Below are 122,590 nucleotides of genomic sequence, written 5' to 3' on the forward strand. Positions count from 1 at the left end.
ATCAATCTGCACTGGTACATTATGGCAAGCATTAGGAAGTCCAAAGCCAGTTCCTACAATAACTCCAACTTCACAGCCCTAACCAGAATATTTGGAAACACCTTGCATATTTAAGCAAAGCTCTGATTTTGGATCCTATATCAACATTATTATTGAGCAACTCTCCTTTTCCCCTACTTCACCTCTGGACTGTAACAAAGTAGGCTATTGAACTAATACCAATAAGTCTCCAGATCAGTGATCAAGAAAAGGTCAAATCCCACTGAATCATGAAAATTATATTCAATAATTCAACTATCATGTCAATAAAATATTTCTTAACCGCAATTCATTAACTTCCTTCAGGGCAGATATTTCCTTCTGTCATTTGGACTGTGACGCAATTCAATATAGTTGACATCGAACCACTTTCTGCAATGCTCAGGGACATTTAGGAAAAGACAATAAACATTGTCTTGTCAGCTTCAACTTCTTCCCATAAACAAAGTACACCACTGCTCATTTACTGTTGAATCTGATCCCTAGATTTGTTACCTTCTCTTAAGCTTTTAATCCTGGTTCATGCCCTTTTTGGAAACTGCCCATTTCATAATTCACCACATCTCAGTCTATTGTCCATACACACAAGTATGGTGATTGAGGCACAATGAAAATCTTGCTTGAAGCAGCATCACAGGCACATACACTCAGACAATACATCAAAACAAATATATAAATTACAATTTCTACAATGAAGATTATAAAGACTGCAAAAAGATTGTGCATAGCACAATTAGAAAATAAATAGTCCATGCTGTGCAAGAGGTGGTCTTGCAACATATTGCTTTGTGGCTGAGATAGGATTAGGGTAGAGTGAAGGGTCTTGACCCAAAGCAGACTGATGAAGGGTCTCCATCTGAAATGTCACCTATTCCGTTTCTTTAGAAATGCTGCCTGATCTGTTGAGTTACTCCTGCGTTTGCAGTTCCTTCTTACACAGTATTAGCGTTGTGCAGGTCACCTCTAGAACCTGATAAAAGTAGGAAAGTAACTGTTCCCGAGGCCGGTGGGGGGATTTCAGGCTTGTGCACCCCTGCTCTATGGTAGCCCAGATGGTGGGAATCCTTGATGGGTGCTGTCTTCCTGAGGCAGTATCTCATGTAGATGCTTTCCAATGGGGTGTGTGTGTATGTGTGGGGGGGGGGGGGTTCTGTGCCCATGATAGATCAGGCAGAATCATCATCGCGTTAGAGACCATCACATAGTGTCAGAGGCACAGTGTCCATTGTGGAGCCAGAGTCCATCACTCTCTGCAGACTCTTGTATTCCTGACTAGGTCAGGATATAACCACTCAGGATATTATCCACAGTGCATCTATTCATTGGAGTTTTGTTTTTTTTAAAACACTACAACTCCTTAAGATCACAAGTTATAGACAATAGGTGCAGGAGTAGGCCATTTGGCCCTTCGCGCCAGAACCACCATTCACAATGATCATGGCTGATCATCCACAACCAGTACCCCGTTCCTGCCTTCTCCCCATATCCCTTGACTCCGTTATCTTTAAGAGCTCCATCTAACTCTCTCTTGAAAGTATCCAGAGAATTGGCCTCCACTGCCTTCTGAGAATTCCAGATTCACAACTCTGGGTGAAAAGTTCTTCCTCATCTCAGTTCTAAATGGTCTACCCATGATTCTTAAACTGTGGCACCTGGTTCTGGACTCCCCCAACATCAGGAACACGTTTCCTGCCTCTAGCATGTCCAATCCCTTAATCATATATCAAGTTCTATATTTTTAGGCACTAGAAAACACATCCTGTCCAGTTACCTTCATATTTATTAGAATAACTTTAAGTCAGAGCTATACAGGACCTGCATTGTCCATTCTGCCCAAGTTGACATACTGGGCAAGTTCCATTGACCTACATTTGGTCCAAACTCCAAAAACCCTTCCTATCCTTATAACTGTCCAAATGGCCTTTGAATGTTGTAATTGTATCCAATTTCATAGGAGCTTGTTACACTGACAATGTAGAATGTAGGAACTGCAGATGCTGGTTTACAAAATAAGGCTGTTAGAGTAACTCAGAGGGTCAGTTAGCATCCCTGGAGAACATGGATAGGTGATGTGGGATGAATAAAATCAAGCTTTAAAAGAAGAAAGTAAAACAGATTAAATTAATAAAACTTGAAATTTTATTCATTCAATCTTATAAAATTTTCATTTAATTTAATAAACTCTTTACAATTATACACATATACATTTTGTCAATATGTATAAAAGATTTGATGGCTGAATGCTATGAGAAAAAGCTTAAACCTGCGCTTCTTTATCCTGCAAAACTTAGAATTTCGCCACCAAATGATTCGCGTCGTCTTTTCAATTCTGTATCCGAAGTTCGCAGCTTCCTGGATCTTAACTATTCTTATGGTCTAGTTTCTCAACCTTAAAATATATGGTTTTCACAGCTTTGGTCATACTTTTTTTTTTTTTGTTATTGTTTTTTGTTTTTTTTAAAGAGCTTTATTTAGTCTCACGACTATGTTTAGTCTCATAATAATGATTATAACCTTCATTATCTTAGTTTCTGAGTATTGAAAATGGCAGTTTTTGTTCGTTAAAACCCTTCGTTTTGTTTTTTTTGTTTTTTTTTGTTTTTTTTTAACTCTCGGTGGATCATTTATTTTTTTAAAAATTATTATTAGGAGCCGTCCGCTGGTGATATGGGGGTAGATTTAGTATTAATTCTTTTTTTTCTGGCCTTCTATAGGTCCAGAGGGGTTTTTCCGTGGGTGGGGGGGGGTGGGTTTAGGGTCTGTTTTATATGTTTTCTAGTTTCATATACTGTTTTTTTTTCTTCTTTTCTGGACTGTTGTAAAACTACTAATATGTCCGATGTGTCGCCCTTTCCGGTTCCTCCCTGTATTTTTGTTCCTCTTCCGGGTACATGAGTTTATACTTTGGTTAACCTTTTACATACCAAAGGCTTGACCTCAGCAATATGGCTCAGTTTATTAATTTTGTCTCTTGGAATACTAATGGTTTAAACCATCCAATTAAACGGAAAAAGATTTTTAAAGCGTTCCAAAGACTGAATGCACAAATTATTTTTTTACAAGAAACTCATGTTAGGAAGGACAATCAACGTTTTTTTAGGTTCTGGAAAGGGCAACAGTACCACTCAAACGCAAACGCCAAAATAAAAGGAGTTTCAATTTTCATTAACTCTTCTTTTACATTTGTTCACCACGATGTCATTTCGGACCCAAATGGTAGATTTTTATTAATTACTGGATTACTTTCTAACACCAAGGTTGTAATGGTTAATGTTTATGCTCCGAATGTGGATTACCCTGAATTTTTCAAGTCTTTATTTACTACCTTACCCAATCTAAATGAATATAAGCTAATAATGGGTGGTGACTTTAATTGTTGTTTAAATCCGCTGTTAGATAGATCAAAATCTTCTCAGCCATTACCAAACAAGTCGGCCTCTCATATTAATTCCTTTTTGACTGACTCTGGAATGGTTGATATTTGGAGATTTCTTCATCCCAAAGACAAAGAGTTTTCTTTTTTTTCACATGTTTATCATTCTTATTCGAGAATTGATTACTTTTTTTATTGACTCTCGTCTTATTCCATCTGTAACTGGTTGTGACTATGACATTATAGCCATTTCGGACCACTCCCCACTGAAGCTCTCCATCAAGTTAACAGATACAGTCTTTATCACCAAGTATTGGCGATTTGATTCTACCCTACTGCAAGATCAGGACTTTATTAAATTCATGAAGGAACAGATTGACTTTTTCTTCTCAACGAATTCGACTGAGGAAATTTCTTATGGGATACTCTGGGACACATTCAAAGCATACATACGTGGTCAGATTATTTCCTACTCTGTAGCTTTGAGGAAACGTATCAAGAATGAGACTTTTATTGGTTGATAGGATTAAAGAAATCGATAAGAAATACTCGACTGCTCCTACTAGGGAGCTTTATAAGCAGAGAATTGAACTTCAAATGGAACACAATCTGTTACTCACATCTTTGATTGAAAATCAATTAATGAAATCTAGATCTGAATTTTACATAGTGATAAATCTGGTAAATTGTTAGCTAATCAGTTGAAGAATGTTTCGGTCAAGCGTCAAATTGTTAAGATTCGTAAACAGAATGGGGAATTGACAGCTAATCATGACGAGATAAACAAATCTTTTCAGGATTTTTATACTTCTTTATATTACTCTGAATTCCCGCAAGATTCTAAAAATATGCATGATTTTTTAGGGGAATTGAAATTTCCAAAATTATCATTTGAAGAAAATTTATCACTAGATAAATCGCTTACGAATATAGAAATCCAGAATGTTATTTCTTCAATGAATTCTGGGAAAGCTCCAGGCCCAGATGGGTATACAGTGGAATTTTATAAGTTATTTTCCTCTATTCTTTCCCCTTGGCTTTATAAAGTTTTTGAAGAAGCAATTAGCCTGGGCAAATTACCACAATCTTTTTATAGAGCTTCTATTTCCTTAATTTTGAAAAAAGATAAAGATCCCACTGACTGTGCTTCTTATAGACCAATATCTCTGTTAAATGTAGACTCTAAGATTTTTTCCAAGTTATTGGCGATAAGGTTGGAAAAGATATTACCTCAAATTATTTCGGGCGACCAAACAGGTTTCATCAAAAACCGGTATTCCTTTTTTAATATTAGAAGGTTGATGAATATTGTCTATACTTCTCCATGTAATACTTCAGAATGTGTCATCTCATTAGATGCGGAGAAAGCTTTCGACAGGGTGGAATGGCCTTATTTATTTACGGTCCTTGAGAAGTTTAATTTTAGTCCAACATTCATATCTTGGATTAAATTGATTTATCAAACTCCAGTTGCCTCGGTTTTTTCTAATAACCAAAGATCACCATTTTTTCGATTGTTTCATGGTACTAGGCAAGGTTGTCCCCTTAGTCCTTTATTATTTAATATTGCATTGGAGCCTTTGGCAATTGCCATTAGAGAATCCCCCAACATTTCTGGTATTATTCGTGGAATGGAAACACATAAATTGTCATTATATGCAGATGACTTGCTATTATATATTTCTGATCCTGAAAATTCTATTCCTGCAGTTATATCTTTATTAGCTCAGTTTAGCACTTTTTCTGGATACAAATTGAATCTTAATAAGAGCGAACTATTTCCTTTAAATAGACTGGTTCCAATTTATAATAACTTACCTTTTAAATTAGTTAATGATTATTTTATATATTTAGGGATTAAGATTACCAAAAAACATAAGGATTTATTTGGGGTTAATTGTTTACCCTTATTGGATCAGATTAAATGTTTATGTACTAAATGGTCACCATTATCAATATCTCTGGTAGGCCGGATTAATGCTATCAAGATGATTATTTTACCTAAGTTTTTATATATATTTCAAGCAATACCAATTTTTATTCCCAAATCCTTTTTTGATAAAGTTGATTCTAAAATATCTTCATATATATGGCAAAATAAAAATCCTAGATTAGGGAAAAAACATTTACAAAAATCCAAAAAGGAAGGTGGATTGGCATTGCCTAATTTTAGATTCTATTATTGGGCAACTAATATTCGTTACCTGAAATGTTGGCTAAACGACTTGGACTTATCTCCGAGTCCTCATTGGGTAGATTTGGAAACTAAATCGGTACAAGGATTTTCATTGGGCTCTATCTTAGGAACTTCTCTTCCTTTAGCTCCTTCTAAGTTACATAAACAAATTGACAATCCGATAGTTAAACATACCTTACGAATATGGTTTCAATTTCGGAATTTTTTTGGATTGAATTATTTTATTTTAGAGATGCCCATTGTATCGAATTTTTTCTTTCACCCCTCTCTGATGGATCAAGCCTATCTAGTTTGGAGGATTAAAGGTATAGTACGATTTTCAGATTTATTTTTGGATAATTGTTTCATGTCTTTTGAACAATTATCTAACAAATATAATTTGTCCAGTCCTCACTTTTTTTTAGATATTTACAGATTAGGAATTTTTTAAACACGGTTCTTCCTTCTTTCCCTAACCAAGACTAAGGGTATTTGAGAATATGTTACAATTAAACCCCCTTCAAAAGGGTGTAATATCAAATCTTTATAATATAATTATGAAAATACACTCTGATCCCTTTTATAAAATTAAGAATGATTGGGAAAGAGAACTTAATCTTACTATCCCTATTGACAATTGGAATAAAATTCTTCGACTTGTTAACTTTTCTTCTATATGCGCTAAACACTCTTTGATACAGTTTAAAGTCGTTCATAGGGCTCGTTTTTATTCCCATATAAATCCTATATGTGATAGATGTCACTCTGAGATAGCTTCTCTTACCCATATGTTTTGGTCATGCTCTTCCTTGGAAAGGTACTGGAAAGACATTTTCAGTACTTTGTCTACGGTTTTGAATATTGATCTACAGCCCCATCCCATTACTGCAATTTTTGGTTTACCAATGATAGACTCTACTTGTTTATCTCCCCCCATCTGTCGGATGATTGCTTTTCTTACATTAATGGCCAGAAGATCTATTTTGTTGAATTGGAAAGAAATCAATCCTCCTACTTTATTTCATTGGTTTTCTCAAACTATTTCATGTTTAAATTTGGAAAAGATTAGAAGTATTGTTTACGAACCTTCGATCAAATTTGAGCAGACTTGGAGGCCATTTATTCAATATTTTCATATCATGTAATGTGACCTTATTCCAACCTTTTTCGTTCTTCTTGATATTGCTTTATGCAGGTAGAGGGGATTGGAGCGGGCGACACTACTATGTTTTCGTTAACCACCTGGTACAGTCTGTTTTTTTTTGTTTTTTTTGGGGGGGTTTTTTTGGTTTTTTTCCTCTCTTTTTTTTTTTCTTCTTTTTCTCTCTCTTTTCGTTTTTCTTTTATCCTTATCTTTTTCATATATATACCGACATATCTTCTAGGTATAGATAACAATTTGTTTTACACAACCTGGGGATATTTATGTTATACATTGCCATTGCTTATGCTTATGTATTCCCTTATATTTATCCACTTATGTATTTTTGTATGCCTATTGAAAATACTATAAATAATTTTTATTTTTTTTAAAATAAAAAAGAAAAAAAAATTTTTAAAAAGAAAAAAAAGAAGTAAAACAGATTAAATTAATAAAACTTGAAATTTTATTCATTCAATCTTATAAAATTTTCATTTAATTTAATAAACTCTTTACAATTATACACATATACATTTTGTCAATATTAAAGTTTCCTCAATGGATTAAAGAAATACTGAATAAATATAGCTGGATGGCTCCTGTTGAACTGAGTAAGAACCTTTTTTTTCTCTTTAGCAGACAGCTGAGTGTTTTCATCAATAGATTTAAGCAGCAACAACAGTTCGTCTCTGGTGGTCTTTCGCATGTTGTTTTCACAGGCAGAATGGCTTAGCCTCTCACAGAAAGAGTGCACTAAGAAATAAGTCACAGACGGTGCCATGATATACTTTTAAAAGTTCCTAGGTTACAGTCAAGGCATATTAAAATTCCATTCCCAAACTAGAAAATGTCAAATCAACAAATTTCTATCCAACCCATTCAATCTTGATGGAATATATTACCAGACTGAAGATCATGAACCAGGAGTGATAGGGTACCTGGACTTACCCCACTTCAAATAACTACTGAATGTTGATACTTTACTGCAGAGCTATCTGCAGGTGGGAATACGAGAACATGGACATCGTGGTCTGAAGGGCCTGTTCGTGGCATTGTTCACCCAATAATAAATCCAAGGATAGACACAAAAAGCTGGAGTAACTCAGCGGGACAGGCAGCAACTCTGGAGAGAAGGAATGGGTGACGTTTCGGGTCGAGACCCTTCTTCAGACTGGTTTGGGATAAGCGAAATGAGAGATATAGACGGTGATGTGGAGAGATAAAGAACAATGAATGAAAGATGTGCAAAAAGGTAACGATGATATAGGAAACAGGCCATTGTGAGCTGTTTGTAGGGTGACAATGAGAAGCTAGTGCGACTTGGGTGGGGGAGGGATAGAGAGAGGGGGAATGCTGGGGCTACCTGAAGTGAGAGAAATCAATATTCATACCACTAGGCTGTAAGCTACCCAAGCGAAATATGAGTTGCTGTTCCTCTAATTTGCGTTTAGCCTCACTCTGACAATGGAGGAGACCAAGAACAGAAAGGTCTGTGTGGGAATGAGAAGGAGAATTAAAGTGTCCGGCAACCAGGAGATCAGGTTGGTTCAGGTGGGCTGAGCAAAGGTGTTCCACAAAACGATCGCTCAGTCTACGTTTGGTCTCGTCAACGTACAAGAGTCCACATCTTGAACAGCGGATACAGTAGATGAGGTTGGAGGAGGTGCAAGTGAACCTCTGCCTAACCTGAAAGGACTGTCGGGGTCCCTGGACAGAGTCGAGGGAGGAGGTGTAGCGACAGATGCTGCATCTTCCGCGGTTGCAGGGGAAGGTACCTGGGGAGGGGGTGGTGTGGGTGGGAAGGGATGAGTTAACCAGGGAGTTGCGGAGGGAACGGTCTCTGCGGAAGGCGGAAAGGGGTGGAGATGAGAAAATGTGGATAGTGGTGGGATGCCATTGGAGGTGGGATCCTGTTCGATGTTTCCTTTATCATCATTACATTTTTGCATATTTCATTCATTGTTCTTTATTTCTCCACATCACTGTCTGTATCTCTCGTTTCCGTTATCCCTAACCATTCTGAAGGGTCTTGACCTGAAACGTCACCCATTCCTTCTCTCCAGAGATGCTGCCTGTCCCGCTGAGTTCCTCCAGCTGTTTGTGTTTATTTTTGGTTTAAACCAGCATCTGCAGTTCCTTCTTACACAATAAATCCAAGGTATTGGTAGAGAAGAATGCTGGACACCAAGAGTACAAGATACTGAAATAGCATGTTCCCATCTCCCCAGACCATTGGATCAAGGTACCATTACAATTGCAAAGCACTATGAGAATCAAACAGGCCCAAGAGCTGAATTATCAACTCGTGCCTCTGCTTTGTTAGCTTAGCACTTATTCTATGTAATGTTCTAGTGCATCAGTCACTGAAAGGAAGCATGCAGGTACAGCGGGCAGTGAAGAAAGCCAATGGAATTTTGGCCTTCATAACAAGAGGAGTTGAGTATAGGAGCAAAGAGGTCCTTCTGCAGTTGTACAGGGCCCCAGTGAGACCACACCTGGAGTACTGTGTGCAGTTTTGGTCTCCAAATTTGAGGAAGGATATTCTTGCTATTGAGGGCGTGCAGCGTAGGTTTACTAGGTTAATTCCCGGAATGGTGGGACTGTCATATGTTGAAAGATTGGAGTGACTAGGCTTGTATACACTGGAATTTAGAAGGATGAGAGGGGATCTTATCGAAACGTATAAGATTATTAAGGGGTTGGACACGTTAGAGGCAGGAAACATGTTCCCAATGTTGGGGGAGTCCAGAACAAAGGGCCACAGTTTAAGAATAAGGGGTAGGCCATTTAGAACGGAGATGAGGAAAAACTTTTTCAGTCAGAGAGTTGTGAATCTGTGGAATTCTCTGCCTCAGAAGGTGGTGGAGGCCAATTCTCCAAATGTATTCAAGAGAGCTAGATAGAGCTCTTAAGGGGGAGAAGGCAGGAACGGGGTACTGATTGAGAATGACCAGCCATGATCACATTGAATGGCGGTGCTGGCTCGAAGGGCCGAATGGCCTACTCCTACACCTACTGTCTATTGTTCAAAACACAAGCTCAATTTACACAAAGCTCACAATTCTCAGCTTCCGAGACAAACTCCTGGGAATTATCATTGTTTAATATCTGGAGCTTACCGGGAAAAATTATTGTTGCACATTTCTTGGACCTGCTTGGGCGTGTCCGGAGCTGGTTGCAATAACGGCAGTACTTCACAAGAACAAGTGTTTGTTGATCCCTTACCTGTACTAAGGTCCGGATCACGACCACACTGAATGTGCATCAGCTTCTCACTCACCATTTTGTGCAACGACGCAGGGACCTGAATGGTACAGTCAACGAGTTATTCTGATCGTCTGAAACACTGCAACTCTAGCATTTTTCAAAGCAAAATATTTTCTTGCCTTCAATTAGTTTCTCAAAAAAAGATACCAAGCTAAGCTTCCACATTCATGGGGCCTCACCCAAACTCCGATTAAGAGTTGAGATTGGAGGTCTATCCAATCTCAAGTGTTACAACCGAGCCATTGCTAGCACAATCTTGGAAAGTCAGCAAGAGCAGACACACTATCATGCATTGTGACAAGAAGGGCAGTGTGGCAGGGGCAGGGAGGGTTGTAGGGGCACATTACAGCCGAGAACTTTATACATTCCTGCTCCGTTCGTCTGCCACACAGATCCCTTATCAAGTGCAATCATAATCATGTGCTACTTCAGTCAGCCCCCAGTATGAAGTCATATTTAGTTCAAGGAGAATTGCTTTCTTGCTCTTCGTCTGCATTCAATTTCGTGAACTTTGAACGTTTGATGGATAACTACTTGGAATTAAAGGGACACAGTTCATTTAGCGTCTCTGCAAATTACAGCCAAGCAGCTCCCCCACTGAAATGTTGCCTTGCATGCCTTTGGCTTCTGATGCTCCAGGCCTCAAATCACCACTGCTTTGCATTCAGAGTATTGAGTGAATGTAGAAGCACAGGAGAATGGGCATATATTAAAGGCAATGTGTGGGAAGAGTTTGTCTTAAAAAGAGGGTGTCGAGTGCCTGGAACTCACTGCCAGGGGTGGTGCAGGCAGATAAGACAGTGAAATTTGAGACTTTTGGATAGGCATATTGATATGCAGGGATGTGGATTATGTGATGGGAAGTAAGAGTTGATCGTATCATTAGGTTCAGCACAAGCATTGTGGGCCGAAGGGCCTGTTAGTGTGCTGTACTGTTACATAGAAAATAGGTGCAGGAGGAGGCCATTAGGCCCTTTGAGCCAGCACCACCATTCATTGTGATCATGGCTGATCATCCACAATCGGTAACCTGTGCCTGCCTTCTCCCCATATCCCTTGATGCCACTAGAGCTCTATCTAACTCTTAAATTCATCCAGTGAATTGGCCTCCACTGCCTTCTGTGGCAGAGAATTCCACAAATTCACAACTCTCTGGGTGAAAAAGTTTCTTCTCACCTCAGTTTTAAACGGCCTCCCCTTTATTCTTAGACAGTGGCCCCTGGTTCTGGACTCCCCCAACATTGGGAAAGTTTTTCCTGCATCGAGCTTGCTGGCAAATGAACAAGCACGTTCTATGCTTCACTTCAACTACATGTTCAAAACATTAAAGGGCCTGACATAGTCAAGGGGATTGTTGAGATCCAGAACGTCCGTATTTGAGACAAGAGAATTTATTCAGGGGATTGTGAATAGAGGGCCGTGGATACTTGAATGAACATAAACAAAGATCAGGCACAAGAAACTGCAGATGCCGGAATCTTGAACAAAGGGCTGGAGGAACTCAATCTCCGCGCAACATCTGGGGTGGGAATAGAAAGGCAATTGTGTCGGGATTCTTCTTCCAAAAGAGGGTGGCCCGACCCAAAATGTAGTCTGTTCTTTCCCTCCACAGACGCTGCCTGGTTCGTTGAGTTCCTCCAGCACTTTGTACTTCACATACAAAGCCAAGATTGATGAATCCATCCAAATCAAGGTAAATGTAGATAGATGAATTTTTCACCTTTGTTCCAATTGCATAACTACACACCTTGAAGGCCAATGATCTACTTCTGCTGCATTACGTACCTTAAATACATCTTTCTGGTGATCAAGCAGAAACAAGACCAAGAGATCAGCTTTCCCTTTCGAGAGGTTCTTGTTAAAAACAATTGCTTTACTGAAAGTCCTCTTCATGGCTATTCTATTCTCGACCTAGGAGTAAATTGAAAAAAATAAAACATGAACCAAATTAATTCTGCCAACCAATAAGCTGCAGAACCTATAAATTCACCCTTGCATGTTCAAATTTGACAACAGTACAAAGAGATCAGATTAGATCAACACAGAACAAAGAGATCAAAGAGACTTAAAGTGCATGAAAAGATCAGGTCTTTTGCCCAGAGTTGGGGAAAAGCCAGAGGACATAGGTTTAAGGTGAAGGGGGAAGATCTAATGGCAACCCAAGGGGCAACTTTGTTTTTCCATAAAGGGGGGGTGGGTGTATGGAACGAGCTGCTGGAGGAGGTAGTCGAGGGAGGTACTATCGCAATGTTTAGGTAACATTCAGACAGGTACATGGTTCGGATAGGTTTAGCGGGATGAGCCAAAAACAGCCAGGTAGGGTGTAGGAAAAAAAACTGCGGATACTGGTTTAAATCAAAGGTAGACACAAAATGCTGGAGTAACTCAGCGGGTCAGGCAGCATCTCAGGAGAGAAAGAATGGGTGAGGTTTCGGGTCGGGTCTGAAGGGTCTCGACCCAAAACGTCACCCATTCCTTCGCTCCTGAGATGCTGCCTGACCCGTGAGTTACTCCAGCATTGTGTAGATGGGGTATGTTGGGCCAAGGGGGCCCGTTTCCATGCTGTAAGACTCCAAAAAGGAAACTAATCTTTGACCATGACACTCACCCCCTTCTGTAACGAGATGGACGCTGGATATGCAGCAATGGCCATGAAATGCAACAGCCTTCTCAGTTCTTCCCGATTTCTGGAATTCAGAAGCTTCAGACACAGTTGTGTTGCTTCCAGTGCTGGTTCAGACTTGCCATTGACTGCGGAGAGACGGTGACTGAATAAATTCAACGAGAAATAAAGTTCTACACGTCAGCTTTCCCCCCCCACCCAAATATCATCTTTTCAATTGTCAGGATAGCTGAAGCAAATTCCCATGGCAGGTAGAATGGACAACACTTCACCACAAGATATTCCACATCCTGGGAGCAGCAGCTCACCAATATCATTGTGTTTGAGCGTTAGAGTTAATTAGGAAGCAAATCCCACCATGTTTCAGATTGTTTATTAGCATCTTAACATAATCATGTTATGATCTTGTAGTCATCATCTATCCAGTATTACAGATATTGAGCAAACAATGTGCTGGAGTAACTCAGCTGGCCAAGCAGTGTGTGGAGGAAATGGACAGATGATATTTTGGTCAGGTCCTTTCAGACTGATTGCAATGGGGGGAGAAGAGAGGTGGAGCAAGACAAATTAAAGTTTTTATTACTATATTTTATCCGTTTACAGGCCAGTGAAGCTGTTGCAAGTAAGATTTCATTGTTGCACTGATGGAACATATAATTAACTACACTTGCCTCTCACCTTGGTTCCTTGTCCCACAAAACAGGTCCAATAAAACTTTAAACCACCACTGATAAAGTACAGCACTTCGATACTGGATATCAGTACAGATTAAACTAGTTATAATTTTGACCAACCCCCAACTGAATGAACTCCAATTCCCTCACCGATTCCAATGTCAAGGTGCTAACATTTCTCAATGATTTTTTAAGCCACTTAACGAATTTTCCAAAGGCTGTCATTAGAAAAATGAGAGTTGACAAGCAATTCATTTAATAAACATTTGGAGTTTAGAAACCCAGGCATTCTGGTACAGAATTGTTTCTCATAGATTAATAAAACAAGCTTAAGAAATTGAAATATGCATCTTAAAAGCAGAGGCATATTCAACCCTTTCCATTACATTTTTGTTGAGAGCACCCTCCAAGAGGGCAAGTACAAAAATGCCAGAGGAACTCAGCCGGTCAGGAAGCATCTGTGGAAGGAAAGGACAGATGATGTTTTGGGTCAGGATCCTTTGGACTGATGGAATCTCAGGGGGGACAAGAAGAGAGTAGAAAACTTGGTAAAAAGATGGGGGGGGGGGGGGGAGATAAAGCAAGTGAGGGGTGGATACAAGTGAAGCAGGTGTGATTGGCAGATGTACTGAGCAAGTGACAAAGGCTAGTGGTGGAAAGGAGACAAAAGGGAAACAAGATGACCAAAATGCAAAGCTGGGAGGGATGTGGGTAGAATAGGTCAGGAGGAATAACAGGGAAATCAGTGGTTCAATGGTACTTTCACTATCACTTGTCCAAGGTACAGTGAAATTCTCTTTTGCATACAGTTCAATAAAAGTATTACTATACACAAGCACTGATTCAGTACAAGTGTGTAGGAATAGTACACCGAGACAGTATATCAGAGTAACTAGGTTTTGGTGCTAAGTTCTAGTCCTCTGGAAAGCAGGACAGGAGGGGAAATGAGTGTATGGAGGGAGAAGCATGTACACCAGGGTATTACTTGAAATGGGAGAATTGGAGGGGTAAGGCAACGTTTATACCAGCGTAGTCATGAACAATGCTAGTCTAAGCCATTTATATAGATTCGTACCAGCCTACTTTCATCACCAACATCAGCCAACAGAATTTTATCCTCAAACTTGTTACAATTCAACATGCTTTGTTTACAAAGAGTGAACAAAGCCTTGGGGTCAGTGAAGTGACTACATTAGAACAGAGAAACACAACATTTCATTATTGACCAACTTGGCTCCAGAACTGATTAGCCTTGTTTCAGCTGATAAATTTATGCAAGTTCTTTCACATGGAAGGAGGGATTAAAAAGAGCAAAAGGGATTCGTCTTTTAAATTGGGACAATTACAGCCATTGAAAAGTTTTTTAAAAATAATAGCTGGACTGTGCTCGAGATGGATTGGCAAAAGAAAAAATGTATTACCATATGGAGAAGGAACTTTGATACAGAATCCTGTGGTCAGAGCATTCAACAAAATCGTCATACGAAGTTTAGTTTAGTTTAGAGATACAGCGCGGAAACAGGCCCTTCGGCCCACCGAGTCCGTGCCGACCAGCGATTCCCACACATTAACACAAGCCTACACCCACTAGGGACAATTTGCACTTATACCAAGTATACAAACCCAACCCAATTAACCTACAACCCTGTGCGTTTGGAGTGTGGGAGGAAACTGAAGATCTGAGAGAAAACCCACGGGGAGAACGTACGAACTCCACACAGACAGCGCCCATAGTCAGGATCGAACCCGGTCTCTGGCGTTGCAAATGCTGCAAGACAATAACTCTACCGCTGCGCCACTGTGAAGTGTTACTTTAGTATTATCACCATTACCTAGATGCAACCCCACCCACCCCAAAGCACCTACTACACTGCAAGACCACAAATTAGGAAATGTAGGGCAACAAACTTTGCTTTAACTTCAAATTGTGCAAATAAATGAGCGTCAGCCAAACAGATTTGATTTAATTTGAAGACAGGCGCAAAATGCTGGAGTAACTCAGTGAGTCACACAACATCTCTGGGGAAAGGAAATAGGTGACGTTTCAGGGCCAGAACCCTTCTTCAGACTAAATGATGGAGGTGGCAGAGGGAACTGGAGGCGAGTAAAGGCCAGAACAAAATCAGGGCCCACAACAGATGACCTCAGGAAGGGTGAAGCTCATAATGGCACCCATTGTTAGAAACAGAAAATAGTTGCCTTCTCCCCATACCCCTTGATTCCACTAGCCCCTAGAGCTCTATCTTAGACTGGGGAAGATAAGTTAATGAGGGACAATAGACAATAGGTGCAGGAGTAGGCCATTTGGCCCTTCGAGCCAGTATCACCATTCAATGTGATCATGGCTGATCAATGATGCAAACATTATTTTGTCTGTTTAAAGAGCAAAGTCAATTCCACTTATCCAGCTCAAGTGTCACCCTGGATTATGTGCTTACATCCACATCACACAACTCTCATCAGCTCGGTAAAATTAAAAGCATGATATTGGAGACAAATTAAGATATACTGTAGCAATATGGAAGAATTGCAGGAGAGAATTTAATATTCCTGGTCAAAAGGGAGACAGTTTCTAGAAAGCATCTTCATGACATAGAAGTCATTGTACGAGGCACATTGTAGAATGTTTGCAGATGACAAAAATAATCAATGTTGCAGAAAGTGAGGAAGCTGGTGGGATACAGAAAGATATTGATCAGTTGCCAAGTTGAGCAAGGTGATGGAATAGTGGAAGAGAAGGGAGAGAGGGAGGCAAGGGTAGATCCAAACAATGTGCTCCATTAACCTGTTCACTGCCAAGATTTTGTCTCACTCTTGATCATGACCAGAGTATACTCGGGGGAGGCACTGAACAGGTTAATACAAGAGCCTGTGGAAGTATTGAGGAACAAAGGGACCTTGGTGCAGAAGTCCAAAGATCCCTGAAGGTGGCAGCACAGGTGGTGAAGGCACGTACAACAACACTGGAATAGCTCAAGTCAGGCAGCATCTCTGGGGAAATGGATAGACAATGTTTTGTGTCAAAACCCTTCAGACTGGAATATTTGTCTCCATTAACCAGGGCATTGAATGCAGGTGAAGGAAACCTTGGCAAACTTCATAAAGTGTTGATTAGGTCACATTTGGAATATTTTATGCACAGTTCTGGTCACCGCACTATAGGAAGAACTGGAGGATGATACTGCCTGGGGTGGAATGGTTCAGCTACAACTAGAGAGACTGCTTGGTTTTCTTCGATTGGAAGAAACAGACGAGAGTCCTGATTGCAGTGTACACCAGGGGCACAGACAAGGGAGAAACAGAGTCCCCAAAATGCTCCCAAATTGAGAAATTCAGTTCAATGCACAAATTACTATTAGTATTCCTTTGAAATTATTTCCTGGCCGACAGATTACTTTGTACGTATTTTTTTAAAAGTAAAATACCAGAAAAGTTTAAGTCATACCGAATTGAGTGATAGTCCTAAGCATTTAAAAATAAAGTTTAAAATACATTGTGCGCAGTAAAACTAGGAAATGGATTATAAACTTAGAACCAACTGACTGATAGCGATGTGTAGGAAGGAATTAGAGATGCTGGTTTAAACCAAAGATAGACACAAAATGTCGGAGTAACTCAGCGGGACAGGCAGCATCTCTGGAGAGAAGGAATGGGTGACGATTCGGGTAGAGACCCTCCTTCAGTCTGAAGGGTCTCGACCCAAATCACCACCCATTAATGTCGCCCATTCCTTCTCTCCAGAGATGCTGCCTGTCCCGCTGAGTTACTCCAGCATTGTGTTTATAACTGATAGCAATCACGACTTCATAACATTATTGGCACAGTGATGGTTTAAGAGGAAATGAGATTGCTTAAAGCAAATCACTTGCCAAGGGCAAATCTTAAACATTCCCACAATCAGATGAGATGTTAAAAGAGAAACTGCCTGTCCTTTTAGGAAAGAGACCCAAGGGCATTAGTTCAAAGAGCATTGGCATTCTCCCATGTCCTGGACCAGCATTTAACCCACTACTAATACAGCTATAACAGCTTAATGGGTGGGAGCTTAGTGTAGACAGACCCTCATGCCACTGACAACAGCAAGCACCTGAGAGAATTAATTGTGAATTATAAAACACTTCACATTTATATAGGATCAAGATATCCTGAAGATTTTTTAAAAACTACAATCAAATAAAGGGATAGCATTTGATTCACTTCTTCCCACTCTCCCCCACTCACTATCTGATGTACAAACTCCATGCAGCAATAGTATATTAATTTTAGTGGTGGAGTCATAAAAACAGAATGGGGAAAAAGTTGAAAGTTCAGAGTGAAGCCCCAAAACTAATTACATCCAGAAAAAGCTGGTGTGGAAGTTGTTTCAGAATGCTTCCTCTTTAAGGGCGAGACCAGAACTGGGGTGGGCCAGAGGTACAAGCATATTAAATCCCAGGAAACATCTTCAGAGTTAGATAGATTTTTGACAGGTGTCAGAGGTTATGGGGAGAAGACAGGAGAATGGGGTTAGGAGGGAGAGATAGATTAGACTTGATGGGCCGAATGGCCAAATTCTACACCCATGACTTATGACTTCTAACCTTCACTCGACATGGTTAGACAGAGGAACTCGCTGCCCCGAGGAATGGTTCAAGTGAAGCATTGATGCATTAAGGTGAAGCGAGATAAACACAAGGGAAAATGCAATGAGAATATTCCAGGCATTTGATTAAAATGTGGGCGGTTAATAGATTAAGCAACACCAGTATAAACGACTTGTTCTAATTGGCCACATTCTGCCAACAAATTTCAATAGACAATAGGTGCAGGAGGCCATTCGGCCCTTCGTGCCAGCACCACCATTCAATGTGATCATGGCTGATCATTCTCAATCAGTACCCCGTCCCTGCCTTCTCCCCATACCCCTTGACTCCGCTATCCTTAAGAGCTCTATCTAGCTCTCTCTTGAATGCATTCAGAGAACTGGCCTCCACTGCCTTCTGAGGCAGAGAATTCCACAGATTTACAACTCTGACTGAAAAAGGTTTTCCTCATCTCCGTTCTAAATAGCCTACTTTAACTTTTTACGCCAAGCCTTGTATTAATCAGTTACATCTATAATGAAGTCCTATGACAACAGCATCACATGCAACGAGTGCCTACGTTTATCATTCGAATATTTCAAACTTGCTTGACATTGTAATGTAAATACAAGATGCTAAATTCCAGGATCAATGTGACCCGATTACATTTATGGTTGGGCTGCACAGTTTTCCTTGTTGGCAAGAGAACAAAAGTCAAACAAGCGACAGACAGAGGACTGATAATGCTTCGGGCTGGTACGGACCAAGTCACCCTGTGTGCCAGAGTGAGAGCGAACAAGCTCTTTTCCACAACTCCTCCAGACTGCTTACATTCAACTTCGACCGCCTCGCTGTGACTGGGTAATAAACTCAAGCTGTGGGTGAAATGCAGGATCTGTCCCAAAGGGTACAATGAACGCATTATTCACCCACTGCAGTTAGCCAAGCATTTGGTTTAGATAGAATCTCGCAACATAAAAGTACCTCGGAGAATCAGTGCAAGGGACAAATGAGCCGGAGCAGACAACAACATTTCCAGCATACTTCCTTGATTATACAGATGCCTCCACAATACGCACATTGAAATTATTCAGATTGTTTTCCTTTGCATTTCTCAGATTCCCAGTGCTGGCATGCAAGTTTAGCAGGCGGCGGGGGTAGGTTTAAAGTCAAAGGATTGTAATCCTTCCGTCCAATTTTTCCAATTGAGAATATTGTGACAAATTAAATTGAGAAATACACTATAGGCTAACCACAACTGTAGCTTTTGTGACCAAGCACCTCAATTCTTTAACTCAATTAATTACTTTGAGATGTCATACAATTACTATTTACAACATAGGAAAAGCAACATCCAATTTATAAAGGGTGATCTTCCACATCCAGTTCTCAATGACTAAACCAACTGGAAAGCAAAACAGATACGAGTCTGAGTCATACACAGACACAGGCCCTTCAGTCCAACTTGTCCATGCTGACCAAGATACCCAATCTAAGCTAGTCCCATTAGACAATAGACAATAGGTGCAGGGGGAGGCCATTCGGCCCTTCGAGCCAGCACCACCATTCAATGTGATCATGGCTGATCATTCTCAATCAGTACCCCATTCCTGCCTTCTCCCCATACCCCCCGACTCCGCTATCCTTAAGAGCTCTATCCAGCTCTCACTTGAATGCATTCAGAGAATTGGCCTCCACTGCCTTCTGAGGCAGTGGAGACCAATTAAGTTGCTTTTGGTCCATATCCCTCTAAACCTTTCTTATATGTCTACCATCCAAGCGTCTTTTAAATGTTATTGTACCTGGAAATGCAAAAGGCTAGAAATACACTGCAGGCCAAATTGCTTTTGCAAAGAAAGATGAAAGGTCATTAAACCAAAACTTTCACCAATTCTGTCTCCATATTGATCAAGTTCAGACTATTGTGTACACTGCTTTTGGCCATCAGTGAATGTGACGAATAAGCATCATCCCTCAACTCAACTGCTCCTTAAACAGTGGGTGGAAGCTTTCACATCCACTTGTATGGATGTGACCATAAAGCCAATGGTACTACATGCGAGCATAGAAAAGGCTTGGGTTTAACATCGCACTGCAGGCAATGCAGCACTCCTAGTGCAACACAGGAGGGGCCAGCCAGAAATGGGGGTCAGACCCACAACCTTTCACTCTAGCACAGATGGGCAGCACTGAGGTACAGCTGCTGCCTCGCTGGTTCAATCCTGACCTTGGGTGCTGCCTGTGCGGAGTTTGAACGTTCTCCCTGTACCCATGTAGGTTTCCTCAGTGCTCCAGTTTCCCCCCACATACCAAAGGCATGCGGGTTTGGGTAAATTAGACTCCAAGCTGTCCCTAGTGTGTAGGGAGCTGATAAATGGGGCAACAGATTTAGTGTGAATGGGTGATAGATGGTCAGCATGGACCTGGTGGGCTGAAGGACCAGTTTCCATACCGTCTCGCTCAACTACAACAAAATGCCACCAACTGAGTGACTGAGGACAACCGATTGGACAGCAACATTCAGGAGCTGCAATTCTGAGGAAAAGAAAGTTTCTTAAATGAAAAGAAAAGTGAGCCACACCAATTAAAGATGAAAAGACAGAGAGATTATGTACCAATTGAAATGTACTGTAAGAAAATAACTGCAGATGCTGGTACAAATAAGGTATTTATTCACAAAATTCTGGAGTAACTCAGCAGGTCCGGCAGCATCTCAGGAGAGAAGGAATGGGTGACGTTTCAGGTCGAGACCCTTCTTCAGACAGAATTGAAATGTACTGATGACAAGATAAAAAACTCATTACTGATCCAAAAATTATTTTATGAACAAAGGGAAAATGAATGGACGCATTGGTGAAACAAGGTTAAGGGATGAATTAATTTAAGGAAAAGACCATATTTCCCATTACTTTAGTTCTCTCAATAATGCCAGATTATCTAATTTCCCTTTGAAATAAGAGCCAATTCTGCCCATGAATCGGAGATAGCTCAAAGCAATTCATTCCCACTAAACTTTTCCAGTAACCCATTCTCTCCACATAGCAATCAACTCAGATACTTCAATTTATCTGCAGTGGACAAATAATAGCAGCACTGATGTCTCTGGGATGTGGAAAGAAAGAGGAGCACATAGGGACCCAGCAGTCACAGGGAGAACATGCAAGTCCTGCAGAGATAGCAGCAGAGTCAGGGTTGAACCCAGGAGGCCAGCACTGCAAGGCAGCAGCTCTACCTGCTGTGTTCCGATCAATAATGTATATACTGTATACTTGTTGTGTAAGAAAATAACTGCAGATGCTGGTACAAATCGAAGGTATTTATTCACAAAATGCTGGAGTAACTCAGCAGGTCAGGCAGCATCTCAGGAGAGAAGGAATGGGTAACATTTCGGGTCGAGACCCTTCTTCAGACTGATGTCAGGGGGCGGGACAAAGGAAGGATATAGGTGGAGACAGGAAGATAGAGGGAGAACTGGGAAGGGGGGGGGAAGAGAGGGACAGAGGAACTATCTAAAGTTGGACAAGTCAATGTTCATACCGCTGGGCTGCAAGCTGCCCAGGCGAAATATGAGGTGCTGTTCCTCCAATTTCCGGTGGGCCTCACTATGGCACTGGAGGAGGCCCATGACAGAAAGGTCAGACTGGGAGTGAGAGGGGGAGTTGAAGTGCTCAGCCACCGGGAGATCAGGTTGGTTAAGGCGGACTGAGCGAAGGTGTTGAGCGAAATGATGGCCGAGCCTGCGTTTGGTTTCGCCGATGTAAAGAAGTTGACATCTAGAGCAGCGGATGCAATAGATGAGGTTGGAGGAGGTGCAGGTGAACCTCTGTCTCACCTGGAAAGACTGTTTGGGACCTTGGATGGAGTTGAGGGGGGAGGTAAAGGGACAGGTGTTGCATCTCCTGCGGTTGCAGGGGAAAGTGCCCGGGATGGGGTGGTTTGGGTAGGAAGGGACGAGTGGACCAGGGAGTTATGGAGGGAACGGTCTCTGCGGAACGCAGAAACGGGATGGGATGGTAAGATATGGCCAGTGGTGGGGTCCCATTGTAGGTGACGGAAATGTTGGCGGATGATTTGTTGGATCCGCTGGCTGGTGGGGTGGAAGGTGAGAACGAGGGGGATTCTGTCCTTGTTATGAATGGGGGGAGGGGGAGCAAGAGCAGAGCTGCGGGATGTAGTTGATAACACTGGCAACCTTTATTCTTTCGTTGAAATGTATAGTTTCAAAAAAACTATTTTAGTAGCATCCCAGAGCAAAATATAAAAGTACTTTCATTGAATAATCCAGTGAAAATGGGTTCATTACAAATTTGGAAGAATTTTGGGAATGGGAAAAAATGCATGAGCGTTTCAAACAAGTAGATAAAGCAATTATTTCCTGGTTCAAGCCTTAACCTTTAAGCAGACATTTTCTTCACCAGGGTTAGACATTTGGGGTCAGGAAGCCAAGCTTGAGGAAGTTATACTCATTATGGAGGTCAGAATTCAGACCATGCATTCAGTGCAACAACATTCGGTCATGGAATGGTTTTACAGCAACTCAACAAAACAGGAAATCAATTAGACAAAGTTAAGACTCAGAATGGAGAAACTAGTGGCTGAAGCAAGTTTTATGTTGTCTCTCAGACAAGAACAGTCAGAGTTGAGCTTCAGTGTCCGAAAAGCCGAAATATTCTACCTTCCAGTAGCAGGATGTATAACATTTGTAGCCTCAATGTTGAACAGCGTCAATGATAGGATAGTAACATTGTGTTTTAGTATTTGTACAGAATTAAACCTATTGTCGATGTCCTCTAACAATTGTATTTGTCAAATGCATTGAAACCCATAACAAACCAGATTCTTCAAAAGGTAGATTAGAATTTGTGAGCAGCTGGAATTATACTTCTAAACAATAAACAGAACAGTTTTTGCTGCACCAAGTTAAGTAGCTATAAATGTTCCCTCCCTGCACAGCTTAAACCAGGTGAGCCTTAAGTATCTAAAGACCAACCTCTGAAACAGACTGCCAAAACCAGCTGCTCACGTCAACAAGACACTGAGTCATGAGTTAGTTGAATATATTCACGTCACGCATGAATTAAACGTCAAAGGGAACGTTGCTTTGACTATGAAATCGTGTAGCTCTGGAGCATACATAGGGCATTTGTTTGATATAGCACGTCGAAAGAATTAAAAAAATTGCAGATGTTTGATACTGGGGTTGAAAACAAATGCAGGGGCCAGACAGCATCAGCAGAAAGAATCAACGCTTCAGGTTGAAGACCCATTGTGGGTTTTTTTCAAACTCCTCTTCCGATAAGGAAGAGATTTAATCAGTCACTAAAACCACAGAGCAGCAACAATACCAGCTGGGCAAGAATTTCTCAAAATCATATCGTAACTCATGTGGAGATGACGACAGGATTGAAGCTGTGACACTTCATTTGCCTTCTTACACATTCCAATTTTAAGAAGAGTCACAGGCAGACTCGTGTTCAGCACTAAGGACCAAGCTTTCCTAAACTCTCAGCCTCTTTTTCCTTTAGAGAACCTCACTACTTAGCAAGCTCTTTGAAATTCATACTTATTTGTGAGGCTCGGTGGTCAATCCTTCATGGAATCAATGATGCATGAAAGCATTCAGCCAAACATGGTTTGTGCTAGTAACACTAGTGCCCAAGGATGTTGTGTACTTGAGCAAGTACCAAGATATTTATTGGTAGAATACATGAAACGACTCACCTTCCAAAGTTATACAAGACAACAGTTCAAATAAGATCGGTTTCATGAATAACCTGCCCACAAATTCCTAGTCAATGCATATTTTGTTTGCTTCAGCTGGTGATCCAGTAAGATCGTGGAACTGGACTGGAAATTCTTGCTCTGCTAGATTCTTTAGTTTTCCAATGCACCGCATAAATTTTGAATTTTGATTTTTTTTCAAAAATGCATTCGTCGAAAACTAAAGGACTCGTCAGCTTGAAATGTCAGCTTTGCATTTGGCAGCAAAAGCGCACCTTAAATCGTGGCAGCTCACGCAAGTTCACCAAAATAATCATGGTCCAAAATTGAAAAGGAGCAAGATGGTGCCACAATTAACTCCACATCCATCCTTTGCAGTTCCTCAGGATCGAGTGCAAGTTGCTGCCACTCCAGTTCGATGGAGTGGCTAATGAGGCAGTGTAGGGAACACAGGCTCTTCTACAGGTGGGGAAAGTGCAGCCAGCCCCAAGCTAGCAGTGTTGTAGCAATTCACCACTTACCAGAAGAGATTTATAAGCAAGTTTGACTGCTTTCACAAGAGATCGTTCCTGTCAAATTAGGAGTGGGGGGAAGGAAAGGGAGAGAATCAGAAGTATAATGCCAAACTGTGCACCAAGATAAGCAATAGGAAATTTAGTCTCGACCCACCAAAATTTTTTTTATAAAGTCCTACAGCATGGACAACTAGCCCATGCCGACCAAGATGTCCATGTTTGGCCCATGATCCTCCAAACCGTTCCTATCTAGGTATCTGTCCAAATGTCCTTTACATACTGTTAAAGTACCTCCCTCAACTACCTCCTCTGGCAACTCATTCCAGGTATCCACCAGCCTCTGGAGAAAGTTGCCCCCACCCCCAGGTTCCTATCAAATACTTTCCCATCTCACCCTAAACCTATATTCTGATTTTTGATCTATAGTCCATTAATACTCAATAAGTTGGAACGGAGGTCATTGAGCCAAGGTTACAAGTTTCCGCATTGATCGTCCATGGACCAGAAACACATTACCCAAATATGCCACTTAAAGGAGTCCCTTCCACAGAATACACAAAGCTGGGTGGCAGTGTTAGCTGCGAGGAGGATGCTAGGAGGCTGCAGAGTGACTTGGATAGATTAGGCGAGTGGGCAAATGCATGGCAGATGCAATATAATGTGGATAAATGTGAGGTTATCCACTTTGGCGGCAAGAACAGGAAAGCAGAGTATTACCTGAATGGTGACCGATTGGGAGAAGGGGAGATGCAACGTGACCTGGGTGTCATGGTGCACCAGTCATTGAAAGCAAGCATACAGGTGCAGCAGGCAGTGAAGAAAGCGAATGGTATGTTGGCATTCATAGCAAGAGGATTTGAGTTTAGGAGCAGGGAGGTTCTGCTGCAGTTGTACAGGGCCTTGGTGAGACCACACCCGGAGTATTGTGTACAATTTTGGTCTCCTAATCTGAGGAAAGACATTCTAGCCCTTAGAGGGAGTACAGAGAAGGTTCACCAGATTGATCCCTGGGATGGTGGGACTTACATATGAGGAAAGACTAGATAGACTGGGCTTGTACTCGCTGGAATTTAGAAGACTGAGGGGGGATCTTATAGAAACATATAAAATTCTTAAGGGGTTGGAGAGGCTAGATGCGGGAAAATTGTTCCCGATGTTGGGGGAGTCCAGAACCAGGGGTCACAGCTTAAGGATAAGGGGGAAGTCTTTTAGGACCGAGATGAGAAAACATTTCTTCACACAGAGAGTGGTGAGTCTGTGGAATTCTCTTTCACAGAAGGTAGTTGAGGCCAGTTCATTGGCTATATTTAAGAGGGAGTTAGATGTGGCCCTTTTTGCTAAAGGGATCAGGGGGTATGGAGAGAAGGCAGGTACAGGCTACTGAGCTGAATGATCAGCCATGATCATATTGAATGACGGTGCAGGCTCGAAGGGCCGAATGGCCTACTCCTGCACCTATTTTCTATGTTTCTATGTTTCTAATACAACATTAATAGACTCTTGAGATGGAGAGATGAGAAACAAAAAAACATGTCCACATTAGAACCGTATTCTTCAGCTGTCATGAACATTAGTTGGGACAATGTTCTTTTTAAGTGACTATTCAAGTAGGATAACCAAAATCAAATGTGTTACTAGCACATGTTGAAATGGGACATTGGTTCCCAACTCCAAGTAAAATATTAATGAGTTCAAGTAGAAGGATCATGTCACCAGAATAACTAGCTTGGTCATAGAGTCAAAGTCATACAACACACAAACATGCCCTTTGGCCCAGCTTGCCCATGCCAACCAAGATTCCTCATCTCCAAGAGTCCCACTTGGGATGTGATAGGAAAGGTTTGATGGGATATGGAGCAGAGTCCCAGGAAAATAAGTGTCCACACCAGTAATAAAGGTTTAACGACAATCAAAGATACTGGAAATATTCAACATGTCAACGAGATTCAAGAGGAAGGGGAAAGCAGTTATCGTTTCAGAAGGAAAAGGGTTAATGTAACTATTGCAAAGCATGTGTAGGAAAATAACTGCAGATGCTGGTACAAATCGAAGGTCTGAAGAAGGGTCTCGACCCCAAACGTCACGCATTCCTTCTCTCCTGAGATGCTGCCTGACCTGCTGAGTTACTCCAGCATTTTGTGAATAAATACCTTTGATTTGTACCAACGTCTGCAGTTATTTTCTTGCAAAATGCTGGAGTAACTCAGCAGGTCAGGCAGCATCTGGGAGAGAGGGAACGGGTGACTTTTGGGTCAAAACCCTTCTTCAGACTGATTGCAAAACATGTCGTTTAGAGCCTTTAATATCAAATTAGCTCTTGCAGTTATGAACGGACTCCTTTCACAAACAGAGGTGTCAATAATTACAGAGTCACACATACCGATCAGTTCCGTCACTCCAGTGTGGATGTCAAAGAGGTCATTGGTAAGGAGTGGTTCTTTGGTTTGACTGTAATGTTTAGCAATGGCATTGAAGAACAGCATTTTGCATTGGTCTACGTCGCAGGAAGGTTCCGGAAGGTTCCTGCTGATTTCCACCACTGTGTCATCGGGAAGGTGATCCAGTAAACCAATGGCAGCCGACAGCCACTCATTGTCCCTGTTGGAAAGAATAAATTGTAAAGGTTAGGTCGTCTTTAGGAAGATGGCCACTTTAGCAAAGCAGGACCAGAATGTCAATTGCAATCAATCACAATAATACTTTATTAGCCAAGTATGTTTTGCAACATACGAGGAACTTTATTTGGCAAACAGTCATAACAGTAAAAGCCACAGGACACACTAAATGCATTTTAACATGAACATCCATCACGGTGACGCCTCCTCATTCCTCACTGATGGAAGGTGAAAAAAAGTTCAATCTCTCCCTTCTTTGTCCTCCAGCGGTCGGGGGCCTCGAACCTTCCGTTGGCGGGACGATCTTGACTCCCGTAGCTGGTGGTGGGCCTTCGTCGGGGCGATCAAGATCCCGCATCGGGGGGGTCTCAGCTCCCCATGCCGGCGATCTACCCCGGGTCGGGACCAGTCGAACCTCGTGCAGCTTGGAGCTCCCGATCGGTCTCAACCCGAGACTGCGAGCTCTGCGATGTTAATGTCCGCAGGCTGCGGTTGGAGCATCGATCCCAGGCAAGGAATCGCACGCTCAGATGCTAAGTCCACGGCCCCTCAGTGGGGCTCAAAGTCAGTCTCGAGCAAGGCCGCCAGCTCCATGATGCTAAGCCCCAGAGCGACCGGAGATACGATCCGGAAAACAATCGCATCTCCGGCAAGGTGAGAGATTGAAAAAAGTTTGCCCCGACCCCCATAAAACAAACCAGAGAACATTAACACAGACTTTTAAAACACTAAAAATAACAAAAAATTTCACTTAAAAAAAAATAGCCTTGCAGACAATTGACTAGCTCGTTCCCCCTCCCACACCAAGCCCTTCACCCAGTGGCACATGCAGCTTATCAGAGTCTCAAGATTACTCATTAACCTCCTCCCCCCAACCCCCCCCCCCCTCCTGGAGGGAGAAGGGAAACAAGTGCACAGGAACATTATCCAACACCACGACAACTCTGGATTCAATCCCCAAGTCACAGAGCTAGGACCTACGGTGCAATAAAACAATCTGAAACACATGGATTACAACTGTTCAAGGAGGCAACTCCTTGGAAAAAAAGTGCAGAAAGTCATCTGGTTTCAGCAAGGTAAATTATGGGTGCAGCACTGAGTTACTGATTTGCTAACTTCCCATCCCATCCATCCACTGTTTGCTGTTTTGCCAAATTGGAGGATAGAAGAGTCCTTTTGGGGGAGGCACAGCAGTTGAGCTGCTGCCTGAGACTTGGGTTTAATCCCGACTATGGGTGCTTGTCTGCACGGAGTTTGTACATTCTCCCCGTGGCCTGCCTGGGTTCTCCCGTCCCCTCCCACATTTTAAAAGACGTACAGGTTTGTAGGTTAAATGGCTTGGTAGAATTGTAAATTGTCCCAAATGTGTGTAGATTCACTGGTCGGCATGGACTCAGTGGGCTGAAGGGCCTTTTTCCATGCTACGTCACTAAATTTTAAACTAATGTCTAAAGAAAGAAAAAGGCATTCCTTCAAGGATGCAGGAGATAGATGTAGTCATGAAGAGAGATACTATGTTAGATTTTTATTGGACATCCATTAGTGCAGCCTTAAAAAGTAGATCAGTTCTTTCTAGACAATAGGTGCAGGAGGAGGCCATTCAGCCCTTCGAGCCAGCACCGCCATTCAATGCGATCATGGCTGATCACTCTCAATCAGTACCCCGTTCCTGCCTTCTCCCCATACCCCCTCACTCGGCTATCCTTAAAAGCTCTATCCAGCTCTCTCTTGAAAGCATCCAACGAACTGGCCTCCACTGCCTTCTGAGGCAGAGAATTCCACACCTTCACCACTTTGACTGAAAAAGTTCTTCCTCATCTCCGTTCTAAATGGCCTACCCCTTATTCTTAAACTGTGGCCCCTTGTTCTGGACTCCCCCAACATTGGGAACATGTTTCCTGCCTCTAATGTGTCCAATCCCCTAATTATCTTATATGTTTCAATAAGATCCCCCCTCATCCTTCTAAATTCCAGTGTATACAAGCCTAATTGCTCCAGCCTTTCAACATACCACAGTCCCGCCATTCCAGGAATTAACCTAGTGAACCTACGCTGCACGCCCTCAATAGCAAGAATATCCTTCCTCAAATTTGGAGACCAAAACTGCACACAGTACTCCAGGTGCGGTATCACCAGGGCCCGGTACAACTGTAGAAGGACCTCTTTGCTCCTATACTCAACTCCTCTTGTTATGAAGGCCAACATTCCATTGGCTTTCTTCACTGCCTGCTGTACCTGCATGCTTCCTTTCATTGACTGATGCACGAGGACACCCAGATCTCGTTGAACATCCCCTCTTCCTAACTTGACACCATTCAGATAATAATCTGCCTTTCTATTCTTACTTCCAAAGTGAATAACCTCACACTTATCTACATTAAACTGCATCTGCCATGTATCCGCCCACTCACACAACCTGTCCAAGTCACCCTGCAGCCTTATTGCATCTTCCTCACAATTCACACTACCCCCCAGCTTAGTATCATCTGCACTTTTAATCCCTTCATCTAAGTCATTAATGTATATCGTAAATAGCTGGGGTCCCAGCACCGAACCTTGCGGTACCCCACTGGTCACTGCCTGCCATTCCGAAAGGGACCCATTTATCCCCACTCTTTGCTTTCTGTCTGTCAACCAATTTTCTATCCATGTCAGTAACCTACCCCCAATACCATGTGCTCTAATTTTGCCCACTGATCTCCTATGTGGGACCTTGTCGAAGTCTAGTAATGGGGTTGAGGGAAAAATAGATCAATCATGATCGAATGGCAGAGTAGACACAATGGGCCGAATAGCCTAATTCTGCTCCTATGTTTTATGGTCTAGGTATCATTATTTACCCATACAATAACAAGACGAAAGGGTTTTCACAAAAAGGCACACGGGCACACCATGGTTGACAGAGTGGTAGAGTAGCTGCCTTACAGTACCAGAGACCAGGTTCAATCCTGACTACAGGTGCTTGTATGTACAGAGTTTGTACGCTCTCCCCGTGACCTGTGCGGATTTTTTCCAGTATCTCCGGTTTCTCTCCCACACTCCAAAGACATAGGTTTGGAGGTTAATTGCCTTGGTATGATTGTAAATTGTCCCTAGTGCGCGTAGAATAGTGCAAGTGTGTGGGTTTCACTGGCCAGCGCGGACTCGATGGGCCTGATTCCGCGCTGTATCTCCAATACCAAAAACTTTAGCGTGACACGTGACCAGCGGAAGGAACGACTGCTGGCAAGTCTTACAAGTACCTACTGAGAATCGCCAAAAGCCTTTAGGATTTCTCGATCCAATAAGCTGCTCGTAACAGCATCATTGCTGGAGTTCTGCGAGCTTGGCCACTGCTCCTTTCTGTCTAGCAGCGAGTCCAGGATTGGAAGTTCAATCAGCTGCAGCAGACGTAGTATTGTTTGTTCCTGCCATATCTCGCTGACGACTGCAACAAGGAAATTAAAGAGTTTATGGTGGCCATGTTAGATAAATTACTCAATCTAAAACTGAGAGTTTGACAAACAGTTGCCCCTTTTACTCAAAGCTTTGTAATAATCTTCAGACATACAAGAACTAAATTGTTTGCATTTACGATTGTGCTTTTTTAATTTAAAGACAAGAATTCCATTTCCTCTCACCACCCCAAACAAAAAAAAATTGAAAAAGATATCGGGATCATATCAGTGTAATAAAATAACTGCAGATGCTGGTACAAACCGAAGGTATTTATTCACAAAATGCTGGAGTAACTCAGCGGGTCAGGCAGCATCTCAGGAGAGAAGGAATGGGTGACGTTTCGGGTAGAGACCCTTCTTCAGGGTACTATCCTACACACTAGAGTGTATTTACAATTTTTACCGAAGCCATTAAACCTCCCAACCTGCATGTCTTTGGAATGTGGGAGGCAACCAAAGCACCTGGGAAAAATGCATACTGTCACAGGGAGAACGTACAAACTATACAGACAGCATGGGGAGAAGGCAGGAGAATGGGGTTAGGAGGGAGAGATAGATCAGTCAAGATTGAATGGCAGAGTAGACTTGATGGGCCGAATGACCCAATTCTTCTCCAATCACTTATGATTTTTGAGCACCTGCGATCAGGATCAAACCTGAGTCTCTGGTGTCATAAGGCAGCAACTCTACCGCTGCGCCACTATGTATGGTAGATATGATTTATTTTAATGGAACGCAAACAAAAGTTTTTCCCTGTACTTTGGTACACGTGCCAATAAACCAATTTCCAACAGCAATCACCCAAGGTAGTTGACATGTTACATGTACAAGTTACAAGTTACTTAGAGGCCGCAAGGAGATAGTGTGGAAGAAAGAAATGCAAGTGTTGTAAAAGAAGATTGTCACATAATAATGTGAGGATCACCCAAAATAGACAGTGCTGGAGTAACTCAGGAGGTCAGGCAGCATCTCTGGGGAAAACAGATGGTGACGTTTCAGGTCGGAACCCTTCTTCATGGACAAGGGTCACCCATTTGCCCTGGCCAGCAGCAGTGATCAACTCAAGGCCAGGCTAACTCGAGAGCAAGTGTGACAAGTGACAGTGATTAGCCGGACCAACGCCATCTTCTCATTGTTAGTTGTTGTTGTTCAACTTGGGGCAGAAGGCACTCACTCACCTGTTGGAGGCAGCCGAGAGGTTTCAAACCGAGCAGAATTTACAGGCTTCAAACTCAAATTATCAAGCAGTTCTGCCAGTGAGCTGTCAGCAGGGCCGGCATCCGACGTGGCAAAGTCTACAGGTCTGTGATGAAGATGGTTTAAAAAATATTAATTGTTAGCCCATCATAGTTAAAAAATAACAGACACAAGGCAGTTGCATAGTTTAGTTTTGCCTTATTCACATTACCTCTCCAATCTTTTCAATATTTGAAATACGACAAAAATGGCATTTATATACACTGAGTTCAGGATCTGTCTGCCTCATCTGAAAAGCTCTTGCCTCAAGTGAATTAAAAGAGAAACATAAATCTCGTCATGAACAAGAACAGAGTTAGTTTTGAGAAACAGCCACCTTTGCTCAAGGCTTTCACTTATTAAAAGCAGCATACCTTTCAGATCACATTTCTCAACACTAATCGAGCATTAGGGTTAATTCAGACAGACAAACGTCCAAGTGTGCGGGCATAGCTCTCAGCAGCCTAGACACTGCCATGGTAACAAGCCGAACAGGGAAAAGACTGCCGTTGAATAAAGAGGGGAGGGGAAGTTGAAGTTTCCATCAGATCCAAGAGGAAACGATGAACCACATACTATGGGCGATGGGTAGTCAACACTCCAGTGTGGTGATGCGGGTGCAGATGGCACCTTGCACTCCAGCACTGGGCAACCACATCACCCAGTAGTAGCCCTCACTGGCAGCCATAACACAATGATTCACTCCACACCGAGCCACATCGAGATGTGAACAGTTTCATTGCTGTAGGTGTGTGTCAGTAAAGGGCTGGGATTGGTGCCAGGGTCTCGGTACATCAACACACAGCCTTAAGAAAGAGTCCAGACACAAGGTACCTTTGGAGCAATCTAGGCCGTGTAGTCCAAAAGCTCAATGAATTGTGATCTGTGGGCAATTCCAAGCGAGCACCAATGAAAAATAATATTAAACCATGTAGTTTAGTTTAGAGTTACAGCAGGCAAAACAGGGCCTTCAGCCCACTATGTACAAGCCACCGTTGATCACCTGTTCACACCAGTTCCAAGTTATCCCACTTTCTACTCCCTACACACTAGGGGCATTTGCAGAAACCAATTAACCTACAGACCCACACGTCTTTGGGAAGTGGGAGGAAACCGGAGCACCCAGAGGAAACCCACGTGGTTACAGGAGGAACACGCAAACTCTGCACAGATGGCACCGGAGGCCAGAATTGAATCTGGCAACAACTCTACCAGCAACTCTACCAGCAGCATCACCATGCCAACCACAAAAATACTTGCCTAACCTCAAACAAAACTTGAAGATAGATCATGTGAGTGGGTAAAACCATGACAGATATTTTTTTTCTCCCATGAGCAAGCACGCGGTCACGCACTTTGGATGGAAGAAAAATAGTTCAGAGAAGAGTCCAAATGGCAGGAATCCAGAAAGCAAATGTTGATTTTGTTAGAGACCAAAAGTACAAAGTGTGAAGATAGGTATAAAAAGATATGTAAAAGGCCAATGGAAATTTGTTCCTTCATTCAAAGGGAATCCCTGCCTCACTAAATATCCCCCCATCATCTTCAACTCACTAATATTTCACCTTTCCACCCTGTGGAAAATCTATCACTCCATCTGCACCTCAATGTTATAGTTCCATCAGCTTGCCCCCTCAGCCTCTGATGCTCCAAAGAAATAATCTGTTTGCCAACCTCTCCTTTTAGACATCACTCTAATCCAGCCAGTATAGATTAGAATGGCTGCCTAAACAGACATAACCTCTTCTGCACTCTTCAGAGCCTCTGCATCCATCCAGTAACGCAGTAACCAGAACTGCATACTAAACTCGAGCTTTATATTGCTGCATGCAACGCATTGACTTGAATACTCAATGCCCTGAATAAGATAAGCATGGTCAATGCCTTCATTATCATCCTATTGTCATTTTGAAAGCAATTAACTTTCTTACCAATGAAAGGTTAGAGTTAGAGCCAAAGCAGAAATAGATGAAGGTAATGTGCAGGAAAAAAGATCTCTCCCATCTGCTCCACCGTGCCAACCACAAACACCAGGGAATGGAACACAACTTGAAGACAGATCATGTGAGCATGTGACCATGACAGATAGCTCTCTTCCATGAATGAGCACGTGGATGGAAAAATAATAGTTCAGAAAAGTAACCTAACCCACGCAGGTCACGGGGAGAACGTACAAACTCTGTACAGACAGCACCCATTATCAGGATAGAACCCAGGTCCCTGGCGCTGTAAGGCAGCAACTCTACCGCTGGCCCACTGTGCCACCACTATTTTAAGAGACAGGCTAACAAGAGTTCCATGATTATGAAGTACACATCTACTTTCAACTATAATCTTGTTAAATTATCATGCTCCTTTGTGCACTTCTATACACAATTCCAGTTTCTGCAAATACTTTGCACCAAAGTGACTCAAGTCTCAAAGTGACCTTACCTGCTACCCCAGCTGTTGTACCCTGGGGTGAGTTGCGCTCGAGGAGATAGGCCAGTGCTCCCATTGCCTTTCACTGATTTCACCCACCTGTGCGCGGTGGTAAACCGGTACAAACTGTAGCTACTGTCCTCAAAAGTGGATTCTTTCTTAACTTTTCCAAAGAGTTTTGTGCCAACGCCTTCAAACACCTTGTTGTCCATCAGAGCTTGGCAGAGTCTCACCACTTTGGACCGAGTGATTTCGGCGTCAAAGTACTTGTTCTGCAGAAGGTGGCCGAGGATGAGATCCACAGCATCAGAGCCAAGGAAGCAGTCATTGTGGCGTTTCAGGTTATGTCGACGTCGCTTGACCTCCACCTCAGACTGAAGAGCGATGATAATGTTGCACCAAATATGTGTCACTCGGAATGGATCAACAGTCGGCAACCCTGAAAGAAACGCAAAGTCAGCAAAAACGCCCTTGAATATTGCCTTCTCCCAGCATGTCAGCCGCAACTCATTGGCTGGATTAGTCACACAGCACGGAAACGGGCCCTTCGGCCCAACTTGCCCACACCGACCGACATGTCCCATCTACACTGTGTGTAGGAACAAACTGCAGATGCTGGTATAAATCGAAGGTAGACACAAAATGCTGGAGTAACTCAGCGGGTCAGGCAGCATCACGGGAGAGAAGGAATGGGTGACGTTTCGGGTCGAGACCTTTCTTCTCTATCCGAAACGTCACCCATTCCTTCTCTCCCGAGATGCTACCTGACCTGCTGAGTTACTCCAGAATTTAGTGTCTCCCATCTACACTAGTTCCACATGCATGGGTTTGGCCCATATCCCTCTAAACCCGTCTTGTCCATGTATCTGTCTAAATCTTTCTTAAATGTTCTAATAGTACCTGCCTTAACTACCTCCTCTGCAGCTCGTTCCATACACCCACCACCCTTTGTGTGAAGTCCCCTTGTGGCACGAGTTTGTAGATTGAAGCCTCATTTTAGAAATTAAAGCACAAAGGCTTGGCTGATACCAGGTACCACAGAGCAAGTGTTGCATTGCCAGAGTTGTAGTCTTATGAATGCAACACAAAACCCAAGATGATCCAATATTATTTAACAATACAATACATTGAGATTATTCACTGCTGTACACGAGATCTTGCTCTATGTGCCGCATTAATGACACTGAAAATACAACTATGTACCAGGACTACTACATTGGGAGCCGAATGCATTGGATGGCAAGATGGCACAGCAGTAGAGTTGCTGCTTTACAGTACCAGGGATCCGGGTTCGATCCTGACTACGGGCGCTGTCTGAACAGATTGTACATTCTCCCCATGACATGCGTGGGTTTTCTCAGAGATCATTGGTTTCCTTCCACACTACAAAGACGCACAGGTTTGTAGGTTGGTTGGCTTGGTACAAGTGTAAATTGTCCCTGGTGTGTGCAGGATAGCATCAATGTGCGGGGATTGTTGGTCGGTGTTGACTCGGTGGGCCCGTTTCCACACTGCATCTCCAAGCTAAACGCACAAATAAATACATGAGCCACAAAGTCTGGATGAGCTGCTGGTCTCACTGAGGAACACACCTTCCAGGAATAATTGGTTCAGAGGTTTTTGCATTGCAATGGAAGCTGATCTTCAAAATAAGATACCGGTCGCTGAATCTTCTACGTTTACCCACAGTATCTATTTACAGGAAATACATCAGTGCAGGTTTTCCTGTGGCACCGGCAGCTTAGAGATACTTGCACTCAAGTATTTGGACTTGCACCAAAATGTCAACTGTTCCAGTTGACCTTAAGGAACACTCATTGTCATGTCACCAAGGAACAGAATCCAATACTAGTCTCATCTAGATAACTGCCCCCTCCTCTCATTGGTTTCTTAAATATCCTAACTAATGCAAAACTTGGGTAACAAAAAAAAAAAAAAGACAAATGGAGTTATTCTAAAATGCTCCATTTAATCACAACCAAATACAACCAGCCTTGGAGGCAGATCACCACTCTTAAAGGAAGCCTTTAATACCATTAACTTAGAGGAAACCAAGGGCAACTAATGAAACAAGAGATTTTTGGAAAGGCACATGGATACACAGGGAACGGAAGGATATGGATCACTTGCGGGCAGAGGTGATTACTTCAGCTTGGCATCAGGTTCAGCACAGCACTGTTTAACGGTACTTTGTTGTTGTGTACCCAAGTGTACCCTTCCAGAACAAGGGGCCACAGTTTAAGAATAAGGGGTAGGCCATTTAGAACGGAGATGAGGAAGAACTTTTTCAGTCAGAGAGTGGTGAAGGTGTGGAATTCTCTGCCTCAGAAGGCAGTGGAGGCCAGTTCGTTGGATGCTTTCAAGAGAGAGCTGGATAGAGCTCTTAAGGATAGCGGAGTGAGGGGGTATGGGGAGAAGGCAGGAACGGGGTACTGATTGAGAGTGATCGGCCATGATCGCATTGAATGGCAGTGCTGGCTCGAAGGGCTGAATGGCCTACTCCTGCACCTATTGTCTATTGTCTATTGTCTACCACAGAATTCCTTTCTTGCATACAGTTGGGTGACAATCCTCTGATACATTAGACACAATCATACCAAGTACACAAGTGTAAGATAGTAGACCACACTGGGTCCGTACACAAGTCCTGCCACATTGAAGGGCATCATCTTGTACCCTGAAAGTTCAAAACTTTTTTTAAGATGTTGTGGCGGATCAGGCCACTCCTTGGGTCAGCCCCCTCGTTACGTGACGGACAGGCGAAAGGGGTTAAAAGCCAGACCAAGGGAAGGCGTATCTTATCCCTAGGAGAACTACGCTGTGGGCAGGAGCTCACAGCCTAATAAAAGAATCTTACTAAACACTGCCTGGCGTCTTGCCTTTTCTCTGGCCTCCGCCAGGCCACTACAATGTAGTCTTAACGTGGCCATAAGTACTTTGAAGGGACAGTTCCTCTGGTGTACTGTTCTACGCACATCCCAAGGAAATAGCTGGTTTTCAAAAGGAAAAACCACCAGGTCACGGTCACTTTTGAGATCATTTTGATTCAAAAGGCAGAGTGCAAGCTATAGTTTGGATTGTACATAACAATGTCCTTGATCAGACTTAGCTGGCTTTACCTTGCGCTAAACTTGATCCCCTTGTCATGTATCTGAACACTGTAAACGGCTCGATTGCGATCATGTATTGTCTTTCTGCTGACTGGATAGCGCGCAACAAAAGCTTTTCACTGTACCTCGGTACACGTGACAATTAACTAAACTGACAGACTAACTGAGTTTCTACCTTTCTGGTCTATTTCACTGTAAATAAACCCTGCAGTCCATCTTAAAACAATGAAAGTGCAAAATCCTTGCATTCTGAGAGCTGTTGTTCTAGTCTATAAAATGAAGGCATTGGTGGGGTAGACAGGCTGAGCCTTTTTTCCAGGGTGGAAGCAAAGACAAAAGAGGGCATAGCTTTCAAGCGCAGGCAGAGGAGGTTAGTTCAACTTGGCATACCGTCCAGCACAGAAACTTTGGGCAGAAGGCAGGTTCTACAGTATGTTCTATGATCTTTTTTTTAAAGCCAGGTGATTTGCAGATTTCATTATCAGGCATGCTACACAATACTTAACAGAACAAACAGTACAGGTTAAACATAACAGCAGCTTGGGAGAATTGGAAATCAAATCTTTGATACATAGGTTCACACTCCCAACAGCAAGTGAAGGAATGCTCCCCAGCAGAATCACTGGGCAAACTGAAGGTGGAGCTTGGAGATATACTGTACAAACTACAAGGATGGTCCAGGAGTTTGGGGAAAGTACCTTTCTTGGGGGGAAAAAACAGCTATTTCCTTGGGATGCACGTAGAACAGTACACTCCTATGCCCATGAGTTTGGGGAAAGTACAAATAGGAGGCAGATTTCAGATCCCTCAAAATTGCTCTACCATTCAAAATCACAGCTGATTATTTACTGTGCAGGAAAATAGCAATTACCACGTCCCGATTCCTTAAAATGTCCAGAAATCTATTGACCAGTTCTGAATGGATTGTGAAACCAAGTTGTCACAGTTCTTGGAAGGTACAGAGCTCGATTCACCATCATCAGTCTCAAGTGGCCTGCTCCTTATTCGGGTATGGTGACCCTGGGATCTAGTCTCGTCAACTGGGGAAAACTTTCCTGCATCCATCCGGTATCATATCACATCATATCATATATATACAGCCGGAAACAGGCCTTTTCGGCCCTCCAAGTCCGTGCCGCCCAGCGATCCCCACACATTAACACTATCCTACACCCACTAGGGACAATTTTTACATTTTACCCAGCCAATTAACCTACTACATACCTGTACGTCTTTGGAGTGTGGGAGGAAACCGAAGATCTCGGAGAAAACCCACGCAGGTCACGGGGAGAACATACAAACTCCTTACAGTGCAGCACCCGTAGTCAGGATCGAACCCGAGTCTCCGGCGCTGCATTCGCTGTAATGATCAGGACAAGTTAGGATTGGCAACAGAGCCTCACACAGGGAGGTTCCCCGCTAGACTGACTGTTTAGGGACAGCTCGATCCAAAGAGGGATACATCTTTGTGAACTGTGGAACTGGTTAAATGACTTGTAGTGGAGGAAGGGGTGAAGTGCAAGGGGGGGGGGGGGGGGGGGGGGATGGAACATCTACCCTGCATGTTTCTGAGGATAGAAGCAGATCTCATTGAGAATACAGGTCCTGTCCACTTTCAACCCCATTCCCCTGCCATCGCCCCATAACCCTTGACATCCTTACTAATCAGGTATTTGCCAATCTCTGCCTTAAAAATACCCATTGACCTGGCCACCACAACATTCTGCAGCAATGAATTGCACAGATTCACCACCCTCTGGCTAAAGAAATTCCTCATCCCCTTTCTGAAGGAACGTCCTTTTATTTTGAAATTCTGGACTCCCACTAGTGGAAACGTCCTCTCCAATCTGGCCCATCAGACACAGCTGGGGTTTCAGTGTTAGAGACCCCTGGCTTGGCAGAGGCAGGGATGTCTGTTCACTCATCCTTCCAGTTCATTGAGGATTTTGCAGAGAAAGTGTCAGTGGTATTTTACGAGTGGCCCCTAGGTGCCTTCTGCAAGTAGTCCAGCTCTCAGATGCACACAGGACGGCAATCTTAACCACCACAGCCCTTTTCAAAAGCTCTCGACACAAGTGGGACATATGCTTTTATATGCAACCCATCTCAAACTCACGATGCCTTAAAGTAGCTTACAAACAAATGTAGAAAATGCTTTTTTTTTGTCGTGCAATCATTGTTACAAGGTTACGAGTCAGACAGATTTAAACAGATCCCAAAAATCTTCAGAAGGTTTTGACTTTCATTACATAAACACCCCAAAACTAACAGTTGATAGTCACGCCTCACACGAAATCCAAGTGCTCTGAAGCAAGGCTGGTCACATCACAAGCACCATTCTAAGCAGATCACTACTCTAGCAGGAGAAGCCAATGCTGAACTCGTAGAGTCAGAGTCATGCAACACAGAAACAGGCCCTTTGGCCCAATCGTCCACATTAACCAAGTTGCTTTATCCAAGCAAGTCCTATTTGCCCGCATCCTTCCAAACCTGATCTATCCACATACCTGTCCCAGTGTCTTTTAAATGCTGATATTGCACTTGCCTCAACTACCTCCTCTGGCAGATCGTTCCATATACCCTTCACTCTCCAAATGAGGAAGGCGTCCCTCATGTTCTTATTAAATCTTAGAAACAAGGAAGTGCAGTTTACAAAGAAAAGGACAGTGCTGGTGTAACTCAGCAGGTCAGGCAGCATCGCTGGAGAACATGGATAGATGATGTTTTGGGTCAAGACCCTCTGTCCTGACCCAAATAGGCAACAAACATTGAATCAGACAGTAAATATTGGTGGCAGTTGTTCGAAGCCTCTAAATAATAGTTGCAACGTCAGGCTTAGCATCCATGAGAAAATCAGAGGTGATACAACAGGGTTATTGCAATAATCCTTGAAGATTTTGATCTATAGGTAGACCAGGTAAATCAAATTGTTGAGGGAATAGGTTATTTTTCATCACGTGTTAATCATCAAGGGTTAATGAATAATCTTTTCATACAGTGTAGCGTGACCATGTTATAATAGAATATTTAATCAAACTCAAAAGTGACAGTTTAATAATAGTTTTCAATTGAACCAAGGGAAACCAAGACATGAGATGCAGGTTGGCCATTCTAGACTGGGAGGTTACACTAAACGGCAAGACTGTGCAGAGATAGTTCCTGGCATTTAAAAAAATCATTCATTCTTTCAGACAACAGTAAAGTGGTCCAAGTTTAGAACACAGGAGACATTGATAATGGTGCTAAATGCAATGAAAAGGTTTATAAAGTTGCCAGGAAAATACAGTAAGTCCAAGGATTGGAAGCAATTAACGGATCAGCACGAAATTGATAATGAAAGGGGCTGGAAACAGAAGCATAAAACAGACCTAGAGCTTCCATAAGTATGTAGGAAGAGAAAGGGAAAGTGTAGATAATTCCCAGACAGAATCAACTAGATTTACAATGGAGGATAGGAGAATAAGGAATGTCAGAAGAACAAATACTAATGTCTATAGACAATAAGTGCAAGAGGAGGCCATTCAGACCTTCGCGCCAGCACCGCCATTCACTGTGATCATGGCTGATCATCCACAATCAGTACTTCTCCCCATATCCGTTGACTCCACTATCTTTAAGAGCTCTATCTAACTCTCTCTTGAAAGCATCCAGAGAATTGGCCTCCACTGCCTTCTGAGGCAGAGAATTCTAGATTCACAACTCTCTGGGAGAAAAAGTTCTTCCTTTTCTCTGTTCCAAATGGTCTACCCCTTATTCTTAAACTGTGGCCCCTGGTTCTGGACCCCAACACCGGGAACATGTTTCCTGCCTCTAGCGTGTCCAATCCCTTAATAATCTTTACATGTTTCAATAAGAACCCCTCTCATCCTTCTAAATTCCAGTGTATACAAGCCCAGTCGCCTCATTCTTTCAACATATAACAATCCCGCCATCCTGGGAATTAATAGATATATAGGACAGAACTAGACCCACCAAGTCCATACAAACAGTTTACCAATTCTACATTGATCCCATTTCCCACCAAATTCTCATCAATTCTTCTTCCCTTCTCCCTCATCCACAATTCCCCTCTTCATCTACACATAAGGGACAATTTACAGTGGTCGGTTAACTTACACACCCACATATCCATGAGAGAGAAAGTGAGGAACTAATCACTTTTACACAATATCAGTAATTGAGGAAATAACTGGAATTCCTAACAAATAAGAGGATATCAAGACTCATTCATACAATTGACCAGTCATCATGAACAAAAAATCATGTTTGACTACTACGTTGGTGTTTTGAGACTGCATCCATTGAGTAGATTAGATGATATAACTACACTTGGATTACTGTGCATGCACGTGGGCACAATGTGAAGGTAAGGGGAAGGGCATTTCAGACTGAAGTATCAATGAAATTATCCCAGATAGGTCTTTAATCCAAAGATGACAAACCTTTCAAATTCTCTGAAATTCTCAGATGCTGGTTTACACCAAAGATAGACACAAAGTGCTGGAGTAACTGGGTCAGGAAGCAACTCTGGAGGAAAGGAATAGGTGATGTTTCAAGTCAAGGAAGTTGGAACCTGAAGGCTTGTATACACTGGAATTTAGAAGGATGAGGGGGGATCTTATTGAAACATAAGATAATTAGGGGATTGGACACATTAGAGACAGGAAACATGTTCCCAATGTTGGGGGAGTCCAGAACAATGGGCCACAGTTTAAGAATAAGGGGTAGGCCATTTAGAACGGAGATGAGGAAGAACTTTTTCAGTCAGAGAGTGGTGAAGGTGTGGAATTCTCTGCCTCAGAAGGCAGTGGAGGCCAGTTCGTTGGATGCTTTCAAGAGAGCTGGATAGAGCTCTTAAGGATAGCGGAGTGAGGGGGTATGGGGAGAAGGCAGGAACGGGGTACTGATTGAGAGTGATCAGCCATGATCGCATTGAATGGCAGTGCTGGCTCGAAGGGCTGAATGGACTACTCCTGCACCTATTGTCTATTGTCTAAAGGTCTCGACCCGAAACGTCACCTACTCTTTTTGTCCAGAGATGCTGCCTGTCCCGCTGAGTTACTCCAGCATTTTGTTTTTGTTTTAAATTCTCTACCTCACAGGACTGTCGCTGCACACAAAGCAGAGATCAATCGACTGTGCATCGAGACAGACCAAGTGATATGGGGAAAGTGGAGATGAGGAAAAACTTTTTCAGTCAGAGTTGTGAATCTGCGGAATTCTCTGCCTTAGAAGGCAGTGGAGGCCAATTCTCTGAATGCATTCAAGAGAGAGCTAGATGGAGCTCTTAAGGATAGCGGAGTCAGGGGGTATGGGGAGAAGGCAGGAACAGGGTACTGATTGAGAATGATCAGCCATGATCACATTGAATGACGGTGCTGGCTCGAAGGGCCGAATGGCCTCCTCCTGCATCTATTGTCTATTGAAAGTGAAGACGGAGGATCTGACACCATGTTGTTGATCAGGATCAACAGGCAAACCCATTTTTTAATTAATTTTTTTTTAAAATCTTGTGACAAACTGAACTGGAGACTCATGCACCTGATATTCAAACTACTTAAAATAAAAGAGGAGCCACTTTGGAAACAGGCAAACCCCAAACCCACGGCGCCTGTTTGAGCGGCTCCACCTTCACTGCCAGTCCCGACCTCGACCCTTCACCCAGCCCCGACCCCCCAGAGACCACTAACACACGGGCGGGCGGGCGGGCGGGCGGAGTGGACACCGAAACCAGCAGCTAAACGCGCTTCTCAAACAGATCATTATTGAACTTTGTCCTCGGGCAGGGCAGACCCAGCTCAGCCGCAAGTCAGTGCACAAACCCCGGGCTGGACCCGTCTGTCCTTCCCCCCCCCACCCCGCGGCCAAAGGACGGGCAGGTCCCGGGCAAACGTCGGGGGGTCGCTACATTGGTGGGGGGGTCGCTACATTGTCGGGGGGGTCGCTACATTGTCGGGGGGTCGCTACACTGTCGGGGGGGCCTGCACCCCCAGCCGGCAGCTGCCAGCCACAGTCTGACCCAGGACACATCCCGTTGGTGTTGGGACAGAAACCCGGGTTGCCTTCAGGTCAGTGACCACCCCCCCCCCCCCCCCCCCCATCTCTTGCCGACCAGCTCCCAATAAGTGCCGGGGCGTGCACCGCACTAATCGTCCACCCCCTCCCTAACCCCCTCCCTATCCCCCCCCCCTCCCAACCACTCTCACCATCCCTCCTCGCCCCAACCCCCTCCTCTATTCTGCCGTCACTCCCGCGCCTCCTCCCCTCACTCTTCCTCCCAACCACTCCCCTCCCCTTCTCTGCCCTCGCCATTCCTCACCCCACTCCCTCGCCTCCCCTTCCCCTCACTCACTCACCCTCTCAACTCCTCTCATCTCATCTCCCAACCTCTCCACTCCCTCGCCCCCCCCAACACCCCCCCCCCGCCCACCCATCCACTCCCTCCCATCCACTCACTCCCATCCACTCCCTCCCATCCACTCACTCCCATCCACTCACTCCCTGCTCTCCCCAACCCCTCCCACCCCACTTGTCCCTCTTATTTTCGCCCCACAGTGCGGTCGGCGAGCGCCCGTCCAGCCCCCGCTCACCTGACTGCGCCATGCTGCAGGCTGGTCATCGTTGTCGAGGCAGTGTGAGTGTACGTGTGTGAGTGAGTGTGGGTGTGTGAGAGTGTGTGTGTGTGTGTGTGTGTGTGTGTGTGTGTGTGTGTGAGTGCGAGTGCGAGTGTATATGGGCGCTGGGGTGACAGAAAGCCGGCAGCGAGAGTGTGGGGCAAAGCCGGGCTCCTTTGCAGCGCCCGAGTGTAACAAGGCGTGGACAGAGGCAGGAATGCGACTCGCTGAGCGGCCGCCGATAGGGACGGGGGGGCGGGACCAGCCTACATGTGTGCACTCACCAATGGCTTCGCGGGCAAAAGCAGATTGCACAAGTTACCGAACACTCTCCTCGCATTTAAACATGAACTTTGCAATGGTTACACGCCAGCTAAAAAAAACCGTGGCATTATTGTACATAATGCTGGGAAAGAGATACTTTATAACAGCACGCACAGATACTTTGTAACAGCAGCAGAGATACTTTGTAACAACAGGAGAGAGACTTTGTAACAGCACGCACAGATACTTTGTAACAGCACGCACAGATACTTTGTAACAACAGGAGATACTTTGTAACAGCAGCACAGATACTTTGTACCAGCACGCAGATACTTTAACAACAGCACAGATACTTTAACAACAGCACAGATACTTTAACAACAGCACAGATACTTTGTACCAGCACGCACAGATACTTTGTAACAGTGAGCGAAGGGGTCTGAACAGAAGCGGCAACTTTGTGTCCAACTTTGGGTCAGTCGCTTTGTAGCAAAACACAGAGTGGTGGCGGGGGAACCCAGCGGGTCAGGCAGCACCTGTGGGAGGGTCAGACTGACCAAGGACACGGTGTAGTACGGAAGCCGTACCTGCTCTGGCCACCGCCGGGCTCAGTGCCGCTAGACTCAGGTTGAGACTCAGGATCTGGGCTCTCTCACGTACGGTTGTCATCGCTCCGCCGGGGAACCTCCAGCACAGATACCCAGAGCAGCGACTAGCTCATTGGACCCGCGGCCAATTTAAATAGCGAGGTCAATTGCATTGAACAGCCAATTCCGAATTAATGGATTGATTGCACCGTGAGATAACTCGCCCGCATCCCCTCCGAAGATAGACACAAAATGAAGAAGGGTCTCGACCCGAAACGTCACCTATTCCTTCTATCCAGAGATAATAGTGATTTAAATCCAGAGATTTAAGGTGAAGGGGAAAAGATTTCATAGGAATCTGAGGGGAAACATTTTCACACAGAGGGTGGTGGGTGCATGGAACAAGCCGCCAGAGGAGGTAGTTGAGGCTGGGACTATCCCAACTTTCAAGAGACAGTTAGACAGGTACATGGATAGGACAGGTTTGGAGGGATATGGACCAAACGCAGGCAGGTGGGACTCGTGTAGCTGGGACATTGTTGAGCCCAAGGCCTGTTTTCCACACTGTACCACTCTATGCTGCCTGAGCCACTGAGTTATTCCAGCATTTCTGTGTCTGTCTTCAGTGTAAACCATCGTCTGCAGTTCCTTCCTACACATTCCATCTTCCCCCTCAACCTTAAACCCATATCTACAACGAGTGGCGCAGCTAGTCGAGCTGCTGCCTCACGGCGCCGGAGATCCTGGCCTCGGATGCTGTGTGATGTGTACACATTATCCAGTGTGACTGACCACAGAGGTTTTCTCCGGGTGATCCGGTTTCTTCTCACATCCTAAAGCTGTACAGGTTAATTTCAATAGACAATAGGTGCAGGAGGAGGCCATTCGGCCCTTCGAGCCAGCACCACCATTCAATGTGATCATGGCTGATCATTCTCAATCAGTACCCCGTTCCTGCCTTCTCCCCATACCCCCTGACTCCGCTATCCTTAAGAGCTCTATCTAGCTCTCTCTTGAATGCATTCAGAGAATTGGCCTCCACTGCCTTCTGAGGGAGAGAATTTCCCCCCTGTAAAATTGCCACTAGTGTGTCAGGAGTGGGATAACATTGAACTAGTGTGGACTTAGTGGGCCTGTTGAGGCTTTTCCATTCTGTATCCCTAAACTACCAGTTTTTGATACATTTTTAAAAAAATTAAAAAAGTTTATTCAGGACAAAAAATATGTACAAAACAAGAGCTGTGCAACATTGCCCCAACATTCTCCAGGGCTGTAACGAATACATTCGTTAGCTTCATAATTGGTATACTTCCTAAAAGACAAAATTGTACCCGACACCCTCACCATTCATATGGCTCACTAGGGTGATATCCCTTCTCTTGTTTGATGGGTGTCTCGGCCACACCCTGCCCCTCAATGTGCAGCAGTGGAAGGACCCTGGACTGTGCTCCTCCACCTCAGAGCTCAGGCGTTGGCTGCACTGATCTTCAGTGCGTCCCTCAGCACGTACCCCTGCAGTCTTGTGGTGGGTATGGGTTGCCAACTATCTCACTCCCAAATACGGGACAAGGTGACGTCCCCACATGACCTCACCCGCCCAGCAGCCACGTGCTCCCGCTCCCCCAATGGCGGCCGCCTGGGCCGGGAGGCGGGTTGCTAGGCAACCTCCGTTAGGCGGCGCCCGGGCCTCCGGGCCTACATTGTCCGGAACTAAAATGTCGGAAACCTGGAGTGTCGGGACCTAAACTGGTGTACAGTATCGTGGCCTACAGTGTCCGGGCCTACAGTGTCCGGGCCTACAGTGTCGGGGCCTACAGTGTCGGGGCCTACAGTGTCGTGGCCTACAGTGTCGGGGCCTAGAGTGTTGTGGCCTACAGCGGCCCCCCGGGCCTAATACGGGACAAGGGTGGTCCTGTACGGGACAAACCAATTTAACCCAAAATACGGGATGTCCCGGCTGATACAGGACAGTTGGCAGCCCTAAGTGGGGACCAGTCTGTAATATTCCCCGATGGACATGTCACTCTGCTGGAAGACAGTCTTTGGTCGGCAAGTTTCTGATGCATGTTATGGGAACAGATTCCTCTGTTGATCATGCATATGCTGCTCATGATTTTATACACCTCAAACTCCCCCCCCCCCCCCCCCCCCCTTATTAACCTCCTCCACTCCAGGATGAGGAGACTTAACTTCTCTTTCCTGGTCATTGAAATGCTCCATCCTAGTCAGCATTCCGGTGAATCTCTTCTGCACCTTTTCCAGATTAATCATTCTCTCCCTTTAGTGTGCTCACGGTGTTACAGCTGCGGCCCAATCAACGTGATACAAAGCTGTACCACAACCTCCTTGCCCTTATATTCTATGCCCCAGGCAGCCAGCCAAGGCTGATATCCATTTGCCTTGAATACCTTATCTACCTGTGCTGCCACCTTCAGGGATCCTTGGTACTCTACACTAAGGTCCTTCTGATCCTCAATACTCCCAACAGCTTTACCTTGTATGTCCTACCCTCACTGGACTCCCAGGCCTCACACTTCCCCAAGTTACACTTACGCACACTCAGTTGCCCACTAGATCAATATCATCCTGTCATCTAGGCCACTACTCTCAGTATTACAACACAGCCATTTTTTTGTCATCCGCAAACTACCTCCAACCTTCTAATCCAAATTGTTCGGGTACATCACAAACAGCAAGGTCCCAGCACTGATCCCCATTGTGAACCAAAATCAACTCACAAACACAACCCTCCACCTTCACTCTCTACCTCCTTTCAGCAAGTCATTTTTGATCCTTCCAACCTCTTGGGCGATCTCCCACATAGGACCTTGCCAAAGAATTGGCTGAAGTCTGCATAGACTATTTCATTTGCACTGAGCTCAACACATTATGGTTTCTCTTCAAGAAAAAATCAATCCAATTGGTTGGGCAGGACTTTCCCCTAACAAAACCATGCTAACGACCTTTGGTTAATTCTGTCTGTCAGGAGTTTTTACAATAACTTTCCTACCACTGAAGAGGTGTCGGCCCAAAACATCACCTATTCTTTTTCTCTCGAGATGCAGTCTGACCCGCTGAGTTACTCCAGCATTTTATGTCTATCTACGATGTAAACCAGCATTCGTACTTCCGTCCAACACACTAATGTTAAGACTGGCAGGTTTGTAGTTACCAGGTTTATCCCGACTTTAATAAAGGTGTCCTCCAGTTATCCAACACTTCCCCTCAGGCTGGTGAACGTTTAAAAGTGTGTTACGGTAGCGGAGGGATATGGATTCCATGCAGGCAGAGAAGGTTAACCTGACATCATGTCCCACATGTAGACACAAAATGCTGGAGTAACTCAGCGGGACAGGCAGCATCTCTGGAGAAGGGTCTCGACACGAAACGTCACCCATTCCTTCTCTCCGGAGACACATCTCATAAGGCCGTGCGGATGTATCCACCTTTAAAAGCCCATTAAGATAGATCATATAGATCACTGACCATATCTATACCCTCCACACTCTCATTAAAAAAAAAGACATCAAGCAAAAAATGGAAACATATTTGCTTGTTTTATTGACTTTAAGAAAGCATTTAACTATATTTGGCATGAAGGGCTTTATTACAAACTTCTCCATTGTGGTATAGGAGGAAAGGTATATGACCTTATCAAATCAATGTATTTGAATAATAAATGTGGTGTCAAAATTGGGGACAAATGCAATGATCTCTTCACCCAGAGAAGAGGCGTCCGGCAAGGCTGCAATCTGAGCCCAACACTGTTTAAAATAATAACGGCAGATGCTGGTACAAATCAAAGGTATTTATTCACAAAATGCTGGAGTAACTCAGCAGGTCAGGCAGCATCTCAGGAGAGAAGGAATGGGTGACATTTTGGGTCGAGACCCTTCTTCAGACTGACACTGAGCCCAACACTGTTTAATGTCTATATAAACGATTTGGCGGTAAAGTTGGACCAGAGCACAGCGCCGGGCCTCTGTCTTCTGGACGGAGAGGTAAAATCCCTGTTTTATGCGGATGACTTGGTTTTGTTGTCTCCCACAGAACAGGGATTGCAGCAACAGTTAGACCTACTCGATGAGTACCGCCAAAATTGGGCCCTGGAAGTAAATCTAAAGAAAACCAACAACATGATTTTTCAAAAAAGACCCAGATGTCAGGAAGACAAATACCAATTCACTCTCAATGGTATCATTATCGAACACACTATGAGCTACACTTACCTTGGTCTAACTGTTGCAGCATTAGGGAGCTTTAGCATGGCAGTGAATGCACTAAAAGAGAAAGCTCGAAGAGCTCTATATGCAATAAAAAGGAGATTCCACAACATCCAAATCCCAATTAAAATCTGGCTTAAAATATTTGACAGTGTAATTCAGCCCATTGCGCTTTATGGTAGTGAAGTATGGGGTCCACTCAGTCACCATAGCTATACTAAATGGGAAAAACACACAACAGAGGAACATCCTCCGCATCCAAAGGACAACACCAACAAACGCATGTAGGGCGGAATTAGGTAGATACCCACTGATAATAAATATCCAGAAACGAGCACTAAATTTTTGGAATCACCTTAAATCTAGTCCCCCAGACACCCTCCAGTTCAAAGTCCTCCAAACCCAAGAGGGGAACTCAGAAAAGAGCTCCCTGTGTCAGTTGGTACTGAGACTAACTACCCCTATTCAGCTAAACCTTGACCAGTCTCAGATCAACACTGCTTTCCAATCACCAATTAGAGTGAACCAAATTATTAAACAATGCAAAGAAATCTATTTGGAACATTGGGATAAAATAACCAAAAGCCAAAGTAGATTAGAATGTTACCGTGCCCTAAAAAGAAATTATAAATTGGCAGACTATCTCTCAACTGTTAGAGATATAAAGCAGAGACAGACCCTCACCAAGTACAGGTTAAGTGACCACCATTTGGCAGTTGAAAAAGGAAGACAGAAGAGATCTTGGCAACCAAGAGAAAATAGAATATGCGGTCACTGTTTGACAGATGAGGTTGAAACAGAGGTGCACTTCCTCTTAAAATGTAAAAAATTCGACAGAATAAGGAAAATATACGTTGAAAAACTCAGTCTGGCAACCCCAGATTTTAAAGAACTAGATGATATATCAAAACTAAGAATAATCCTTGGCAAAGGAAATACGGCACATCTTGGCGCACAATACGTAACAGCATGCCACAACCTGAGAGACAGTGAATGACCAACATGTACACATACACGCATACATAAATTGACACTAAGAAAATTAATATTGACCTGCTAAACTTGCTACCTTGCTGTACTGCTTACAACTGCAAGAAAGAGTAGCAATCGATAAAAGGCTATAAATGTATGTGTATATATATATATATATATATATATACACACATACATTTATAGCCTTTTATAAGGGGCATATCTAACCATGCATTGTATACTTGTATTTATATTCATGCATTTTAAATATGTATGTTATGTTCTATACTTTGACAATATAACGATGTATCTTATCATGCCAATAAAGTTAAAAAAAAAATCATATCCCTTCCTTTTTAATGCTAATGGTTTAGAATTTTCATTGTAGCTCTCCCTGAATGCTCCAGCTATAATGTCCTTCTCCTTAGAAACATCGATGAGAAATATTCCTTTAATATCTCACCACCCTGAGCAAATTATGAAAACCAGCAATTAGGATTAAAACTGCAGACCACGTCCAGACTTAATACTAAACTTACTTTTAGGTTTCTCATTTATTTTCACCTTTCAGCCAAAATAATCCACACTTCCTTATTGTGTCTGCAGAGCAAGTTTCTAATCCAATTATCCCATTCTTTCCCCATAGCCTTGTAAATTATTTCCTCCTGTGTTTATTCCCTTGAAAATGCCCATTAATGGTTTCCATCACCTTTACGGATAATAACTTCCAAATTATCACCACCAGACATAAATATTTTTTTGTCTTTAAGATTGTCCTAGTATCTTGAATAATGTGCTACCAGGGCAGCTGTTTATCCAATCAAAAGCAATCACGTGGGGCGGCACAGCTGTAGAATTGCTGCCTTACACAGCCAGAGACCTGGGTTCAATCCTGACGTTCTCCCTGTGACCGCTTGGGGTTTTCTCCAGGTGGTCGGTTTCCTCCCACATTCCAAGACGTACAGGTTTGTAGATTGCACAAATTGGCTTCGGTAAAATTGTCCCTCGTGCGTAGGATTGTGTTAGTGCATGGGATGATTGCTGGTCAGCGCAGATTTAGTGGGCTGAAGGGCCTGTTTTCGCACTGTATCTCTAAAGTCTATCACTGTATCTCCATTTAGAACGGAGATGACCATTTAGAACGGAGATAAGGAAGAACTTTTTCAGTCAGAGTGGTGAAGGTGTGGAATTCTCTGCCTCAGAAGTCAGTGGAGGCCAGTTCGTTGGATGCTTTCAAGAGAGCTGGATAGAGCTCTTAAGGATAGCGGAGTGAGGGGATATGGGGAGAAGGCAGGAACGGGGTACTGATTGAGAGTGATCAGCCATGATCGCATTGAATGGCGGTGCTGGCTCGAAGGGCTGAATGGCCTACTCCTGCACCTATTGTCTATTGTCTAAAGTGACCCATCTATCAGCAGGAGCAGCCTTGTTTATCCAATCAAAAACGATCATGATCTTATTGGGTTCTTTCAAATCTCCATTCAACAAGAAACTTGAGATCCTCCAGTCTAATCTTGAAGCAGAAACCCACCATCCTTGGAATCATTCTAGATCTTCTCTGCATCCCCTCCAAGTCCTTCATGTCTTAACAGTCTGGAAACTAGCACGGCCGCCAATATTTCAGTTGTGACCGAAGTGGCGTCTCATAAATATTAACATAACCTCCTTTTTGTACTCTAATTCTGAAGTTGAAACTGAGTGATTTCAATATGGGAGAAGACCATAGCTCATGGAACCGTTCTTCGTATGAATTACTGGCATGGATTAAAAATGTATCAATAAAGAGGAAAAAGGAATAAAATTGGATCTGCTCAGGGTGACAGGCAGTGGCTAATGGGGTACCAGAGACTAATGCTTGTGTTTTGGTTGTGACATATACATCAATCAAGAACAAAATGCAATATTTGCCAAATAATGTGATTTGCCAGGAAGATGATGTAAGACAATTTAGAAAATTAATGACGTGGGTGAATATATAGCATTGATAAATGTGGAATAATCAACCTTGGCAGACAAAATAGAAAGGCAGAGTATTATTTGAATAGATGGAAATGGCAGATGTGCAGAGGGACTCAGGTGTTCTCCTACACCAGTCACTAAAAGCAAATATGCAGATGAAGCAAACAGTTAAGACAAATAGCACAATAGCTTTTATTGCAGGACTATAGAAATATGGTTAAGAATTATACAGAGAAACAAGGAATTGAAGATGCTGTGATCTTGAGCAAAACAACAAATTGTTGGAGGAACTCAGCAGGTCAGGCTGACTTTGCGGAGAGAGGACGGATGACTGACTAAGGAAGCATCCTGACCCGAGACCGTGCTTCTCCATTTCCCTCCATAGATGCTGCCTGGCCCACTGAGTTCCTCCAGCAGTTTGTGTTTTGCTCAAGAAGTCTACAGAGCTTTGGCAAGACCATTTGTGAGGTATTCTGTGCAGTGTGACCTTCTTACACAGGGGGTGCAACAAGAGGTTCTTCAGACTGACTGCCGAGACTGCAGTGTGAGGGAAAAGTCAGTCACCTTCACTAGAGTTTAGAAGAAAGAGATCTAATTGAGAGATAAAATTATGGCAGGGCCTAAAGGATGGATGGCGGGAGAATGTTTACACTGGCACATGGGGCGTCTAGAACAAGAATGGGCCAGTCTCAGCATACAGGGCAAGACATTCAGGACCGAGATGAGGAGAAATTTCTTCAAGCAGTGGGCGTTAAACCTATAAAAGTTTCTATGGCACAAGGCAATGAATACACTTAAAGGAGGAAACTGATTTAGACACAAAAGGCATCAAATGTCTGGATACAGTCTGGAAATGTGGTACTGGAGCACTGAATGCCAGAGATGGTTCACAGGCCAAAGTCAATTGCTACTGCTACTTATTTTGTTTGTGCATGTTCTATCACTAATCGTCTAGACCCAAAATGTCATCTGACAATTTCCCTCCACAGATGCTGCCTGGCTTGCTTTCCTTCAGCAGTCTGCTTTCCGCTCAAGATTCCAGCATCTGCGGTCTCTTGTGTGTTATTATTATTTGACAGGGTATTGATAATTTTTATTTGCTATGAGGTAGACCTAGTATTATTCTTTAAATCAAAATGACTTGGTTTTAAAATCTAGAATCTGGTCATATCAATTTGAATGAAGATTTAATTGAGTATCAGTGATAATAGAATTAAACTTTGCCTTTTTTGGTATTAGTTACTAATTTATTGAGTTTTGTTTATTTATATTATCTATGTTTATTGTATTACAGGCCTGTTATGTTGCCCAAGTAAGAATGTCATTGCTCCACAGTCATCACATATAATTAAACATTCATGATTCATAAAAATATTTTCAATTAGCTCGATTTCAAATTGGGTTGCAAGTTCTCTCATGTGATATGTCTTGAGCAAATCAATATAAAAAATATCACTTAAAAAGACTGCTGACTGAAAGACTTCAGTGCAAACTGTTTGCTTCTATAACGGTCCACACATTTCACAGCAATTAATCATGAGAAACCGTGTGACATTTCTGGTAAATAATTAGCATTTGATTTTACCAAGCACTTGACAAGTAGATTACACAAGACGCGTCAGGGGTTTTGGAAATGAATCTTCGGTTGAATTTCCACTCCACCGAACTAAACTGTTCAATACTTTCAACAGCCATTTAATCCTTTCTCAGTCATTGGGAAGTTTAATAGTTTCATTAGAACACAATTAATTTTTAATTTTCACACATCTCACTCAAATGTTTTTGTCATACCCAAATTGATTTTGTTATATACAATATATTTGTAACATAAGGTAGACACAAAGAAAACTCTACGAACTATATAATGTGACTGAAACTGCTGGAACATCTGATAAGAAGGACAGAATATTACAAATATATTGGAAAAAACTGCAGATGCTGGTTAAAATCAAAAGTAGACACAAAATGCTGGAGTAACTCAGCGGGTCAGGCAGCATCTCGGGAAAGATGGAATAGGTGACATTTCGGGTCGAGACCCTTCAGACTGAAGAAGGGTCTCAACCCGAAACGTCACCCATTCCTTCTCTCCCGAGATGCTGCCTGACCTGCTGAGTTACTCCAGCACGTTTCGAGTCGAGACCCTTCTTCAGTCTGAAGGGTCTCAACCCGAAATGTCACCCATTCCTTCTTTCCCGAGATGCTGCCTGACCCGCTGAGTTACTCCAGCATTTTGATTTTAACCAGCATCTGCAGTTTTTTCCAATATATTTGTAATATTCTGTCCTTCTTATCAGATGTTCCAGCAGTTTCAGTCACATTATATAGTTCGTAGAGTTTTCTTGAAGTAGATTCTGTGAATTGCTTGCTATAATAAACTGTTTAAGACAACTTTATTCACACGCTTCGATGGTGACTGTCTTAGTGGATGGATTAGATGATGGTTTAATGATGTAACTGAATGACAAGGTCCCATTTGCTCTTTCAGCCAACAATGAAGGTAATTAAATAACAGCAGGCCATAACCCCTTCATCTGTAACCCTAAAGTTATTTGGTCAATTTTCCATTGCCTTTTCCTGTGGACAGATTGTGATACAGGAACCAATAATTATTGCATTTCAAAAAACACTATTTTGCCTGCGAAATGTGTAGGATAAAAAGACTTTGGCCATGTGCTTATCTGTGGGATCATGGTCCCAGGATAGGTAGAAAAGGTCTCGACCCAAAACGTCACCCATTCCTTCTCTCCAGAGATGCTGCCTGCCTTGCTGAGCTACTCCAGCTTTATGTCTAACTTTGCGTGCAAACCTTTGATGTCCTGAATGGTGTGCGTCACGAGCGTTATAACATGCAAATAAAAATCAAACAACTGCAGATGCTGGGTATTCGAAATAGAAACTTCCCATCCAATGAAGGATCTTGGACCCGAAACTTTTAACTCTTTCCTTGCCGCAGATGTAGCCGAACCTGCCAAAAATATCCAGCATTTTGTTTTTAAAATACGAAATGCAAACAGTTCCTTACTTGCTCCATGTCCTTGTGCATGCCATTCCCCATCTGTAACTCAGTGGGCAAGAGGAGTTTCAAGAAAGTTTATTCCAATTCGTGTAGTGAAGCAAGAGAAGCATCATTAAAGCAGTTTATCTAGTTATTGATTGATTGACAGAGCTGGTAAACAGGCTCTTCAGCCCATCGAGTCAATGCTGACCATCAATCACCCTTCACATTAGTTCTATGTTGTCCCACTCCCTACACACCAAGGGCAATTTGCAGAGGCCAACAAACCTTCAAACCTACATGTCTTTGGGATGTGGGAGGAAACCTGAGCACCCAGAGGAAACCCACAAAGGTTCCTGGTGTTTGTGACAACTTGCTGCAAGCAAATTGGCTGCTGAGTTTCCTCCAATAGAGATATTTCATTGGCAGTCATGTGCTTTGGATACAATATTGTTAAAAGCATGATAGAAATGTAACATTTTCTTTAATTAGATACGTCCAATGACTTAACTGCTGAAACAATTAAAAATAAAATTCTGGAAGCATTCAGCAGGTAAGGCCATCAATTACTTGTCAGAATTGTGAAAGGTTTGAAATCAGACATGCATCAAAGTCAAGGTAGGGAGAACAAAGTTGATGTCTGTACGGAGATTGAGTTGCTATCACTGCAAGGCCATTTGCAATGTCGACTGTGTCATGGACATTTCATATCTTTTCTTCCATATTCTTGTTTGAAATCCAATGGTTTTTAAGTTGAAAACTCAATTCCAATGAAAGGCAATTGATGTGAAATGTTAACTCTCCACGGATGCTGCCAAACTTGCTGAACATTTCTAGCTTTTTATTTCAGATTTCCAGCATCTGCAAAAAAAAAAATCCCCCCCAATGCATTGTAATTCGCTGCTTTTACTGCAGCACAGAGATGGAACCTTTCTAATGTTCCAGTGAGACTTCAAAGGGGTCCACATAATCTCGTGAAAGAATTTCATACAAATTAGGGACTTAATAATGGCAAGTTAGGATGCCTGTAAAACCAACTGATGCAATTTAGCTGCTCCATATTCTTATCCAAAGTGTTTATGTTGCAAAACAACCACAACAGAGCAGCAGTAGATGCCATGCCGACAATTTGAGTATGTTGCTTGCCAATGTTTATGCATGGAGGGGAATGCAATTTGAAAATGCCCAGAGTAATCGCAATAGGATCGGCTTTATACATATCCCAGTTGGTCTCTTTCTCGTTTGAAAACCCTTTGGGTTCACAAATATCTCTGACCTTTACTTGATACAATTTCTCCTCACTGAACTATATCACGTCTAAATTCCGTGCAGAAAAGAGTGAAGGACGTTTTGTTTAAAGTCCATGTTGTACACAAATAGATTTATTCCTGAGAGCCATTTAAACACAGTGCAGCTAGTACAGAGATAGGCAGCAGTATTCTACACTAAAGTTTACAAAACATCTGTTTTTTCGACATTAGCTGTGTACTCCTCAGATTTGTTTAAACATTTAATACATAAATAACAAAATAGAATTCATATACCTCTACAATCCATTAATAATCCTGGCTAGTCAAATTGAGAAAGGGCACCTTTTCAAAAGGTCTTTACCAAAAAAAGCATTCCAAATGCAGTTTCACAGACAAGGTAATAAAGTACAGTGAATGCAACACTAATTGTAAACCTTTCCTGAATCCATAGACTCAAGTAAACACAAGAAAAATCTAATATTCACAGTTTAGCAGCTGCTTGCCAAAGCCAGTGTGTTTAAACACACCTCCATCTTCACGGAGTTTTCCCATGTGGAAAATACCCAACAGTGTACACAATTTATAAATTACGATTTCTGGTTATGCTTTTTACTCTTATGATTTTCTGAAGTTTGCAAGGTGACATGTCCTCTATATACAATTTACAGTTTCTTTAAGGCAGCTTACAAAACAGTTTTGGGTCAAAATAAAAGTGTAACAAACTTAACTTTATTTCAAATTCATATTATTGAAAATTTTCTATTCACACTATATAAACCTGAGTTTAAACTCCCACAACAGAAATGGTCTCTGGCTACAAGTCACAGATGTTCAACTGTAATACTACGGTAGTATTTTCAGTGCTTTCCTGAGCCATGTCCACTTGCAATGCTGATATGTTTTTGTTCAGGGCTAGAAAGAGAGGGGAAAAAACATTAACCATAGGCTGTTCAATATCGTACAAATAAGTATCTTGCTGAACAAAACATCACAATTTTAACAGATTCCTACATCCTAGTTTCATAATTTCTTTATCCAGAGGGTGATTTTGTATTTGTATGCTTTTAAAGCCAGCACTGTGGGGCAGCTGGTAGAGCTGCCGCCTCACAGCGCCAGAAGTCTGGGTTCAATCCCGACCTCGTGTGTGGTCTGTGTGGAGTTTGCATGCTCTCCCTGCGATGGCATGGGTATCATTAGACAATAGGTGCAGGAGTAGGCCATTCGAGCCAGCATCGCCATTCAATGCGATCATGGCTGATCATTCTCAATCAGTACCCCGTTCCTGCCTTCTCCCCATACCCCCTGACTCCGCTATCCTTAAGAGCTCTATCTAGCTCTCTCTTGAATGCATTCAGAGAATTGGCCTCCACTGCCTTCTGAGGCAGAGAATTCCACAGATTCACAACTCTGACTGAAAAAGCTTTTCCTCATCTCCGTTCTAAATGGCCTACCCCTTATTTTTAAATTGTGGCCCCTGGTTCTGAACTCCCCCAACATTGGGAACATGTTTCCTGCCTCTAACGTGTCCAACCCCTTAATAATCTTATACGTTTCGATAAGATCCCCTCTCATCCTTCTAAATTCCAGTGTATACTGCTCTGGTTGAGGGGTTAGTTGGCTGTTGTAAATTGCTCTTACAGTGTGGGTGAGTGATAGAATCTGGTGGGAGATAATGACAATATAGTGAGACAATATTGCGAGAATAAAGTTGAATTAGATTTGGTGTAGGGTTTGTGTAAATAGGCGGTTGATAGTCGTCTCACACTTGGTAGGCCAAAGGGCCCGTTTCCATGCTGTCCCTCTCTATTCAAGTGACAGGATAAAAATATTTGGCCAAATTATCTATCACATATAAAATCGATCTTTTTTTAAATATTGTGCAATGGGTCATCACTTAATAATACCTATTGGGGCATATTATAAACTTGAAACAGATTTGGGCAGCTTGCAACCCAGTGGTATGAATTTTGATTTCTCTAACTTCAACCCTTGCATCCCCTCTCTCTTCATCCCTCCCCCACCCAAGTCGTACCAGCTTCAAAGTCGTCTTGTTGAATCTCATTGCCTGTACTTGCTTTCACCTAGCATACAGCTAACTCTGGCCTGTTTCTTTTATCACTGCTACTTTTTTTGTATTTCTTTCATTCAATATCTCTCTACGTCACCGTCTATCTCTCTCAATTCCCTTTCCCCGACTCTCAGTCTGAAGAAGGGTCTGGACCCGAGACGTCACCCATTCCTTTTCTCCAGCTGTCTGTCTGATCCGCTGTGTTACCCCAGCTTTGTGTCGATCCAGAGAAAACATTCATAGGCTCTGGGCCAAAAGTATCCGATAATCTTAAAATTGAAACAAGCAAGCAGATTAAAATTTAACAGCTCTCTCGTACCCAGCTCTGCCATCTCTCCCCACGTGCCATGTACTTAATCTGGAGTTGGTGCATCATTACCACCTACTGTAGCAGGGAGGGGCTGGTAGTCGACACAACTATACTTAATAGCAGTTACCCCACTCTGCTTAAGCACCTCCGACAGCACAACTAAGCATAGCAAATACCTGGATGACATCTTCCATCAGGAAAACTTATTTAATTCTGGTTAAACCAATAACTTCTTGTAACCTGCTAATATATCCCTAGATCCCATGTTTTTTTGTTTTTTTTCAAAATGCTAATAAATTAAAGTGACTATTCAGATTATTTAATAAGTAGAAGTTCATTACTTCACATTAGATTACACCCATTTCTCTTGCAGGTCCTTCATCCCTATATTTTCCCCAACCTATGGCAATGTGACAATGCTGCTTCTTTGTTGTGCAAAATGAGGAAACGTTAGGAGGCTTTCCACTGATAATTGCTGAGATGTTAAGGTTTTTATGTAATATCAGGGACTAGAATAGAAAGTCAAGGGACACATCTTGTATATTCAGTGCTCACCATTACCTAGAGGTTTGTGCTTAAGTTTTACACGAAGCAGCAGCAAATTAATAGGACTTTGTGCTCACCTGTTTGTTATATTCTGTAAATGTTTGTTACACTGCTTACTGAGTCATGTTTAATGTCTTCGATATTAACAGTAAACTCCAATGGGGTTTATCAACAAATAATTTAGAATTAATTCATACTTAAGGTGAAATTTGTACACCCACCTATGCACGTACGTAAAAATTATCAATTAAGTCGCTTGGTGGCATGAAATGAAAAATAAACGTTGGTTAGGAAACTTGTAGAGCCTTCCCATTGTTCAGCTATTTTACCGGATCTTTCACCTCGGTCCAACGGGCAGAATTTTTAGTTTAATTTATTATTGTCACATGTACCGAGGTAGAACAAAAGCTTTTTGTTCTGATGTGCGATCATTTGGCAATGCCACAGCTCTTCACTATAACGAAGCATCAGTTCAGATTACATGGTTAACTGGAGTGTAGAGTTTAACCTATTACCTTTGGCTGGGAAAGTACTCCCACCGAGTCATTCCAGCACAGCGTTAGACTAGCATCAAATGAAGTCAAATAAGGGTGGGCCTAAATAACACAATCTGCTGGAAACATTCACTGCTCTGACCCCGCCTCATTTTCTTTGCAACTTGAAACCAACTTTTCTCTTTTTTAGTCCCAGTGAAAGGTCTTTGGCCCAAAATATGAATCCTGTTACTCTTCCACAGATACTAACTAACGTTGAGCGTTTCTTCATCTTCTGGTTTTATTTCACATCTGCAGTTTATCTATTTTCAATTGCTGGCATAGGTCCAATGACAGAACAGTATTAATTCTCACAATGGTCGTGGCAAAGTTCATTTGTCAGGAAAATCAATCTTACCTGGTTCATACAAAGAGGGGGCATAGTTTTATCTTGAGGCTGTGGCATGGTATCAGGATCCCTTCTCCCCATCTGTTTCAGCACTTGGTATTCAGACAGCAGACTGAAACAAAATATATTGCTTCAGTTTTTCATCTTTATGAACACCAAAAAGGCAGACTACATACATCACTAAGTTTACATCTTGAACCGTGCTTCTGGCCGTATTTGCAAACAAAATAAGGAAAGGACATCAATTAGAGGTTATTATTGTCAGTAATCATTATTGATTAGACAACCTAGTAACAGTATGGATACTGCAACGGGACACATGTCCATGCAGCAATTTCTAGTTTAGTTCTAGATATCATTTACTGTCTGCTTATAATTAATGAACTTTTACCTTATTTTTTACTTTATTTATTTATGTTTATAGCATCGATACAGAGGTTGCAATCTTAATCTCGTTGTTCTTGTACAAAGACAATAAAGATATATTATTATTATTATGAATTATTTAATATGGAAATCTTAAATTTACATCAAAATCCCTCCACCGTTGAAGACTGTTTTCAATATTTTCACGTCCCTCTGCGCAAATCAAATTAATTTTAAAACCAAGCTAAGTAAAACACCATATTTATCAGTTGTTTATTCACAAAATGCTGGAATAACTCAGCAGGTCAGGCAGCATCTCGGGAGAGAAGGAGTGGGTGACGTTTCAGGTCGAGACCCTTCTTCAGACTGAACACCATATTTATCAGTTGGGTGCAGAGAGTAGTACATGCATTACTGGACGACAAATCCACAGATTTTATTTATTTGGAGATAAGAGTTCAAGTCCCACCATAGCAGCTGGGGTAATTTAATAAATGAGGAATTAAGAAATATAAACCGTAATGGTGGCTGTGGAACACGACTGGCTTAAAAAATCCATCTTCTGGTTCACCAAAGCCCTTCAGGGGCGAAAAATTGGCAATCTTACCCAGTCTGGCCTATTTATACCAGCCGCTCAGCAACGTGGCCAGTTCTGAACTACCCCAGGTAAACATGAATTAAAACAAAATTAAAAATCTGCTATTACAATTTGTGCAATTGTACGTAAAATTGCATCCCAGCTTGGTTTGGGAACGGCTCCATCCAAGACCACAAGAAATTGCAGCGAATTGTGGACGCATCCCAGACCATCACACAAACCAACATTCCTTCTATTGACTCCATTTATACCTCATGCTGCCTCGGCAAGGCCAGCAGCATAAACAAGAACGAGTCGCACCCTGGTCACTCCCTTTTCGCCCCCTCTCCCATCAAGAAAAAGGTAAAAGAAGTGTGAAATAGCACACCACCAGATTCGGGAACAGTTTCTTCCCAGCTGTTATCAGGCAACTGGATCATCCTACAACAACCAGAGAGCAGTGCTGAACTACTATCTACCTCTTTGATGACCCCCGAACTATCCTTGATTGGACAATGCTGACTTTACCTTGCACTAAACGTTATTCCCATATAACGTATCTATACATGGATCGATTGTAACAATGTACTATCTTTCTGCTGACAGGTTTGCACACAATTTTCACTCAGTGCACGTGACAATAAACTAAACAATAATATTTCTATGTGCAAATTTCTCCACACTGCACTGTAATAGGTGCCCCTTATCAGAAAAATCCTCAGTGTTTTCTTCAAGCGACAGGAGTAAGTTTTAACAAAACAGGGATTGTTGCTAAATAATGAACAAAGTTTCAGCATGGGTACAATTAGCACCTGAATAGTTTTAATGGCACAATATTACTGTTCTTGTAAAACATAGCTACCGAGTTTAGCCACGAGGTAATTCTACTGAGGCCATACAGCAAAATGTAACACCACCACAAAATATGTTATTACCATTTTATAACATAAGAACAGAAAAGAAAAGCCTGGCACCCACTGAGCAGTTTCTGTCCAAATTAGAGGCTGGAAAATTAACAATACATTTGAATACTGAATTCAGAAAATACAATTTTCTCTTAACTCGAACCATCAGTTAACTGAAAATAAAATGGTTGAAAAACATTTATGCTTGTTTATTTAAATTAATCCAAACTATTCAAAATCAAAATGTTTTTGGAATTAATAGCGATAGACCAACAATTGACAAGACTTTAATTCCAGAATAGTAAGTTTTCGGGTACAGTTGTGAAATTGGGCAGCAATTGAAGAATTGGATCAGTCCATCCTTTCTTGTTCCTTATGCAAAATTGGGAAGCAGGCCCAGAATTCGTGCACTGAATACCCAGATCTGAACGTCACATAACACTGGAACTGAATTCAAATGTCATTTCTGCCATGGTTAAACCACTACACTGCTTTGTAAAATGGAGACACTGAATGCAGATGCTGGAATCCAGAGTAAAGATCTGTTTAGGAGGAGCTCGGCAGCTTAGGTTGCATCTGTGGAGGCAGAGGGAGGTTATCATTTTGGGCTTGAGAACTTTCATCAGGAGAAGAGTGTAGTGTGGAGATAGCCAGTATATTTAAAAAATGATGGGAAGGGGTGAGACATAAGTAGGCAGACAGAGGGAGGAAGCAAGTGAGGAGGGAAATAGGCACGGTCTCTATCCGTCCATCATCCCTCCAATATCTGGTTCCATTTATCTTCCACATCAGATTCCAGAATTACAATCATTTGACGTCTCCATTTATCACCTCCCACCCCTCTGTTCTCCCCACACCTGGTTCCATCAAGTCACCCCTTCTTCAACCTATTATACCCATCACCATAATGTTTGAGACAAAGACCCATCATTTATTTATTTACCTCTGTACTCCACAATTTGAGATTTGTAATAGGAAAAATCACATGTGGTTAAAGTGCACATTGTCAGATTTTAATAAAAGCCATTTTTATACATTTTGGTTTCACCATGTAGAAATTACAGCAGTGTTTATACATAGTCCCTCCATTTCAGGGCACCATAATGTTTGGGACACAGCAATGTCATGTAAATGAAAGTAGTCATGTTTAGTATTTTGTTGCATATCCTTTGCATGCAATGATTGTTGAAGTCTGCGATTCATGGACATCACCAGTTGCTGGATGTCTTCTCTGATGATGCTCTGCCAGGCCTGTATTGCAGCCATCTTTAACTTATACTTGTTTTGGGAGCTAGACCCCTTTAGTTTTCTCTTCAGCATATAAAAGGCATGCTCAATTGGGTTCAGATTGGGCCCAATTGGTCACTCAAGAATTGACCATCTTTTAGCTTTGAAAAACTCCTTTGTTGCTCTAGCAGTATGTTTGGGATCATTGTTTTGCTGTTGAATGAACCACCGGCCAATGAGTTTTGAAGCATTTATTTGAACTTGAGCAGATAGGATGTGTCTATACACATCAGAATTCATTATGATACTACCATCAGCATTTGTATCATCAATGAAGATAAGTGAGCCAGTACCTTCAGCAGCCGTACATGCCCAGGCCATAACACCCCCACCACCGTGTTTCACAGATGAGGATCTTGGGTTGATCCTTCTCTCCTCCATACTTTGCTCTTGCTATCACTCTGATATAAGTTAATCTACGTCTCTTTTAATCTACAAGACCCTTTCCCAGAACTGTGGTTGCTCTTTTAAGTACTTCTTGGCAAACTGTAACCTGGCCATCCTATTTTTGCAGCTAACCACTGGTTTGCATCTTGCAGTGTAGCCTCTGTATTTCTGTTCATGAAGTCTTTCTGTTCATTCAAAGGCACGGCATTTCTTTCCACTGCTATGCCGATGACACTCAGCTTTACCTCCCCCTGAAACCCAACAACCAGTCAAATTTAAACAGCCTCTCACACTGCCTTGAGGACATAAAATGTTGGATGGCACAGAACTTCCTCCAATTAAATGAGAGCAAGTCTGAGGTCATCCTATTCGGCCCCCCCGACTCCATCAAATTGATAACAGGCAGTCTTGGAAGCCTATCCTGCCTAGTCAAACCGCATGTCAAAAACCTCGGCATGATATTTGACTCTGCATTAAAATTTGATAAGCAAGTCAACGCTGTGGTAAAAGCCAGCTTCTTCCAACTTCGAACCATAGCTAAAATCAAACCTTTCCTCAAATTCGACGACACAGAAAAAATCATTCACGCTTTCATTTCCTCCCGCCTAGACTACTGCAACTCCCTATACACTGGGATCAGCCAATCTTCCCTGTCCCGCCTGCAACTGGTCCAAAACGCCGCAGCGAGACTCCTGACGGGTACCCGTAAAAGGGACCACATCACCCCGATTCTGGCCTCTCTCCACTGGCTCCCTGTACGGTACAGAATCAACTTCAAGCTCCTCCTATTCACGTATAAAGCCCTAAATGGACACTCCCCCCCCTACATCAAAAATCTTCTAACCCCCCTCTCTAACTCCAGGTCCCTCAGATCGGCCGACTTGGGGCTATTCACTATCCCACGGTCTAGGCTTAAACTCAGGGGTGACCGCGCTTTTGCGGTTGCAGCTCCTAGACTGTGGAACAGCATCCCTCTCCCGATCAGAACTGCCCCCTCCATCGACTCCTTTAAGTCCAGGCTCAAAACATATTTCTACTCCCTAGCGTTTGAGGCTCATTGAGGAGGCGCTGTGAACTGTTTGCGTGCTACTGTATGTTTTCATTTTTTTTTCTATTGGAACCTAATCAAATGTACAGCACTTTGGTCAACGTGGGTTGTTTTTAAATGTGCTATACAAATAAAATTGACTTGACTTGACTTGACTTCTGCGGACAGTGGTCATTGACAAATCCACACCCGACTCCTGAAGTGTGTTTCTGATCTGTCGGACAGGTGTTTGGGGATTTTTCTTTATTACAGTGAGAATTCTTCTGTCATCAGCTGTGGAGGTCTTCTTTGGCCTGCCAGTCCCTTTGCGATTAGTAAGCTCACTGGTGCTCTCTTTCTTATTAATGATGTTCCAAACAGTTGATTTTGGTAAGCCTCAGGTTTGGCTGATGTCTCTAACAGTTTTATTCATATTTCTCAGTCTCATAATGGTTTTTTGACTTTAATTGGCACAACTCTGGAAACTTTTATTGCTGTTTATCAACATGAGGACCAAAGGTGATGGAAAGACTGGAGAAAAGACTAGGTACTGAGAGCTCTCTTATACCTGCATGAAGGAGGCAATAAAACATACATGAGCAATTACAAACACCTGTGAAGCCATGTGTCCCAAAAATTATGGTGTCCTGAAATGGGAGGATTATGTATAAACACAGCTGTAATTTCTACACGGTGAAACCAAAATGTATAAAAATACCCTTTAATAAAATCTGACAATGTGCACTTTAACCATGTGATTTTTTTCTATTACAAATCTCAAATTGTGGAGTACAGAGGCAAATAAATAAACGATGGATCTTTGTCCCAAACATTAAAGATAGTATCATTCCTGCATCATCCATCACTCTGCATTTCTGTGGCTGAATTTCTCATTTCAATCTCTCTTACAACAGGCCATTTAAACCATGTAAGTTGCCCAAGCAATCCAAACAATTCAATCCCACACATACCTCCGAGATGGGGTTCAATCAGAATTTTCAGATGATTCAATAGACAGTCCCTTAAATTATTATAGGTCATAAAAAGGAATCGCATACAGAGCAGTGATTAAAAACTGGCAGATGGGGTTCTTCCAACTTCATTAACTTGGCAAAACGAATTCCTTGCTTAACCTTCCTTCCCTTTGTCCCACCCACCTGACATCAGTCTGAAGAGGTCTCGACCAGAAACGTCACCTATTGCTTCTCTCCTGAGATGCTGCCTGACCTGCTGAGTTACTCCAGCATTTTGTGAAATAAATACCTTGCTTAACCTTAATTGAGTCAGCAAAATAAAACAGATCTTTCATGAAGGATCAGCATTAATGCCTTGAGAAGGTGAGCCACCCTCTGTTGTCATTGTGGTGACGATACTTCCAAGATGCTGTTAAGTAGAAAATTCCAGAATTTTGATTCACCAACGACCAAGGAACAAAAAGGTATTTCCAAGAAATACAATCAATTATTTGCTTCTATTTTCACGAAAGCATTCCTGTGAAGACATTTTAATTAGATTTAGCTCAATATCACTTAAAAGAAACTGCAGGTTAAACTCACTTTCTCATCATGTAGAGATCTCCATTTGTATTGAACTCTGGTCTTTGCACAATTACAGTTCCAGGATAAGGACAGGGTTTCATATCCGATTGACTGAACAGCTGCATTCCAACAGGACTGTGATTCATCGCTGGAGGGGGTACCATGTGGTTAGAAGTTGAAGTTATTACCGAATGTACACGAAGTAGTTGTGGATTGTAGGCTTGGCTATAAGGAAGTCTTTGTACATTATGAGTGGAGGAGGCGTTAGCATAAAGTGCTGGATGTGGAACTTGATGTGAATAAATCCCACTCGTTAATGGACTATTATAAGCTGGAGAAGCCATGTGAATGACCTGTTGCCTCTGAGTTGCATTTTGGACGTGGAGATCTAAACACTCTTGTTGCCTGCCATGCTTGTTAGCTTTCTCACTACTGCTTTCCATTTTGGAACTTTGAAATCTCCTCTCCTCTGCCTCAGTGTTTAGCTTCTTTACTGAAGTCTCTTGCAATGGCTTGCATTCATTTCTTTCTGGAATTAGTTGGCCAGAATATGCATCAGGTCTGTCCTTGCAATGAGCATGCAATTGCCTGCTGCCATCTCTTAAGAACGCGAATGGCGAATGGCTGTACAAATTAGACTGTCCAGAAAGGTAACCCCTATCAGGCATTATACTGGAGTGAACAGACTGCTGAGGGTGGTAGTTAAGATTACTCAGCTGAGAGGCAATTTGCTGTTGTGTTGGGTGCTGGTAAAAATGGGAAGGTTGACCCTGCATTGGATGAACGACCATAAAAGGGGGAGCATGCTGGCCAAACGAATGGCCTGACACCAGGCTCTCCGGATTGCATTCCAGATAGTGCATGTATGCTGGCACTGGCCCTGGCCCATATTGGTGCCTTGTCTCAGGGTGAGCGACAAGAGCAGGGTTCCTTTGGTGTGCACCACTAACAGTTTCAGCACCACCATTAGACAAATCCATAAGAGCTTTTGCATTAGTTGATAACTTTAGTTTCAGATTTCCCGTTGATTTTGGATCTTTTGAGCCACGCTTTCTACTGACAGTTGAACCCTTTTGCAGATACGAGGTTTCACGTTTATCCAAAGCCACATTGGGTTGCTCCATTGCCTGACTGATAAAATTGTTTTTCAGTTCAGCCTCTGTCCTAACCAACTCTTTATGTGCATCAGAGTTGGCGTGTCTTTTCTCACAGTCCTCTGCCTTTGAAAGCACCAAATTCAATGCTTCCCTTGAACAGTCTTCAAAGTCCTTTTCTCCAGCCATACTGTTACTGAAAATATTTTTTTCATTTTTAAGTGCTACATTTACACAAAGTCTATCCGATTCTGCACTCTTCAGGGAAGAGTCTTGCAGATGTAGATTGGATGCTGACGAGGTATTTAGAGAGGTCACTTCATTTGAAATGGGGTCCTTGTTCTTCAAGTGATGATGCAGATCTGTAGAAAACACATTAGTGTAGGCAGCCTGTTTCGGAGGTGTACCTTAAGGAGATTAAAGCACATAGTAAGAAACGGCATGATTCAATTCAATCATAATTTAAGGCAGCAAAATGTAATGCAATAAATTAAATGCTTAAGTAGACTTTATCGTCTATAATTGTTTCAAACATTTGCCATAAAAATAGGTGCAAACCAACTTTCTACGTACATTAATAGAAAACGCAATTACAACTTTTATTGATTTGCTCTCCCACCCCAAAATTGTTGTCCTTGAGACAAGTTGACAAGGGAAAACTACATTTTAAACCCACGAAAAGCTTTCCTAAAACTGACGTTTTCAAAAGGTGATTATAACTTATACACGAGATAAGTCATGCATTGATTTTTATACCACAATATTTTAAACAGGATAAATCCTGACCCCAATAAATAACCTATTCTTGTAATTGTAATTCTTTAAAGCTTGTAATGGGATGTGCAGTTTCCGAAAGTCAAACTCCACAGACAGTATGTGTGGAAACCAGAACTCTGCCGTTGTAAGGCAGCTGCTCGATGAGGTGCACCATCCTGCTGCACCAATCTTACCGCCCGTACTGTTATACTTGTGCCTCTAGTTTTACTGCAAAGGCAATCTAATATTCTAGCCACTATTTTTGTGCATTCATTGTACATATTAAATTTCTAATGGTAAAACACTGCAATAAAATTGTATGGCTTATACCACAAAGTATTCATTTGAATAATCTATTGCTTCTGGATTGGGAGGCGAATGGAAGGATTTGATGTAAAATTTATTATCCATTTTCAAATGGACAGAGCTATAGTATACTACTGGGCCTCATTAGCATCTGCTTAACAGCCAGTAATAACCCATGGAACTTCTCACTGATGCACATGAGTGGCACCAAACTCCCATGCACAATAAAGTGGGTAGGGCGTCTTAACATTGGACACTCATTGTCCCATTTTCAGTGACCTACTGACTTGTCTTGTAATCTGTCTGTGCCGGAGTTCACACTGATCATCCATTACCTGCTCACACTAGTTCCGTGTTATCCGATTTTCTCACCCACTCCCCGCATGCAACAGGGAATTTTACAGAGGCCAATTAACCTACTAACTGCATTTCTTTGCGATATGGGTGTTTCCGGTAATATAGCATTCAGTAGTGAAACTGAAGGTCTCAAAACGTATGTATAGCCAAAATAATGAGATGAAGCAAAAATAAATAAATCTGTTTTCAACAAAGAAAAATCAAATGCCTTTTTTTGGCGACATTTTAAGCATGTTTTCATCAAATCCTTAGGCAAATTTATAACAGAAAGATTACATTAATTTTGCATTTAAATAACTTTATATAAGCCAAATTCGGATTGTGCTTATGATTTATCAATCATCACCGGATAAGATGGTTTTCTGATGTCCCAAGTTTTTGCACCTGAACCTGAGGAGCAGTGTCCATTTGGTCACTTGTTAAATGTGTGAATTAAAAGCAGAATAACCGTTTTTATATTTATTGTTTCTTTTTTTAATTGTTTATATTTTGCGTTTAAGCTTTCCATTGAAATGATTAATAATGAATAGAACTTAAAATCATGAAATAAAAATCTAGTTGGCTCACCTAATATGTACCTATTTTAGCAATGCAGTACCTCCCATTGAGTAACGTTGTGAATGCTAGTTATACCATCTGAAATGTCTTAACCCGAAAGCTATCCCACCACAGATGGTCACTGACCTGCCGACTTCCTCCAGCACTTCCTCATATATCATTTCTGATTCTACTGCCAATAATTTAAACATGTCTTCCCTGGTTTACTCACTCAAAAACCTCTCATTTTAAACAGCTGATATATTTCCATACCTTTAACTGGCCTTGGAAAAGTTCAGCTTCTCTACTCTGCGTATAACTACATTTAATCATCGTAGGTACTATTCTAGTTAATTACTTAAAATCTTAATTTTCTAAAATATAAAGTTAAATACATTTCTTTCCACTTGAGGGACTAAACCCAATATATTCTCTGAACAATCCAGTTGGAAGTTCTTAAGAAACATGGCGAGAATTAGGAACTCACCGCCTCAATATATGAAAAGCAAGCTTGCATAATGTCTTCATGTGGATATGAATGAGATGCATGTTTGGAAATAGGAACAGAAATTCACTTTCATAGGATTAGATGGTCAAGAGGATGAAGAGTGGATTAAAACAAACACCTGAGACATGGACTGTTTCTATGCACAGGCATGTGAGGAGGTAAAAAAAAAGAGGAAAAGAGCCGAGCCAAGTACAACAGGGGGTCACAAAATTGGAAAATATTGAATATGTCACTGTACACTAATAACATTTAAGTAAATTCGCACATTAATTGATAATCAGCCCAAAAAGGTGGCAATTGGCTTTTCTGCTGTGTTTTATATTTTTAACCGTGTCTTAATTAATTTAGTTATATAATCTTGCACTTAAATTTAATATTTACTCATTACAGTTCCACCACTGATTTTCTGGCACTCTTGTTCCATAGCTTTGCTGGTTTATCCAGCAGGCCAAGGCTGGTTTATCCAGCATGGCTATGGGGATAGATTTGCCGGCTCCAGCTGGGCTGGAGTTCCAGAGCCCCGGCCGTAGGTTGCAAATTCAACCCACCGACCGGCCATGGAAGTCCCGATGAGGTTGTGATTGGCTGCCTTGCCCAGCCCGGGTGCCACATTTCCGGAGAGACTTCAACGGCGCGGGGGATTTCTCGCGGAACCTCTAGTGGCCGAATTGACAAATTGGCCATGGAAGTCCCGATGAGGTCGGGATTGGCTGCCTTGCCCAGCCGAGGTACCACATTTCCGGGGAGAATTCCAGGGTGCGGGATGGATTTCTCACGGAACCCCTAGCGACCTCTAGCGGAACCTAGTGTTCATTGCAAGTCTATACATCGTTTATTTATTATTCTTGCTTTTTTTCGATCCGATTTCTCCGTTTATTTGGCAAAGTGAAAAATGCGGAAACCATGCAAAAAGCGCGGAAAATGGATTTAAAAAACGCGGAAATCTGTGGAAAATTCACATGCCTGCAAGCAGTACTTGCATTGTAGTTGGTGAAGTTAGCACATAAATCTCCCATTAAGCATGGTTCTGTTTTAGGGAAAAGGCAGTTTTTCCACACAAACGTTGCATTCTTGAGCGAAAATACATTCTTCAGCACCAACATTATGCCCAAGCTTTGATCAGATACTTAAGTTTCTAAATCAGATAAAGTTTCTAAAAAAGCTTCTGCGGTGCTGGCCCGAAGGGCCAAATGGCCTCCTCCTGCACCTATTTTCTAAATGCAGCAATCCAACTAATGAATTGCAAATGGCAGATTCTGGTTTACACTGAAATAATCACAAAATGCTGGAGTAACACAGTGGGACAGGCAGTATCTCTGGAGAGAAGGAACGGGTAACGTTTTTGGGTTTGAAAAAGGGTTTTGGCCCAAAACGTCACCCTCTGGAACCCTTGTGTCTATCTTTAATGAAATGCGAAGTTCATAGACAGCTGTTGCACTGCATCTTTCAGAGACTGACAAGCTTAAACTCGGGAGTTTCCAGTTGAATTTTGTGACTCAGCTCAACACACGTACTAAGCATTTTTTTTCAGATTGTCGAGACTTCCAGTTAAAATGGAAATTGCAGCCACAGGGTGGGGCCAGCTATTGGACAAGATTGCCTCACCCCATGACTTTGTCAACCCAGCCACATGCTCCACCATTTCAACTTAAAGGTGGGGAGAGACCTGTGGAAGCAGAAGAGAACGTCAGAAACCCAGGCACACAAGAGGTGGCAGGCGCTGGAATCTGGAGCTGAAACAAAAACTGCTCAAGAAACTCAACGAGACCAGCAGCATCAAAGATGATGGGGAAAAGGGAATGAGACACATTTTTGGTTGAAACCTTACATCAGAACTGAGAAGAGGGAAGTTAGTTGGTATGAGGGGGAGGGAGAGTGGGGTGAGGCAGAGGCAGAGGCAGGTGGGTCATAGGTAGAAGCAGACAAGGAAAAGAAAAAAGGCAGATGGAGGCAGCTGGGGTTGCATACGGAGACATAGGCTGGAGGGTGAAGCGAGAACACAACGACTGGAACCGGATGACACCAGCAATGGCTGCCTCGCCAACAGTCTGCCTGACCTTTCCTTCTTTGTGTCTATTTTGTATGTGTTAAATGTATGTTTTTTAGTGTTCGTTAGCTTGTTTTATGTAGGGGGGGGGGGGGAAGTTGGGGGAAACGTTTTAATCTCTTATCTCGACGGAGAAGCGATTTTCCCCGCATCGTATCTCCGTTCGCACTGCGGCCCAACATCGTGCAGTTGGCGGCCTTTGCTGGAGATAGACTGGGAGCTCCATCGCGGGAGCCTGCGGACTTGCCATCACGTAGTTTGTGATCCCTATCGGGGGGTCGCCTTTGGGGCTCCAACCGTGGGAGCCTGCGGGACTTTAACATCGCGGAGCCCGCGGTCTCTGGTTAGAGACTGACATCAGGGACTCCAAACCGCAGGAGTTTAGATCGCCACGACATGGGGGCTTCGACCGCTGGCTGCAGGAGCTTCGATCGCCCCGACTGCGAATGGTTGGACTGCCCCGACCGCGGGAGAATAAAGAGGAAGGAGATTGGACCTTATTGCCCTCCATCACAGCGAGGAACGTGGGGAATCCCGCTGTGGCAGGTGTTTGTGTTAACTTTTATGTAGTTGTGTGTATTGTTGCTTTAAAAAATTTTTTTTAGTATGGCTGTATGGTAATTCAAATTTCACGGCACATTAATTGGTACATGTGACAATAAACTGACCTTGAAACCTTGAACCTGACAGATCAGGATCTGGTGGGTGAATTTTATGGATACTAGATTGATAAAAACCACTCCCTGCTCCATCCAACATGCCCACACCCTTCACAACTGGATCCCTTGTCCAATTTAATTCCAAGAACCCTTTATCTCTCCCTTAAATATATCTCATTATCACCACCCTTAAGACCCTAGCACTGCGTTCCTGCTTATCACTCTCCAGTTGTCTCTCCACCTTCACCCGCCCTTCCTCCCAGCTGGTTCCAGCTGCCTTTTATTCCCCCCTCTTCCACTTCAACCCATCTGCCTGTGTCTCCCAGCTCCACCCTCACCCCCCCCCCCCCCCCAACTCCTTTGTCTCATCAGCCCTCACTCCTTCTCAGTATTCACCAACCAGGCCCTATTCCACTCCTCCCTCTTATGCTGACCACCTGACCTCTCCACTCAGTCCTAATACAGGGTCTCAACCCGAAACATCAACAATTCTTACCCCCCTCAACCCCTCAAATGTTGCTTAACTGCCGTGCTCCCTCATCAGTTTGTTTTAAGATAGAAGCCTGCATTACTCTTGCTCTTAAGCTCTAAATATTTAGTCTGAAGTCAGAAGGGTTTCGACCCAAAACGTCAACCATTCCTTCTATCCAGAGATGCTGTCTGTCTCCTGAGTTACTCCAGCACTTCGTGTCTATCTTCAGTTTAGTCCAGCATCTGCAGTTCCTTCCTACAACATTTAAATATTTATATAAAGCCTCACAACAAATAACCATATTTTATCAGCTGCAGCAGAGACCTGGTAAAAAAATCAATTAGCCTTTTGCAGACAAAATGTGTTTCACAATGAGGTTAATTCTCACAACATTCCATCATGATGAGTTACCTTTAAGAAGTGGTCTTTGAGAAGTTTGGTCGAGAGGTCTGCAGGAAGGAGTGCTCAAAACAGAAGCTTGCATCGGAGGTTTAACTGGGAGTGGTTCACTGCATTTAACAGAAACTCTACAATGTTCAGGTGGATTTGCCTTTTTGAGAGGATTTCCCGATCCAAGTATTGAATGGTTCATTGTTGATGTAAGGTTCTGCATATGTAGTCCTGTGTGCTCCACTGACACTCCCTGAGATGATACAAAAGTAGGTTTTACTGTTGGTGGTTTGTGTTCAGGGTGTTGAATGGAACTGCACAAATATGCAGACCATTCTGGTTCTTTAGTCTGATTTAAATCTGTTGTTCCATGGCAATCTATACTCAACGCGATTGGTGGTCCAGGTGTCCCTCCATCTCCTTGCGTTGGTGGGACAGTTGCAGTTGAAGGGGAACTGGGAGCTTCCGCCTCAGTCTGCGGCAGGCCCTGACTGGCAGGCCGATTTGGTCCACATACGGAGGAATGTATTGGTGCTTGAGCTTCAGTGGAGTCGGTAGGCACCCCTGCGTGGAGAGGAACCATTCCATGAACGCTAGTTGAGAGGCTGGGTGTCTGTAAACTTGCCGAACTGGAACCCGCTGAATCAGACGCTCCCGCTCCGTTCATCAACATTAGTTGCTAAAAGGGAAAAGGAAAGCTTTTGAAATAGGACAAAGGTACAATCAAATCTCCAATAAAAATTCATTTTCTGTAACTCCAGAAGTCTTATTCAGCAGATTTTAATAGTTTAGTGCCGAATATTTGCACAAAGGCGACACCAGCCACAAGGATCCAGGTGCGTAGGATGGTTCTGGTTTTGGTTGATTACTGCCCAACACCTTATCTTGGTTATCTCGCGCAGGAACTACAGATGCTGGTTTAAACGGAAGATAGACACAAAAAGCTGGAGTAACTCAGCATCTCTGCAGAGAAGGAATAGGTGACGTTTCGGGTCGAGACACTTCTTCAGACGAAGGGTCTTGACCCGAAACATCACCTATTCCTTCTCTCCAGAGATGCTGCCTGTCCCACTGAGTTACTCCAGCTTTGTGTCTACCCAAGGATCCAGGTGCTGTCTGTGAAGAGTTTGCACCCCTTCTCTGTGAGTGTGTGGGGTTTCTGTGTTCTGGTTTCTGTGTTCTGGTTTCGGTAACTATAAATTACCCCACATTAATGGCAATAACAAATAAATGGGGAATTGATGGGCAAGTGTGGAGGTAGAATGTTACAGAGGATGATGACGCCCTTGGTATCAAACATAGACCACATGATCACCCTGTGTAGTCTCTTGGTAAATTCACACTCTCTCAAATATCAGCTTTCAGGAATGGAACACTCTCCAGATTTAGGTTGGTTGAAGGAACAGAAGTAAAACTTCCATTACTCTTCCTCAACAGCAAGTCTCAGTATAAACATCAAAGTGCATCTCCAAATGTGACTACGTTTTTTTCCCCATTTATCGCAACTTCTCCAAGAAAGATTGGCAGCCAGTAGTACTGCACACTGTACTTTCCCTACTCCTATACATGAAAAGGAACACAATAAAACCTGATGGTAAAAGAACAGGAGACAACATGCAAAGTGATCATTACTGCAACCTACAAAAATCAGCACTCTGCATTATAGTGATTTAATTTAAACTCTAGACTTTACTTTCGACTTCAGAGAAATAGGCCCTTCGGCCCCACCAAATACATGCCGGCCAGCCCATACACGAGTGCTCTCCTACACACGAGGGACAATTAACAATATTCACTGAAGCTAATCAAACTGCAACCCTGCACGTCTTTGGAATGTGGGTGGAAACAGGAGCATCCCGGAGAAAACCCACTTGGTCACAGGGAAAAAGTACAAATTCCGTACAGACAGCAGCCATATTCAGGATCGAACCTGGGTCTCTGGCACCGTACGGGAGCAACTCTACTACTGCGCCACCCCTTGTCAATTGAAATCTTTGGCAGTGCAACCATACCATTTTATTGTTCAAGTTCTCAAAAACACGCATTGAATTATTTCAAATGAAAAATGCAATAGCACATAACTAAACAACGTATTTGTTTCAAGCCTTTGTAAATCAGTAGGATGATTTTAATAACAATACTTCAGAATACCTGCATCCGGTATTGCTGCTGAAACCTTTTCCGTATTGGTTCCATTACAATCCGCCCTGATGAGCCAGGAGCTTGATGTGGAGGAACAACCTCACAACTTGGGAGTGAACCACTTGCTGGATGTGGCTACAGGCGAGAGAAGAGTGTGATTCAGATTTACAGGTTGAAACAAAACTGCCGCAAGCAATAAGCTGAAGCACCAGAAAACTCCCCCCCCCCCCCCCCATTTGCACAATCCTGTTCAGTATCAAACAAAACTAATTCACTTTTATGTGCATTCCTCCCTTTTGGATTTAAAACTAGGTGACATGATTATCACATTAGAATGCCTAATCTCCCAAATAAGGTGCTACTGCCATAACATCCTGGTTCTTTTCACATGGCAAAATACTTAAACCATGGATGACGATGGGCTTTGTCCACAAACCTTGGTTTGCAATCAACCATTGTCTGGCCCTGCTGATGCCAGTGCACAATCTCTTCGTGTATTCAAGAATTAAATGCCTTGCCTTAATATTGAGGTGCGACATATACTAGGCTCCAACATCAAGGGCAACATCTATGCTATGTCTGGATGAGACACCCAGTGGAGAGCTTTGGAGGGGCAGACTGAGGTAGTTTGATGGGAAATGAAGATCAAAGAGAAAAATAACAGTGCCAAAACCAAAACTCAAGAAAAGTTCATTAGAAAACACACGCACCTTCACCTCTGTGGTTTTCTTTTGAACTGGAGCAAGCACTGATCGTGGAGGATTTTCCTCTTCCTTTAGTTCAGTAATCACTTGCAGAACGTCACTAGCTGGATTATTGCTCATGAAACCATTGACCTTTGGTGTTCTTAGACCATCATCAGTTGTTTCCATCAGTGTCTTGATTTCATCCTTAACTAAATGGCTGGGTTTGCTCTTGTGCTTCTCTCTCTTTCCATACATCATCTTATCTGAGAACTCATCATCACTGTCTATTTCATCCTTTGGAAAGTACTTGATCATTGCTTTGTTGAAGCACTTCTCTACAGCTTGGGCCATCAGGGTGTATTCTAAAGACGAGTCAGGTACGAATGGAAAGATAAAATGAAAAGTTGGAGAATTATGGAATACATGTTTATACAGTACAAATAACATCACAAGATTCTCTTGAGAGAGTGAATACAAGTTTTATATAATTAAGATAAAAGTGCTCAGCCTCCAGCAGATACACTTATATAATAATCCAGAAGATTTATTATTCCTTAGCCAAGTCAATCTTATGACCTTGTCAATAAATGAATTATTTTGTCCCCAAAACCTCTCAAGCATGAAATTCTCCAAAGTTACATTTCATTAAAAAAGTGAAAATTCAATGAAATAGGTTTCAAATATTATGTCTAACGTCTAACATATATATGCCCTTCAAGCAAGAATGCATAACCTCAAGCTAATTTTCCAACATTTAGTTCACAAATCACTAGCAATCTATTCAGGGCGGTGACGGTGGCGCAGTGGTAGAGTTGCTGCTTTACTGCGAACGCAGCGCCGGAGACCCAGGTTCGATCCCGACTACGGAGTTTGTACGTTCTCCCCATGACCTGCGTGGGTTTTCTCCGAGATCTTCGGTTTCCTCCCACACTCCAAAGACGTCCAGGTTTGCAGGTTAATTGGCTTGGTAAATGTAAAAATTGTCCAAGTGGGTGTAGGATGGTGTTAATGTGCGGGGATCGCCGGTCGGCGCAGACCCGGTGGGCTGAAAGGGCCTGTTTCCGCGCTGTATCTCTGAACTAAACCATTCAGAGACACATGACTGCATACTTACTCCTGATATTTCACCGCGCACACAGCCACTGGGTACCAACCAGCATGGCAGATTGATGGTGTGAAGCAGTGTAGATTTAAAGCACCAACGTTGCTCAGATGCATCGAGTAAACCATAGAATATATTCGGGAGCAAGTGAATTTCATCAGGCAAACACTGTCCAGTTAAAACGAAGAATAACAACTTAAAAAGCATATATCAAAAACTAACCATTTCCTTTTCCATTGTAGTGCTCACAATTCCCAAACATAAGCCTGAAGTCAGATACAAAGGCCCATTTGCTGTTGTACATTTTGTCACTTAGCTTTTTCTCAATAGTCGACAGATCCATCGGTTCCTATCAATAGCAGAAAAAATAAATGTAAATAAATATTACTGGCACTGGACAATTAAATTATCATGAAGACCTTGCTAGAGGTACAAAACAATAATACATTTAAAAGGCAAAAGTTAAATCAACCATTGTAGTTCAAGCACGTGAAAGGGAGGAGGAGAAATAGGCCAGATATGTATATATGTCAATGAGTTTAACATAACTGATAAGGAAAATATTAGACAAAAAACCTGAGAAATAGGATTAATCTACTTTTAAGAAATATTGTCTGAATAAAATCATGCCGATTATCCTTATTCAATCACAGGGTTTGGTTAATTTGATTTGATTTTTTAAATAGAAAACTAAATATGCCGATGAGGGTAGTGCAGTTGATGTAGTCTACACAGTCGTCAGTATGCCCTTGACAAGGTTCCACTAAGGAGAGTGACCGAGCCCGTGGGATTCAGGGCATCTGGCAAATTGGATTCAATATTGGCCTGATCATTGGAGACGGAGCATGATGGTCGAGGTTTGTTTTTGTGATTCAAAGCCTGTAACCAGCTATGTACCATAGGGAATTATGGCGAGGCCCTTACTGTTTGTTGTATACATTCATGGTAATGCATAAAGTAATAGACATTCATAACTGTCAATGAAGGAAATATAATTAAGTTTGCAGATGTCGTGAAAATTAGTGCTGCTAAATAGAGAGGAGGGTAGTCCTGAGCTTCAGAATGATACAAATGAGTTAGAAAGATGCAAAGAGCAAATGGCAGATAAGATTTAATCTGAAAAGTGCAAAGTGATGCATTTCAACAGGATTAACAAAATATACACATTGAATGGTAGAAGTCTAGAAAATCTGAGGAACAAAAGGACATTGGTGTACATGCTCATGGAGCACAGCAACACAGGTAGGCAAGGTGGTTTATAAGGTAAACAGAATACTTGCCTTTATTAGCCAAGGCTTAGAATATAACAGCAAGGTTATGTTACAATTATATAAAATATTAGTTCAGCCACAGCTGGAGTATTGCGTACTGTTCTAGCTGCTACACCACAGTAGGATATGATGGGAGAAAATGAAAAGATTCACCGGTACATTCCCTGCGGATGAAGCGTTCCAGCTATGAGGAAAGAATGGGCAGCCCCATAGTCACTACTTTCCCCATAGTCACTATTATTGATCTTTTATTCCTGATTTTATTTAATTACTTGAATTTGAATATCCCAGTTACTATGGGTGGACGTTAGTTTTATTGGAATGCTCAGACAGTTTCAAATCAAACTGATCTTTTAGACAATGGACGATATGGTGCAGGAGTAGGCCATTCGGCCCTTCGAGCCAGCACCGCCATTCAATGTGACCATGGCTGATCATTCACAATCAGTACCCCGTTCCTGCCCTCTCCCCATACCCCGACTCCACTATTCCCCTTTGTTGAAATAGACTCGGCAAGTCTGGCATTGCACGGCATCTCTGCACCAAATGCAGAATGTCATAAAACAAAAATCGAGCAATACTTCAGAGAAATAGAAAAAAATGTGGAAAGTTATAATCCTGACCATCAATTAAAGTCTGTACATATTTTGTAAAGTTTATTTCTCTTAGAATTGTCATTTTCGCAAATGGACTTTTAATCTAATACTAGACATGAGGCTTGGTGTCAATTAATACATTCAAACCCAAAGATGTTACTGAAAAAAAAACCATCTTGCTGTTGTTAAGGTAATATCCTTCTTTAATCTTTCATACCTCAATGATTTTGTGATAATCTGGAGCATAGGATTCATCCACCGGTTCGTTAAATGGCCAGGAATCCTTGTGAACCTTTACAGCATCTAGCACTGCATGCAACAAAGAAGTGTTCAGTCGGGTTCAATTAAACACATACATTTAAAAAACAGAAAGCAGCATTATGCCTAGGTTAGCGAATGCTCAACTTTATTACAGCAGGAACATTACATTGAATCCAAGAAATTAGTCATCCTGTCCTGCGCTTCTGTCCCTAGAAGCCACCTCTGATCCTACTTCATCCCACCCCTTCAGAGTATCTTTCTAAGAATCAGAGTCAACGGAAACAGGTGCTTCGGCCCAAATTGTCCATGCCGATCAACATGCCCCATCTAAACTAGTCTCATTATCCCGTGTTTGCCCCATGACCCTCTAAAACTTCCCCATCCATTACCTGTTCAAATGTCCTTTAAAATTTTGTTATTGTACCTGCCCCAACTATTTCCTTTGGCAGCTCGTTCTGCACATTAACCAACTTCTGTGTCAAAATGTCACCCCTTGGGTTCCTATTAAATCTTGCCTTCTCACCTTAAACCTCTGCCCTATAATTCACGATTTCCCTGCTGTGTGCATTCACCCCACCTGTTCCCCTCATGATTTTATATATCTCTATAAGATCACCCCTCAGTCTTCTGCACTCCAAGGAATAAAGTCCGAGCCTGCCCTATCCCCCTGAAGCTCAAGGCCTTGCGTTCTGGCCAAGCCATTATAAATCTTCTCTACACTGTAAGCGTTTATTAACCTAGCCCAGAGAGATATCAATTATGTCCCATATCTTACATTCATGACCCAAACCTTTCAACTGTGATCAAATCACTAAAGCTGCTTTTCTCCCTGGAGATCAGAACTGATCCATTCAAAGACCATAAAATACTATTAATTCTTGGTGGACTTTAACAACACTTCTAATAATCTCTTACACCCACTCCTGTACTGATTTTCTGAAAGCTCACTTCTGAAAAATATACGCCTAAATACAAAAAACATTCCAAACTATGATGCAAACAAGACCAAATGGAAGGCAAAGGATCGAGAAAATATTAAGTTAACTTTCATGTACTAAAGAAAGCTATTGTAATTGAAGTTTCAGCAAATTATCCTTACAGCATTGCTGTTATCAATGATTACAGATAAAATAACAGAAATGTCACCAACCTTTATACATAGAAACACACTGTTCATCATCTGTATAATGCCTGGAGGGGAGAAAGACTGCAATTATCATCCTGTTAAACACGAAAGAAATCAAAACACTGCATCATTCATCAACAGATATGTGGCATTTCTCCTACTCTTTGCTGAATTTCCCAAGTGAAAAAAGCCAGGCATCTTACAACTAGGAGACCATAAAAGCGTTGAATTCCAACAATCTCTCTTGAAGTTGTCAATTTTACAAATATTGCCAGCCGAACAAGAGCGAGGAAATGTTTTGTGGTTCAGTAAAATGACAAAAATCAGGCCACTTAGGACCTTTGTGGTGCCATGCTGCAGATTGGATTTTACTCCAATTTATAGTCCAGCGCACTTAATTCACTTTATGTCACACTGTGTAGTAAAATACACTATTTTCCAGTGACCCAGTGACTTTAAAGGAAACATGGGAATCAGCATGCAGCAAGCCAGATTTCAAATAATCAGAATATCCAAGTGAACTGATGGCAGATTAATGTTTTACTGAGGTTTGCTTGCCTGGTCAGCGATTAGTTGTAGCGTGAACTCCCTCTAACCTACCACCTAACCGTATACAGTCCATTAGTGAAACAGCTCTACCTGGTTTACTTAAGTCTGTATCACAACATGATGAATTAACCCGCCGAGCCATCAAAGTATGTCTTGGAGAAAACAAGATTGAGTGCAAGAACAAAATGGATTGTGTACTAAAGTCTTCATGTCAATCCATGACAATACAACATGTAAAATGACCAGCAAGAGTGCGGACCTAAAGATTCGGACCCAACCCGGACTACCAATTCAGACCCAACCCGGACTACACAATTCGGAACTAAAGATTAGTTGTACTTCACTTTGTGTCTCTCTTACTGGATGGATTTAAGAGAGTTAGATAGAGCTCTAGGGGCTTCTGGAATCAAGGGATATGGTGAGAAGGCAAGCATGGGTTACTGATTGTGGATGATCAGCTATGATCACAATGAATGGCAGTGCTGGCTCAAAGGGCCGAATGGCCTCCTCCTGCACCTATTTTCTATGTTACTTACACTTCAGGTCTCTTCTTATCAGGTTCCTCTGCTTTGACTGGAGAATGTGTTGGTGCAGTATGTTTTCTCTTCAGGGCTGTTTTCACCTTAGTCATTAATACCGATTTCTCTTCTCGCATTTGTCGACGCCTTGCTCGTTCTGTTTTAGGGAGGAGATAAATGAAGTAATCCTCATGACAACATTTCCCTCTTCAAATATTATAAAAGAACATCCTGTGCTTACAATTTTATGTGCCCAGGTGCTCCTCAACAAACTGATACACACAATGCTGAGAACTATATTCTGCATAACTATCTCTTCCTTTCCTTTACTTGTACTTGAGTTTGGCTCCATTGTATTTATGTATAGTATTATCCGATTTGATAGCATGCTAAAGCTTTTCATTGTACCTCGTTACACGTGATAATAAACTGAAATCTAAGTATTACGTGACTGAAGATTGGCAAGAAGTAGGTTTTATTGAGGTCCATGAAAGTGGAGAGGAGTATTGGTTTAGGAAACAACTCCAAGGCCCAGGACCTAATGCACCAATGGCAGATTAATGAAGATTGGGCAGACGACTGTATGTGGTTAGAGATTTCAGGGGATGCAAAGGCACAGGAAAAGTTTAAAACATAGTGAACATAGAAATATTGGAGAGGACAGGTACAGGTTAGCATGGAAGCTAACTTTGGCCAGAGCTTAAGATGAAATATGGAAGGCAAACGAGAAAGCATTGGAATAGTCAAATCTAAAGGGAATGCATGATGAAGGGCCTCTGGAGCAGACAAGCACATCGAAAGAACATATGAACAGGAGAATTATGGGGTCAGACCCTAGTTATTTTGGATATCAAGCATGTAAACTGCTTGGATCAGCCCCAGCGATTTACTCCTCGTCAAATAAATTATTTTGCCATTGGAAAAAGTAACGAGCTCAACATAACTGTCCCTGACAATTATTGTACCACGAGTGGTATTCCAGGTTTGAATTATGCAGCACAGAAACAGGCCCTTCGGCTCAACTTGTCCATGCCAGTGTTATAGACAATAGGTGCAGGAGTAGGCCATTCGGCCCTTCGAGCCAGCACCGCCATTCAATGTGATCATGGCTGATCATTCTCAATCAGTACCCCGTTCCTGCTTTCTCCCCATACCCCCTGACTCCGCTATCCTTAAGAGCTCTATCTAGCTCTCTCTTGAATGTATTCAGAGAATTGGCCTCCACTGCCCTCTGAGGCAGAGAATTCCACAGATTCACAACTCTCTGACTAAAAAAGTTTTTCCTCATCTCTGTTCTAAATGGCCTACCCTTTATTCTTAAACTGTGGCCCCTGGTTCTGGACTCCCCCAACATTGGGAACATGTTTCCTGCCTCTAACATGTCCAACCCCTTAATAATCTTAGGGGGGATGTGTTTGGTCCACATCCCCCTAAAGCCTTCCTATCGATGTGCCTACTGAAATGTCCTTTAAAGGTTGTAATTGTGCCTGTTTCTGCTACTTCCTTTGGTGGTTCCTTCCACCTACCCACCACCCTTTGACAGAAAGTTGCCACTCAGGTGTCCTTTAAATCTTTTCCCTCTCACCTTAAATCTATGCCATCTAGTTTTAGATTCTCCTCCCCAGGGAAAGTGAGTGACAATTCATGCAGAAGCCATGACAGTTAACCTCTGCTATGGGCCTGGAGTTGAATTGGGGGCAGATCAAGTCAGGGTGGTAGGTTAACCATGAGAGGATATTTAGAGAATTTTTAAGTCAACAGTAATGATGAGTTGTCATGTCCTTCCCCCGCGCTCCCCCCCTCCCCCCCACCCACCCCCACAACTCCGGATGAAATTTTAATTCACCAAATCTGAATGCCCCAGCTACTGTGATGGGATCCAAATAGATCTTTAGTTTCTTATTTCCTGGATTAGGTTCTGTAGGGGTATAAACAGCAAAGTAAAAAAAGTGTTCCTGCACAACATCTAACATACAAACAATATCAAGAGTATGAGGAGATACCCTGAACAGCAGATGCCCTGAGGTGTGTGTGGCTTCACTCTGACAATGGTAGAGGCTAAGGACAGGAACCATGGTCTGGGAATGGGAATTAAAAATGGTTAGCAAATGGAAAAGATGCAGCAGGCCTGGGCAGACAGAGCAAAGGGCAGGAGCTTGGACCCCTTTCTTGAAGATGGCCACTGTCTGCACTTGTATGGCATGAATGTTATTTAACATGGTCGCCAGTCCATGTCAGAATTTTGTCTAGGCCGTGCGGCACGAAAGCATTTTCTAAATTGATTCAGACTCCAGCATCTGCAGACTTTTGCATGGATTTTTCTTTTTTGTAAAATTACAGATGCACTTAGAAATAAATTGCATATGTCCCAATGGAGAAAATGAGCCTTCCCAAGCCAATTGGGAAATATTTCAAATGCTACCATCTGCCAAACAAATAATGTAGTGAAGACACTGAGTTACACACACTTACCTTCACGTGCAAGAATTCTTCCTTCTTCCTCAATATGTTTAATTTCCTGTGGCGTAAACAGCCGTTGTGCCGCGTAGTAGTAACCATCTCTCATTCGGTTATCTGCCAGTCGACCAAACATGGTCTGCCTTTCCTTCAACAGAGATGAAACCTGCAAATATCACAAGCTCTTGGGTCCAAAAACATGTGTACTACAGGACAGATTCATTAAGGTGTACATTGGGCATGTTAACCGGTTAACATTTTTGCTGCTATACGCAATTCTGGGAAGAGGCAAAACACTTGCATACTGATTTGCTTACAAGTGTTAAAATCAATATATGAAATACACATGGACTTCACGGCATCAATACTCGTGCACCAGATTGTCCTGGTGATATTTGCACAGGTTGAGTCTTATTTTATAGCACAACACATAATGAACTTCAATGAACTGCTATGAATGAGGGGGAAATACAATAATTGATGGAATCTTGGCATGGGAAGGAGGCAGAGATATCTTCAGAGATGAAGAGCTGTTCCTCCCATCCATCTCCTTTTTGCCGTCACCGTCACATGATCTGGTAATTATAACGATGGTAGCTTTCTCATTATCTCTACCTTAGACATAAAGAATTTGTGAGAAGGGTTACTTACCAGTTCTTCCTGCTGAGTCCGTTTTACAAGGAGACGATCTGAAGCCCTACGAGGAAGAATTTCTGATAATTTCTTCTGCAACTGTTTCTCCTGAGAAAAGACATTTTAAATAACTGATAATTATTTATGAGTACTGAAATATGCTGCCACTCAGTGGTGAAGTGCTATTTATATTTCTGCAGATGGAAAGCTTTATAATTCCACCGATTTCCTGTTGGCCACATCCATTTGACCACACTTTAAGGGAAACTGCCAACATGGCTGAGTCACATTGGAGTTAGCTGCTGCCACAAATGGTAATGTGGCTGTTTCAATGTTGCATTTCAGTCTGGGTTGGTGAAACTCCTTGCTATTTTTTGTTATTCACTTTAGATATAACAGCGCGGAAATAGGCCCTTCAGCCCACTGAGTGTGCTAACCAGCAACCACCACACGCACTAACACTATCCTGCACACGAGGGACCTTTTAAAATTTTGTACCAAAGCCAATTACCCTACAAACCTGTACGTCTTTGGAGTGTGGCAGGAAACTGGAGCACCCAGTGAAAATTCACGAGGACACAGGGAGAATGTACAAACTCCAAGTTATAAAATACTGCAAAAACCTCAACTCACAGGATAGAACGTCTGGGTTAAAAATATGAAACGAATGACATCTTCAAGCCACAGCTCAATTACTTCCCGTTTTTAAACTCCACTCTGCACAGAGTGCACTTTGCACCTGACACCTTGGGACGAACACAATGTATAATTCATTCAAGGGGAAAGATAAAACCTTTGTTTCAAATGCACTCCTTTGAGAAAGGGAAATAAACTCTAATCCTAGCAGCGAACTATATTAACTTCAAAGCCTAGCGGTTAAATCAATCAAGCTACAGATAGAATAGGTCCATTGAATTTGAGGTGACTTGCCACCTTGCATCAATCAACCAGAAAAATTATCAATAGGATAAATATTTAGCAAGCCCATTTCCCGGTTTGAATAGAATAAAGACAACCATTAATTAGCTTGTTTACAAATATACCTTCAAATTTACATGCCTATGTGCCATGTATCTATTCTTTGTCACAAAAGCAAACTTAGTGTTATATACCTTTGCAGGAATTAAGCCTCTTTACCTCAAGCCTGCTCAACTATTTCACAAAATAATGGTTATTCCATACCAAGACCTCACTTTTCCACCCAATTCCAGATCATAACCATCCTCTGCACAAAAAAAGTATTGTTCAGTATACACCATGTACCCCTTTCACAACCTACTAACATTCAACTGCCAATTCCTTCCCCCTCCCCAACATTACTTTGCTTTTACAGGTCTTACCAACAATTGTTTTCGGGTCTGCCCCAAACTTTTGTCACACTAGTGATAACCGCTTGTGTAATCTAAACAGAAATAAGTTTTACTCAAAACAGTAACAATTTACCATCCGACAAGCAAACACCATTTTCTGCTCACCTTCTGTATAAGTAGATTGCTGATTTCGGGGATAAAGTTCTCAGTCAAAATTTTGTATAGTTTTCTATCTTTTGCACACGGACTCTCTTTAAAAGAGTCAGCCAGACGTCTCCATTCTTCTAAAGTGTGACATACAAGACTCCACACACTCCTTTCTTCCATGTGCATTACTGAAGAAACAAGCAGGAAATTAGTATTATCTATTGGTTTTAATGAAATTGCATTCATCACATTTGAGCAATGCAGTTAAACCATATATAGCACATTCAAGTTAAACGACAGCCTAAAATCCCCGATACCTGCAACTTTCTTCACCTATGCTCAAAATGCTCAAGTGAAAAATATAACATGCCAATCAAACTTGGTGCAGTTAAAAAATTAAAAAAACATCTTAATGTTGAGGTTTTAAATGTTAGGTACCCAGAACACAAAAGATATAAATGCGAAGGTAATACAGGTCAGGTCCACCACCGATTTTCCGGCAATTGGTGGTCCGGCAAAATCGTACGTCCGCCCCCCCCCCCCCCCCCCCAGAAATGTGGTACCTACGCTGGTTGAGGCACCCCATTTCGACCTTATTCGGACTTCCGCGGCTGTTCGGGGGTGGAATTTTCCCCATGCAGCCAAAGCTCTGGAACTCCAGACCATCCAGAGATGACAGATCTGTTTCCATAGCTGACTTCGGAGGCCGACTTTGCGGGCCGGTATCATGGCCCATCAGTGCCAGCCTGGGTGGACCTTTCCATCACCGCTCGCACCTCTCGGAAGCAGTGACCTCTGTTGGTCTAGTAAAACGCATAATCTAGAAATGCTCTGGGACCAAGGGTGCCGGAAAATTGGTGATGGAACTGTACAAAGATCATTGCTTTATTGGTGACAGGACACACCAACCAGCACAGCGTATCTGGATCTCTAAAAAGTTAAATGTCATTATTTTTAAAATTATGTACATTGGTATTAAGGATTATGTGCCGGCAGATAAGAGTTGGATTGGGCGTCACATTCGGCACTGACACTGTAGGGTGAAGGGTCTGTTCCTGTGCTGCATTGTTTTCCGTTTCAATTTCTATGATAACCTACATATAATTAGCAATTTACTAAATGCTATAAAGTTAATATATATTTTACAGCTCTTCAGTGGTCAATAAGTTGCTGTGCCCATGTGTGTTCTTACCATTGCATTCAAAGGCGTCATTTTCCTTCTGCACTTTAGCTTTCATGTCAGAAGTTTCATCATGCTGTCCACTTCCCTTTTCTACTCTCTCAAACCTACTGTTAAAATAGGAAACTGAAGTCTTAAAATCTGGAAAAAGTGTTAATACAACAATGACAACTATTAATCACACAGAAGTTTCTATTTAAAAATCACACAGAAGTTTCCTCACTTCTGTCCATCCCCTGGACTTCAGTGCATCGTCCAGAAGGCTCAAACTCTGGGAAGAGAGACTAGAGAAATCTCTGGAAGACATTCACATGGCAACCGATCCCTCTGAGAAACTCCCACCAGGTTCCGACCAACCGTGGGTAACCTGGCGCAGTCTCAACAGACTGCGGACAGGCATGGGGAGGACCAAGTCGAACATGCTGAAGTGGGGATGTACTGAAGATGCGGCAGACTGCGAATGCGGACGGGGCCTCCAGACTATGGAACATCTCCTGAGCTGTGACATGCTGCATGACACATGCACTGTAATGGATCTTGCAGAGGCCAACGACGTGGCACTAAAATATGCTCGCTATTGGCAAACAGCTGTGTGATGACACAAATAAATAATAAATTAATCAGAAAATTGCAGGCTAATCTCCATGTGCAAGTGCCATGTGTCTATTTGGCACAAAGGCCACGTCGACGTAATACAAAACACAGGAGTTAAGCCACATTGCTCTTAGCCTGCTCAACTATGCATTGAGATCATGGTTATTCAACCAAAACTTCGCTTTTTAACCCAATTCCCATATACCTCAATTCCTTTAGTGTCCAAATGTTAACCTCGAATAAATGGAAAGACTTAAGCATTACAGTCCTGTGAAGTGGGATATTCCTAGGAGCAACAACTCAGAATTTTTTGTGTCTTCAATCTATATTGCACAAATCAATAGTCTTGATTTGCTATTCTTTGGGGAAGAAAGGACGAGGGGGAAACATGTTGTTTTTAGATAGGGCAAACAACCTTTAAATAAATTCAACCATTAGAACATGACATGAAAAAAAAACATGACCCTCTTTCTAAAACTAATTCTGCAAGTAGCTGATGAACCAAACATCAATGCACACGGCAAGCAAGTAACACAATGAGCAAAGAAAATGAATTAAATGTTCTCACAAGGTGACAGAAAAGAAAGATGGGCCCATAATTACTCTAACTTTGAATTAATATTATTTATATCAAAGCTAAACAAAGTTAGTTTTGAAATGGTCACAGGTTTTCTTTTTAAACTTAAATAAGATATAGCCCATAAAAGGAACTTCCACAATTTTACATGTAGCACACGATGAAAACAAACTGCACGCGTATATGTTCTACCCTACCTTGTTTTAGATAAACTATAACGAAGTTTCCATTTTTTCTTTAATTTCTCATTTGCAGTTTTTGCTGTAATATTTTTATTTAATACTCTGGAATTTTTCATATTTTGTTCCTCCTTGAGTTTCTTGCCTTTCCTGGAAAATAACAGTCACAGTGACTCATTGAAAGTTACTGCATTCATGCATCACGGTGTTACAGGATTATAAAAATCGGTCATGGTGCACAAAGCAGTGTGCTTCTTCTATAAAAGGCACTGCATTTACTTCAACAACCTCTACCTCCTAGGGAAAGGTAGCAGAAGCAAGGGAAAGCACAGTCGGCACGAACATTGTGGGCTGAATGGCCAGCCCCTATGCTGTGTTGCACTGCTCTCCTTTGGAAACCAATGACATGAATTTTTTTAAGTGACAGGTTTACATACGATGACATTAGGGGCATTATAATTGACTAAATTAAATCTGCACACTCTTGCCGAGGAATTTCTTCCTCCCCAAATACCAAGCACGCTTTATCTAAAAACTATAGCGAATCACAATGTTCAGAGCACCACCATTTCAAATCAGAGCTTTGACAAGCAGTTTGTACACAAGGAGTGCACAAAATCCAGCCAGGGAGGTGATTATGAGCAAAAATAAAACAAAGAAAACACCTGGGCAGCATCCATCGAAACATTTAGACCTTCTATGCCATAGTTCAATGAAGCGCCAATGCACATTAATAATCGGAATAATTTAATTTATCACTAATTCAAATCAGCCTCGCGTTTAAAGAAATTAAAACTCCATTTACAAAGTAAAATTTAAATTACTTATTATCATTCTTTGATGGTTTATATTTTGGTTCCTCCTTTGGTGGTGGCAGCTCTTTGTAGAGTCTGGTGCCGTAAAAATACCAGTATCGGGCTCCAGCATTGTCTTCTCCAAGGGTCTCTACCCTCAAGCTATCTGCTTCCAGACCCTGAAACAAAATTCATTTACATGAAACCAAGAGTTGGATTCAAAATCTTGCATTGTAACACTGCTTCCCACATATAATTGTTGTAATTTTATAATGTACAATCTCATTAAAAAGTATAGAAACGTGTAAAATACCCACACAATATGGAAAATGGACAGGTTTCAAGAGCATAACCGGGCAGAGATTAATTGTTGGGGGGGGGGGGGGCAGAGAAAAGAGGGGCAAAAAAAAATCCAATACTTTTTCTAAAGATAAGAGGAACGCATGCAGTTGTGATACCTATATTCGGCATTAGCACCATGGCTTCTCTTGATATACAGTAACTACTTTTACAGATAAGTTTATAGATAATGAAGTTAGAACAGATTTAGAAGAAATCACAGATTGAAAAGAGACAGATGTACCATCGATGAAATATATCACAAAAATATCAGTGATACATTTCCATTGGAAGAAAAAGGATATGCAAATAATCAATCGGGTGCATGCACAGAGGCTTGTACACACGCTTACACAAACCTAAAGGGGAAGGTATTTATTCACAAAATGCTGGAGTAACTCAGTAGGTCAGGCAGCATCTCAGGAGAGAAGGAATGGGTGATGTTTCGGGTCGAGACCCTTCCTAAAGGGGAAAGTCACTGTGAAATTTGCTTTTCAAAAGGAAAGGATGTTTGGTTTTATAATAGAGGCACAAGCTTAAAGAAGCCGAAGCTCTATTACTACATTCAATTCTAGAATGACACTTTGTTGAGCCAATCAGCAAAAGGGATCAGAATGGGAAGACTAGAAAAACTGTGGGTATTCTCCTTAAGGCAGTGAAAGATTAAAGTCTGATCTGGAATGTACTGTCAGGAGGTGGTTGGGTGGCCATGGGGGAATAGAGTAAATCACAAAAGCAGATGTCATGAGCAACTTTAAAAAGAGAACTGGTTTAAATACTTCCCGAAAAAGTGGATTTGGAGACATTCAGAGTTCAGGAAAGCATTAAATCTAGAGTCAAGCTGTAAACATAATAACAACAGCCAGAAGTACAGACGTCTTCTCTTATCTTTGGATTTTCCTAATATTCCTGCATTTACAGCAATGTTTTAACAAACCATAACTATGTGTAATATTGATGGAAATTAGTGAAAACATCCTCAATCCTGAATCAGAGCAGAACAATTGCTAGAATTTGTCAGCAAGTGGTCTTTACCCATTCTGGAGCTAAACTGAGAAGCCATTGTAAACAAAATTATTCTACGAAAGCTTCGCAACTTGGAAAAAAATTGCTGCCCAACAGCACAGTGCTCAGCATTTATGGATAAGATGACCCCGTACGGTGGCACACACTAAAACTAAGTATTTACAACATTAAACATCAACATGCCAACAACCTGACCAGTGCTGCTGCACTCCAGTTAGAGCTCTTGTACCATGATATATTTGAGAGAAAAGAATCCCTCACCTTTAGAAGGTCAAATACATCTGTGGCATCCAAACGGTAATCACAGAGTCTGTGTAAAATTTCGACTATTATCCTGGAAGAAAGAGCCCTAAAGTGTATTCCCTGAAGTGGGTTTTCCTTCCCCTCTTCGAGTTCCCATCGATGTCGTATGATGTCTTCAAGATACATGTGGAAATTCTCTATGCTGATGAGATAAACAAAGTACTTTTGAGTAACTATTTCAGTGAGTCAACGAGTGCCTTTGTCTGTGTCAGATGCCATAATCCAAGCTTCAGGTCACAGCAGAATATACCAAATGCCGTGCCAAAAGATTTTACAGCAGTTGGAGTCAACTAATTCTGCAATTGTAAAGACATTGCTTGAAGTTCCAGAGGTCTCCTTTGTGCTATTTGGAGGAATAGGGGATATATGCCAGAAACAAAGTGAATGGAAAGTGTAATGCTCCACATCAAATTAAATATCTGGGATTCAAGCCACAAAAGGTCTTCGATGCATTCAAGTAGATTTTTCTTGTGCCAGCTGGAGAGATATTTTATGTTTTAGTAAAAAACATGAAATAGATTAAGAAACAAAGCAGCAACTTTCAGAATCAAAACTAGAATATGTTGATTAAGTGGCGAATGCATTATTGCCATCGGCACAGGGCTCGGGAGAATTAGTTTTCTGATCTGTTATCCCAGCTGTGTATTTATTCAGCTGATCACACAGCCAGGGTCAACCACCTCTCCTTCCACCTCAAAACCCTGGGTCTCGAGCAGAGGCCATCACGTTATTAAGGCACCTCGGCAGGATAGTGCATATTAATTCTGAGTATATATTAAGTAAATTCTTCCAATGTTAATCATGCATTATAAAATTCCATAAGCAATCTGCAAAATAACTACTGGTCAGGACAGCCAAAACAGTTGAACCCTGGCTCCAAGGAATGGAGTATATTTTTATTTGAACTTCATGAAAGGAGACATTCAAATAAACACACACGTTCATTAAAAAAGTACATCAGAAAATTTACGATAAAGGAGACTAACAGACATGTGCTGTTCAAAGTAAAACCTCAATCCCAGTTTCCAGCATGACATCAAACCTTGTGGGTTACAGCTCTGCCAAGCTTTCAGACAGCGAGCATCAAATGTTCCTCACCTCCTCTCTATAGGATAGAGCGGATATGAGAATGGAGGATAGGACTGACCCCATTGACCTACTCAGGCTCCCAGACTGCTTAGTCACCCCACGTTACAAGAAAGATACTGCCAGGACTTTCACACATTGTCAGGACTGGAAAATTGCTGTAAAGACTACTGGATAAGCCAGGGCTGTTTTATTTGGAACAGAGGTGGCTGAGAAGAGATTTAACTATTTTAAATTATGCGGGGCCTAGATGAGTAAAGAGGTAGGACCAATTTCCTTTAACAGAACAGATAAAGGCCAGGGCACAAAGATACATAGTAATTGGTAGTATTGGAGGGGGAATGAAGACTTTTTTTTTGCACAGATGGTGGTTGAAGTTTGAAACTCAATGCCTGAAGAGACGGCAGAGACAGAAACCTACCTTGCATTTAAGCAATATTTTATGTGCATTTGAGAGCCATAACCTATAAGACGCCAGACTGTGCTGGAAGCTTGGAAGAAGCAAGGCTTATCTCAACCAGTGCTACACGGGCCAATTGGCCTCGATGCAAGGTAACGTCAATTTTTTTTAAATGCTTTAAAAAAATGTTTGACCTTGCCCACGCATTTTGGGTAACCTGTCATCTCTGGCCACCAAGATCTTTGCAGTCCTCCAATTCTGACCTGTTCTGCAACCTTGAATCTTTGATCTTCCATCATAACATTGGTGAATACATTGGAGATAGTTCTTGACCAATGTATTCACCAATACATTGGTCTATCTTCAAACTTCTAACCTTTTGGTGAATTAATTCCTTACTCACCTAATGTGAAAGCTTTCCCTCTTGTGACCTTTGATTCTTAGGCCAATCACAGCAGTTTTGTGGTTCTCCAATGGAAAATCTCTCTTTATTGTCATGGTGGTTCAAACACTTGTCCGATCTCCTCAGCTTATCTTCCATGAGGAAAAGCCCTACCTTTCCAGCTGATGAAAATCATCATCTGACTTTTCAGCAGTCTTCCTGATGCCCAGATTTAGAAATACCTTTACAGTTTTGATTTTTAGTGTTAAAGACAACTTTGCTGTTGCACTTTATATCTCTATTTATAAAACTTCGATCTGCTAAGCATTAACAGCTTTCACAACCTGCCCTGTCCTTTTCCAAAGATTTGTGTATACTGCCTATGTTCCTGCAGCTTCTTTTAGAAAGGATCTCTAAAGATTAAATTGCCTCTTTTTATTCTTCCTGTTTAAATATATCATTTTACATCAGCTCTGCTCTTGATAAATGATAGAATAGGTTTAGACGACCTATTCCTGCATCTAATTCTTGTATCCTTGTACAGTATTGCAACTGCCTCTTCATTTACTGCGATTTGTTTTTTTTTCCTTCTATCATAAAGGGCATATTGAAAGTACTCATTCAGTACTTTTACCATACCTTTGGTCTCCCTGCTTGCATCTACTTTTCGGTCTCATTTCTGGCCATGTAAATAAGACATCATGGCCCAAAGAGTTTCTTCCTCAGCTTTTCTATTCTATGTTGTATAATAGTATTTTGTTGAATTCATCAAGTATATTTCAGGTTGAGAATGTTAAGCAAAAAACAAGGAGTTGGGTGAATTCAGGTTGGGCAGCATGTCAAAAAACAAAGCGATTGTCAAAGTTTTGGGTCAAGACCATCCATCAGGACTAAGAATATTAATATTGGCTTATGGTAGTTATTACAAAATCACAATCCTTCTCTTGCATAATTTTTTTTTTTGACATGGTACACAAGTCTTAGAAATTTGCCAAAATGGGTTTGGTGCAAGAGCGCAGGAGCATAATTTAGCACTGATGCTTCAAGTTGTTGTTGTTCGTCCTTCGGGTTCGAAGACGACCATGACTTCACTTTCAGTTGGAGGATTGGTGACCGTGGGTCCGGAAGTGACTGGTGAGGCCAATCCGGGCCCGGAAGGCACGCCCACACGTAGGACACAAGTGGATGGCTGCTCATCTTCAAGTACAAAGATGAACAACACAACAAGCAAGCTGTTAAGTGCTGGGAAACTATCAATATTCCATTTGCAACTGGAGACAACAAAAGCTCACATGGATCACAGCACAAATTTAAGAGCACAAATATTTAAGACTTGGTTTAGATCTGCTGGCGTGATTTCACATGAGAAAATTCCCACTGAACATAGCTGGTTGGTACCCACACCATTTTAACATTACTTATTTGGTGAGCTTTATGAACATAACAGATGGAATATTAGTTTTCCCCAGAGGTAAAGTGGGGGTTTAACTAATACTGTGATTCAGGACTGATAAATGACTAGTTGGTTTCTTAGAGCAAATTGAATCAAGATGTGGAAGGTGATCAGGGGGGAGCTGGACTCAAGCTTATGTCAGAAATATGCAGCTGGCAACAAGATGACTTCTGTGGTACAGCTATTCTACTAGAGAGGAAATTAATTATTAAGAACAAAAAAAGACATGCCACTTAAACATACTAGGGTTGTATTATTTTTCTGCTCTCACGGTGCAGTATCAGTGGTGAAGAGTTAAAATGCATAATATTCAATCCATTCACTAAATAGTTTCAGCAAAAACTCAACATTTCCCTGTCGGTGTGGAAAACAAACTTTAATTGCAATTCTACTAATGTATACCTGTAACATGGAAGCAATGTCCCCCTCGGATCTATTTCCACACCATGCTGAGCTTCTACTTCATTCAATGGACCAATTCAAAAAATCATGTTAATCTTCCATTCATGTCAAATAATCTCAGCCTCAAATATAATCAACATCCTTGCCTTCTGAGGTATATGTATAGTGAGATTTTGCAACTCAATTCTAGTTGGCCAATACCGTTAATTGAGATTACCACTATTCCAAGAATCTCAAACTCGTAAAACCAATCCAGTGAACATGTCTCAAATGTAAATATGTTCTTTAAAAAAGGAGATCTTACCCGAATAACGCATTCCAGATGTTGCCTCAACTATTGAAAAACGTCCTCACTGAACAATCAAACTCCTTTTCAATAAACATACAATTTAATGTTCATTACTTGCCACACCTGCATGTCTACCATGTACATTGTTAACCAACACACTACGAATACCTAAACACCAAGACTTAGTTTTTCCACTGACTGGAAAAATATACTATTTTACCTATTTCACCGATCAAAGTGCAGATGTCATAGTTTCAAAATTATACTGTTATATAATGTTTTGAAAACAAGCTTGTGAGATTGTGGCTTACTGAAAAGTTATTGTTCCTTAGAAGTTTGACAAAACCAATGTTTACTAAATCCTGTCTGACAACATATCGGGCAGGTTGCTGCTACATACCAGCATGGACACTTCGCAAATCTGACATCTCAAACGTTACCAACAAACAGAATAAATTCAGCTGAAATGCGCATGCATCAGTGAATATCGCCTAGAAATGGCAGTGCAACTCACTTAATATCTTTGCGTTGGTAACATCCTCGAAGTAGTTTAGAAACCAATTCCTCCAAAAAATCCCAGTTATCGACCAACAAAGCATCTTCTAACTCCTGGGGATCAATGAAAAAATATTGATAATTAACAGCATTTTAAAAACTTTAATCAGAGTTCAATTTTAAATCACCCAAGTTTAAAAAAGCATTACAGTTAACAGGTTAATAGCTTAAGCGTAAGCCTTCTACTTGCTATTTAGATGTTCTCCCATTGCCTTTCACCACCAGGCCTCTGACAAAGAAAGAATCAAGATCAGCTAAACAACATGGAATAAACCTCCCGAGCCTGTCCAAATGCCAGATTTCAGTATTCCTAAATTGCCCATCAAATATTCTCATCTGTCAGTGATAAAAAAAGCTGCCAAAGGGAAGTTAACATGAACTTTAATAAAACATTCACCAGGTCACAACAGTATTGTGTACTAAAGTGAACCTGACTAGGAAGAATTAGAAGGCACGAGGGGGCGCAAATAAAGTTTACTTAAATAGTTCTAGAATTGAGAGATTCCCATCACATATAATAGAGAATCAGGTGCTGCTCTGGCTTGAAACGGTTGAACGGTGATTTAATAGAGGTATATAAAATAATCATGTTTTGACCAAATAAGTTGAGAACAAATCCTCCCATTGCAGTGGTTGAGTAGAGGTGATAAAATTGAAGAGATTGGCTATAGGTCCAGGATGTTGTCAAGGGTGGTCTTTTTACAGAGACCAATTATGCAACGGAATGCACAACTTGGAAGTGGATTCAATTGTGGCTTTCAAAAGGGAATTGGGTAAATACATAATGGAGAAATACCCTGTAAGACAATGGGACAAGAACAGGAAATTGTTCAAACTGGAATGCTCTACGAAGAACCAGCACAGCCTTACTGGCCAAATAGCAACCTTCTACGTTATCACAATTTTAGAAATCTGTGTTTAGGAGCTATTCACACTCCATAATCACTCACAAAATGGTAGATACACCATAGACGTTAAATTATTGTAACACCAGCTAGAGGTCTACACTTCTACTTAAGAGACAAACTTCAAACCCAGCACAGCAGCTGAGAAAATTTCAAGAAAGGGCAGAGCTCAGTAACAAACCACAAAATTACCAATGTTGTGAAACTCCTCTGATTCACCAGGAAATCCGTCATCATTCCCCATATTGGTTTATATGCAACACCGGATCCAATAATGTAGTTGGTTCTTTTAACAAAAACAAGCAGTGCTTACTCACAAAGAATCTGCTCACTAATGTTAGGACTATGTAGGTTAATTGACTGGGTAAATGTAAAAATTGTCCCTAGTGTGTGTAGGATAGTGTTAATAGTGTTAGTGTGCGGGGATCGCTGGGCGGCGCGGACTTGGTGGGCCGAAAAGGCCTGTTTCCGTGATATGATATATGACTCTGCTGCAAATCTCCTCACCTTCAAAACTCAATGGAGCCATGATCCATCCAACTGGGATCAATTAGAGACAAAAAAACAAATGACATCCCTCAATGTCTTTAGAGCAAACATCCTTTACTGCACCTAATAGAAAACTAAGTGCGGTACATTTCAGTAAGAGCTCCTCTCATTTTTAACTATTCTTGAGAAAGGCCTAGACTACATAACCTCTGGTGAGCAATAAAGAGATGAGGCAAACATGGATTTTTCTTGACCATTGGAAGCAGAGTAGGCAACCTGATAGAAGTATAAAATTATGAGAGGCATAGATAGGGTAGATAGCCAGAGCCCTTTTCCCAGGACAGAAATGCCAAATACAAGAATGTGCAACTCCAAAGGTGAGAGGAGGAAAATATAAAAAGATTTGAGGGGCAAATTTTCTCTTCTTAGGTGCCTGGAAAAGCTGTCATGAGGGGTGGTAGGGGTGAAAAGAGGTTTTTGGACAGACGTGACCAGGTAGGCGATGTACAGATGTGGACCATGTGGTTAATTTGGCATTAACGAAGACGAGGTGAGCCTAATCCTGTGTTGTATTTATCGACTTCTTGGAAACTTGTTAATGCAGGAACTAGTCAGACAAATCTTCACTGCACTCTCTCAGGCATATTCTTTTCGGATAAGGAGACCAGCACTGTACACAATGCTCCAGCTGTTTTAACAATGTCCTTCATAATTGTAATCAGCAATAAAGGCCAATGTACCATTTGCCTTTCTCAGTACCAGTTGCACCTGCATGCAACTTACCAGTGATCTTTGAATATCAATATTTCCCAATCTCTCACCATTAAAAAAAACTGCTTAACGTGTTTTTTTCCCCCGTTTAAGTAGATGTGCTCACATTATTCCACACTGTAATCCATCTGCCATAACGTTGCCTGCTCACTCAGTTTGCCAATATCTTCTTGAAGCCTGTTTGCAGCCAAATGACCACTCACATTTTCTACGGTATTTATTCACAAAATGCTGGAGTAACTCAGCAGGTCAGGCAGCATCTCAGGAGAGAAGGAATGGGTGACGTTTCGGGTCGAGACCCTTCTTCACATACTCACATTTTCTAACGTTTTATGTCTCTTTAGCCAAACCATCTTTATCGATTGTGAATAATTGGTAGATTGTGAATAATTGGTATAGTTGCTGCCTCAGCACCAGAGATCAGGGTTTAATCCTGACCTCAGGTGCTGTCTGTGTGGAGTTTGCTAAATCTCCGTCACCACGTGAGTTTGCTCCGGTTTCCTCACACAGCCAACAGATGTGCGAGCTTGTGGGCAAGCTGGCCTCTGCAAAATTGCCCACAATGTTTAGGGAGTGGATGAGAAAGTGGAATAACATAGAACGAGTGCGAATGGGTAATCGGTGGTCAGTGTGGACTTGGTGGACCAGTCGGGAAAATGTCTTCACCCAGAGGACATTGAATCTTTGTAATTTGCTACCAAAAAGAGCTGTAGACTTTCCTTCATTAAGTATATAAAGGATAGAAGATAGAGATTTTTTTGGGAAGAGAGAATCAAAGTTTATATGGTTAGTACAGGAAAATGGTACCAAAGTTACTCCTGAAACCCATGTTGCACTCTATGTTGGTAGAAGTGCCCCAAAATGGTCACCAGAACACAAGCATGTCAGTGAAAATTTTGTTTTGCGTGCTATCCAAGTAGATCAAAACAGACATGAATACAACCAAACCAGGCAGAACATAGTGTTAAAGCTACAGAGAAAATGCGGATAAAGAAAAGATGCAAGAGTGGGAGAAATTGAGAATCCATCCTTAAGTTTATTTTGTACACACAAAATGTTGGAATAACTCAGCAGGACAGGCAGCATCTCTGAAGAGATCCAACAGACGTGTTTATTTCAATGTTTTCTAATTCCCCCACTATTTCACAATCAAATTACATCATGGATAAAACTTTTCAATTGGGTGCTGCACAATATACATACAACCCCAGACTACCAACAACATTGTGACGTCACTTTCAACAATCTCAGTCATAAGGTTGTTGAAAGTGACAAAATTATGGAAACTCCCTTCAACACAGTTGATAGGAGAAATTTTGCTATTTCAGCTGTATCAATCATATAGAGTAACCGAGAATAAAAATACTACAATTAATTTCTCTACAAGGCATGTCATCCAATTCCAATGATCTGCCAAATTTTCTGGTCCATTGAACATGCTATTGATACCAATGCCTTTGAACCAATGAGGTCTAGACCCTGACAAATGGATTCAGCTCATCCAGCTGCCGCAATGCTATAGTATTTATATTATAGCATTATAACCTACTTCAATGCTTGAAGTATTTATATTAACATCAAGAGCATGTTGCCATTAGAATAAATGTGCACTGCAACTTTAATATAGTTTGTGTGACAAGCCACTAAAATTAGAACAAGCTGCTTATCAGGGAACCTCCCTGCCTGAGATCATCTGTTGCCGGCTCTGGTTTATCTTGGCCTCCTTTTCTTGCTTCCAGTCTCCTCCTCCTCCCCCAACCCCCACATACAATCAGACTGAAGAAGGGTCCCGATCCGAAACATCACCTGTCTATTTTTCTCTAGAGATGCTGCTTCAACCGCTGAGTTACTCCAGCATTTTGTGTCTATCACTAAAATTAGAGGTGGGGAACAGTTAATGCTTCTGAGATCTTGGATACTATGGGCTGCTTGTAGAGGCTTAAAGAATGCAAGGCATAATCTAATAGAAAACCAAATGAAAATTAAAAAATGCTTTCAGCTATTTGATAAGTATCTCCACATTTAAGTGTAAAGTTCAAAATGTATCCCTGTATCAACGGTAGGTTTAGCTTCTCAGCTAAAACTTTCCATTAGGCCAAACTCATTTTGATTTTGTTTATATTTATAAATTACTGTCGAATGCAAATTAGTTCACAGGCTCACCAGTGTTTTTATCTTTTAACTTTTCAGTAAACATTTTATAAAGGTCACAAACTTTATGATCATTATTTTTTTTAAATCACAGCCACCTTCTGTGCCAAGTGAGATGTGAACGGTACCGAGTGAATGATGCAAACCATCTGGTAGAATTCATGTTGCCAGGTAACTGAACACATCTTGCCATGGCATCTATGTGGCCGAATGATCTGAGCTGGCATAAAGTGCCCTTTTGATATCACTATGGAATATACATCTGACCATTTCTAATAACAAGAACAGTGGGGGAACAGAAAGAAAGGCTGTCATAGAACTGTTATTTGATAAGAACAAGCTGTAGATACTCCCACCTTTCAGCAATGAAACAAAGGAATTCTTGGATTGTGTTTTTTTTTTTAATTGATTTCAGATAAACACAGATCATGGTCATTGTTTAATTCACTGATATTTCTAGTCATTACACATTCCACATGAACCAAATGCACTTAAGTAACTTGAATTACAAGCAAATGTACAGCTTCCCGAAGAATTTTTAAGAGTACATGAGTCTTTGAATTAACAATTTAAAGAAAAATTATCAGTGTGATGACTTTAACTGGCGTGATAATGCACAACTTGTTGCATTCAGGTTTTGCAGAATCAGTGCTATCGGAATATCTAAAAAAGTTTGAGAGACAGCGACCCTTCAACCCATTACATCGGTGCCTTTAGAGAAAGTTACCTATAATCTCGCACAATCTTACACTGAGTATTACTCCTGTAATCCTGTATGAGTCGGATAATCTCATATACAAAGTATTTTTAAAATGTGACTAGAAGGGTGTGCACCTGTTGGGCGAAAATCGCTGCTGCGGGCGGTCCTGCAGGCACGGCTGAGGGAGGGGATGGGGGAGGTGATAAGGGGGGTTGAGGAGGGATCAGTGGGTGGGGGGAGAGGGGAGATGGAGTGGGTGAGTGGGGAGGGATAAGGGGGGGAAGGAGAGGGTGCTGGACCAATGAAGGAAAGGTTTGGGCCTAATGGGTCTGGGGAGTGTCCCCTGGGACCGTGGGCGGGCGAGGGGGGACAGGGAAGGTGAGTGGGAGCCACTCACCTCTGCCCTGTGTGGCCAGTGCTGCGGGCAGAGGGAGCCGTGGACCTGAAACGTCTCCTGCAGGTCGGCGGCGAACGGAGGTGAGGCCATCGGTGAGTGGTGCCGGAACCATTGGGTGGGAAGCTCTCCTTTGGGCCTAGCAACCCAACCAATCCGTGGACCCGACCGTTGCCGGGCGGGGAGTGTCCCCCGGGGCCGTACCGCTTTTTTTGTGGATGAAAACCGCACAAAGAAACCACTACAGGACAAACATACAGCACAAACTGAGACATGGTTACAAGAGGACCAGGGCTGGGAACTGAATATTCAGGGGTACACAACGTATAGAAAAGACAGACAGGTGGGCAGAGGGGGTGGGGTTGCTCTGATGGTAAGGAATGATATTCATTCCCTTGCAAGGGGTGACATAGAATCAGGAGATGTTGAATCAGTATGGATAGAAATGAGAAATTGTAAGGGTAAAAAGACCCTAATGGGAGTTATCTATAGGCCCCCAAAAAGTAGCCTCGACATAGGGTGCAAGTTGAATCAGGAGATAAAATTGGCGTGTCAAAAATGTAATGCTACGGTGGTTATGGGAGATTTCAACATGCAGGTAGACTGGGAAAATCAGGTTGGAAATGGACCCCAGGAAAGAGAGTTTGTAGAGTGCCTTCGAGATGGATTCTTAGAACAGCTTGTACTGGAGCCTACCAGGGAGAAGGCAATTCTGGATTTAGTGTTGTGTAATGATCCTGATCTGATAAGGGGACTAGAGGTAAAAGAGCCATTAGGAGGCAGTGATCACAACATGATAAGTTTTACTCTGCAAATGGAAAGGCAGAAGGGAAAATCGGAAGTGTCGGTATTACAGTATAGCAAAGGGGATTACAGAGGCATGAGGCAGGAGCTGGCCAAAATTGATTGGAAGGAGGCCCTAGCAGGGAAGACGGTAGAACAGCAATGGCAGGTATTCCTGGGAATAATGCAGAGGTTGCAGGATCAATTTATTCCAAAGAGGTGGAAAGACTCTAAGGGGAGTAAGAGACACCTGTGGCTGACGAGGGAAGTCAGGGACAGCATAAAAATTAAGGAGAGGAAGTATAACATAGCAAAGAAGAGTGGGAAGACAGAGGATTGGGACTCTTTTAAAGAGCAACAAAAGTTAACTAAAAAGGCAATACGGGGAGAAAAGATGAGGTACGAGGGTAAACTAGCCAATAATATAAAGGAGGATAGCAAAAGTTTTTTTAGGTACGTGAAGAGGAAAAAAATAGTCAAGGCAAATGTGGGTCCCTTGAAGACAGAAGCAGGGGAATTTATTATGGGGAACAAAGAAATGGCAGACGAGTTAAACCGTTACTTTGGATCTGTCTTCACTGAGGAAGATACACACAATCTCCCAAATGTTCTAGGGGCCGGAGAACCTAGGGTGATGGAGGAACTGAAGGAAATCCACATTAGGCAGGAAATGGTTTTGGGTAGACTGATGGGACTGAAGGCTGATAAATCCCCAGGGCCTGATGGTCTGCATCCCAGAGTACTTAAGGAGGTGGCTCTAGAAATAGTGGAAGCATTGGAGATCATTTTTCAATGTTCTATAGATTCAGGATCAGTTCCTGTGGATTGGAGGATAGCAAATGTTATCCCACTTTTTAAGAAAGGAGGGAGAGAGAAAACGGGTAATTATAGACCAGTTAGTCTGACATCAGTGGTGGGGAAGATGCTGGAGTCAATTATAAAAGACGAAATTGCTGAGCATTTGGATAGCAGTAACGGGATCATTCCGAGTCAGCATGGATTTACGAAGGGGAAATCATGCTTGACAAATCTACTGGAATTTTTTGAGGATGTAACTAGGAAAATTGACAAGGGAGTCAGTGGATGTGGTGTACCTCGACTTTCAGAAAGCCTTCGACAAGGTCCCACATAGGAGATTAGTGGGCAAAATTAGGGCACATGGTATTGGGGGTAGGGTACTGACATGGATAGAAAATTGGTTGACAGACAGAAAGCAAAGAGTGGGGATAAATGGGTCCCTTTCGGAATGGCAGGCAGTGACCAGTGGGGTACCGCAAGGTTCGGTGCTGGGACCCCAGCTATTTACAATATACATTAATGACTTAGACGAAGGGATTAAAAGTACCATTAGCAAATTTGCAGATGATACTAAGTTGGGGGGTAGTGTGAATTGTGAGGAAGATGCAATAAGGCTGCAGGGTGACTTGGACAGGTTGTGTGAGTGGGCGGATACATGGCAGATGCAGTTTAATGTAGGTAAGTGTGAGGTTATTCACTTTGGAAGTAAGAATAGAAAGGCAGATTATTATCTGAATGGTGTCAAGTTAGGAGGAGGGGGAGTTCAACGAGATCTGGGTGTCCTAGTGCATCAGTCAATGAAAGGAAGCATGCAGGTTCAGCAGGCAGTGAAGAAAGCCAATGGAATGTTGGCCTTCGTAACAAGAGGAGTTGAGTATAGGAGCAAAGAGGTCCTTCTACAGTTGTACCGGGCCCTGGTGAGACCGCACCTGGAGTACTGTGTGCAGTTTTGGTCTCCAAATTTGAGGAAGGATATTCTTGCTATGGAGGGCGTGCAGCGTAGGTTCACTAGGTTAATTCCCGGAATGGCGGGACTGTCGTATGTTGAAAGGCTGGAGCGATTGGGCTTGTATACACTGGAATTTAGAAGGATGAGGGGGGATCTTATTGAAACATATAAGATAATTAGGGGATTGGACACATTAGAGGCAGATAACATGTTCCCAATGTTGGGGGAGTCCAGAACAAGGGGCCACAGTTTGAGAATAAGGGGTAGGCCATTTAGAACGGAGATGAGGAAGAACTTTTTCAGTCAGAGGGTGGTGAAGGTGTGGAATTCTCTGCCTCAGAAGGCAGTGGAGGCCAGTTCGTTGGATGCTTTCAAGAGAGAGCTGGATAGAGCTCTTAAGGATAGCGGAGTGAGGGGGTATGGGGAGAAGGCAGGAACGGGGTACTGATTGAGAGTGATCAGCCATGATCTCATTGAATGGCGGTGCTGGCTCGAAGGGCTGAATGGCCTACTCCTGCACCTATTGTCTATTGTCTATTGTCTATTGTCAAACGGGGGAACAAACAAGATAGTAATATATAGATGACGATTGGCTTCTGCATTAACTTTTCCTTCCTGGCAATGAGTTCCAGACTCTCACTGTCCCCCAGACAGAAATATTTTCCTGCACCTCCTGTTTAATCTTACCATTTATTTTCAATAGTCAATAGTCGTTTATTTGTCACATACACATAAATGTGTAGTGAAATGAAACATTACCCGCAGTTGAACAATAAGACCAATAAGATTAATCAATAAAAATGCAATAACACATACAATCACAAACTAACACCAAACAAAAAGAAACATCCATCACAGTGAGTCTCCTCCAGTCCCTTCTCACTGTGATGGAAGGCCAGAATGTCTTCTCCCGCGGTCAGGCTGTTGGAGTTGCCACGTCGGGACTCCCGACATTGAAGCCCCCGCTGGGCGGTGAAAATCCCGCGGCCTATTCCAGGCCGCGCCGGACGGTGAAAGGTCCGCGGCGGGCCGACCCAAGCCCCGCGATTCGGGGCGGGTGAACACGCTGCCTCTGCTGCTGCCGGAGGTCCCGATGTCGGCCCCCACCCAGGGGCCTGCGAGCTTCCGACGTCCACGCGGCCCGCGCCGGAGCCTCCGGAGACGAGTCGCAGCCGCTCCCGCAGCATCCGAAGGCAGCCAGCGCTGCAGTTGGTGAGTCCGGGCCGCGGGCTCTGCGAACCAGAGCCCAGGTGGTCCCAGGTGCATGGCCGGTGGTAGGCCGCAGCGGGAACGGAGACACGACACAGAAACAAAGATTGCGTCTCCGTTCGGGAGAGAGAATTTTACAGTTCCCGTTCCCTCCCACCCCCCCCCAAACATAACATACAAACCCTACACCATATTAAAACTACAATTCAGACAAAAACAACAAAAAGACAGACGGACTGCAGGCAAGCCGCAGCTGCGACGGCAGCGCTGGCTCCTCCCATCTTTTTGACATATTTGCTAAGGAAAATAAGTCCATCCTACTTACTCCATCCAAGGCCCCAATAATTTTATACAACTTCAAATGTCCTAAACAAAAAAATCACTTTTTAAAATAGTTTATACCATTCGTTAGAATCTAGCTACTGAAGCGAAACAAAGCGGTCTGTACATCTGATTTATCCCTTCCTCACTCTAAACAAAGGCACATCAGCAACCATCAGCAACCCTTCAAACTTCTGGTGTCATTCCTGAAGCAGGGGATTGAAAGACTGAGTCAGAGCCTCCAAAATAACTCCCCAAGCTCTTACCTTTTTGACAGCCACGGTTCATCTAAACCAACCGATGCATTATCCTTTAAGATGTTAAACTTATTGGCACTTTTCTCTTAAAAAATGTATCCAATCCTATATTTTCAAACTCCTCCTCGACTGCAGCATCGAATTTCCCTCGTTAAGACAGACAGCTGCAAAAAATGTCATCAAGAAAACGTATCCACCTCATTCCATACCACCTTTCACAGGGTCCCCAATATTATTTTGTTATCCTCTTGGTCTTAAGCATCATGGGTTTTCATTGCTGTACTTGCCAATGTTTTTCCAAACCTATTTGGATTTCCTTAGCATGACAACTGCTCTTCTCAGCTTTGTTGCATTCAAATGTGCTCACATAAGCTTCCCCTTTATGCTTCAACTCATCTCCTCAGCAACCTATCATTCAGACACTTGTATTTGACAATCCCACCTTTGTTTGACATTTAACTCGAACCCCTCGAATCCACAACTTCATTACTTGATTTTCCACATTCCATGCTCTGAAATTGGAAACAACTACTTGAGGATAAACAATGTAGTTTTACCAAATCAGTTCCTAGTTTGGTATGTTTATCCATGCCTCAATTTAGAACATTCATACATATTTTGTCTCAGTTCTTTTACCGAACAATTCGAAACTCTATGACCTCTATACAAAAATGATTTCTCACTAATCTTGCTGTAGTTCCCCCAACCAAACCCAATATAGGTTTTGCTACATAATGGGTAAACAGGTTATCCTGAGAACAGTTTAGAAATTCTGGCCCCATGTACTTTGTACACTGTATCCCAGTTGATATTTGAAATCTACCATTATTACTGCCTTAGTGGTTTTGTCAGAAATTCACTCTCGATTGATTGTCTCCGTAATTAAATAGGATAGAAATCATCAGATCAAAATTACTTTTCTTCAAAAATTGACAAGGCAGACATGTAATTTAACCTGAGCATTAATAAGAGATCCGTAAGGAAGAAGCCCTAACCTTATTGCTTTGCAGCACAAAATAATTCATTGGAGAAAAATCAATAAATGCGATCCAGTGTCCCAGACCAGCGATCTGGAGGCATTTCAAATACCACCACAGATCTGGGGAATTCAAATTGTGGGATGAATGACCATTTACCGGCATTAACAATGTGGCATTAAAGGTATATTATATATCAAGTTAATTTAATAAATAACTTAAATATTTATTATGTTTACCCCATTACTTTTGCAATAGAGGGTTTAAAATATGAGACTGAAGGGTATGATGTGCAGGGCAAGGTTTTATTTAAAACAGAGTGGTAGATTCCAGGGACGTGCTGTTAGGAGTGGGGTGGTGGATGGAAGCAGTTAAAATAGTGGCTTTGAGACAGACACATGAATGTGCAGGGAACAGAGGGATATGGATCGCGTGCAAACAGAGGAGACTGGTTTAATTTGGGATCATGTTCGGCAATGGGCATAGTGGACGAAAGGGCCCGTTCCTGTGCTGAACTGTTGTATGTTCTAAAAGAAGAACTAACATTAGTAATGAGACTTTCATTATTGCAAAATTGCACCCAATTGACAAACAGTCTTCAGTGTCCCATTCTGGTCAACTAGGCCTCTAAGATCCCCACTTCACTACCCCAACACCTACCATGACATATTTAAATACAACAGCTTACTATTACCTTCTCAAAGTAAGTTGAACAATAAATGCTGGACTTGCAACCACACTTGTCTACCATGAATGAATAAAGTAACTAGTCACTTATCTATAATTAATGAAGCTTTTGTCTTGACTATTTTACTCAGAAAGCCTAGCAACAACTGTGTCATCTTATACCATCTGTGGATTTGGTTCACTAGAAGTCCCAGAGAAAATATTGCTGTCACCAATCTCCTACTCATGAACTTAGTACTCTCATAGATATGGTTTCTAAACTGGCAACTTATAGATTCTACGTGGCATATAAATGTATATACATCAGCGCCTCCCCCTATAACATATTACAAAAATGCCATTGTAATGCATCAAAGCATATTAAATCCTGATATACCTTTGTAATCAGACAGAATTTTTACCAACTAGATACAGGTGTGGTGTCATTGGAGACACGCATTCAAGATAAGCAGATCCCCATTTCAAATAGTTTGGAAATTTACTGTGATTGCCATCTAAATTAGTGTTTAAATTTGATTGGATTCCAGGGCTAGTCTTTTATAATGAGATAAGTCGTAACTCTAGAGTCTATTTAATATAGCTGGAACTATCTTATTGAGTAGGCTAGGTCACAGTTCAAGGTTAATCATTCTGAGTAAAAGCCATTTGCTATCTCCAATGACCATTTTTTTAAACTCTTAGAATTTTTTAGATCATCCTGCTGGTGTTGGTTCTTGGGGAAAAAAATATCCAATTTGTTGCATTGTCCTGCTGTTATCCCATAGGACTGCAACATTGTCATCATTGAATAGATCAATTCCTTTTTTAATATATTGATTGAAGCCAATTCTAATGAAGTATTATCAACCTGAAAGAACAACTTGGTTTCTCCCTCCGTATACGCTGAACTGCTGCGTACTTCCAACGCAAGGATGAGAGGAGATTTTATCGAAACGTATAAGATTACTAAGGGGTGGACACGTTAGAGGCAGGAAACGTGTTCCCAATGTTGGGGGAGTCCAGAACAAGGGGCCACAGTTTAAGAATAAGGGGTAGGCCATTTAGAACTGAGATGAGGAAAAACTTTTTCAGTCAGAGAGTTGTGAATCTGTGGAATTCTCTGCCTCAGAAGGCAGTGGAGGCCAATTCTCCAAGAGAGAGCGAGATAGAGCTCTTAAGGATAGCGGAGTCAGGGGGTATGGTGAGAAGGCAGGAACGGGGTACTGATTGAGAATGATCAGCCATGATCACATTGAATGGCTGTGCTGGCTCGAAGGGCCGAATGGCATCTTCCTGCACCTATTGTCTATTGTTCTCAGTTTTATTTCCGATGCGGTAGTCAAAGGGTTAAAACACTCAGCATTGAACTGGTACACGATGATAGCCAAATGCAAAAGATAGTCTGTAAGAGAATGCTAAGAAAATGAGTAAGAAAGTTGAGAGCTAGTAAATTGAAGGAATGAAGTTCCACTGTTGATTAATCACAGGATTCTGAGAGGAGTGGTTACGAGAAGCCTGTGACAATTAAATCTCTGAAATAAATACAAATGCAGGCTGAAAGTTGGCTGGCATTTGACAAGGATGATAATCCAATGTGCCATTCTTGTTGCTTCATTGCACAGAATTAAAAATTAAGAAGTTAGCTTGCTTTAATCAAACTGAAGGTGTCAAATAAATAACAGGCATGATAGTAGCCATCTGGTTATAGCAAGATAAGAAACATGGATCAATCTCCAGTGGCGTCTTGGGTCTGAGAAATAAATAAGCTGTCAATTGGAGATAGAGACCTGGGTTGGGACAGCAGAAGGCTACGTCACAAACCTAAATGGGGAATGAGGTCCTTGCATAAACAGTCAATATCTGGTTCTTTTCTTTCATAATTAGGATGCTATATAACTGGAGAAATGAAAGTCGACTAGGATAGCTAATAGTCCGGCTGAATGGGGATGGAGATAAACAAAATGGATAAAATGTGTCACCTCTCTGGAGAATAGAATGAAGACGAGGTGGAAACATGGAACTGCAGATACAGGGGTTTTCAAAAAAGATGCAAAGTACTGGAGCAACTCAGTGGGTCAGGCAGCATCTCTGGATAATATGGAATGGCGACGCTTCGAGTCGGAACCTTTCTTCAGAGCAATAGTAAGGATGTGGGGTGGGGGGGAAGAGAGAAGAAAGCCAGAAGAGGAAGGAGAGGACAAAGCATAGCAGATAACTGGTGAACACAGGCAAGGGTTTTTTGATAGGCGGATGGTTGGACAACCACCCTTCCCCCTCCTCTCTTCCACCTTCCTTCCCCCTTTCCATCAGTCTGAAGGGTCCCGTCCCAAAACGTCACCTACCCAGGATTAAAAGTGAGATAGGTTCTGTAAAAACAAGATTTAACTGCTTATCAAACCCCAGATTGGCATGAGAAACTAGGCCAAACACTCAAGAAATGAGAGAAGGCTGGGTAAGTCAAACATTGGTCACCTCGTGCCTTGATCAGTAATTTGTTGTACAAGTTAAGTACTTTGTCTTTACATTTGAGAGTTTGAATAAATACCTCTACCAGCCATCTGTGGTGTATCTAGTCACCACATATTATCAACTTCCATAGCAACAGGCATGGCACAACAGGCAATGGTCCACTTCGTTTGTTGATAAAAACGCCCTAACTCTTAAAGTATCAAGCTTTCATGGGTACCTAGCAGGTAAGAACAATGTCCAGTCCCATTATTGTACTTGTAGTCTTTTGGTGAGGAAGGAATGTAAAAAGACAGCATATAAACTGCAGGGTGGAAATAAAGGTGGTCAGGGGCCGAGACTTATTTGCCTAAAAGTGTGGTAGTGTTTGAAAATGAAAATGTGTATCTGATAAACTGTGACTACGGAACTATTTTTAGTATTGGCTTATTATTGTCATGTGGACCCGACGTAATGAAAAGTTTGTTTTGCGTACTATCCAAGAAAACCATACCATAGGAGTATATCAGGTTGAGTAACAGCGCAGAATATAGTGTTACAGCTACAGAGAATGTGTGGGTTAACAGGTGCAAAGAGGTCAATTGGAAGTTTGGGAATAGATCTCTAGCATACGAGGGGTAATTTTATGGGTCATATAAGGCTGTTCTTGAGTCTGGTAGTACATGCCTTCAAACCTTTGTATCTTCTGCTCGACAGTAGAGGGTATGAGAAGATGACCAGGCTGCAAGTAGTCCCTGATTACATTGGCTGCTTTTCCAAGGCAGATGTGCAGCATAGATTAATTTGAATGGGGCAGGGAAGGGAGAAGATGCTTCCATATATATGGTACAACTGTAGAAATTAGGATTTGTACCAATTACTGGGAAGATGGATTAGCTTTGGATTATATTATTTCAACAATATAGTGGGCTAAAAAGGTCTTCTGCGTCACAATTTCTATGACTCCATGAGCATTTATATCATATCATATCATCATATCATATATATACAGCGCGGAAACAGGCCTTTTCGGCCCACCAAGTCCGCGCCGCCCAGCGATCCCCGTACATTAACACTATCCTACACCCACTAGGGACAATTTTTTACATTTACCCAGCCAATTAACCTACAAACCTGTATATATACATTGCTTAAAATGTGATGTTGGAATGTTTCCATAATCTAAATATAATTAAACAGTGCAACCCTTAATTACAGATTTAACCAATTTAACTTTTCTCTTCCAGCAGTTTCTAAACATTTTTTTAAGGTGATTTAATATTTTGATTGTTGATAATCCAGAAACGCGGAAAATATTTCCAGTTCCAGACAACTTCTTGCATCAAGTTATACTGGTTCAGTGCGTGCATAAAATAATAGAATTTATTACAAGACCCATATGACGTAATTAACCACAGCAGTTGGCTGGGATGACAGAGTTTTACTTCATGCCAAGTCAAGTTTATTGTCAAGCCCGCAAGTATGGTGATGTACCAGCTCAATGAAAATCTTGCTTGCAGCAGTATTCCTGGTATATAAACTCAGACAAACAAATTGTACATCAATTCTTTACTCTAATACACCTGACAACTGAAGTACCAATACCTGACCAGTTGAAAAGTTGCCACACAAATGTGGTTGAGGTTCAGCTTAAATTACCTATCAATTTAGAGATAATAAGATAAGTCTGACTAGTGTGGCATCTCCATTTGTCACAAAATGAACACCTCCCAATATCACCCATTGGAAGGGAACATAAATCCAATTTGTTGTTTGAAATGTCAATTGCTATTGGTGGAAAATAAAAAAGTCTCAGCTGCAAATGCAGACTATGGTTCACATCAGCAATGTGGGTTCTGCAAAATCCCACAGTGATGGATTGCACTCACACCCGAAGTCACCAGGTAGATCTGCAACCTTGGCGCAGAATTTAACTCACTGCTCAAATAACCATAACTTCAGCAAAGCATGAGCTTTTTGCAGATATCCGTGTTCTCAGAAGTTTAAATGTAGACATAATTGAAATATATGTTGAGCAAAGTCCAGAAAGTCACATTTTTTTGCCCAAAAATTAATCAATAATCAATTTATTTGTCACATACACATAAATGTGCAGTGAAATGAAAAATTACCCGCAGTTCAACAATAAGGTCCCCCAGAAGCAATCTAAAGCAGGGTCTACACCTGAAACGTCACCCATTCTTTCTCCCCAGAAATGCTGCCTGTCCCACTGAGTTACTCCAGCTTTTTGTGTCTATCCCCCAAAAGCAAACATGTACCAGAAACAAATAAACAGCCCCATGCTTTAAAAAAAAAAAAAATCGCAATGGGTATGAAGTCAATCATGAGAAAAATGTGGGTTTTTGAGCAGGTGGCATCACATTTTTCATCCTTAACGGGAGCAAAACTTCACTACAGCAGAATAAATGATACAATTTTACATTATACTTTACAGTGCCGTGGGAGGACCGTCTGGAGGAGGCTCGCGAGAGGAAGAAGACCAAGTACGAAGAGCTGGTCATAGACAGCCGTAAGCAGGGCTGGAAGGCAAGGTGTATGCCCATCGAGGTTGGCTGCACAGGTTTCGCAGGGCAATCGCTCTACAACGGCTTGAGTGCACTGGGCATCACAGGGCGGCTCGGTAGCGCAGCGGTCGAGTTGCTGCTTTACAGCGAATGCAGCGCCGGAGACTCAGGTTCGATCCTGACTACGGGTGCTGCACTGTAAGGAGTTTGTACGTTCTCCCCGTGACCTGCGTGGGTTTTCTCCGAGATCTTCGGTTTCCTCCCACACTCCAAAGACGTACAGGTATGTAGGTTAATTGGCGGGTAAATGTAAAAATTGTCCCTAGTGGGTGTAGGATAGTGTTAATGTACGGGGATCACTGGGCGGCACGGACTTGGAGGGCCGAAAAAGGCCTGTTTCCGGCTGTATATATATGATATGATATGAATGGTGAGAAGAGTCATCAAGAATACTACAGAGGCAGCGGAGAAAGCCTCAAGATGGCTCTGGATCAGGAGAGGAGGTCCATGGGGAGGAGCGAATGTCACCAGAACACAAGTCTTGGTCTGATCGGGCGAGGGTGTCTGATGTTGAAAGACCCGAAACACCCAATGACCCCAGGTTACATCACTGATGATGTGTTCAGGAGCATCAAGAGATGTATTTTATCAATCAATAACAATGTATCAATTCATTTAAAGTACAATATTTTAACCAAAAATATAGTTGCAGACGCGTAATTCATGCGATAAACAATGGTATAATAGCTGAAGACAGAACTGCCACTCCATTACAAAAGGTGCCCAATGGTGGAAAAATTGAGATATTAGCATGTTCCTGCCGCCAGACAATTTTATAAAGATTTTCTATTTAATATTTAATTTTAAAACAGTTGAAAACTAGTAGTGCAGGATTTGGCAATAGCAGATATTCCAGAGAATTTATTTATTCCTTTCCTCTTGTTAATTTCCAAGATATTTTTCCAGGAAGGAAAAAACTCGAAAAATGAACAAACGAAAAGCTCTAGTCAATGACAGGAAATCACAAGGCATGAGTAGAAGCCAAAACTGAACAAAATAGCCAAACAAATCAAAGCATGTCAAGCATCCCATGGAAATGAGCACTTCATGCTAGATATAGATTGCCACTGAAGACAAACAGGAACAAATGCCAGTGAAGTGTTCTGAAATAGAGCACTATGCGGAACCCAAATTTGTCCGATCTTTGCCCTGCATTTAACTATATACATTATATTCCTATTAACTAGTTGTTACTCCTAAATGCTTGGCCAAATTAGAACATAGAAAAGTACAACAGGAATAGGTCCTTCATCCCTGTGTTCATGCCAAAGATGATGCCAAGTTCAGCTAATCTCTGTTGGAAAAAACTGCAGATGCTGGTTTAAATTGAAGGTGGACACGCTGAGTTACTCCAGCATTTTGTGCCTACCTTGGAACTAATCGCTTCTGCCTGCACGTGATCTATATCCCTCCATTCTGTGCCTAGCCTTTTGCTCCCATCGTATTTGTCTAACTGTATACGTAGCAAAAACTTTAAATGCCAATATCGTATCTGCCTCCTCCACCACAAACATTCCTGGCACCCACCATTATCTGCGTTAAAAAAAACATTGCTTCTCTCGCCTTAAGGCTTAGCCCTCTAGTCTTTTTCAATTCATTCAGGGATAAAAAGCCCTGAACGTCTACCCAATCTATTCACCTCATAATTTTATACACTTCCATCGGGTCTCCCCTCAGCCTTACTCTCAACTTCAACAATTCTGAGGCCATTTTTGGTGCAATTATAGCATAATTTTTTTGGAGTAAAATACTTCAGTCTCACGCAATTAATTTGAACTGCCATCACTCAAATAATCTGCAAATGTCACTAATTTTCAAGTGGTCCTCAATTCTAAATGATTAACACGAAGCAAAAACAGAAGGCATTTGATCTGCAGGACTCCATCCACAGCACTTGCTTTACTTAACCCAACTCACCCCACAAAAAACAACTCTATTCTACCTACAAACCCATTCCTTATCTATTCCAGGTTCAGCCTTGAATGTCCTCTGCTTAAACTTAATTATACATATATTAAGTAGCAAACAATCAAGAAATGCAACTTCACAAGATTCCCTCACAATCTATATTGAGTGCTGAGAAAATCCAGAGATTAATAATAATTAACTTCCGAATACCTACAGTGTCCTTAAATGTAATTATTGGACTAGCAGTCTTCACTTTCAATCCTGTATTGAGACAATTGTCATTGACAATTTTGGGGATAGTGTTCATTTCTTTCCCAACAAAATCCTATCAATACAGACTCTTCCCAACTTATGTAAGGGTTACGTACCGCAGACCCTTGCGCATGTCAGATGTTATGCAAGTCTTTACTTTAGAGATACAGCGTGGAAACAGGCACTGCGGCCCACCGTGTCCGCTCCGGCCAGTAATCACCCCATACACTAGCGTTATCCTACACACTACAAAAGCCAATTAACATCAAACCTGCACATCTTTGGAGTGTGGGAGGAAACCGGAGGATCCGGAGAAAACCCACACGGTCACGGGGAGAACATACAAACTCCATACAGACAGCATCTCATAGTATGGATAGAACCCGGGTCTCTGACACTGCAAAGGAGCAACTCTACCGCCTGGAAACTGAAGAGCTACTGCATAAAGTTACCATTCAAAGTGGGGACCACAGGGGAGCTCCGATGTGGAGACCACGTGAACGTCAGTAAGCTTAAAGAGTGGCTTACACAAGTGCGGATTTATGCAAGTTGCCTCTCACGCAAGTTCAACAGCAGTCCTGAAATCCACCCGAATCACTTCAATTTGAAGACTATGCTGCTGGATGCTGCCAATTCATGGACAACACACAAAGTAGTAATTATGTTTATTTTGGTTTCACCTTCAATTCTACCTCAGGAATTCACTATGCCACTTCTACGATTTCTCGTTGGCGAAAAGGATTTTGCACTCTCACCATCTTTGTTGCATAATTTCAATATCCATCTTTGTACCTGAACCATCCACTAAGGGGCTGTGCAACTTGAAGTTTTTCCTCAGTAAATTTATTCACTCCTCCTTTACTTTGCAGGGCATTAACTTATCAAAATCCAATCATACGCATTCAGCGCATACTTATTTATTTTGGGGGGTTTTTCAACCCTGAATACTTTGTATTATGCATTAAGAGTACTTACCGTGAAGTTTAAAAAAAGCCCACAAACAAAAATTTGGTCAGCACACCTTCAAAGCCAAAGTCTTGGAAAATAATTACTGGACCGTAGATTGTGTCAAACCAGATGTGTTTTACTATCCTGACTCGGCAGTGATTATCAGCAATGATCCTGAGCAGGACATGCTTCCTGTGAACAAAGGGCCCTTTATAAAGTGGTTGCTTTTGCTGGCCAGGATAGCTGATTCTCAACATTACTGTAAAGAATATGGTTAATTTACAAGGAGAGCTTTGAGAATTCCATTGCTTTACATAATCCACCACATATTGCATAGAGATGAGCTGACAACTTTGTGCAGAATGGGAAGTTTATAATAGCCACACCACTTCAAAGATAATTATAGTAACGGTACCTGAAATATTTTGCAAAGCATCTGAGTGACACCATAATTGCCACTGGAGAAGAGAACATTGCAGTTTAGTTTGCAAAAGATAGCTAGATAGGTTATTTTGTTTAAGAGTTTCATATCCTTTGCATCAATTTGATAAAACTGTTCGGACATAATGAACATTATACTGTGTTCACACTGACAGATTATTTCATTTAGACAGATTAAGTGCCACGGATTGTGTAAACAAATCACAGGAGCGGAAATAGATTAGATGTTGAGCGTTTTCTTCCTCCCCGGAGGATAATGGAACCACGCAGTACGCTGCCAGCTCATGCTATGTATTAATACCCCTAAAACCATCAAAGATCAGCCTGGGATACAAGTCATTAGAATACAAAAGGTATAAAGAAGGAATAGCAGATGCTGGTTTACACCGAAGATATCACAAAATGTTGGAGAACCTCAGGCAGCATCCCTGAAGAGAAGAAATGGGTGATCTTTCTGGCTGAGAACTTCAGACACTCCAGAGAATACAAAAGTTGGTTTTCAGTAAGGTAAATTATGGTCAATATTGTCTCGTGTTTGTAAGTCTTGATGAACCAGTTTTTCCCTCTATTTTTACTTTTCAAAATCATGGCCTGTACTGAGCTGGAGAAATGTTACCTCCCTTTTGCAACGTTGAAATAGCATGCATTGCCCGTGCTTTCAAAATCAGCAAGCAAAAACTTACTAGCAAATTAACACTCAGGATTTGCAAAAGGCAAGTCTCTGCCCTGGAGCGTGGCCTTGTGCAGTAAATGCTGTCGGATCAGGAGGCCAGAAGAACCACGCGATGAAAAATGTTTGACAGTCATGTAAAGGGGATTTAAGGGTTAAGGTGTATGTGACCAAATGCTACATGAAGATGAACTGTCACTAAATTAAAATGCATACCTCAGATGCCGGCAAGTCTACCTCTGTGTAGATGCTGGCTTGAGATTGCAGAAGGGGTATTGTAATCTTACAAAGGACAGGATACGGATACAGAAGAGCTCCTACAGAAGAACACCGAGTAGACTTGAGCCTCTTAACAATTACCACAAGGTTGAGCCCCAGGAAGATGTGTTTATGTTAATAGACTGAGCCTCGTTACAATCACTCTAAAGTTGAGCACCAGGAAGATGTGTTTATGTTAATATACTCAATTGTTAACCTCGGACAATGGCCAGTGATAGTGGGTGATGATTCATTGAACTTCCATCCTCTTGCAAGACCACCTGTGTGGGGTGTCTGGTTCTGTTATCACTTCTTCTAAAAACCCATTGTATTTGGTGCATAAAAAGGTTGCTGAAACACTCTGTAAGTGAGTGGGGTCTTCGAGTGACTGAGCATACTAGTTGCAGCTCTCCCACTCCCGCCGGCGTAATAAAGACTAATGTTTTACCACTTTATGGTATTGTTGTCTGTCTATTAGAATCGAACTTTAACAGTCAGGCACATACAATGGCTACACCCTCCCCCCCAAATAAAAAGTCACAGCTTAAAAAGCATGACAAAATAATTCAAATAATAATGAGTCTGACGAAGGGCCCCGACCCAGAACATCAACTATCCATGTCCTTCAGAGATGCTGCCAGATCCATGAGTTAATCCAGCATTCTGTGTTCTATACAACGAATAAGGCCTTTCTCTCTCTCTCACATAATAATTCTTCCCTATTCAATAAACCAAAGCCCATTTAACCAGTGTTAATCTGGATGGATACTGAGTGCACCTATTCCAACTCTAGAGTCCAGAGTATTCACAAGAAACAGCCAACAAAGAACTACTAATGTAGTTCACTGCAAAATTCTGCACATCATGTACCTTAACCTGAAACCAGGGAACAGCACAAACAACTGCACCAAGTTTTTTTTAAGAAACAAGAGAAGAAATGGATATTTCAAATGCACAAACATTAATTCTGGTTTTCTCTACTGAAGATGACTATTGAGTACTTCAGGCATTTTCCTTTCTTAATTCAGTTTTTTTAAACATCTACAGTATTTTGCATTTGTCTCAAATCATTAATCATACTCAAGTAAAACATTTTAAACAAATAAATGCTTAGTAAATGACCTCTTATTTACTATTATCAATTCATATGGAATAACAGTGGCAAATTTGGTGTTGCACTTTAACCCTATGCCAGAGATTAGGATAAACACCGTGAATAAAAAAGCCAATCGATTAGTATCGTGCAAATTGATAGCTGGTTAAAATCATTGAAGATTGCTGCTCTAGTTAAAGGGAAACAAAAAATCTTCATGAAGATGTCTATTAAAATTCACAAAAAATTACAAGTAAAGAAATGAATCAACAATTCATATGGAATAACAGTGGCAAATTTGGTGTTGCACTTTAACCCTAAACCAGAGATTAGGATAAACACCGTGAATAAAAAAGCCAATCGATTAGTATCGTGCAAATTGATAGCTGGTTAAAATCATTGAAAATTGCTGCTCTAGTTAAAGGGAAACAAAAAATCTTCATGAAGATGTCTATTAAAATTCACAGAAATTATAAGTAAATAAATGAATCAGCAAGTGAATCAACAAATGAAAGTCATGGTAAAGAACTTTCGATATTTCAGACAGGGAAGTGGAAATGCGGTGGAAGAAATGAGTTTGTGACGCAGCGTTCGGTATACAGCAACTTGCCACCAAGTCGGAAGGTTGAGGGTTCAAGAGATAACATCATAAAATCATGGTGGTGTTGAGGTACTCCTTCAGTATCAAACTGGACCCTTACCTGCCACCCACTGTGAACATATCAGATTCCTTGGCAATATTGGGATTGTTCCTCAAAAATTACTGTTGTAATATTTATCCCTCAAAGATTTAAGATGAGAGTGTTAAAGATTATTCCTGTTTGTACAAACTTGTTGTGAAATTCCTTGGACAATGAAGTTTATTGTCACTCTAGGCAGGGACATGATGGTCATTATGACTGCAATTAAAAAGCTATTCCAGTGGTTTGAGAACCAAATGTAATAAAAAGGAAATGCAGATGCTGGTTTATACCAAACATTGACAAAATGCTGGAGTAACTCAGCCGGGCAGGCAGCATCTCTGGAGAAAGTGGTTATGTGACGTTTTGGGCCAATCCAAAACATCATTTTCTCCAGAAATGCTGCCGACCCGTTTGAGTTACTCCAGCATTTTGTGCATATCTTTAGTTTTAGAACGATTTCAGTAGTCCAGGAGTACATATTCAAGATGGCACCGAAGCCAGGCAACTCTATGTGTGCTGGTCCCAGATGGGGATCTGCTATCTATCATACATTACAATCACTCCACTCTTTTAAATCTATATTTCAACAGCAGTGTTTCTTATACTGCCCTTTGTCCTGTACTCGTGCACTGTGGGCAGCTTGAACACGCATTGACTATTCGTTGACTGGATGGTACGCAACATAAAAAGCTTTTCACTGTAACAATAATAAAACACGTGACAATAATAAAAAGTAAATTAATTGTACTGGACTTTTAAACTTATGGCAGTGAAATTCCCTTCACATGTACAAGTCTTATTTAAAACATAACTGATCAAATTCACGAGATGACTAGGAAAACATGAATGGTAGCACAATGAAATCATTTAGTGTTGGAAAATAAGTCACTTCATGCATACTGTAACATTGATTGTGCCTTACATGAAAATTGTTTTTAAAACCTAACTGAACTAAACCAAGAAATCCAAAGTATCATAGTACTTATTTTAGTACCTATCATAGGTGTATTTTAAGTAATTCTAGTTTTTTGAGTTAATGAACTTTCCCCTCAAATGTTAGTACTTAATTAGGTGTTTGATCAATTCTCATAAAACAGTACTTTGCAGACACAATTATCTGTAAGCAACACCTTGTTTAAAAGGAACATTATTGCATAATTGGCTCAGATTCAAGCCAAGTTTTCACCCTTCCCAGAAGAGCTCGCCTACACAGACATTTTACAAAATGAATAACATCATCTAACACTTTACATTATAGAGACATGAGTCACCAAGTCTTCACAGGCAAATAAAAAAAAACAAAAGGGACCATCACTGTTCCTTGCACAACTTCGCTGTCGTTTCTGCATTAAAACAACAAAGGAAACGTATGTATTCCTGTCTCTATACGCCTAATTGCGACCCATTTAACTCTGACAAAAATCAAAACACCTATGTTATTCACAATAACCAACAACTGCGCTAAAACAAGCCTAACTAAATCCCCCAATGGAGAGTTGGGTAACAATTCAACACAAGGAACAATCACACACCCAATCCCAAGGGCGAGTGGGGGGAGGCAACAATCAGATCCAAGGGCAATAGGGACGACAACAGCCCCCCACCACCACCACCCCACCTCCAGACCAAGAGGGGAAAGGGGATGAGGGGGTCAATAAACACCCTAAAAATGAAATAAACCCAAATTAATAAAGAGTAGGGGTATGTTGGGGGACATGATGATATGTTGGGGGACATGATGAACAACTTGAAAGGTTGGATCAATCATTAAACTCGAAAGAGGAATTGTTGGACCATTCCTGGTCATTACAGCGGCGGTGGAGCAATGAAACTCAGATGTTAAGGCAGCCGGGCAAGAAAACGCCAGCAGGACAAACCACAGGCAGGCCCTGCCTGGCGCCTCGGGCCTCGGGCCTCGGTACCTGGCTCCGCCGCCCGGGCCGGCACGGAGGGAGGGAGCCGGATCCTCCTCCGCCAGCCCTGGTCAGGTTGGATCTCACTCGGGCCGGGCCTGAGATCCACGGCCTCGATTCTAAACTAAACCCCTACCTCGATCTCGAAGTCGGGCAGCGCGAAGGCGGCCCGGAACAAGGAGCAGAAGTGAGCGATGGCCGGCACCTCCCACCACGACCGCAGCCTCTCGGCCGACACGCGGCGCCTCAACACAGAGCCCGGCTGCGCCATGGTGTCGCCCCGCTCGCTCCCATCCGGTCCCCGGCGGGCCACCAACAGTAGGTGTAGTAGGTGAAGCCCGGGGCCTTGTGAAGCTCGCTCGCGCTCTCTCTCTCTCTCTCTCAGTCCGCCTCCGTCCGTCCCTCCCACCGCCTCGTGCCGTGTGGTCGCCAAGCGGCCGGCAGCTCCCACTGTGACCAGCGGCCCCGCCCCTCCCCTCCCCCCCACCGACCCGACCACCCGCAGCCCAGCGGGGAGAGCACAGCCCCGCTGCGGCACCACCCACCCCTCTCCCAACACAACACAAACCCCGCTCTGTGCCACACTTGCACTTTTATTCTTTGTACCACCATCCGCTTCGCAACTGTCCATGAAACAATCCTAATAATCACAACTAGGTGGAGGGAATTGTTCCTTCCCCCCCCGCCAGACATCGCGTTGGGAAAGTCCGATCGAACCGGAAGTCGGCCCGTTGCAATTGGAATGTGGCGCCGGGCTGCTTTGCTGCTTTGCTGCTTCTCCGCTCTGATCTGCAAGGCTTCGCCCATGGTGAACGGTTTATATTATTTATGTCACCACTAAATGCAAAATTTAAAAGAAACCCACAGAGAGAGCGTGTGAAATGGGAGTCCGTTCTTTCTCTGCGAGAAACGAACCCCCATTACCATTCAATCCAATACCCACAAATTTACAAGACAGTCCCCAGGTCACACTTCATCTATATACTAAAACTCTCGTTTGTTATCTTGTTTGTGATTGAACTTCAGCCAAAACGGTACACGACAGCGCGACGATTTTAGGTCCACCTGACTCACCATTGTCACTTTAGTGATAATGCAAGTAGTTTTATTGAAATCGGTGTTATATTTTTAAAGTTATCCAAATTGTTAACTTTAAAAGGGGGGGAGGGGAGGAGGGGGGGAGGGGGAGAGAAGGGTGAGGGGAGGTTGAGGAGAGAGGGGAGGTTGAGGAGAGAGGGGAGGGGAGGACAGGGTGCTGCACCAATGTAGGAGAGGTTTGGGCCCAACGGATCCACTTGGTTGTTTATACTAGAATTAGAGCAAACAAAAATAGCCACCTACAGTCACTATATCCATCCATGGACTGACTATCCCAAAGTGCAAAAATCCTTCTCGACACCAACAGATGTGCACCAGCCTTGTCACTCTTCAAGTCACAGCTCGACAACTTGGACATGGACACCTCCCCATCCACATCGGTGATGCTGGGGTTGAAAGGGTCAGCAGCTTTAAGTTCCTCGGTGTGCACATCACTGAGGACCTTTCCTGGACACTGCACACGGACACAATAACAAAGAAGGCCCACCAGTGGCTCTTTTTTCTGAGAAGACTGAAGAAGTTTGGCACGAACGCAAGCATCCTCACAAACTTCTACAGATGCACCATCGAGAGCCTGCTGATGGGCTGCATTACAGTCGGGTACGGGAACTGTTCGGCCCTCAGCCACAAATCACTACAAAGAGTGTTGAAGACGGCACAGTACATCACTGGCAACTGTCTCCCGGCCATTCAGGACATTTTCTACCGGCGGTGCCTGCGGAAGGCACGCAGCATCATCAAGGACCACAGCCACTCAGCACGCAGGCTGTTCTCCTTGTTACCGTCAGGCAGACGATACAGGAGTATGGCTGCGCGTACCACCAGACCTAAGAACAGTTTCTACCATCAGGCCATCAGGCTTCTGAACTCATAAACACATTTCAAATCATATATGTTGATTATTTTTAATATTGTCTTTTTAACTATTTTCAATATTGTCTTTTTACCTTACTAATATCATTTTTTATCTTATTTAATCTTGGAATATTACTGCTGAGGTGACCCGTTGTCTTGTCAAATACATTTTATTGTACGGTTGACCCTGTGCCAGCCTACATATGACAAATAAATTGTATTATTATTATTATCATCTCACCACTTGCCCACATAAAAATCGAAATGACCCTTTTGCAACCAGAACCCACGCAAGCGAAACCTGCACGAGATAGCCCAGCCGTTGGCGGTTGTGCAGCAGAAAGCAGAAAAGGGGGGGAAAAAAAGAAACCACCACAGCAAAAGACTGATGTCACTATCCACTCGCGGCGGTTGTGTTGGTTACTCCACAATAGAATCAAGATTCAAGTCAAGAGCGTTTAATTGTCACATTTGTTGACAACGGATCAATGAACTTCTTCAGACCCGAAACGTTCCCCATTCCTTCTCTTCAGCGATGCTGCCTGTCCCGCTGAGTTAGTCCAGCATTTTGTGTCTATCTTTGGTGTAAATCAGCAACTGCAGTTCCTTCCTACTCATTAAAATTCTTGCTTGCAATAGGATAACAGGCATGTAAACACAATACACACAGATAATAGATAACAAACAAAAATTCAATAAACTAATAATCCCAGTACTAATTCAAAAAAAAAAATTAAAGCCTTGTGTTACGATTGAGTCACCATTGATCCGAGTACTGATGAAGAGGAAAGCATTCCCTCGCCTCCAAATACAACCATGCTGTTAAGTTCTTGGTGCATGTATTGATATTACCTAAATGCGAATTTCATCAGCCACCATTTATGACTTGTTAGTTTTTATGTCACCAGATGTCAAATACTT

General features: G+C 42.2%; 2 protein-coding genes across 7 annotated transcripts; both read right to left on the reverse strand.

Moving 5' to 3' along the window:
* Positions 1–7,242: 7,242 nt before the first annotated feature.
* depdc7a (DEP domain containing 7, paralog a) lies at positions 7,243–43,699 on the reverse strand. 2 transcript variants are annotated; one of them, XM_078414873.1, is made up of 10 exons: positions 43,501–43,699; positions 38,135–38,270; positions 33,813–34,239; positions 31,322–31,446; positions 29,953–30,133; positions 26,472–26,689; positions 12,605–12,747; positions 11,782–11,907; positions 9,955–10,033; positions 7,243–7,482 (listed from the first exon to the last, which is right to left on the reverse strand). In XM_078414873.1, the coding sequence occupies exons 2-10, from the start codon at positions 38,265–38,267 to the stop codon at positions 7,274–7,276; spliced, it is 1,641 nt and encodes a 546-aa protein (XP_078270999.1). In that variant the 5' UTR covers positions 38,268–38,270; positions 43,501–43,699; the 3' UTR covers positions 7,243–7,273. The 2 variants fall into 2 exon arrangements, with proteins under 2 accessions (XP_078270999.1, XP_078271000.1); XM_078414874.1 differs by lacking the exon at positions 38,135–38,270.
* An 11,744-nt stretch (positions 43,700–55,443) lies between these two features.
* LOC144602435 (uncharacterized) lies at positions 55,444–120,121 on the reverse strand. 5 transcript variants are annotated; one of them, XM_078415560.1, is made up of 20 exons: positions 119,853–120,121; positions 95,110–95,204; positions 90,542–90,725; positions 88,946–89,094; positions 88,140–88,271; positions 86,784–86,881; positions 85,610–85,779; positions 84,153–84,242; positions 83,517–83,649; positions 82,891–82,962; positions 81,063–81,201; positions 80,002–80,042; positions 78,808–78,899; positions 76,946–77,072; positions 75,646–75,983; positions 74,945–75,070; positions 72,815–73,472; positions 65,686–67,168; positions 59,590–59,692; positions 55,444–56,686 (listed from the first exon to the last, which is right to left on the reverse strand). In XM_078415560.1, exons 1-20 carry the CDS (start codon positions 119,985–119,987, stop codon positions 56,681–56,683), a joined length of 4,371 nt encoding a protein of 1,456 aa, XP_078271686.1. In that variant the 5' UTR covers positions 119,988–120,121; the 3' UTR covers positions 55,444–56,680. The 5 variants fall into 5 exon arrangements, with proteins under 5 accessions (XP_078271686.1, XP_078271685.1, XP_078271687.1 ...); XM_078415559.1 differs by having other exon boundaries at positions 83,517–83,667; XM_078415561.1 differs by lacking the exon at positions 82,891–82,962 and having other exon boundaries at positions 83,517–83,667.
* Positions 120,122–122,590: the final 2,469 nt, after the last annotated feature.

This window comes from Rhinoraja longicauda, chromosome 18 (assembly GCF_053455715.1).
Source record: "Rhinoraja longicauda isolate Sanriku21f chromosome 18, sRhiLon1.1, whole genome shotgun sequence".
Classification (NCBI taxonomy): domain Eukaryota; kingdom Metazoa; phylum Chordata; class Chondrichthyes; order Rajiformes; family Arhynchobatidae; genus Rhinoraja; species Rhinoraja longicauda.

Bases quoted from the DNA above. Each gene is read 5' to 3' on its own strand.
- depdc7a (XM_078414873.1), bottom strand. From the start codon at position 38,267: ATGCAGCGCCGGAGACTCGGGTTCGATCCTGACTACGGGTGCTGCACT. The intron at 12,748-26,471 runs GTATGTGTGACT...GTCTCTCCGCAG, and splicing joins TGGAGTGACGGAACTGATCG to TCAATGGCAAGTCTGAACCA. The intron at 10,034-11,781 runs GTACGTAATGCA...TGTACCATTCAG, and splicing joins ACCAGAAAGATGTATTTAAG to GTCCCTGCGTCGTTGCACAA.
- LOC144602435 (XM_078415559.1), bottom strand. From the start codon at position 119,987: ATGGCGCAGCCGGGCTCTGTGTTGAGGCGCCGCGTGTCGGCCGAGAGG. The intron at 95,205-119,852 runs GTAGGGGTTTAG...ATTGATCCCCAG, and splicing joins TGCCCGACTTCGAGATCGAG to GAGTTAGAAGATGCTTTGTT. The intron at 88,272-88,945 runs GTAATTTAAATT...GTTATTTTCCAG, and splicing joins CCATCAAAGAATGATAATAA to GAAAGGCAAGAAACTCAAGG.